A 123,399-nucleotide genomic window follows, 5' to 3' on the forward strand; every position below is an offset into this window, starting at 1 on the left:
TGTTCAAAGTCTTAAGCCAAAAAGGAATAAAAAACATTTCCAGGAACCTCATCTTGGAAGATATTTCAATATTCATGAGAAGCATTATTTACCATTAAAATATGTAAAAAGGAAAACCAAAGCCTGCAGAGGAAAGCCAGCGAAAGGCAGATTTTAAATTCTCTGCCCTTGAAGCTGGGTTAGTAGAGCTCATACCAATTGCACTTGATTAGGTTCTGCTTTAAGCCTGTGGAATCCTCTCAACTAGTACTATGCTTTTCCTTTATTTCTGACTCTTATTCTTTTTTTTTTTTTTTTTTTTCCGGTACGCGGGCCTCTCACTGTTGTGGCCTCTCCCGTTGCGGAGCACAGGCTCTGGACGCGCAGGCTCAGCGGCCATGGCTCACGGGCCCAGCCGCTCCGCGGCATGTGGGATCCTCCCGGACCGGGGCACGAACCCGTGTCCGCTGCATCGGCAGGCGGACTCTCAACCACTGCGCCACCAGGGAAGGGAAGCCCTCTGACTCTTACTCTTAAGGTCTTTAATAAAACATGTGACATGGCTGACTGCCCAAATAACACAGTTGGCTAAAATCCCAAGCTCTGACATTTGTCTGGCGTGCTAGGTTGTTCATCCGAGCCTAGATTTCTGAACCTTCTGAACGCTGGGCAGGGTGACTGCTGGCTGATAACAAGCGTCCGTCCAGTCTTCCGCCTGCCCTCAAGAAGGAATCTAGTGTAACTACTTTGTGAAAAACCAAGCTCTATTTTGCCCTTTATATGTGATATTTCCTGTCTTCCTCCCAACAAATCAATGAGAAAATCTTGCTATGTGCATTACAGGGAGAAGGAAACCTGAGCTTAGAAAGTTGTTACTCAAGGTTATGGAACTTGTGAAGAGCAGGGCAAGTTAAAATCCAGGTCTGTCTGACTACAAAAGCCATTCTCTTTCTATTGCACCAGCGAACTCCAAAACAGTGTTATAATGGTAATCTTAAGAGTGTTTTAGAATATTAAAAGAAGTATTTCAATTGACTTGCATCCAATATTAGCTTATCACTTGCCTTAAGAAGCAACTATTTTTCCCATCTGTTCAATCAGAAAATCAAATCTCAACAGATATTTAGTACCCTCTCTGGCAACTTGTGATGGTAAAACAGCTCCTCTGTTCAAATGCTGTTAAAGTTACTTCATGTATATATGATCATAGTCCTCCTTTCTGCAGAAAATACAGAAAATAAATGGACTACCACATCTTGCTAATGCTTATAATTAGTCTGTTGTTCAAACTCCTAAGCTTCTGTTTCAATTCTGGTTTTTTATTTACATTCTTGCTTATTTTTTCTTTTTTTCTTTTTTTTACCGCTAATAACTTCTACTGTTGCTGTTTTATCAAATTCAAGAAAGTCATGCCTTCTGGACCTCATTAATAGCATTTCCTGCAGACCAACAGCACTTGTGAATCTAATAAGCCTGAGCAATCTGCAAATAATACTCCTCCCATGTATGTATAACCAAACCTTGGGGAAATATTCTATGACCCTTTCAGCTTTCTCAAAGAAGACATGCTTTCATCTAGAGAAAAACAAAGCTCGGGACAATTGGCTGCCTGATGAATGCTTCCATATGGAAGTCTGTGATTCCCAAATTTTCTGACTAGTAAAGCATGTTGGTGTCTGCTTATTGCATCTGGAGGCAGCCTGGGGTATATGAATTTTATATCCATATATACTTCTTCATGTTCCTAAACAGTGTTTTCTTCCTTCACTATATCTTTTGGTTAAAACTCTTCCTGTTTACACTTTCCAAAATATGCCCTGCTTCTACATTTCGGCCACGCCTCCCTGAATTATTCCAATAAGCCAACTTTTAGAAGAGACCCCAACAGGATTCCTACACTAAGAATGCTTCTATGAAGTTTTAGAAGCCCTTGGACCACAGTTTTCTGAAATACAAACAAAATCATAATGAGAAGAAAGCCTACTCTTATTATCATTCAGTGGAACAGCTTATCACCACCACTCTTTGGTTCCATAGAGAACAGACTTCCACATCTCTCTGAAGAGTAAGCAGTGAGTTCTAAGTCATAGGCAGCCCACTATGTCCCCCTCAGTGGTTTCTATTTTCCCAGTTGAGCTCTGAGACAACCACATAAATTAATAAGAAATGAGATTGAGAACAAAGTCTATCTTGCTGTGAGCCCCATGCTCTTTCTACAAAGAAATAAATGGCACACTTGTGAAGGTAAGGGAATTTCCACCACCTTGGATACCTATACTACCCATGGCTAACTAAAGTTTAGCTTAGTACTGAGTGGCACCTTAGAAGCCATCCTAGTCCAGTGTCCTCATTTTACAGAAGAGAAAACTGAAGTCCAGAATTACTGAGACTTGCCAGAATCACCCAGATAGAATGTGGCAGAGTGATAACATGAACACAAATCTTTTGAGTCACATACAAAAAAGTTTTTTTGATTAACCCATTAACTTTCATGTTACTACAAAGGAAGAAAGAATCTGGGGACTAGATGCAAGAGAGGAACAAGTTTGGTCTTGCTAAGAAAGGGAGGACAAATCTGAATGATTCTGCCCTTTATGAAGGAAATTAAGAGTGGAGGGGGGTGTTAAAGATTAATGCTGTTTCTTCCAAATTGTGCCAACATAATTCACACACACACACACACACACACACACACACACACACTCACACATCAGTTATTTATCAAAACCATGTCTATTTGTGGGAATGAAATTATGGGTCTAACACAGCTTCCTTCTTTAGGATTGAGGAAACAAGTCTGCTTTGAAATGGTAAAGGAAACTGTGAGGCTTGAAAAGGTGGGGATGCTGATTTCCCATCTGTGCCTGAGTAGGACCCGGATCACCTGCATCCACTACCTGGCAGGTGAAGGACTGGTAGGTGACATGCACACGTAAATTCTCCAGAGCAGTGCTATCCAGGCTGGGGACTACAGGTTCCCAAAGGAGAGGAAAGGGTGGACTCGGAGTAATTTCAAGAGTTCTGTCAATACACATAATTTCCTTTCACAGAATTTTCTGTGGACTAATATTTTTTTTTGGCTCCCTGCATTGGAAGCATGGAGTCTTAACCACTGGACCGCCAGGGAAGTCCCTGTGGACTAATTATTATCCAAAAGCACTCAGAAAACAAATGGTTTCTAATATTCCCAAATGATTAGGAGTTGTTATTTTAAAGCAAATGTGCTGGCTCAGCCACATCTTTTCTTCCCACTGGCTCCCTTCCCTTCACTACCTTGCCCTTTTCTGGGTCACTGCGCATCACAGCTGAAAGAGGCAGCTGGGGCATTCTCTGGGACAGCCCCAGACACCTGGGTGGGGAGACACGGGGGAGGTACTGCTATTTCTGCATGAAGAGAAGATCCACCAAACAGAGAAGTTGCAAGTATGGTCCTAATCCCTGTCTCATTTTTGTGTGTTTCTTTAATTCTTTCAATTTTTACCACAGGTAAAATTTTAAAAGACGAAAAAAACCAAAAAAAAAAAAAAAACCCTGAAAAATCTTTGCAGATATCAGCCAAGATCACTTTGAGATTGAGTTCTCAATTAAAATAATTACTTTATTGCAAACAGCTATTCATCTCAGTAGACAAGAGCTGAATGTCTGATTTAGAGGTTAGGTTGAGACAGTCAAAGAAAGTTTGAAAAGCCCTAAACTCAATGTGATTGCACCCTAAGAAGTGGGAAAAGGGATGGAGAGGAGGAATGAGGACTTATGGTGCATGGCTAAGAAGGCCAGGGTCAACATGCTTGGCAAGAAAGCTCAGGAAACAGCGTTGAATTGAACTTAACTGAAACTAGCCAACAAAGTGGAATTTCAATGTGATATTTGAATAGAAGACTAAAATAATTCTAGAATAGAAGAATAGAGAAAGAATATAGAAGAGTCTGGTAATTCCATTGAAAAATTAAAGACAAATATAACCATTTTGGTGGACTTAGATGACTAAATATAGTAATATATCAGGAAAAATCAAAACAGTGAACTAAAAATCTTAACAAAAGAGAATGAAAAAAAGGGAAACATTGGGCTCTTTCTCCAGGTCAAATATATCACTTCCTTTAATATTCATAATAACCTTATAAGACAAATATTATTTCTACTTTATGGATTAGGAGGCCATGATTCTGGAAGATACATAATGTGCTTGAAGTCATAAAGATACTTTTGTTTCTGCAAGTGTTGGTAGGTATTCTAAAAAAAAGAAGTTCACAGTAAATAATTTTGAAAAACAACAGCTAATGCCATTTCTGTCTTCTAGAGATTAGGCTCTGAGAGGTTGTACAGAGATAAATATTTTTAACCTCTCTTTAACCCAGAACTTCTCAAACTTATAACATGATGGGAAATGTGTGTGTGTACGTTTGTACTTTCTTACTACCTTTGGAGCACATGAATGTTCTACAGGAAGTATTTTGCAAGAGACAGCAAAAAGCTATAATAGAGCTAAGCCAATAAGACTAAATTTAATAGAGAGCAATTTTAATCTGGCACTGGATATTTTTAAAGTCTGATTGTGCAAGAACAAATTTCAGGCCAAAAATGTCATTTACAATGCCCAGAAGCAGGGCTACCATGAGTCAAAAAATGATGACAAAGCTAAAAGTTAATGAAATCTTAGGCTATGTTAATAGAAGTATACTGCCAATATTAAGGGAGGTTAGGGTGTATGTCTGGCCCTGGATGAAACCCTGAAATAGAATGTTTACAAACTAAAGAAGACATTGAGGGGCTTCCCTGGTGGTGCAGTGGTTAAGAGTCCACCTGCCGATGCAGGGGACACGGGTTCGTGCCCCGGTCTGGGAGGATCCCACATGCCGCGGAGCGGCTGGGCCGGTGAGCCGTGGCCGCTGAGCCTGCACGTCCGGAGCCTGTGTTCTGCAACAGGAGAGGCCACAGCAGTGAGAGGCCCGTGTACCACAAAAAACAAACGAACAAACAAAAAAAGAAGACATTGACATTAAAGTTGAAAGTTCTGGGAATTATGTCACATGACATTACTGGTTAATTTGAGAATATTTTAACTGATATAAATTTTTGGTTGGAGGCTTGGGGTCGCTAAGGAGAGGTAGTTATCTTGCCATAGTTAACAGATTGTCGTAAGGATAATGGTGCAGACTTGGTGTTTTTCTAGAATGCTGAACTAGGACTAACAAATTATAGTTATAAGGGATTAAGTTTAGGTGTAACATAATAAAGAGATTCAATAAGGTATCTAAGAAGAAAACAGGCTGATGAAAGATTAGACTTGTTAGATAGTCTCTTAGAAGTTACCAAGGAACAGAGGCATTTTCTGGTTACTTCACTTAATAAAGTTTCACTCTGAAAATTCATTAGTGAAAATGGCAGTCTCAGAAATCTCATAGCTGTGTTTAAAGAAGAGTATTATGTACTGATGTCCAGAATTCAGACATCTTTAGTTGTCAAAGAACTGTTCTGTTGACCCAACACAGCAACTCCAGTTATTGGCTATGCTTGTGACTGAGCTTCTCCTCTTTGCTGCTCCAACTGCTTTGACCTGTCCCACAAGTGACTAACTTCTTTCCATCTCATGGCTTCTCCTATGCATGACTTATGCTTCAGGGCAGGAGAACCTGCCACATGGTTTGTACTCACTAGTTTCTTTCTCTGTTGTTTGGCTTCTGACAGCTCTGTTATCTGATGATTTTCTCCATGACTTACTTTAAAACTTTGTAGGAGATCATCTTATTGTATTGGCCTGTCAACATCCAGTTTAATGCATCACTATTAGATTTCTCTCATGAGGCTGTCTTACTACTTTCTCCAGATAGCTGTCTTGGGGAGAGCTATCCAGCATAATCCACTCAGCGGTGACCAGGATGTTGCTGTCACATGATAGCAAACATTTTGCAACCTATATGAAGGAAGTTCTTAAGCGGGGATATGAATGGCAAACAGTTTCAATGACCTATCCAATACCACTATCTCTTAAGAATGTTTCAGAAGGAGCTTTTGCTCTTTATGAAGGTTAAATAAGATCACCTCCATAGTCTTTTCCAACAATAATATTCTATTACGTTAAACAATAACTATGAACTTATTTTATCATATTGATAAACTAGATTTTAGGTCTTCTGGAAATATTAGACTTACTGGCACCATATTTACTACAAAGCATTAATTGAACATAATATTACCTCTTCCAACAGAAGCCTCTAATCCAGACCATTAGTTAACAAGTGAGACAAAAGAGAGAAATGAGAATAAGATATAAGTATACAGACACAAGCATATATTTTACATGTTCGATTCTGCCTTTTACTTGCTGAATTTAAGCAAATCTCTTAATCTCTCTGAGACTCTGTTTCCTCATTTGAAACATGTGGAGACTATCACCTGGCTTCCAGGATGTAGGAATCAAATGATATAAGTATAATTCTTTATAAATTACAAAAGTTTCTATAATACCCTTGATCAATATTCCAGAAGTGATTAAAATCACAGGATTTTGTTTCCCTCCGTATCTCCAGTTATCAAAGTACATTCTTTCAAGCAACTGTAGAGTACCTGTTTGGTGCTCAGAAGAAAACTGGGCATTTGGAATTTCAGGCACCTTTCTAGATGACAAACTCACGGCTAGCCAATTGTTCTGCCTTGATTTTCACCATTCCCTTCTCAATATTTTTCCCATTTGATTGCCCTTAATGATTCTTATGTATACAACCACTAATTATTCTATATTTCTTATTAGTCTTTGCAAATCACATGGAGTTACAACTTAGACAATAAATCTTAGGGGAAAAACCCAAGAGTCTGTTATGACACATTTCTTGTTCTGTGGAATAAGCAGGGATAATAATTAAGAATCACATGAAATATCACTAAAAATAGATTTCCTCTGTTTTTTTGTCATACACACATCTAAACTTTTTTTAATGTTTATTTTAATGCGATACATATTTAGTGTCTGAGAATCATTTCACTGAGTAGCCAGGAAGCTGCAGTAAATTCTTAGTTACTAAAATGACAAGCAGATGAATTATTTAAATATCCTTATGTGCATAACAATAGCGTGTTTGAAACCAATATTCCTGTTGTGGTTAACTCATAAAGAACTCATAATCTAAATAGGAGGTATCATGCATCTTTTTTTTTCTCAATGCATGAATCTCTTTAGATAGTCATTTCTTCAACATTTATTGAGTATCCCAAGGCTAAGGATACTGCAGTCAACAAGACAGATGAATATACTTCTCTCATAAATTCACAATTCTATTTTAGGAAGGCAGACATTGAACAATGAAATAAATAAATAAATATATAATTCCACATGGAGATAAATGTTATAAAAAAAGAAACTGGGTAACAGAATTTGGAAAAGCTACAGAGATGGGGACAAAGAAGAGCTTATTTCTACTGGATTCTTATGGCAGACCCTGAGAAGAACTGAGTGATGAGAAACCTGTCACTTGAACACTAGGAGGAAGGATGGTTAAAGCAGAGGGAACCACAATGGTAAGCATGACATATTTAGGGAAGGGAGGCCACTGCGGCAGAAGCATGGAAATCAGAATGTGGTTGGAGATGTGGTCAGTGTGATAAATGAGAGCCAGATTCTGCAAGGATGTGGGAAGCTTGATGATGAGTTTATATTTAATCTAAGTTCCATGGGAAGGAGCAATTGAAGAGTTTTTAGCAATGGACCAATAGGACCTAATTTACATTTTCAAGAGCTTACTCTGGTTGTTTGGCAGATAAGAATGGAAGTAGGGAAGTCATTTAGGATTTTGAAACACTCAGTAATACAGACAAAAAAAGTGATGGCTTGGACTACCATTGAAGGTGGGTGCAGAGAAGAAATGGTGACTTTGAGAGGTGGTCAGATTCAGGATGTATTTTGGAAGTAAAGCCAATGGGTTTTATGATTGATGTGACGTGAAATTAAAATGAGGAAATGAAGCAGCAATTTTTGTACTTTATTCTTCAGACCATTTTATACCAACCTCTGTGTTGCATGGCAGGAGTTCATAGTTGATAATAAAAATAAAGAGTATCTACATAACAGAAGGTTTGAGAATGAGGAAGTGTCTACTAGATATTAGAGAATTGCAGAACAATGCATTGTGAGACCCCCATAGAAACAAAAGTAAGTAAATGCTGTCTCTAATTCTGTGATCATTGTAGGAAGACCAGGGCTTCTGGATTTGTGGAATTTTCCATGTCCTTCCTCTATAATAACACATTATTCTACTTCTGTCTTTATGTTTTACATTAGACTATAAATTTTTTCACAATGTTTAATGAAGTGCCACAACCCTATTACACAATTTCAATAAAATTTGGTCAGCATAGATATGGACAAAGAAAAGAGAAAACAAAATGAAAGTGAAAAAAAAATATGTAAAGACAAAGAGAATGAAAGAAACAGAGGGGAAAAGCCTGAAACATGCCTGGAAAATACAAAGCAAATTCATTTCTAAACATCAGCTCCTGTGTGCTTTTGAACTGAGGAAGTTTTGAACTGAGTGAGTTCAAAAGGTGGCCAAGACTGATAATGTGTCTTTGTTAATAGAAAAATTTAAAACAAGTCTACTTCAGGGAGGCATACTTAGAAATCCTCTAATGAATTTCTCAGTGGGAAAAAAAAAATCTGAACCTAACCTTTGGTTTAGTAAGTTAGTTCTCTTAGTGAAAGAGAAGTCTAGTGAAACAAATTTTATGAAATGCTGAAAGAAAAGCTCTGCAGAGAATTGGGGCTCCAAACTACTGCATTTCAGGCCTCTCTTCTCTATTTTTTTTTCCCATCCTCTTTGTTGGCTACTCTAGAAACCATGTATCAGGCTTCCAGGCAAGGCAAAAGTCTGAATGCTTTGCGACAGGCATTTGAAAAAATCACATTATGTCTATCAAAACTTTGTATTTGTGGAGGTGAACAGTAAAAACCAAGAGAAAAAGTCTGCAATCTGTATTACTATTACAAGGATAATGCCCAGAACCCTTTATACTTAGAGGAAGAATAGCATAGGATCTCAGGCTATGTCCTTGAAGTACAAATATTATTATACAAGGAAAGATCTGCCTTGAACTGCATGGCCCTTGGTACTTTGGTAAACCTAGTTTCATAACCTTATAAATGATGCAAGGAAATTTCAATAAGAATCTCATGAAAGTAGACTTGGGTTGCAGAAAACGTTATAAAGCTTTAGTTCTGTAAGTCTCGAGGTAATTGCGAGCATCCAATTTTACCAGCTCATTACATAATGGTCAGCTCCTTTTAGCCATGGATAAAGAGTAGAAGAAATTTAAAGATTCAAAGCTCTAAACTGTTTTAACTAACATTTTTTTTTTTTTTTGATACGCGGTCCTCTCACTGTTGTGGCCTCTCCCCGTTGCGGAGCACAGGCTCCGGACGCGCAGGCTCAGCGGCCATGGCTCACGGGCCCAGCCACTCCGCAGCATGTGGGATCTTCCCCAACCGGGGTAAGAACCCACGTCCCCTGCATCGGCAGGCGGACTCTCAACCACTGCGCCACCAGGGAAGCCCTTAACTAACTTTTATAACAGTTACAGAAGACATTTTGTCAACATGAGTAAATAAAACAAAGTGGTACTTGAGTTAAAATTGGAGTATTTCTATAGAACTTTTCATGGTAAAATGGCCAAGGTAAATTGGATAATGGGGCTGGAGGGAGGGACACATTACTTTTATATAAAATATAAAAGTAGTGATACAAAAGTAGAGAACAAGTTTTCCTTTTTATTGGTAATCAGCAAGTACCAGTGTGCCCCTCTAGAAACAATATTTTCCATCAATGGAAAAAAAATAACTAGTATATATAGATGGTTAAGGTAAACCTGGGAAAAAATGTCAAAAGGAAGATTATGCATTACAGCTTAATTCACGCGTTTAAGCTACTTTATTGGAAAGCCATGTGGTATTGCAAAAAGAGCACAAAGTATCTAGTAAGAAAGACATGTTTGCATTCATGCTCCATCACTCACCAGCCAGGTCATCTCAGGCTAATTACTTTACCTTTCTGAGCCTCAGTGTCCTTAACTGTAAAATTTAGATTCAAAAATTAATCTCATGGAGTTGCTCAAAGACATAAATGAGAGATTACCTTGGAAATATTTGATCCATGGTATGTAATACCTAAAACACCTTCACATCTAATTCACAGTGTTATCACTAGCATAGGTGGCAAAACTATATCAATTTGTATTTAAAGGAAAACAGCATCTATTCAAGAAATAAGAAAATTCAATGAGTTCTATAATTCCATTTTCCCTTAAAATACTGCATCCTCCTCTGTAATTACACTGAGATATTTTATTATTGGCAATGAGTTAAGCATCTCTTTACACAAATACACTACTTGTTAACTTAGAAGCTCAGGACAAAGGATAATGAGAAACACCTTTTTTACAGGCTTAGGGATAAAGGGAATAAGTGAAAGTAAGAGGCTAACAAGACAGGCAATTTCTTCTCTCTCAAAGGTGTTTTAAGAGAAAGGATCAGAGGATCTGGAGAAGAACACCGAGTGTGGATTTATTTAAGGTGAACTTAGTTGGAACGGAATGGTCTAAGTTATAAGAACTCAAGTAGGATTATCTATTAGTAAAGAGGAATTCTAGAACCAATGGAAGAATTTCCCAACTTTCACTCTTTTAAAAGAGTTGTGGAGATAAATGCCAAAGTGTGACAGTTTTTAAACATAATTAACATTTGTCGAATCTTTATTATGGACCAGGCACTGTACTGAGAGCTTACATTAACAATCTCATTTAATCACCCAACAACTTTATGAAGTATATAATATTTTGATCTCCATTTTAAAGATTAAAAAAATAGGGCAAGATTATATAATTAGTAGACAGAAACACCAGCATCTGATTTCGAAGTCCAAGCTCTCAACCCTTTCATTGTACTCTTTAACAGCACCGGTAGGTCTCGTAAGCTTCTGCTCAAACATTTCCACTTACCAATAACAGCCTCCTGGTGTCTAACCATAACTTATGGGACCAAATTCTTCAAAATAAGCAGCCTGATATCGGACACAGTCTGACAATTTGTGGTCATTTTCTTAAGGAGCCTATGAAAATCTCCATATTGGGTTTCTTTTTTTTTTTTCCAAGTAAACTTATTAAAAGAACTATTCCATTTTCTTTTCCTCTTGCAAGTATCACTAGGTATGAATTTCAGAAAACTCTGATTATCAGATTTGCAGGAATTCCCTCCTCTTCTGTAACCTCTTGTTTTCAATGAAGATATGACTTATTTATTTTTTGTAGGTAGCATTTATTGAGTCTTAGTATGTGCCAGGCTTGGTCCTAAGCTCTATGCATAACATATTCTATTTGATCCTCACAAATCTCTATAGGTAGATGCTGCTATTATCTCCATGTTATGTCTGAGGAAACCGAGGCTCAGAGAAGTTGTGTCTTGCCCAACATTACAAAGCTTGCAAAACGCAGGGACAGGATTTGATTCCAGAGCTATGCGACTACAAGCTCAAACTCTTAGGCATTATAAAACTGGATTGATGTCACTTTTTATTATCTATGGGTACCTTGGGCAAGACATAAAACCTTAATGACCCACACTCTCCTCATATGAAAAATGGGAATAATAATATAACTGGCTATCAGACTATGATCAGTAAATACGAGATAATGTATGTGTAGAGTTTAAAGAGTGCTATAGCATACATAGTAAGCATTAAATAAATACTAACTAAAATTTTAATTCTACCCAACAGTGTTTTTGAATAGTAATGATAAACTCTATGCAAATATGCTTGGGTGTATCTCAGGTTCTATGAACACCAAGTTGCAATAATAGCAGGACAGAGAAGCTTCCTGGAAAGACGTCTACCTGATTATGTGCTGTTAAAATGCTACAGTTGGGGATGGTTAGTTTTGCTTGGATTTGTCCTTTGGCTCAAACCCCAGTCTCCATGTGAGCTACTGTCCAAGTTCTAAGGAGAGGAGAGGCTATAAGTAAAAGCTCCCACAGTATTTTTGTGACCCAAAATATCTGTAAGACTCTGGTGGATAGAAACAGAAATGCAAGGTGTCACTCTTTATCATTGAAGTAACATGGGGGAAAGAGAGTCTCCTAAAAATGTTTTCTGGGAAGAAGTTCATAGCGTTTAAACCTTCCTCTTGCTTTGCTGTGCGGGTTGGCCTCCTTAGATGGTATCTCATATCAAACTACATCAAAGGACCATCCTGCAGGCTTGTATTGGAGAAGAAGCAGGCCTTGCATTTAGCCCCATTCTTCTAAAATTGTTTGGTTTGGAATTTCAGGAAAATATGTCAAATTAAAGGTATATCTATTCTATACTTTTCTTTGAAATCTACCAAAAGTACCAAAAAAGTTTTAAATGGGGAGGGACATTACATTCATAATGTTACATTCATAAAATTACATTCATAAGAACATTACATTCTACCACATTCATGGTAGAAAAGTGCTACCATACAACCAAACAAACAAACATAAAAAAAAATCAAGGGAATGATCATGCAAAATCTACTGAGTTCAGTAAAATATGGGCCAAAATGAGGGAGGAAGCTATAAACTTAAGCATCTTAAAGTAAGCCAGAGGATCACTCAAAGACTCTTCTGATGGCATTTTATATAACATAAGGAGGATTAAGGTCATGGCTTCTGCAGAAAACTCATGGTAGAGCCATAAGAATGTCAAAGCCAACATCATGCAAATAGAACAGGAGAAACTACCACCAAGGCTGGGATATTTGACCTCAAACCACCATCTGGAGGTAACCTGAGGAGGAGGAGAATAAAAGAGAAACAAAAACCAGACTTTCAATTAAGTATGAATGTAACTGAGCAGAAGTAAATCCAGAATGATCACTTTCAAGACCATGGTAAGCCAAGATGCTCTACTGAAACCCAATATGAACTCTGACTAGTTCACCTGCTCATCCTGAAGGGAAACATGCTACAAGGTCAGAAAACTCTGTTGAATTGATGAGGACTTGTGAGGCAACATTCCTGATCTGAAGCTGTCCATGGCTCCAGCTCAGACCAGGGGTGCTGGTCCATACTGCTCTTAATCAAAGTGCAGGTACATATTAACTTCCTGATTCAGGAACAGGAATAATAAAAATAAAGATTCCAACATGGGAACCTCAGCTGAAAGCTACAAAATTTTAAAAAAATGAATAAAAGGATAAGAACAAGCAAAAAAATCTAATAGTACCCTAAGAAATAGAAGAAAATTAAGCACTACAACCCTACACTCAGTTAAAAGGATTATGACCTCTGAAAAGGTATTCAATGAAGAGCTATAATGATCAAGAACACACCAAGGAAACAAGTCACCCTGGGTAAGAGTCACTGGAAACAATAGATTGTGTTATCAAGGTTTTCAGATATTGGAACTATCAGATACAGAATATAAAATAGCTATGTACTAGGTATTTTTAAAAATGAAAAATTGATTTTTTTAAATGAGCAAGGGACAAAAGAGTACTAAGTAATGATGAAAATTTGAAAAAAAACCAAGTAGAACATTTAGGGAATATAAGCATTGAGATTAAACTTTCAGTGAATGAATTAAATAGGAGATTTGATGCAGATAAAAGAACAATCTGAAGAAATTATCCAGAATTAGTTAAATGTAAAGAAATCAAGAGGGAAACACAGTGAAACTAGGAGAGGCAAAATGCAAAATAGAGGTTAAAACACAGAAGCATAGAATGGAATTATCCAACATACATCTAATTAAATATGCAGAAGGAGAAAAAATAGAGAGAATGAAGGCAAGGTGATATTCAAGAGATATAGATGAAAAATTCCCAGAACTGATAAAAAATAAGAAGTCCTAGATACGGAAAGCAAAATATATGCCAATCAAGATAAACAAAAGAAATCAACACCTATACATATTGCAGTGAAAAAGGTAGATTATTATAGATAAAATGAAGATATAAAAATTATCCACTTATAAAAACAACCTAGGAAGGACAATAAACTGATAGCAGACTTCTCAAGGGCAAAAAATTAATAAAGTCATAAAATAAAATCTTCAAGGTGTGGAGAGAAATTGCTACATGCCTATAATTATGAATCCATAAAATCTTTATTTCATAAAACATGAAATAAAGATTTTTTTGTATTCAAAAAAGAGTATTCACCACCAGATTTTCACTAAAGGATTTTCTAATGGATCAATATTTGGAAGAAAGAAAATGATCTCAGGACTGTCTGAGAAACAAGAAGGAATAGTAAGAATTAATCATGATAAGGGTCATAAATATTGTCTTTATAAAATAATAGTTATTATATTTAATTTGTATAGTTAGAATTCAAATACTGGAAAATAATAGCATGCAAGTGAAGAGAAGGATGATCAGAGTTAATGGATAATGTTCTTGCTTTCTTCAAAAGAGGAGGTTAACTGTTTTTATTAACTTCAGGCCTTGCTAGGTTATTAAGTGCTCAAGGTACAAGTTCAAGGGTGCCCATTAAGAGTATAGAAATAGGAGGTATAATCTCAAACCCAACCCAATAGAGGGAAAAACAAAAACAAAATCCACTCATTTAAAAAAGAGCATTTTAGGAAGCATAGAAAAAGCAAATCAATAGCACAATATAAATAGCACAATATAAAATACTAGGACAAAAAATTCATTTATTAAAATAAATAAAATATTCCAACTAAAAAATAAACTTTTTAAGGATAAGCTTTTTAAAACTGAGCTATATTCTGTTCAAAAGAGACATTTAAAAAATAAAGATGCAGGCCCTTTGGAACTCAGGGAAGGTCTAGGAAGCTGAATGAAGCCTATTTCCTACAAACAAGAAATGAGGGACACAGGAAGGATTTGTACTTGAGAGGACCCCACAGGGTCCTGCTAGGTTTCATGCTTGCTTGAGCTAATATGACTAAGCAAAAGCAAATGAATACAAAGGTTAAAGTAAAAGTAAAAGAAACTGACCCAGTATGGAGTCAGATTTGTTCTTCCTGATTACACATTGAGTTTCTGTGATGGACCAGGCATTGTAATACGCTCTAGAGAAACAAGGATATTCCCTGTCCTCAAGGATTTTCCCTTCCAGATTGTGAGGAAATGTATGAACTCCATGAAGCCAGACATTTTTGACTCCTTTTTTTTTTGCGTTACACGGGCCTCTCACTGTTGTGGCCTCTCCCATTGCGGAGCACAGGCTCCGGACACGCAGGCTCAGCGGCCATGGCTCACGGACCCAGCCACTCCGCAGCATGTGGGATTTCCCGGACCGGGGCACGAACCCGCATCCCCTGCATCGGCAGGCAGACTCTCAACCACTGCGCCACCAGGGAAGCCCTTGACTGCTTTTTACTACTGAAATCCACAGACCTGGATTAGTTCCTGGTTCATACTGTGTGGCTGACAGGGTCTTGGTGCTCCAGCTGGGTGTCAGGCCTGTGCCTCTGAGGTGGGAGAGCCTAGTTCAGGACATTGGTCCACCAGAAACCTCCCAGCTCCATGTAATATCAAACGGCGAAAGCTCTCCCAGAGATCTCCATCTCAACACTAAGACCCAGCTCCACGCAACAACCATCAGGACACCATATATGTCCATATATGGACACCATATACGAAACAACTAGCAAGACAGGAACACAACCCCACCCATTAGCAGAGAGGCTGCCTAAAATCATAATAAGGTCACAGACACCTCAAAACACACCACAGGACACAGTCCTTCCCACCAGAAAGACAAGATGCAGCCTCATCCACCAGAAGACAGGCACCAGTCCCCTCCACCAGGAAACCTACACAACCCACTGAACCAACATTAGCAACTGGGGGCAAACACCAAAAACAACGGGAACTATGAACCTGCAGCCTGCGAAAAGGAGACCCCACACACAGTAAGTTAAGCAAAATGAGAAGACAGAGAAACACACAGCAGATGAAGGAGCAAGGTAAAAACCCACCAGTCCAAACAAATGAAGAGGAAATAGGCAGTCTACCTGAAAAAGAATTCAGAGTAATGATAGTAAAGATGATCCAAAATCTTGGAAATAGAATGGAGAAAATACAGGAAACATTTTACAAGGACCTAGGATAATTAAAGACCAAACAAACAATGATGAACAACACAAACAAAGAAATTTAAAATTCTCTAGAAGGAATCAATAGCAGAATAACTGAGGCAGAAGAACGGATAAGTAACCTGGAAGATAAAATACTGGAAATAACTCCTGTGGAGCAGAATAAAGAAAAAAGAATGAAAAGAATTGAGGACAGTCTCAGAAACCTCTGACATAACATTAAACACACCATCATTCAAATTATAGGGGTCCCAGAAGAAGAAGACAAAAAGAAAGGGACTGAGAAAATATTTGAGAAGATTATAGTGGAAAACTTCTGTAATATGGGAAAGGAAATAGTCAATGAAGTCCAGGAAGCACAGAAAGTCCCATACAGGATAAATCCAAGGAGAAATATGCCAAGACACATATTAATCAAACTATCAAAAATTAAATACAAAAAAAAATACTAAAAGCAGTAAGGGAAAAACAACAAATAACATAAAAGGGAATCCCCAAAAGGTTAACGGCTGATCTTTCAGCAGAAACTCTGCAAGCCAGAAGGGAGTGGCAGGACATATTTAAAGTGATGAAAGTGAAAAACCTACAACCAATATTACTCTGCCCAGCAGAGATCTCATTCAGATTCGAGGGAGAAATTAAAAATTTACAGACAAGCAAAAACTAAGAGAATTCAGCACCACCAAACCAGCTTTACAACAAATGCTAAAGAAGCTTCTCTAGGCAGGAAACACAAGAGAAGGAAAAGACCTAAAATAACAAACCCGAAACAATTGAGAAAATGGTAATAGGAACATACATATCGATAACTACCTTAAGTGTAAATGGATTAAATGCTCCAACTAAAAGACATAGACTGGCTGAATGGATACAAAAACAAGACCCATATGTGCTGTCTACAACAGACCCACTTCAAACCTAGGGACACATACAGACTGAAAGTGAGGGGATGGAAAAAGATATTCCATGCAGATGGAAATCAAAAGAAAGCTGGAGTAGCAATTCTCATATCAGAGAAAATAGACTTTAAAATAAAGATTATTACAAGAGACAAAGAAGGACACTACATACTGATCAAGGGATCAATCCAAGAAGAAGATATAACAACTGTAAATATTTATGCACCCAACATAGGAGCACCACAATACATAAGGCAAATACTAACAGCCATAAAAGAGGTAACACAATCATAGTAGGGGACTTTAACACCCCACTTTTATCAATGGACAGACCATCCAAAATGAAAATAAATAAGGAAACACAAGCTTTAAATGATACATTAAACAAGATGGACTTAATTGATATTTATAAGATATTTCATCCAAAAACAACAGAATACACTTTCTTCTCAAGTGCTCATGGAACATTCTCCAGGAAAGATCATATCTTGGGTCGCAAACCAAGCCTTGGTAAATTTAAGAAAATTGAAATCGTATCAAGTATCTTTTCCAACCACAATGCTATGAGACTAGATATCAATTACAGGAAAACATCTGTAAAAAATACAAACACATGGAGGCTAAATAATACACTACTAAATAAACAAGAGATCGCTGAAGAAATCAAAGAGGAAATAAAAAAATACCTAGAAAAAAATGACAATGAAAACATGATGACCCAAAACCTATGGGATGCATCAAAAGCAGTTCTAAAAGGGAAGATTATAGCAATACAATCCTACCTCAAGAAACAAGAAAAATCTCAAATAAACTATCTAACCTTACACTTAAAGCAATTAGAGAAAGAAGAACAAAAGAACCCCAAAGTTAGCAGCAGGAAAGAAATCACAAAGATCAGATCAGCTAAATGAAAAAGAAATGAAGGAAACAATAGCAAAGGTCAATAAAACTAAAAGATGGTTCTTTGAGAAGATAAATAAAATTGATAAACCATTAGCCAGACTCATCAAGAAAAAAAGGAAGAAGACTCAGATCAATAGAATTAGAAATGAAAAGTAACAACTGACCCTGCAGAGATAAAAAGGATCATAAGAGATTAATACCAGCAACTCTATGCCAATAAAATGGACAACCTGGAAGAAATGGACAAATTCTTGAAAAGCACAACCTTCCGAGACTGAACCAGGAAGAAATGGAAAATATAACAGACCAATCACAAGCACTGAAATTGAGACTGTGATTAAAAATCTTCCAACAAACAAAAGCCCAGGACCAGATGGGTTCACAGGTGAATTCTATCAAACATTTAGAGAAGAGCTATCACTTAACCTTCTCAAACTCTTCCAAAATGTAGGAGAGGGAGGAACACAAACACATTCTACGAGGCCACCATCACCCTGATGCCAAAGCCAGACAAAGATGTAACAAAAAAAGAAAACTATAGGCCAATATCACTGATGAACATAGATGCAGAAATCCTCAACAAAATACTAGCAAACAGAATCCAGCAACACATTAAAAGGATCTTACACCATGACCAAGTGGGGTTTATCCCAGACATGCAAAGATTCTTCAATATATGAAAATCAATCAATTGGATAAACCATATTAACAAATTGAAGGATAAAAATCATATGATAATCTCAATAGATGCAGAAAAAGCTTTTGACAAAATTCAACACCCATTTGTGATAAAAACTCTCCAGAAAGCAGGCATAGAGGGAACTTACTTCAACATAATAAAGGCCATATATGACAAACCCACAGCCAACATCGTTCTCAATGGTGAAAAACTGAAACCATTTTCACTAAGATCAGGAACAAAACAAGGTTGCCCACTCTCACCGCTATTATTCAACATAGTTTTGGAAGTCCTAGCCACAGCAATCAGAGAAGAAAAAGAAATAAAAGGAATCCAAATCAGAGAAGAAGAAGTAAAGCTGTCACTTTGCAGATGACATGATACTATACATAGAGAATCCTAAAGATGCTACCAGAAAACTACTAGAGTTAATCAATGAATGTGGTAAACTAGCAGGATACAAAATTAATGCACAGAAATATCTTGCATTCCTATACACTAATGATGAAAAAGCTGAAAAGGAAATTAAGGAAACACTCCCATTCACCATTGCAACAAAAAGAATAAAATATCTAGGAATAAACCTACCTAAGTAGACAAAAGACCTGTATGCAGAGAACTATAAGACACTGATGAAAGAAATTAAACATGATACCAACAGATGAAGAGATATACCATGTTCTTGGATTGGAATAATCAACTTTGTGAAAATGACTACACTACCCAAAGCAATCTACAGATTCAATGCAATCCCTATCAAACTACCACTGGCATTTTACACAGAACTAGAACAAAAAATTTCAAAATTTGTATGGAAACACAAAAGACCCCAAATAGCCAAAGCCATCTTGAGAAAGAAATAGGAGCTGGAGGAATCAGGCTCCCTGACTTCAGACTCTACTATAAAGCTACAGTAATCAAGACACTATGATACTGGCCCAAGAACAGAAATATAGATCACTGGAACAGGATAGAAAGCCCAGAGATAAACCCACGCACATATGGCCACCTTATCTTTGATAAAGGAGGCAAGAATATACAGTGGAGAAAAGACAGCCTCTTCAATAAGTGGTGCTGGGAAAACTGGACAGCTACATGTAAAAGAATGAAGTTAGAAAAATCCCTAACACCGTATACAAAAATAAACTCAAAATGGATTAAAGACCTAAATGTAAGGTCAGACACTATAAAACTCTTAGAGGAAAACGTAGGCAGAACACTCTATGACATAAATCACAGCAAGATCCTTTTTGACCCACCTCCTAGACAAATGGAAATAAAAACAAAAATAAACAAATGGGACCTAATGAAATTTAAAAGCTTTTGCACAGGAAAGGAAACCATAAACAAGATGAAAAGACAACCCTCAGTATGGGAGAAAATATTTGCAAATGAAGAAACTGACAAAGGCTAATCTCCAAAATGTATAAGCAGCTCATGCAACTCAATAACATAAAAACAAACAACCCAATCCCAAAATGGGCAGAAGACCTAAACAGACATTTCTTCAAAGAAGAAATACAGATTGCCAACAAACACCTGAAAGGATGCTCAACATTACTTATCATTAGAGAAATGCAAATCTAAAGTACAATGAGGAATAACCTCATACCAGTCAGAATGGCCATCATCAAAACATCTACAAACAATAAATGCTGGAGAGGGTGTGGAGAAAAGGGAACCCTCCTGCACTGTTGGTGGGAATGTAAATTGATACAGCCACTATGGAGAACAGTATGGAGGTTCCTTAAAAAACTAAAACTAGAACTACCATACGACTCAGCAATCGCACTACTGGGCATATACCCTGAGAAAACCATAATTCAAAAAGAGTCATGTACCACAGTGTTCACTGCAACACTATTTACAATAGCCAGGACATGGAAGCAACCTAAGTGTCCATTGACAGATGAATGGATAAAGAAGATGTGGTACATATATACAATGGAATATTACTCAGCCATAAAAAGAAACAGAGTTGAGTTATTTGTAGTGAGGTAGATGGACCTAGAGTCTGTTATACAGAGTGAAATAAGTCAGAAAGAGAAAAACAAATACCGTACGCTAACACATATATATATGGAACCTAAAAAAAAAAAAAAAAAAAAAAAAAGGTTCTGAAGAACCTAGAGGGCAGGAAAGAAATAAAGACACAGACGTAGAGAATGGACTTGAGGACATGGGGAGGGGGAAGGGTAAGCTGGGACGAAGTGAGAGAGTGGCATGGAGATATATACATTACCAAATGTAAAACAGATAGCTAGTGGGAAGCAGCCACATAGCACAGGGAGATCAGCTAGGTGTTTTGTGACCACCTAGAGGGGTGGGATAGGGAGGGTGGCAGGGAGACACAAGAGGGAGGATATATGGGAATATATGTGTATGTATAGCTGATTCACTTTGTTATAAAGCAGAAACTAACACACCATTGTAAAACAATTACACTCCAATAAAGATGTTTAAATAAATAAATAAATAAAGATCCAAAAACATGGAAAGCATGGAAATGATACACCTGGCAAATAAGAACAACAATTAAAAATCCTGAAATATATATATTAATATTAGAAATATGGACTTTAATACAAAAGTGTTATAGGGACAAAGACATCTCTACATAGTGCCGAAAGTAGCCAGTCATCTGAAAGATATAATAATTCTAAACTTTTATATATCTAATAAAATAGCTTCAGAATACATAAAGCAAAATATTATTTAAACATGAGAAACTGACTAATCTAACCCGAAGTGGAAGACTTTCAAACACCTTTTTCATTGTCCATGCACAGAAAGGTGAATTATATATAATTCTACAGCCAGAAATTAGAGAATATACATCTGCTCCAATAAACGAGGAGCAAGAAAAACTTGACCATGTAAAAAGCTAAAGAAAATCTCAGCTCATGTTAAACACAATGCATGATGCAAACCATATTATTTGCATTATAATTAATTAAGAAATAAATTTAAAAAGTTAAATAAAGCATCCCATACATTTGGAAATATAAAACACAATTCTATATAGCTCATTTATAAAATAAGTAATAATGCAAACTTAAAATATTTAGTACCAAACAATAAAAAAATACATATATCAGATATTTGTCAAAGCCTGTGGGATGCATCCAAACTAGTCATCAGAAAGAAATCTATAGCCTTCAATTATTAGTTTAGAAAATACAAATCCATCATGAGAAATTAGAAATAGAATAGTAGACTAAATTTGAATAAAGTAGTAGGATGGAGAAAATTTTAAAAGAGCAAAAGTTAATAAAATCAAAACCAAAAATACAATAAATTCAACAAAGGTAAAAGTTTATTCCCTAAAGACTAATAAAATAGACAAGGCTCTGCCAAGATTGAAGAAGGAAAATGAGAAGAGACAAAAAATATTAGGATTTTTAAAAGGTAACATAACCAGAATGTTAGTGGAGATTAAAAAGAAAATAAAATGACACTATGAAAAATATTATGCTAAGTCTCTGAAAAGTTATACAAAATGAACAGAGTTCTAGAAATACATAAACTATTAAAAATGTCTCAAGAAGAAACAGAATTATCCTAAAATTAGTACAGAAAATCAAATCAAAATTTTAAAGTTTTTCTGCAAAGTAAATAGTAGACCTAGGTGATTTTACAGTTGAGTTCTACCAAGCCTTCAAGGACCAGACCATGCTAACCTTTCAGAAACTCTCTGGGAGAATAGAAAAAGAGCAGACATTCCTCACTTCAACCCTAAGGCTAGTATTACCTTGATAGACCAAAAGGCTACAATGAGGAAGATGGTTCAGTTAAGAGTCAGGACCATAACCAGTACTAGAAAGTTTTGGGTAATCTTAAACCTCAAATAGGATAAGGAGGATGGGGTGGGAGTGGAGTGACTGGATATCTGTAACTAACATAGACAAGGAAGAAGAAAATCAAGAAATCATTAGCATAAGCAAGGGACTCATTAAGATAGTTAAAATGCTAATTAGAAGAAAACATTTCAAGGTAACATAATTAAATTTTAAAGGGCTTTAGATATTAAAAACTTGATTGTAAATTTTACAAAAATAAGAGGACTCTAATGAAATTTAAAACATCAAGTTGCTGAGCATTATATATGGTATAATTCAGTTTATATAAGTATATTAAATGTTTTTGGCTTTTTAGATATTAAAAAGTACAATTTAATATATAAATTATATATATATATATTTTTTTAAACCACAATTTAATATATCAATGCCCAGACAAAGGCCTATAAGAAAACTCACCAAAGTTTTGACAAAAATACCTCTGAGGAAGTGAAGAGGAGTTAACTGTGAACATTTTTAATTTGATTTAATGACAGCACAAAAATTGTTTTGTCACTGCCAGGCAACTATGCTCATGAACATTCTCATTTGAGTACTGTCAATGATCCATAATTGATTCCTGCTAAGCACATTCCCTGTTGTGGCACCACGCAAGGGAATTCTGCTCTTGTAAACCTGACATTTTCAAATTCTTTTTTGTTTCCAAAATAAACCCAAAGGGCCTACATATTTTTGTTGCCTTTCTAAAATGACTGCCATCGCTTCTTGGCCTTTAGGCTAAGATCAAGTGTAGTATGTGTTCTTACCAGTTTAAAATGACTGCCAAATTTTTGTCTGTTCCATGCTTAGTGATGCATACACAACATTTTTAAGTTTTTTGTTTTTAAGGCAAAAACATCAATAAATGTCTTCTGGACCATTTTGAATGTGAAATTCTTCCCCTTAAAATAGCAACAATCAAAAACCTCCAATTGCACAAAAGTAAAGCTTGTGGATTTACAATCTCGAATTGTAAAATTAGCATAGATACTGCAAACATGATCATGTATTAAAATCCAAAGATTTTGCTAAAAGCAGTGAACGTCAACTTAGTATTGGCCTGGCTATATACCACTTCTAAGTTCAATGTATCTTTCTACCTGGAGTTGGTTCATGTGCCAACTCCGATGACAGAAAAAGGGAAGGAAATCATTATTACTGGCCTGCAAATTCTGTGACAGATTTTAAGTCTCTTGAGTATTTAAATACAATCTTTCAAAAGAAAGAAAGAAAAGGAAGCGAGGGAGGGAGGAAGGAAGGAAGGAAGAAAGGAGAGACGGAAGGAAACAAAACCTGAAAAACAATTCACTGGAGCTGAGTAGCAGCTGGCTTCCTGGCCATAACCTCCTGAGTGCCCACCTTTCCCTGTTGTCCTGACACTGAGGCTGAGTGTCTGTTACAAAATGATTTGTCTTTACCTGGCTCACACCACTCATTTATGCATTCTCTCTAATCTCTGTAGTCATAGAGGCAGAAAAGTTTGTTCATTCAATACAATTAAAATACAGGATATGTGGGAGAGACAGGGAAAGATAAGGTCAGAGGGTTAGATTAAGAGCAAGGAATTCTGGTCTGGGAACATGGCTGAGGTATACAGCAGTGACATTTGAAGTTGTAACAGAAGATGAGAACCCCAAGGAAAAGAGTATAGAGAAGAGAGAACCTAAGGAATGGCTCCGTTTAAGTGGCTGAAAGAGGAATCAGAAAAGGAATAATCAAGAAGGCAGTAGCAGAGTATTTCATAAAGGAAAGAGTGTGATCACAGATATCAAATGTTACAAAGAGGTTGAGGGAAATAAAGTTTAATTTAAAAAAAAAATAACACTGTTCTTTAGAAGGCTGTCAATGACACTTTTCCAAGATTAGTTGTTAACAGAAGGAAAAAGATACAGCAACAGATGCAAGAAGAAATCAGTCAAGATGCATATATACAGATGTATACATATGCATGTGTGTGTATATATATATATATATATATATATATATATACACACACACACACATGTATCACATATATATACACATATATTTAAGGCATATAAAATTACGACGAATTTCTCTAAGCCTGGAAGTGGAGACAGCAAGTTATCTTGAAGTATGATTTTGTTAATAAGGGAAGAATCACTAGAATGGCTCTTTAATTAGCTAGTTGTAACACAAGTAGCAACCTACCGTCCCAGGTGTAAAGATAAAACAGGACCTTTCATCAGCAAACAATGGCTGTCCTTGGTATGCGAAGTTGGACACCATTGGAGGAGACTCAAGAAGCCAGAAAAGAAATACTGGTTCCTCTCTCTAGACTCTAAAATTAGCTACTTAAGACCTCTGATAAATTGAGATTGTCTTTAATGCGGTCCACTAACAGGAAAAGCTCACAAAGAGATTTCACCACAAGGGAAGGATCAGTCTCAACTGGTGGGCTTTGCTCAATATCTGAACCTTGCTAGGCATGCAGACGGGTTGCTCCATTTTGAAAATTAGAACACAGCTCCTTCCAATTCAGCCATCCCATTACAAAAGGGGTCTTGAAGACAAAAGATGGAGCACATGAAAGAAAGCTAAAAGAACTGTCATCTTGGGAGCTCACATTCTTTTGGCTGCATTAAATACCAGATGACCTAGACTGGCTTCTTTCCAAGAAATACCAAGATCTTGAAGGCTCAGGAGAAGGAATGGTGTCAGTGCCTTGAACTCTACAGGGCAATATTTCGGTAACAACATTTTGTGACAGTAGAAGAACAGTAACTGAACCTGGGCCCACTAGTGGCATTTCAAATTCTCCATTTCTCTTTTCAGGAAGTTTGGAAGCACCACCAAGTAAGGACCCTCGATTCTCAGGGAATTTAGGAAAGAAGGCAGAACAGGATCCATAAATGAAAATCTCCTCCTGCAAAGCTGAGCAGGTCATGGACTCATGAAATTAAATATTGAAGAGATGTGATCTTCTTTTTACTTCATGCTGGAAAAGCAGGTCTAACTGGTTAAATTCAGAATAAGGAAAAATAGAAAACATTTATAGGCCTAATGGAAGAAATCCGTGGGTAAGTAAAAAAGATGTGAGGGAAGGGAAAAACATGAATTCACTTCAGTCAGTACCTTATCTCTGAAACAGGGGCAAAGGGAAAGAGAGACAGAAGTCAATGGGGGAAGGGAATTAAGGAAACTCCTTTCAGAAGACTTCCACTGCAGTGGAGTAAGGGTTAGTGTCACTCACTCAAAATCAGGGGTAATAGAGGCTGGAAAGGGTAAAGATTTCACACAGCCCTGATGGGAAATTAAACAGGAAATTCCTAGGAGGTAGCTTTTTTCTAAAGACACTTTTAATGTTTTTTAGATTTCTCATAATTTTTTTCTTAAACTTCTCTCTTTATCACTCAATCTAGCCCTTTAACACGACCAGAGCTGGCAGAGAAATGGTAAGCTTCTTGTGTTTCTCAAAGTGTGGTTCCTTGGCTATCTGTATGAGAATCTCTTGGGGAGCTCATTTAAAAGGAAGATTCCTGGACCTCGCCCAGATCTATTTGACAGACTCTCTGGGATCTGGTGCCTGGGAATCTGCATCCTAACAAGTTTCTCAGGTGATTCTTACACAGTAAGCCAGCACTGGTCTGAAGATGCTGTTTCAGAACCACTATCTTAGCTCATGTCTAGTCCTGCAAGTCCTATGCATAACTGTTTACCCACATCCTGTTTTTAATCAGTGGCTCTGTCTACAGTTTTAAAACTAAATAAAAGTGTCACACACTGTGGTGAGGAAATGACAACCGTGTCTTCAAGTGCAGCTAGCTAGGATTAGACTCATACCCATGATCATCTTCTATGGTTTCGTTATTTTTTTATATTTAAAAATAGTTTAAAAATCCACTTAGTTATTGATGGTCAAGAATGGTAGAATTACTATATTGAAGCAATGTTATAATAGTAAACTGCATTGTTTAGTCAATTAGATTTGAAGATGTACCGACCTAGTTACTTAATTCTGGGCATTTGAGGACAAGACAATTACAGAATTTCACTCACTCATGGCAAACACTCTTCCTCTTCTCATTTTCTCTCTGGTTTAACTGGTTCATTGGTATTTGAAGATTCAGGTAGGAAACGAGTGTGGCGAGAATGGAAGACACTCTCTTCTTTGGCCGTTGGGAAGGAAAGTGGGTACCATTCCACCTGCTCTGCTCTTCAGTCTGAGCACACACTTTCATCAATAATGAATTTGTGACCTGACCAGAAGGCTCTCAAGTCATAATCACCAAATTGGCACAGCTGTGAGGAAAAGGAAAGCTTGCTTCAAATCCAAGTGATTTGCTTAGATTAAAAACTTTGTAATTTCCTTTGTCATATGTCTGCTTTAATGTTATAACCAGGTGAAGTTCTTTGCACTCCTCCCCCGAAGGGTTTATGAAAAATAATGATCACATTTCTAACTCCAGTCTAAGTGGTCCTTGTATAAGTTCTTAAATTACGTTACATATCTTTACCTTAGAATTTATCATGGGGAATTCCCTGGCGGTCCAGTGGTTAGGACTTCGTAGTTCCACTGCAGGGTCCAAGGGTTCGATCCCTGGTTGGGAAACTAAGATCCCGCATGCGGCACGGTGCTGTCAAAAAAATAAAATAATAATTTAAAAAAAAAAAAGAAGGGGGCTTCTCTGGTGGCGCAGTGGTTGAGAGTCCGTCTGCCGATGCAGGGGACATGGGTTTGTGCCCCGGTCCCGGAAGATCCCACATGCCGCGGAGCGGCTAGGCCCGTGAGCCATGGCCGCTGAGCCTGCATGTCTGGAGCCTGTGCTCCGCAACGGGAGAGGCCACAGCAGTGAGAGGCCCGCGTACCGCAAAAAAAAAAAAGTGAAGTGGGGACTTCCCTGGTGGCGCAGTGGTTGAGAGTCTGCCTGCCGATGCAGGGGACACGGGTTCATGCCCCAGTCCGGGAAGATCCCACAGGCCGGGGAGCGGCTGGGCCCATAAGCCATGGCCGCTGAGCCTGCGCGTCCCGAGCCTGCGCGTCCCGAGCCTGCGCCACAACAGTGAGAGGCCCGCGTACCGCAAAAACAAACAAAAAAAAGAATTTATCATGCTGTAATATCAATATGTGTCTTCTGACAGAACTCTACCTTTTGAGATAAGGGATTTAGTTGTTTTGACTTTCTAAGAGTTCCCATTAATTAGAATTAGCTCAAAAATTATTTGTTGACTTGGATGATTGTAGAAACAAGTAAAGATTGAATATATGTATTCTTTTACATACATATATTCAAATCCTTGTCCCTTTAATAAATATTTTACTTACCTAGTAACTGCAGAAATATAAGAAAGAAGGAAAAGCGTGCGCACCACCAATGGTAAGTTAAATTCTGCCCCTAGGAAAGGCTAGTAGGAAATCACACAAAAGATATCACAAAGTGGCATTCTTTACATGAGGAATTTAGTAGGTCTCCTCTCTGTTACAGATGTAGAAACTTGATTCTGTCAACATCATTATTGTTCCTTGTGATTTCTCTTTTCTCTTTGGTTGCTTTGAAGATTTTTCTCATTGGCTTAAGTGTTCCATGGTTCTACTATAATGTGTGAGTGTGGATTTATTTTTATTTGCCCTGATTAAGCCATTCTTGGGTTTTTATCAATTCTGCTAAATTCTTTTTTTTTGTGCCCCAGACCGGGGCACGAACCCATGCCCCCTGCATCGGCAGGCGGACTCCCAACCACTGCACCACCAGGGAAGTCCCTGTAGAGTTACTTTTTTTCTCCCCTTTCTACCTTGTACTCCTTGGAAGGAAGTCACCTTGTTTAAGGAATGGGGACTTCTGCTCCACCTCCTTGAGGGTAGAGTAACTACATAAATTACCTGGAATCCTTCTGCACAGGAGATTTGTCTCTTCACCCAACTTGTTATTTATTCAGTCATCTATTTATATTAAGGTGGATGGACTCATGCAAGGAAATTTTATTTTATATTTTGGGCTATAATCTAATACCCTTTATTTATTTTGTTGCTCACACTGTTCCATATTTGGCCATTGAAAGCTCATTCAATTGACTTCTGTGTCCCTTCAATATATCCCCATCATTGTGAGGTTTTTTCCTTTTGTTTTTTAAATACTTTCTTACTTTCTAACACTATAAAGTTTTACTCCAGGCTCTTCTTGTACATTTTCTGTCCCTGTCCTAGAATCAGTCTTTTCTACAGAGAATGCTGGTTTCTTTTATTGGAGAATGGTATTAGAAACCAAGATCTTAGTGCTAGGTATGCACACTGCTATCAGGATATTGCTTCTAGGCCCTCTCAGCCGACAGAGCAAGTTAATACATGTGTGTATATTAACCCATGTATATAACATATCTATAAGTATTTCTCTATGTAATCATCTGTATCTATATTAATATTATAGTGACTAAATTCTGATGTCTCCAGCTCTAATCCTTTTCCATATGGATCATTCTAACCTCTTCCATTGCTTATCTGTAAACTCTCACTGTAACAGTGAAAAACCTGGTTCCCATAACCAACCATTTATTTATTAATAATTTAATTCCAATATACATGTATACCAGTATCAGAATTTTTTTTTTTTTTTTTTTTTGCTATACGCGGGCCCCTCACTGTTGTGGCCTCTCCCGTTGTGGCGTACAGGCTCCGGACGCACAGGCTCAGCAGCCACGGCTCACGGGCCCAGCCACTCCGCGGCATGTGGGATCCTCCTGGACTGGGGCACGAACCTGCATCCCCTGCATCAGCAGGCGGACTCTCAACCACTGCGCCACCAGGGAAGCCTGTATCAGCATATTTAACTGGTACCCCCATGGGAAACAACTGTTTCAATTAGAGTACAAATGTTCATGTATCATTTTTTTGCCTTTAATTTTACAGACTTAAGTTGTTTCCAAAGTTACTTAGGTCAGCTTCTTTTCCTTCCACTTTCTTAAGTAGGTTGTTGCATACATTATTAATACAGTTAGATTGTCTTGTCACATTCTGCATTCTATTCTGGGATCCCCCAAACTCCTAAGTTAGTTTTTATTAATTTGCATGTATTGAGTCATTCTTTGTGCTGAAAGTTCTGTGGATATTGACAAACACATAGTGTCATATATCCACAATTACTGGTACAATATCATACAGAGTAGTTTGCCACTCTTGTCTTAGTCAGCTCAGGCTGCCATAACAAAATTCCACAGACTGGATAGCTTATATGACAAAAATTTGTTTTCTCATTATTCTGGATGCTGGTTCCAGATCCAGTCCAAGATCAAGTTCTGGGAGGGTTCAGTTTTTGGTTAGAGCTGTCTCCTTGGGTCGCAGATGGTTTCTTTGTCCTCAGATAGCTTCCCTACACCCAAGGTTCTGCTGGGAAGTCAGCCTCCAGAACTAAGAGAAAATAAATATCTGTTGTTTCAGCCACACAGTCTGTGGCATTTTATTTCAGTAGCCCGCCTAGACTAAGAGAACATTATAAAACTCATGAGTGCCAGCAAGCCCTCGCTGCCCTCAAGAGCAACAGCAGGGTCTCAGCCTGAAAGCCCAAGGGTGAGAGCGCCAGCAGGTGCCCCCAGAATGGGGCCCTGGGCCAAGAGGAGCTCACCTGATGGTGCAGCCCTGAGGTCACATGGCAGCCATTGACCAGGGCCGCTCTGTCCCCTCCCCCTCCCCATCTTACTTGAATTTAACCAGGAAAAAATGTGATAGCACATGAGTAGCCTAGGCAGTGGGTAAATACACCAGAAGTCCTCTTGCAGCAGTACATGTTGTGGTAATTTTCTACCTTACGTGTTCTCGAATGTTTGTATTTCAATAAACCTCTACCTCTTCACACACACACACACACACACACACACACACACACACAAACTCATGAGTGCTCCATTGATTCAACCTTCTCCAAGTACACACACCACCCCCACCACCCGCAAACCCCTGCGAACCGCTGATCTCTTTACTATTGCTATAGTATTGTCTCTTCCAGAATGTCATATAAGTAGAACCATACAGTACGTAGCCCTTTCAGACTAGCTTCTTCCACTTATCAACATGCATTTAAGGTTCATCAAGTCTTTTCTTGGCTTAAGAGCTCATTTTTAAAATAGTTGAATAACATTCCATTGTTTGTTTATCCATTAACCTATTAAAGGACATTTTAGTTCCTTCCAATTTTTTTGTGATTGAGAATAAAGTTGCTACAAATATTTGTGTGTGGTTTTTTGTGTAGACATAAGTTTTCAAATCAATCAGGTAAATACAGGCATACCTGGGAGATATTGAAGGTTCAGTTCCAGACTACCGCAATAAAGTGAATATCTCAATAAATAGAGTTACATGATTTTTTGGTTTCCCAGTGCATATAAAAGTTATATTTACAATATACTGTAGTCTATTGTGTGCAATAACATCGTCTAAAAAAAACCCCACCAATGTACACACCTGAATTTAAAAATACTTTATTGCTAAATAATGCTAAACATCATCTGTGCCTTCAGTGAGTTGTAATGTTTTTGCTGGTGGAGCATCTTGCCTTGATGTTGATGGCTGATGACTGATGAGGGTGGTGATTGCTGAAGGTAGGGGTGGCTGTGGAAATTTTTAAAAATAAGACCAAAAAAAAGTTTGCCACATAGATTGACTCTTCCTTTCATGAGTGATTTCTCTATAATATGCAATGCTGTTTGATAACATTTTACCCACAGTAGAACTTCTTTTAAAATTGGGGTCAATCCTCTCAAACCCTGTTGCTGCTTTAGCAAATAAGTTTATGAAATATTCTAAATCCTTTGTGATCATTTCAACAGTCTTCACAGCATCATGACCAGGAGTAGATTCCATCTCAAGAAACTATTTTCTTTGCTCACCCATAAGAAGCAACTCCTCATCAATTAAAATTTTATCACAAGATTGCAGCAGTTCAGTCACATCTTCAGGCTCCACTTCTACTTCTGGTTTTCTTGCTATTTCCACCACATCTGCAGTTATCTCCTCCACAGAAGTTTTGAGCCCCTCAAAGTCACCCACAGGGGTTGGAATTAACTTCTTCCAAACTCCTGTTAATGTTCATATTTTGACCTCTTCCCATGAATCACAAATGTTCTTAATGGCATCTAGAATGAGGGCTCTTTTCCTGAGTTTACTTTGCCCAGGTCCATTAGAGGAATCACTATGTATGGCAGCTACAGCCTTACAAAATGAATTTCTTAAATGATAAGACTTAGAAGTCAAAATTACTCCTTGATCTATGACGTTGTGTTAGCAGGCATGAAAACAGCATGAATCTCATCATACATCTCCATCAGGGCTCTTAGGTGATGAGGCACATTGTCAATAAGCAGTAATATTTTGAAAGGAATATTTTTTTCTGGGCAGTAGGTCTTAACAGTGAGTTTAAAATATTAAGTAAACCATGTTGTAAACAGATGTGCTGTCATGCAAGCTCTGTTGTTCCATTGATAGAGAACAGGCAGAGTAGTTTAACATAATTCTGAAGGGCTCTAGGATTTTCAGAATGGTGAATGAGCTTTGACTTCAACTTAAAGTCAGTAGCTGCATTAACCCCTAACAAGAGAGTCAGCCCTGTCCTTTGAAGATTTGAAGCCAGGCATTGACTTCTCCTCTCTAGCTATGAAAGTCCTAGATGGCATCTTCTTCCAATAGAAGACTGTTCGTCTACATGGAAAATCTGCTGGTTAGTGTAATCACCTTCATTAACCATCTCAGCTAGATTTTCTGAATAACTCGCTGCAGCTTCTACATCAGCACTTGCTATTTCACCTTGCACTTTGATGTTACAGTGACGGCTTCTTTCCTTAAACCTCATGAACCAACCTCTGTTAGCTTCAAACTCTTCTTCTATAACTTTCTCACCTCAGTGAGCCTCTATAGAATTGAAGAGAGTTAGGGCTTTTCTCTGGATTAGGCTTTGGCTTAAAGGAATGCTGTGGCTGTTTGATCTTCTATCCAGACCCCTCAAACTTTCTCCATATCAGCAATAAGGCCGTTTCACTTTCTTATCCGTGTGTTCCCTGCAGTAGCACTTTTAACTTCCTTCAAGATTTTTTCGTTTGCATTCACAACTTGGCTAACTATTTGACACAAGAGACCTAACTTTTGACCTATCTCAACTTTCAGCATGCCCTACTCACTAAGCTTTATCATTTCTAGCTTTTGATTTAAAGTGAAAGATATGTGACTTCTTTCTGCTTGAACACTTAGAAGCCATTGTAGAGTTATTAACTGGCCTAATTTCAATATTGTTGTGTCTCAGAGAGGGGGAGAGATGGGGGAACACTTGGTTGGTGGAGCAGTCAGAACACACATAACATTTATCAATTAAGTTTGCTGTCTTATATGGGCACAGTTTGTGGTGCCTCAAAACAACTACAATAGGAATATCAAAGATCACTGATCACAGATTACCATAACAAATATAATAATAATGAAAAAGTTTGAAATATTGAAAGAATTATCAAAATGTGACACACAGACCCAGAGTGAGCAAATACAGTTGGAAAAATGGTGCTGATATTGCTTGCTTAATGTGGGGTTGCCTTCAATTTGTAAAAAAAAAAAAAAATGATGCTTCAATTTGTAAAAAAAAAAAAAAATGCAATATCTGTGAAGCATAATAAAATAAAGCACAATTAAACAAGGTATGCCTGTACCTAGAGGTGCAATTGCTAGATCATATGGTAAGACTATGTTTAGCTTTGTAAAAAACTGCCAAACTGTCTTCCAAAGGGCTGTACTAGTTTGCATTCCCATCACCAATGAAGGAGCATTCCTGTTACTCCACATCCTTGCCAGCAATTTGTATTGTTAGTTATCTGGATTTTTTTTTTTTTTTTTTTTTTTTTTTTTTTTTTTTTTTTGCGGTACGTGGGCCTCTCACTGTTGTGGCCTCTCCCGTTGCGGAGCACAGGCTCAGGACGCGCAGGCTCAGCGGCCATGGCTCACGGGCTTAGTTGCTCCGTGGCATGTGGGATCTTCCCGGACCGGGGCACGAACCCGTGTCCCCTGCATCGGCAGGCAGACTCTCAACCATTGTGCCACCAGGGAAGCCCCAGTTATCTGGATCTTAGTCATCCTAATAGCCATCTAGTAGCATCTTGTTACTACTTGGGATTTAATTTGTAAACCCCAAGTGACAAATGATATTGAACTCTTTTAATGCACTTATTTGCCACCTACATATTATCTTTGGAGATGTGTTCACATCTTTTGAACATGCTTTAATTGGGTTGTTTGTATTCTTATTTTTGAATTTTAAAAGTTCTTTTTATATTTTGGATGCAAGTTCTTTTCAAATATGTGTTTTGCAAATATTTTCTCCCAGTCTATGGTTTTTCTTTTGATTCTCTTAACAGTATCTTTCCCAAAGTAGAAGTTTTTAATTTTAATAAAGTTCAATGTATCAACTTCTTCTTTCACAAATCATCCTTTTGGTGTATCTAAAAAATTTATCATGAAACCCAAGGACATCTAGATGTTTTCCTTTGTTATTGTCCAGAACTTTTATACTTTTATGTTCTACATCTAGGTCTATGATTCATTTTGAGTTAATTTCATGAAATGTGTAAAGTCTTGCATATGGATGTCCAATTGTTCAAGAACCATTTTTGAAAATACCGTCCTTTCTCCATTTAACTGCATTTACTTCTTTGTCAAAGATCAGTGACTATATTTGTGCAGGTCTATTTCTGGGTGCTCAAATCTGTTTCATTGATCTATATGTCTATTCTTTTGCCAAAACCTTGCTGTCTTAATTATTGTAGATTTATAGGAAATCTAGAAATTAGTTATTGTTATTCCTCCAACTCTCTTCTTCTCCTCCTCTTCCTTCTTATACTTCTTCTTCAGTATTACATTGGCTATTCTAGGTCTTCTACTTTTCCATGTAAATTTTAGAATTAGTTTCTCAATGATTGAAAAATATTGATTGGAATTTCAATGAATCTATAGATTAAGTTAGGAAGAATTAATATCTTAACACTACTGAGTCTTCCAATCCATGAATACAGAATATCTATCTAGATTTTCTTGGATTTCTTTCATCAGAGAGTTTTCCACATATAAATTCTGTACATATTTTGTCAGGTTTATACCTAAGTGTTTCTTTTTTTTTTTTTCTGGTACTATTGTAAATGGTATCGATTGTTGAATTTCAAATCCCAGTTGTTCATTTCTGGTATATAGGAAATCAGTTGACTTTTGTATAGTTATTTTTGTCCAGTGACCTTGCTATACTCACTTATTAGTTCCAGAATGTTTGTTGTTGTTGATTTGAGGGGATTTTCCACATTGACAACCATACCATCTGAAAACAAAGTCAGTTTCATGTCTTCCTTCCTAATTTGTATACTTTTTATTTCCTTTCCTTGTCTTAGTGAACTAAATAGGACTTTCAGTACAGTGGTAAATAGAACTGGTGAGAGGACATCCTTAGTTTGTAACTGATCTTAGAGAAAAGGCATCCAGTTTCTCACATTATGATATCAGCTGTAGGTTTTTTGTAGATATTCTTTATCAAGTTGTGAGACTTATCCTTTATTCCTAAGATATACATTTTTTATATTCTTTCAAACTGTTTTATTTTCTCAAGTTCTAATAATTCTGCTATTTGTGGAATCACCTGACATTTGCTCATGGTTGATCATTTCCTTTTGTGCTTTGTAGTTTTGATTATGAAAGTTTTGTTTTGTTTTTCTGTGGAATTCCTGTTGTCTGCTCACAAAGATGCACCCACATAGAAGTGATAAAGTCCAGCATGTCAAAAACTGAATTCATTTAAATACATTCAGATTCCCTGAGCAGAATTTGGAAGCAAGTAACTGGTTCACTCTTTAATATTCTTTTAAAATCTTCTATCATTTCATGTACTTGGGGGACAAAGTTGGGCGGTCAATAATAGACCTGGATACAGTTTCCTACTCAGCTTATTGGCTAGTTATACAATCTTGGCCAGTTTCTTTAATTTCAAAGGTCGTTAATCTTAACATTTGTCTCTATAAAAATTAAAAATGGTGACCTTCACAATTTCTTTTTGCTCAAAGAAGTTTAGAGAAGACTCAGTATCTGAAGTTATCAATCTGTGAACTCCTTGAATAGTGTTGTGAATAGCTTCTAAGGTAGCCCCTGATCCCCACCTCCTGATGTTCATGCCTTTGTATAAGCCCTGCTTTGTGACTGTGGGTGGCTCCTGTGAATTGTATCTGACAAACAATATGCCACAATTGATAGGATGTCACTCCTGTGATTATGTTCTATTATATGGCAAAGGTGCCGAGATGTCAGTCTGGTTACGTTGCATTATTTAGGACTCTGTTTTGCTTGCAGTATCTCTTTCTCTCTGTTGCTGGGTTTTAATAAGCAAGCTGCAATGAAACCTATGGCCACAAGGAATGCTTCTGACAACAACCTGAGGGACTGTGGTAGGAAATCCTTCCCCAATAAAGCCTGCAGATGAGAACTCAGTCCTGGGTGACACCGTGATTGCTGCTTTGTGAGACACTGAGGAGACCCAGGTAAGCTTTGCCCATACTCCTGACCCACACTTTGAGATAATAAATATGTTTTAAGCCTCTATGTTTGCAGTAATTTGTCAAACAGCAACAGAAAGCTAATACAGGTGCAAAGCTTCAATTAAGTAGGTAATGCCTCTTAATAACAGCAAAAAGGTAGGTATTAAGAGGTCACCCAGATTTTTTTTAATCTTCTTTTAAAACAACCATTTCATTTAAAGTAAGTAAGTAAAGGGAGAGAGAGAGAGAGCAGAAAGTTCTGACACTGAAGAATAGCATTCTTTATTTCAAAAAGGTATCAAATTTTTATTTTGTTGCCCATAATTCTGTAAGGAAATAGATATAAAGCACCGATAATTTTGTGATCTGAAGGATAGTATAGTTGTTATGTATTATTTACTGTGCTTAGATTGTATACATCCATAAATATTTATACTTTATGATTAGTCACACAAACTGCGTCCAAGTTTGATTTTCAGTTCAAACTGGGATTTTTAATACTGTTTGTATCATGCAACTAAGATATAAAAGAATTGAAAAGTAGAAAGTAATAAATAAAAGTTCATTTCAAAAAATATGGTTCCAACCTGTTTGACATGGTGGTGTTCCTTTTAGTCACATGACAGTAATTCCCAATAGGCTTGATTCAAATTTGGCTTATCAATCAATGCCATACTAGAAAAATGCATTTTCATAACAAATTATCAATTAATAAGTTCACCAACATTACATATTTGACAACTTTGGGGTTAAAAAAAACTCTTCATTTTTCTTTTCCCAGTAAATTATAGCAAAGTGAGTCACTGTGGTCATTGTGCACCAGAAAATTAGAGAAATGAAATCTTCTAAAGCCCCACTGAGGTCAGATTCAGTCTGAAAAGCTGTGCTATGAGAAATTACCCACATTTCCACTAAACAAGAGTTTTCATACAACTTGTGAACACAAAAAACATGACATACCCTTACTTCCTGTACTTTGGTTAAAAAGTGCTTAACTTTTTTTCCTGAACATATCTAATTCTTGACTAATTCTGCTCATCACAGACTACAACAAAACATGCCATGTGCTTCTTCCCTGTACCATTTTGGGTTTGATGTTTACTGTAAGAAAGTATTACACTATATTTAACACTTAAAACCACAGAAAAGCAAATGACATATTGTCTGCTTTTCCAGATGAACTGTGGTAGTTCTTGAAACATTGTTCACATTGTAGAAGACTTTAAAGTCATCTTTCCTCAAATAAATGTGATACTTCTTTCCCCTTGACTTGGCGAAATAGGATTAACAGATAATGCTGCATTCATGTAAGCAGATCTTTAACATGATAATTCTAGCCTACAATGAGAGATAAGCAGTATCAATCAAATCACAATTGATTTGCAAGCCCTTGTTGAAAATAAATGTATTGCTAACCATGCAGTTATTAATGTGCTTATATCTGAAAACTTGCTTGTGGAAGCGAGAAGGAAGAGTCACCCTAAATATATGTTTGTTTTCCTATTTACCAAATAGGAATGTTTTTTTCCTATTTACAACATCCTTATTCATGCAATATCTACAATTGCGCATTTTAAATTTTCCTGGGATTGGGGCAGGAGGTAGTCCTGTGGTGATAACTACACAGAACCAGCAAAAGGGTGAGCAATATCTAGAGAGACTAAGCGGGTAGGCTAGAGCTGGGAAGAACTGGCTTCCAATATCAGCACTGCCACTGACCATGGGGACTTCTCCCAATACCTGCTTCCTTATCTGTATGCCTAACATCTCTCTACAGGGTTATTTCCAGGATCACATGGAAAGCACCTATAACCTATTATGCATTCAGTAAATGATAGACAAGATTGCTATTGTTCCTGTGAAAGCTCTGTTTTTCACATGAATGATTCTCAAGCAGAGCCCGCTGGATACTTCTGAATTCAGAGACTTAATAGGAAGCAGACCTCAAGTAGAAATCTTTTTCTATTTTATTTTATTATTTATTTCTTACCCTACAAGCTTCCTTACCTTCACCTCTTTTTTTTTCTCAAAATGACTCACTCTTTACTCAGTTTATTTAAGTGTTTAAGTGTATCAGTTGCGCTCAAAGTCAACTCTCTCTCTCTCTCTCTCTCTCTCTCTCTCTCTCACACACACACACACACACACACAGAGTTTAAAATCAGTAAGGACTATTTATTGCATTGTTCAGATTATCTACCCTAGAATATAGGTAATGAGCAGCTTTATCACCAGAACAGAGAAATCATGGACTTTAATGGGTATTGAATAAAAATATGATTGAAAGGCTAGAAGTAATGTGATATTAACATAACTAATAGACAAAAGAGTGCTGAGGCAATAACTATTTGGAATATATAATATAAAGTGAGGAGTAATGTGGAAAAAAATCTACAGGAGGAAAATACTTTTCCTGACTAATTTTTCAAATTTTAGACATTTGTTCAAAAAAATCACAAGGCTGTAGGATCTTGAGAGAGCTAGACTTGTCATCAATGTTTAGGCAGAACAAAAGTTGAATTAGGTAAGAATGACATCCTCATCCATTTTGTTTAGGCTACCAATAAAAAAGGACTTATTATAGTCCTCCTTAGCACCCATCTTAGACAACATCTTTCCATGGATCTCATAAAGTTTAAACCCCCATATTAAATCTTATACTTCCTGATTTATTGTCATTGTGGATGTAAAAAAGGGCTGATGATCATCTTTGTTTATAATCTTTCATAGATTTGAACAGAAACATTCAAAATTGCCTATTAATAAGCCTCCCCAAAGGCTACTGAGCTTAAGCAAATATAAAGTTTTGTAACCTAACAATTAACCTACAGAAGGTATTCCAAATAATTATATTCTGTCACTTTCTTATTCACACTTGACTCCAAAAAGTTCTCAACTTTTTACATGAATAATCTAGAAAATAAACTTTACTCTTGCCTTCACAGGCAGCATTAAAATGAGCAGGCACTTGTGTTAATTTGTTATATTTTCTAAGTTATTACTTAATTTTCCTACTGCCTGCTTAGAACTTGAGTTGTTCTGGTTAAAAAAATGATTGAAGGAGCAAACATAATGATACAAAAATTTAAATAAAGTTCACTATTGCCATGAAATGGGATGTCAGTTTTGCAATCCATCTGCACTTTCCCACTAAGCTGGGTGGAGTTGGTCTAAATGAATCTGAAGATATTTATGAAATAAGCTAATATGAAAGGGCACTACAACCCATTAAAAGCGACTCTCTTCCTCTTCCACAGCGCGATGAAGGCCAGGGATGAATTTTAAGAGCTGTTTCCGGACACTTCCCCTTCTGCTTTTCCTGGGCAGAGTCCCAAACATGCTTGAGAAGTTGCCTTCCCACAAGGGAGACATGGACCCACTACTAGCAGAACTAATGCTCTGGTTCCTCCTCGAAGAACACCTCTTCAGAAAATCATCCCCATCCTTGAGGACAAAACACTCATCATCTGTGCTTGTCTGCCGGCTGAAGGCTTCCCTGCTCAAGTCTTCAGACACACATGTCTGGTACCCATCCTCACTGTCTATCGTCATGGAGCTCAGGCAGCTCTTACAGCTGCTCTCACTGGATAATCGACTCCTGTCCAAGAGAGCTGAACCAGGCAGGGGTCCAAACAAAGCTGATTCATCTATGTCCATATTTTCCAAACTTGGGCAGTTAGCTGCATCACCTAGAAAGCAGAAAACAAAGCCTACTGTGAAATGGATCTGAGCATCACTCCTTACAAGTAAATACACCAAATTTCTCTTTGAAGGGCACAAGAAAGAGTAAGGGTAAATAATACTTTTCACTAAACTTTCACTTGCATGAATAAGTAACTGTTCATGAGACCATTCGATAAACCTTATAGTACGATTTTTCAAACTATTTTTTCACAAACTAGTTTCCAGGTAAAAGGGTTCCATGGTGACAAAAATGGTAATGCTAGATTAAATAAATTGAAACAAGATTCTTCATGTGAGAACAGTTCAACTCATCTAACAGTATGCCAGTGCGACTTATGAATTTCCCAAAGAATCATTTCTTATATTGAAGTGACCATGCCACCTTTTATTAAAATTATCATAGAAATGGGCTCCAAAGAACATACTTGGGGAAATGCCTCTTACGGATTTTCTCTATTTTAGTTCCTCTGATTTTTAGTTACTATATTTTTTAATAATTGTAAAGTTATTATAACATCACTTGAAGTGTATGGGAAACACAGTTATAAAACCTGCCCCCAGGGGCTTCCCTGGTGGCGCAGTGGTTAAGAGTCCGCCTGCCGATGCAGGGAACACGGGTTCGTGCCCCGGTCCGGGAAGATCCCACATGCCGCGGAGTGGCTGGGCCCGTGAGCCATGGCCACTGAGACTGCGCGTCCGGAGCCTGTGCTCCGCAACGGGAGAGGCCACAACAGTGAGAGGCCCGTGTACCAGAAAAAAAAAAAAAAAAAAAAAAACCTGCCCCTGTAGGCTGATTCTTAGAGAATTCAAAGATGTTTAAAACAGAAAGGATATCTTCCAGCCTCGATATGCCCAGATGATTCTTAGAACACTTTAATACTTAAATGCTTTGAAATGGTAGTGTACCCAGAAAAGATCCCTGTCCTAAAATAAGTAATAATTCATTTGAAGAAATTGAATGTTATCTGCTTAGTTGAATTTCTTCATCAACATTTTATAACCTACATCTGGGCTCTCCAAACTCAAAATTTAATCTCACACCAACAGCCTATTCATATCCCACTTGTTTCTGTACTATTTGAGTTGGTTAGTATACTGCTAAAAGAAAGGAGATTATTTGTAATACTAGCATGAGAAAAACATCATTAGAAGATGACTTTGCTTCAGGAAAAGTAATAGAACCTTACACACTCAGAAATTGTTTTATTTTGTGCTGATAATATCTACTTCTGCTCTCCTTTGTCCTTGGTTGACACTATAAAAAGAGACTGTTTATTTTTCCATTTGATCTGCAAGGTTGAGTAGGGTCAGCCCTGTGGTGACTAGTTATAATGCTTTCCTTTTTGCTAACAAAACCGATTTTATTTCATCTCCCAACAAGTTGATGAATTTCTTTTGATTGGCGAGCAGTTGGCTTGTAGAAACTCATGCCCTGGATATTTATTGTAGGTCAAGAAAAAGTAAGCTAAAGAACTCCTTCAATCTCTCAAAAAATATGTACAACAATGACCTATGAAAAGTCAAACTCCTTGATTCTGAACTAAGGATCATGTCTATACAAGGCCACTTCCATAAAGCCATAGAACTGCCTACACTTACCAGACCAAACCCCATCTCCACTCCAGGATGCTCCAGAAGTAGAGGCAAAGATATCCCAAACACCTTCAAGTCTACAGAAATCCCGGAAGTGGCCAGAAATGTGTTCCTCTGTCTGGTTAGCAAACTTCAGACACCACCCCCCCCCAACAAAGCCTGCTATATGGTTTTAAGAATATTAATTTAGAAACACAGAAAAGAGAAGTAACTCATACATGTTTCATTTTTTGAAAAAAAAAGAACTTTGACACAAGCCTCTAAGCCATAAATTAGTGCCTAATTAAGAATTAAATGTATCCTTCTTCTGTAAACAGATTATCACTTTTAACAAACAGATATTCTAAGGTTATAAATAGAGACATTAGCTCTGTGTTATCTGAAGAAGATACAACCTATATTTCACACCCACACAGTTAGTGGTTTCAGTGGATTATTTGTATCTACAAGTTCATTCCTCAGGTTATATCAGTCACATGGCAAATGCCAAGTCAACAAATTTTAAACTCAACCCTTCTTTTCAGAATGTACACAAAAGCAAGAGCCATGCATTTACTGTTATAATGATCCTTCATATTTCTGTTTTGGATTTGAGGGCCATGAAGAAGGATTTCTCTGCATTACTGTAACTTACACAATTTGAGCAAATAATAGGAGCTCCACCCAAGAAGCATGTTACCATTCCCAGCTTCAAGAGTTTCTGAGAACTACCCAGCCCCTGAACCGTAGATGTTCTCAGGAATTTAATTCTTCTGCTGAAGTAGTAGGAAAATCAGGCGATCATTCATATTACTCTTCTAAAATCCCCAGGTGCCTCTTGAGAGCGAGTGCACACGTGCACCTGTGTCCATGTTTTCATGTGCATGTGTCCTGTGTATGGAGGAGGGGGTGTGATGATGACTTCTCCCTCCTCCAAATACAGTGGTCACTCCAAAAGCCATGCCAAAGAAACACAGGCTACTATTCTCAATCCATGTTAGGCAATTATTCGCTTGTAATGATGATAATCTTAAAACAATTTAGAGGCAGAAATACTGAAAGAATGAAATGTAAGTGTGGTTTCTGAACAGGAAATCACATTTACCATGAAGCAGGCGCTGTTCCTGTAACTGCAGAGATCTGAACTCCACCCATTTTCTCTTCAAGGTTTGCTGAGAAAGAAGAAGAAAAGTGCTAATTATTTGGAAACCCCAGTGAAGATAGCAATTTACTTCCAGGTGTTGAGATTTGTCATTAATTTCTTTTTCGTTTCTTTCTATCACTAACAATCCCTCCCACTCATTTGAAAGATTCTTCTTCTGTATAAAAGCAGAATATTGGGAACACTAATTTCTCAAGAAATAATCTAGTATCACCAACAAGTTGAAACAATGATGCCATTTCAATAGAAACAACAGATAATAGAAACAATGATATTTATATATTTTTTATTTAAAAATAGTAAAGAAACAGATTGCTTAGGTTTGTGTCCATTTACTAGCTGTTTCGGCAAGGCTTTACACTCTAGGCTTCTTCCGTCAGCAATATGAGAACAACAACAGAACCTAAACCTGGGAATTGTCATGAGGATTAAATGCATTAGTAAATGTAAAATGGTTGGAACAGTGGGTACAGCTTAGTAAACGTTCAAAAAATACCATGATCATTTTGAATGGATACAGAAGATGTAGTATACATATACAATGAAATATTACTCAGCCATAAAAAAAGAATGAAATAATGTCATTTGCAGCAACATGGATGGACCTAGAGATTATCATACTAAGTGAAGTACGTCAGACAGGAAAGATAAATACCATATGATGTCACTTATATGTGGAATCTGAAAAATGATACAAATAAACTTATTTACAAAACAGAAACAGACTCACAGACATAGGAAACAAACTTATGGTTATCAAAGTGGGAACAGGAGGAGGGATAAATTATGAGTATGGGATTAAGAGATACACACCACTATACATAAAATAGTAAATGACAAGGATTTATTGTACAGCATAGGGGACTACATTCAGTGTCTTGTAATAACATGTAATGGAAAAAAATCTGAAAAAAAAATAGATGTATAACTGAATCACTTTGCTGTATACCTGAAACTAACACAATATTGTAAATCAACTATACTTCAATTTAAAAAAAATATACCACCATCATTCTATAAGCCTGGGGCACTAAAGTAGTCTTTTCTGCTGGATATCTACTTATTTTCTATACCCAAAAGGGGAAGTTCTAAAAGGCTTCATTGGAGGGCTAAACTTAGAACACTGTAAGCACCCTGACTTCTTAACTGCTTCCTTCCTTGGCTACCCCGCACATGAGAGCAGTGGCCCAGGGAAGGATGAAACAGCTGCTGTAATGGTCATGACTGCACGTGAGGCCTGGCCAAGCCCACAGGCTGGAATCAAAAGTCAACCAAGCAGAAGGCATCTGACAAGGCAAAAAGGGTCCTTCTCCCTCCCCCTCCTTGTTCTTTACTCCACCCCTTCCTTTGCCATTTCAGGTCCCCACAGCAAGTCCAGCAGGTAAGCACAGCTCAGATTTGCCTGGAGACACTTATCCTGAAGGACAGCCAGCCTAGTTGGAAACAAGTGGTCCTTTGTACAAATCAGTCTGGAAGGGGCAGATGAAGGCTAAAAAGGAAGAGGGGGAAAAAAAGCACATTTGGAAGGGGAAGACTGAAGGAAAAGAAAATATTACAAGAATGTCATTAAGGGTTTAAGGGGGAAAGTGGCTGATTCCTCAGTTCAGAGATTGAACAATCACTGGGCAGGATTTTCCAAGCCTTGATAAGAGTAACATTTAGCAGCAATCATTATGGTTGTCAATATAATATGCAATCAATGAGTCAAAGCCATAAAATACCTGGCTCAGTTAATTTCCTGTTCTTTCTGTACTGTAATATAGTCTACCTGGCTATGAGACTGCTAGGCGACCTGAATTACAGCTCTTGTAAACCTGTGGTCATGTGAAGGTCAGAGTTAGGAAACCAGGAAGTACTGAACTAGCAGGGATCTGGCATATATACCAAGCCCTTTTTTTCTTTCTTAAAGAGGTTTATCTCTTGCAAGAGAATAGAGTCTAGTTGGGGAGCATAAGGATAGACTGATGCTCAAAACTAATTATAGGGAGAAGAGGAAGTTGTATTTCTGCACTTACTATGCAGAAATACAAAGTTAGAGCTTGCCAAACAGTTTCTGTGAAAGTCAAGGTTTTTAAATGTCAAATCTGTTGATTTGTCCCAGTCATCTAAGTATGTCGTCACTTAAACCAAGAAAATACCAATGCAAAGAGCAGATGTGTCAAAGTGACTAAGAGTTTTTAGTCTATATTGAAGCTTCCTTATTTTCCTCAGAGTCAGCCTATTATTAATATCACAGTAGTGTATTTGGACAAATCTAACCTCTCATTGTTAGAAGAAAATTAAAAAATACATGTGAGATTTAACCCTACTGGATCACGTCACCTCGCTGTGCCTAGCTCAGTGCCTGGTACATAGCAGATGCTCAGTAAATATTGGCTAAATGAATAAATGAAAGGATGGCTTCCTGGAACAACACTCAGCTATCACAGACTGGATATTTTGGTTGAACATATCTCCAACGTTTTCATTCTACATGAGACATATAGCTAAACATTTCCATGGCACTTTACTACTTTTATAGTGCTTTCATGGATAGTATGATGTTTAATTTTTCTAACTGTCCTAAAAAGTTCCAGATTAGAAAATAAAGGTTCAATGTAGCAAAATATTTCCCAAGGGCTACAAACACAGTAAATATCAGAGCTGGATTAAAAAGTGGGTCCCTCAGCCCACTAGATGTGCTGTTTTCATGTTAAACATTTGAGTCACAGGCCATAAGAAAGGGAATCCCTGAAAACACAGCTCAAAAGGGACCACTGTTTCCAAAGAAGAGGTTATGGCCCCACAAAGAGTCTTCGAGGGACACAATGCACACGTAGGATGCACAAACTAAATGTCATTGTGTGAAGGGGAAGCCAACCTGACTCTGGTTAATAGGTCAGACCCAGACATTTCTGGTTCAAGAGATGAGCTGGAAATCTCATAATTTCAAGATTAGAAAAGGAACAGAAATGAAAGAAAGTGAGCAGAAATGAACCCAAAAGTCTTCTGGACCTAGAGAAAGAAAGAGGTCACAAGGAAATTGGACCCTACGGTGATAGTTTAAATGCAATTATGTGAGGCAGAGACAAAGACAAGTTTCCTGCTTGAGAGAAGAACCTTGGCTGAAGCTCCACCATTGTGAAAAGAAGCTGAGCAAAGCTGTTGAGGGCGACTAAAGCCCATGGAGAGCATGTACCCAGAGAGGCAGGAGCACATAAACGTAGCCTCATGACCTGAACTGAGCAGCACACTGGCCCTCCAGGGAAGGCATCCAAGCTGCCAGATCTGGCTTTAGACTGGAAGCCTTGAAGTGCAGAGCAGAAGCCACTGCCCAACTCTCACACTGAGTGGAAGGGAGAGGCCCAGGGAAATGGGAAATCCAGACTCCGGAGCTCCACAGAAGTTTAATGATAAGAAAGACAACAAAACTGATAATCAGTACATGGACTCTCTACAACAAAATAAAAATAGAAAAGTGTTCAAAGATTTTAAAATAAGAATATTTACAATCCTCTGAGAGAGAAATGTGATGTTCCTAAGAATAAAAAATTTGAAATGAAGAACAGATAGACACGAAAAAGAACTATTTGAAAATTTTAAAAAAACTTTTAAAACTCAAGAGAAAGAACACATCCTATACAGAACACAGACAACATTACTGAAGATATTACTAAGGAATTCAAAAATAACATAACCGTGAAAAGAACTGTAAAAAAGAATATAGATATAGTAGATGTATACACACATATATGTAAAACTCAGTCACTTTGCTGTACACCTGAAATGAACACAATATTGTAAATTGACTATACTTCAATAAAAAATAACATAACAAAAACGATAAAGTGATACAAAATCTGAAGTGGTTAGGAAGCATGGAAAGTAAATCAAAAGATGCTGAAATATGTCTAACAGAAATTTCAGAAGATAATCCAGGGAATGATGAGGAAGGTGTATTCAAAAAGGTCAAGCTGATAATTATCCAAAACTGAAGAAAGTCAGAAGTCTTTAGACTGGAAGGACACTGCAAGTTCCAAGCAGTATAAATTCAGAAATGAATCCAGACCTAATCACATTGTGGTGAAACTGTAAATCAGGAAAGACAAAAGAACACCTTAAAAGCAACCAGCAAAAGATGAAAAATTGCCCAAAATTGAAATACTGGGTTTTGAAAAGAGCTTAAAAATGGGCAATCCTCTAGAGAGAATTACCAAGAAAAAAAAAAGAAAAAAGGCATAAAAAGTAGTACAAATGAAAATGGGGACACAAGCACAGCTGTGATAGAAAAGAAAAAGATGAGAACAGAATGTTTATTATCAACTTCATGCAATAAATTTGAAAATTTTAAAACTTTATTAACAAAAACATCATTCAATAAAGCTGGCTCAAACAAACAAACAAAAATAGAAAGCCTGAGCAGTCTTATAGCTAATAAAGAAACTGAAACAGAGTTTAGAAGTATTCACATCAAAAAGAAACACAAGCCCAGATGATTCAGATAGTGTTACAAGAATTCTACCAGAGGACAAAAAGGGGAAGAGACTCCTCACCTCATGCTAAGAGTCCAGTAAATTTGATACCAAAACTAAAAAAGATAGTCTGAGAAAAGAAAATTACAGGCCATCTACCTGTAAGATGAAGTTACCCTCAACAATGCTAAAGAAAATGTTATAAAATCAAATCTACAAGTATATAAAAAAGATGATAAATTATGACCAGGTTGGATTTATTATAGAAATGCAAAGGTGGTTTTACATTAGAAAATCTTTAAATGTTATTCACCAAATTGACAGATTTTTAAAAATAAATAAATGAGAAGACCACCTCAACACTTACAGAAAAAAAGTATTTGACACAGTTTAATACACGAACACTGTAAAAACTACCAGAAAACTTGGTGTAGAAGAGAACCTCCTTAACCTGAAAAGTATAACCCTAGAGACAGGAAAGAATCAAAAGAATTCCCTTTAAGGTCAAAAGCAAAGCAAGGATGCCTTCTATTTTAGCTTCTATCCATCATTGTATTATAGGCCTTAACCAGTGTAGCAAAATAAGAAAAAGAGCTAAATATCATTCTCAACAGATAATTATTATCTTCATGAGAAACTCAAAATAATCTGTAATTTATTAGAAATTATATAGTTTAGCAGGATGTTTGAATATAACAGCACAGAAAAATTGATTTCACACATCTACACATTAATCTCAATCAAAACATTATTTTTAATAAAGAAACTATAGTAAGAACAAAAATCATTTTACAAAGGAATAAATCTAATAAAAGCTGCATAGGATCTATCTGCATAAAATTACAGGAATTTATGGAAAGGCAAAGAAAATAATAAAAATTATTTACTGAGATAGTCTGTCAGTAAGAAAACAATACCATATGGATGTAAGTCTCCTCAAATTGATCTATCTATATAAAACCGTATTATCTATCAAAACTCCAACATACATTCATAGAACTTAGCAATTTGATTCTAAAATGTATACAGACAATCAAAGGACCAAGAATAACCTGAAAGCTTGCCCAATCAGACATCAATATTTATTACAAAGGTACAATAGCTGAGTTTGAACTAAACAAATTGATCAATGGATCAGAATTGGAAGCCTGTAAGATCCATTCATATCTGGAACTAGCTTAAAAATAGAGGTTTTACTGCAGGTCCATTGGGGAAAAAGAAGGACTGTATAAAATAAATGGTACTGGGAGAACTGAGTACTCAAATAGAAAAAAATAAAACAAAATTGGAATCCTATCTCATACTACATACAAAAATTAATTCTGAATGAATTAAAGACTCAGATATTTAAAAGCTTTAAAACTTTTAGAAGAAAATATAGAAAATGCAGAGTACCTTACAAAGGATAAACAATCAGGAGCTCCCTCATAAACAAAATATCAAAGGAACAAAGCACTCAAAGTGCTAAGGAGACAAAACACCAACTTAGAATAATTCAATTACCTATAAAACTCTCTATAGTAGTAGTGAAACAGATATTTTTCAATAAAGACCCACCTACCCTCACTAAAAGGAGTATAATACTACAGCAAGAAGGAAAGTAAACCCAGAGGTAAAGAACAGAATACAAGAAACAAGGGCAAGGCCGACAGTTCACAGGTTGGTATACTTGTTTACCAGCTGTTAAGAAAAAAATGCCGTCTTTTTCATTTTAAAAATGGATAGAATTTTCTAAAGTAAGCAATAATAAGGAAAATGGAGACTTAAATGGACATTTAAACATGTTAAGGTCCTCATGATGTTCTGGGAGAGGATGGAGATGTTGAAAATTTTCTAGGTTAGAAAAAATAATAAAGTATGTATATTAAAAGCTCAAGAGAAAATGTTCAAAGAATACAAAATGCTTAGAAGCATGCAAATATGTGTTGTGCAAGAGAGTTCTTTATTCCATGAAACATAAACCTATTTTTCACTTATGTTTTAAATAACATCACTAGTTTATATTCTACATTTCTTTCCTTTTTTTTTTTACAAAAGCCTGAAAAAGCCAGTTTTACTTTTTTGAAAATGATGTTCACTAAGACTCTCTTTTGCAGAAACAAATTAACTTTCGACAATTTAAAAAACCTAAATATAATATAAAGAACTATTTACTCCTTACAAAAATTTAATGATAAAATGTTAGGGGCACCCCTTTTAACATGAAGAATAAGACTCACTATTTACAACATCCTGAGGGGCTTAGCCAATATTGTAAGAGAAGAAAGAATAAACTAGTTGAGTAATTGGGAGTAAAGGGGCAAAACTTTGGTTATTTGCAGATGATACTATGTTTATATAAAAAAATCCAAGGGAATCTAAACATATTACTAGAATAAAGGGAGTTCAGAAAGACTCCTGGATTTAAAACTTTACACAAAAATCAATAGCAATAAGCAGTTGAAAATGTAAAAGACCACATTTATTATAGCAAAAAAATTAGAAGGTATATAGGAATAAATATAATCAAAGATATATAAAAATGTATGAAGAAATTTAAAAATGTTTTTGAAGTACATAAAAGACCTGAATGGAAAGAGAGATCCTGTGTTTGAAGTAAGGAAAGCGAAAACCATAAAAACATCAATTGATATCATTTATTCTATAAATACAATTCAATTACTATCACAGTCTAAAGAGGACTTTTTTCCAATGAATTTTATAAATTGATTCAAAAGATCACAGGGGTAAGCAAAATGACAAGAATATAAAACCAATGTTGATAAAGAAGAAAACAGGTCTTGCTGATGAATTAAATGTGGTGGAAGGGAGGAATAAAAGATAAAGTAGGAATATACTAACTCTACCCTCTTGAGCTCAATAACTGAGCACATCCTGAGATGCACATGAGCGAGGGCCTAGACTTCATGGTCTGCCAGAACCTCACCAGTCTAGGAAACTGAGATTTTTAAGACCCTCAAATAGCCTAGAGAATTTTCACTGAATATCCTGCATTGTACACTATCTCCTGTAAACTTTAATTTCCTCTTCAAAGTTGACATTGTATTTGCCAGTGAAAGTAGATTCAAGGACAGCCACAGGAGTAGAGGGAGATGATTTTTGTAGTAAGAATGAGGCAAAACGAAAGGACGCAGAGGAGGACAACAGAAAAACAAAAATCCCAGGCCCTCCTGCACACATATATAGCACTTGGGATGACAAAAAGACAGCTTCTACTTCTTTGGTTTTTTCCAAACAAAATGTAAATTGAAAGAGATCACAGGTGCATTAATGAAAAGTTCTTCAGGTGATGTGTCTTCCTGTTGCCTTTCTGAGCCTCATAGACATGCAGAAGGAGGAAGGAAGAAACTGATTTGCCCTGGTTTGTGGAATTTAATATTCCTGCAAAGGTAATTGTATGGCTCTTGATAATTCAGCAATTTAGTCTCATCATGACATTTCATCTTCAAGGGCTATCTCAATTCTTCAAATAGATCTTTATTCTACCACTCACATTCAAGGATGAAAAATGTGTCTCACTGTATTAAATTAAATTACCTTTAAAACTTGCAGCTTTGCCTCAAGCTCTGTTCTTTTGAGAATCATTGTTCCATTAAGAGTCTCTATCCTGTTTTAAGAAAAAAAGGAGGGGGAGGGGAATAGCATGAGTGATTCTTTCAAACAAGTACCATCCTTATGGAGTACTACACTTTGAGCACAGGCTATCCTTAAAAAGCAACGTAAATGTTACCATTCTCATGGCACTTCAAGTATCTGGATGTAAGCCAAACCTTCTGACAACATTCTAAGAAAGAATATGGAAAATAAATACTCTCTGAGAGGGTGACTGAAAGAAAAGACTCTGGTTTATTTGTAAACTGTAGCTCATTTTATAGAAGCCCCTATATGGCAATGACGGTTGTTCTCTGCTAGAACCTATTCTTTTGTGGTCTGGGTGAATCACCTCCTTCATTTGGTGAATATTTATTGGGCATCTACTATGTGCCAGACTCTAGACATCGTGCTAAAAGTGAGGGATACAGCAATGAAAACAGGCACTAGGGACTTTCAAACAATGGAATCAAGAAGCTATTTCTTGAAGCAAGGGAAAATCCTTTCTTCCCTAAGATTCTAGGAAATTTTACCTCTGTAACAGCCTTAATTTTGGAACTAGAACAAATAGAACCAGAACTACTACGAGATAATAACTTTCATATGACTCTCTCATCTCAAAACCTTTTAAGTGTACAAACTTTAATCTTAGAATTATCCATCTAATGGTGTTCTTTCTCCCTATACCAGATGCCCTTCTAAAAATAAAAAGACTTGCTCTATCCTGAGTTATTTGATTTGTTTTGTGGGCTCAAGTTAGATGCCATCAATCTGCATAAGATAAATATGATATGTGAGTTATACAACTAAGCATTTTTAATATATTGCTTCAAATTCATTCTGATAAATAAGCTGTAACTCTATAAAGATGCAAGAAAATTTTCAAGCCATGGTAAAATAATGGTATTAAATGCAGAGACCAGTTTCCCTCTATCTCCAACAGCATTATACCCAAGATAATGAGATGATAGCAAGAGAACACGTCGTCTGCTTTCTCATTAGTGGGTCTTGACTCTGGGCGATAGTGACAATCCCTATGAATCTATTTGGCACTTTAATGTTGACCTGACCTGCCCAAGCAATAGATGTCTGTGGGAAGAACTGCAGCCATAGATTGGCCGCTCTCTTCAGTATTTGTTCAAACGGTCTCTCATCTTCCTTATCTCTGGATTGCCAATTGTCTCCACCCAATACTCTTTAATTATCCACCTGAGGTCTGCCCACTTTACCCATCTGGAATATAGGTTTCTGTTTCTAATCACCAGCATGTTCTCCTGGACTCTATATGATTCCTACCTTATAGACTCAAGTTTCTCTGGAGCTCAAGTGGCCCCCATCCTTTACTCTGAACTCATAGGATTCATAGAGTTGGACTCAGTCCTCTACCACCACCAGTCATCTTTCAAAACTACTCTCACACAAACCCCAAAGAAACATCCTTTGAAGTTTTAGACTAGAATCACTAAAGAGTGTCCAGCAGATTTTTTATTGGCAACTTACAAGGAGCAGCTGTGGTGTAGCTGGAGAATAGAGCCTGGCATCCAGAGCAGATGGTCAAATCCCAGCCCTGGCACTTACTAGATGGTTGGTCTTAACTAAACCTCATTTCAGCCTGAGTCACTTCGTTTATAAATAGGAATATAACTAACTTCTGTGAAGAATAAATGAGATGATCAGAATGAATTCTAAAACTATTAAGCCTGGCTGGTGAGGCCCATACTCTGCTCCCTGGAGAACTCTCTGTCTTCATTTCTTACTATACTCTTCCTAATTCACCAACCACCAATTACAATGGCTTCCTCTCTATCCCTTGAATATGCCAAGCCCACTTTGAGAACTCAGAGACCTCTCCCTTTACCTGAAATGTTCTCACCAGGAGTTCATCTAACCATCCCTTCTCCTCATTTCGCTCTCAGCTCAAAGCTCACCTTCTCAGAAAGGACCACTTTAAACACTTAAGCTAAAATAGCAGCCCTCTCACTCAATGTTCTATCCCATCTCTTGTTTTACTTTCTTTATAGCAGTTATCAATAATTGAAATATCAAAATTACTTATTTTTGCAGGCTCTTCTTACCTATCTCCTTCCACAATAAAGCAATAGAAGAGTCTTTGTCTCTCCTGAGCCTATCACAGAGCTGGAAACATAGTATTTGCTCAATAAATATCATTTTAGTGAATGGGTGAATTCCATCTTTTAACTAATTACTAAGGTCTTATTAGGTACTAAGGGTGGAAATGTCAGTTGAATCTCTAACTGGGGAAACAAATGTCCCATTAGTAAGCTGGGAATAGTAGCAGATGCGAGTGTGTGTGTTGCAGGGCAGGAGGGCCGAGCAGACTGTTCTTTCAAACAGAACACTAGGAGAGAGAAACAATTGGCTGGTGGTAGAAGAGGAAAAAACTCAGCCCTTCTGACCTTTCATTCTTTCAAACCACAGGATTACATCAGCCATGGAAATTGGACCCATTCCTCTCTGTCCAAAGAGAATGTGTGCCAGTTTAATTGAATTTGAATTAAAAATAAAATTTAAAAAACGCTATCCCGCCCACTCAGATGTTTGGGCTATTGATGTTCTCTGACTTCAGATGTTGACAGCATGTTCAAGTTTGAGGAAACCTTGAGAAACAAAAGGAACTGATAAAAACGTCTGTACCCAATCCGCCAGCTATGGTGCACTGCCTCCCTTCTTGTGATCCTGAACAAAAAGCCTATTCATTCACTCAACAGGCATTATGAGAGACCGTAACATTTTTGAAGCCCCACGGGAAGCAGCCAGATAGTTACGTTAGCAGGTTTCCTGATGATCTGATCAGGTCAACAACTTGTTTGTGGGTAAAACCTTCTGTGCTCACACCATTGATATTTGCAAGGACATCACCTGGGAGATGCCAAGACAAATGAGTGTTAAAACGGTTGGTTAAATAATCTTTCCTGACCCGCGAATGAAATAAAACAAGCAAGACCCAAACCTTGGCAACATAAAGGAGTTAAGGAAATTCAAAGCAACAATCATGTCCTGACCTTCACTATCAAAAAAGTTATTTTTCTTGCTATTTAAATAATTCCTAACATGAGCATAGTTCTAACTTACCAGCTTTCAGGCCAGCGCAGTGTGCTGGGCTATCCTCCTGGATTTTGCAGATCAGGGTGCACATCTCTGAGGAGCAGGTGTTCTGGTTTTGGAGCCTGTAAGTCTGTAAAATTAGAGGGATACATAATTACCATTACCAAATATAAAATAGATTACCATTACCAAAAAACTCAAAATCTATTTGTTAAAAAAATATTAAGTGGTAACAGTTACCTTAAGCAGCATAATAGATAAGTGCAAAGAACAATTTGGGAAGCTTTTCTGAATATAAACTAAATCTAAGTACCAATCTTACACTTCTCCCACACAATCTGTAGCTGATTCCATTCATAAAAAATACATTTGGCTTAAGAAAGAAAGTAGGATAAGACTGGCTTAAGACTTTAAGACTTTCAAGCCTAAGAGACCACCTGATGCTATCATTATTGCATATTTAACAAGAAAAACTTGGTTTCTCTTTTCCCAATGGGCTAAAACAATAATGGCCAAGAGCAGAGAGAAAAATCTCTATGTGGTTCTCCCGAGCTAAAGTACTTATTACAGGAGCGTATGAAACAGTACACATCCAGCAAGGGAGATATGCCAACAATAATTATTTTAAATCAGAGTTCTGCAAATAATGACAATCTGCCCTGCATTCATTCAAAAGCACCATGATTGACTCAATTACCTTCATTCCTGAGTGCTCGGTGGTACATCTGCCCTGAATACTCATTCATTAGCCACTCGACTAAATTAGAAAAAGTTATGCTTCGCCTCTGGCCTCAATTTGGCAAAAGCAGCCTGGTTTTGTTTTTGTTTTTGTTTTCGATTTGTACCAAGAACACAGCATAAGTGTTTGGTGAATAGAGTGGCCCAAGGACCTATACTTTTCTTTTTCACATATTTAAGTTATGAAGTCTCGTTGCATTTAGAATCAAAATCAGCATTCTGAGTTGAGTAAGTCTTCTAAACATCTGTTTCCTAAAATTAAACCACATTCCAGCACTGCTTCCCTGTGGAAAAATGAATGTCCGATGTTCATTCCTTTTGATTTTACAGACCTACAGCCTCCAGAACCAGCAGAACCAGAAGTCAGTCAAACTTCTAGAAACTTGACTTTGTTAACCTAAGAGATTTCTATGTATTCTGCAAGGCATTTAGAATCCCCATATCTCAAAGATAAAGGGGACTTTTAGAGATCGTGTAATCTACTTTCCATCTGTGCCAGAGATCCCTTTAACAGCTTTTCTGCCAGGGAGTCTTCTTCTTGCCACAGCCCAGGCCCTTCCAGAGATGGAAGGGTGGTCTGGTTCATGGAGGACATGAACCAAAGCTATAACAGACCCTCCTTTGGGAAACCACTGTTGTAATGATTCTCATTAGCAGTGAGAATCTACCCTCCATGTCCAGGGAGCAAGGTGAGTACAGTGAAGGGGAAACATGTTAATTGATGTAGCCTGCACCTGTGTATATGTTTGCAACAGGTGTAAAATTTGTGGCTTTGAGAAGGAAAGGCAGAGGTCCCCAAGTTTTGGAAAGAAATTATTCGTTGGATATTTCTCTCTTTTATCCAGTTTTCTAGCTCAATCATTTCCTAGAGACACAAAAGTACATTGCCTTTCTCATGCCTGATAGCCTTCATTCAAACACTTTTCATTTGCTGACCTTCTACTGGAACCAGGCACATTACTAAGTACTTTATGTGTTAGTTCATTTGAAGCACCTAAGAACCCACTAAGGTAGCACTGAAAGAATATGAACTCAGGTGTACATGAATCTAAGGTCTGTGTTCCTGCCAACTTACTACATTATTCTCTGTAGCAGCAAAAAACTAGCACCCATGGAAACCAGAGGAGGTGGACTTGTTCTCTCCCAGCATGCCCTGCACCTGGTAGACCAGGGCCCAAATACATGTTAATGATGGGGGCACAATAAGGGTACATGAGGTTCTATCTGGTCTTCAAAATGTTCCCAGAGCATGTCCCCTATTTGATGACTACTACAAATCTTATGAGTACTAGAGAATAGGTTATGGCGTAGAGCTGGTAATGGAAAGCATACACCATAAGGGAATTTGCAGAGGAGCGGATCCTTGCATCACTAAGATAGCACAGACATGCTGCAGTCCAGAGGTGAAGCCATTAGCTCATGTGAATCCACAAAGCTTCAAGGCACTATAGCCTGCTGTTTACTAATGATAGCTTTGATTCTTGCTTCATGTAGAGTAAGTGTTTACGGTATAAGGGAGAAACATGGGGGAAGCAGTGACATGTCTGTAGAAAAATGAGAAGAGATCCTCACTGGTTACATTAAGTAAGAGTAAGTGAGTAGACTTTGCTCCTGTTTTCAGTAGCAATCACTGCACATCCTTGGGGATAATCTCATTTGAAAAGAAGTGGTCACAAAAAGCATAGTGTCTCTACAACAGAATAGGGAGGGTTCCATGTAAATGAGGAACAAGAGAGAGTACTATGCTTCTAAAACCTGATGGAAGAATTAGAGTTTTCACCAAATTCAAAAGTAGAAGAGTTCAGAAAGGAGAAGGTCTCTTCTTTTCCCCTAGAGCCTTCTACCTATTCATTGCAGCTAGAGTTCCATTTTGTTTCTTTATTCATAAAACACATCTTACATAGCAGCTTCCTGTTCCTAATCTTAAAAGACACTGATTTTACATTTGTGGGGCTGATATTTAGTCACCAAAGTTTTCTGAAGGCAGCATCAGAGTTAAGATATAAAAACTGATGTGCAGTTTAAGGATATGGTTATGCAGAATGCCTCTAAAAGAAATGCAAAAGTGTAATGGAAAAAGAACACAGTAACACTTAAACTACTTCTCTTGCACTTAATTAGACTAGACTTCATTTGATCTAACTCACCACCTTAGCAAATATGGCCATGAAAAGCAGACACAAATAAGAAATGAAATTCTTAGGCTATTAAATAGAAATCCATAAATAAGTTAAAATTTTCCTAGAGCATGAGACAATACGCACATAGAGCCAAATGTTCTTAAGTGTTCCAAATAATAGTTTAAAAATGTTGCCATAGCCAAAGCAATCTTGAGAAAGAAAAATGGAGCTGGAGGAATCAGGCTACCTGACTTCAGACTATACTACAAAGCTACAGTAATCAAGACAGTATGGTACTGGCACAAAAACAGAAATATAGATCGATGGAACAGGATAGAAAGCCCAGAACAGGATAAACCCACACACATATGGTCACCTTATCTTTGATAAAGGAGGCAAGAATATACAGTGGAGAAAAGACAGCCCCTTCAATAAGTGGTGCTAGGAAAACTGGAGAGCTACATGTCAAAGAATGAAATTAGAACACTTCCTAACACCATATGCAAAAATAAACTCAAAATGGATTAAAGACCTAAATGTAAAGCCAGACACTATAAAACTCTTTGAGGAAAACATAGGCAGAACACTCAATGACATAAATCACAGCAAGATCCTTTTTGACCCACCTCCTAGAGAAATGGAAATAAAAACAAAAATAAACAAATGGAACCTAATGAAACTTAGCTTTTAAACAGCAAAGGAAACCATAAACAAGACGAAAAGACAACCCTCAGAATGGGAGAAAATATTTGCAAATGAAGCAACTGACAAAGGATTAATCTCCAAAATATACAAGCAGCTCATGCAGCCCAATATCAAAAAAACAAACAACCCAATCCCAAAATGGGCAGAAGACCTAAATAGACATTTCTCCAAAGAAGATATACAGATTGCCAACAAACACATGAAAGGATGCTCAAGATCACTAATCATTAGAGAAATGCAAATTGAAACTACAATGAGGGGCTTCCCTGGTGGCGCAGTGGTTGAGAGTCCGCCTGCCGATGCAGGGGACATGGGTTCGTGCCCTGGTCCAGGAGGATCCCACATGCCGTGGAGCGGCTGGGCCCGAGAGGCATGGCTGCTGAGCCTGCACGTCCAGAGCCTGTGCTCCGCAACGGGAGAGGCCACAACAGTGAGAGGCCCGCGTACCGCAAAAAAAAAAAAAAAAAAAAATACAATGAGGTACCACCTCATACTGGTCAGAATGCCCATCATCAAAAAATCTACAAAGAATAAATGCCGGAGAGGGTGTGGAGAAAAGGGAACCCTCTTTCACTGTTGGTGAGAATGTAAATTGATACAGCCACTACGGAGAACAGTATGGAGGTTCCTTAGAAAACTAAAAATAGAACTACCATATGACCCAGCAATCCCACTACTGGGCATATACCCTGAGAAAACCATAATTCCAAAAGAATCATGTACCACAATGTTCATTGCGGCACTATTTACAATAGCCAGGACATGGAAGCAACCTAAGTGTCCATCGACAGATGAATGGATAAAGAAGATGTGGCACATATATACAATGGAATATTACTCAGCCATAAAAAGAAACGAAACTGAGTTATTTGTAGTGAGGTGGATGGACCTAGAGTCTGTCCTACAGAGTGAAGTAAGTCAGAAAGAGAAAAACAAATACCGTATGCTAACGCATATATATGGAATCTAAAAAAAATGGTTCGGATGAAACTAGGGGCAGGACAGGAATAAAGACGCAGACATAGAGAATGGACTTGAGGACACGGGGAGGGGGAAGGGTGACGAAGTGAGAGAGTGGCATGGACATATATACACTACCAAATGTAAAATAGATAGCTAGTGGGAAGCAGCCGCATAGCACAGGGAGATCAGCTCGGTGCTTTGTGACCACCTAGAGGGGTGGGATAAGGAGGGTGGGAGGGAGACACAAGAGGGAGGGGATATGGGCGTATATGTATACATATAACTGATTCACTTTGTTATACAGCAGAAACTAACACAACATTGTAAAGCAATTATACTCCAATAAAGATGTTAAAAAAAACACATCACTAATTCAAATATAGAAAATGCACATTATAAAGAGTATATCACTCTCTTATTTATGAGCTGGCTGATATCAAGAACTTCTGATCAGTCTCAAACCTACCAGAAGACTAAAGCAGCTTCAAACAAGAAGCAGACTATGTCTCAGGGTGGGTTTTTTATCCGCTTGAATGTTTTCTTTCCTTGATAGTACCCAACACACTGAAAAGCTACCTAAAACATTGAAAACAAGTCACAGCCTCCATCATTCCCTAAGCCCAACTTCATTCTTTCTCTGCAAATATCATGACATAACCAGTGCCACTTTCTTCATTAAAAGTCTGGAAAATCTGAAAACTGCCCACCTGAATTTCAAACCCAAATTTTCCATTATCTTGTTTTTCCACAGTAACAAGCTTTCTGTAAAACAAAAAACAAAAAAAGATCAAAGTATAACATTTGGCACATACCTATCATTAAAAATAACTGTCAATAAAAAATAGCTGATGTTTATGTAAGCTGTAGTATATATGACTCTGTGTGTGTGTGTGTGTGTGTGATATCAACAGCCTGGAAAGCTGTGTTCCTAAATATCTTGCTGAGAAACCAAAAAATAGATTAATTTCTTTACCTTTGAGCCCAGGAAAAGTCACCTGAAGAACTTGATCTCGTCAGAGCAAGCTGAAAAACACAAGCACACAGTTATTGAAAGATCCTTAAGACACATCTGCAAAATGTTCTATATCACAAAGGACTTTGTTCTTTATCACCTTCTTTGGCCCAGCTCCTGGGAAATTGTTACGGAAAGGCCGTAATTTCCATTCTCTAGCGATAGCAAAGGAGAGCTGGGAAAGGGACCGTTCAGGCAGTCCACTTGAAAGATTAAATGAGGCTTCCATAATAATACCCCATGGCAAAAGAGTTAATGTAATATGGCAAAGCTCCAAAGCTTCCGAAAAGAACTTCATATCTAATCTGTATTTAAAATAGCCTCTGAAAGGTTAACCAGAGCAATTTATAATCACACTGAAATCCAAAGAAAAATAACACCCATGGAATGGCATATAAAACCCAAATAGTTGATAGTTTTGGGAGATGCTGATGAAATGACTGTGTTTATTGTAATAGTTCAATATGTTACTGTTTTTAGCAGGATAAAATCATCTCTAAAGAACTAACTAATACCCAGAAGCACAATTCGGGTGAAATCAGAGACTCAAAACCTCAATTCTTTTTATGATTTATTTTTGCAATAGTTTTAAAAGAGTACAGTGAGATTTCCAGCCAAGAAAAGAAAGGAACCTCAGAATGATGTAAATGGCATAAATAACATCACCTTTACTCCTCTGCATGTTTTGGGAAAAGATCTTATAAACATAAGCTTCCAGGATACAGTCTACCGTTATAAACAAAGTAAAAGTTAACAAAAAGTGGCATCTTGTTTTTAAGGTAATTACAGTGAGGTTTTTTGTTTTGTTTATTTGCTTAGGGATTAACAAATGTTAATTAGCTCTTTCTCAAGTGTTGGTCCAGGGCTCCAAAACATAAGCTCATTCTACTAGTTAACCCATGGTGTTCATTTAACTTGCAACCTATTATGCTTCTCATATGTCAAGGACTACAGAAAATATCAGGAGATCAATTCAGGAGTCCAAACAAATAAAAGTAAAATAGAGGATGAAAGCCAGGAGAAGAACATGTAGCAGAAATTAACGCACAAATTAAATCTTCATTAAGGCATTTGTTAGTGGAAAAGCTTACATCAGTATAAGGAATTTGAATTACCAAGTATAAAATGTCAGCATTCTCACAAATTTTCTGGAATGGCTCAGTGTTCAGAATTTGGCCACTTGTCAGTAATGGTAATGTAATGAAGACCTGATCTCTTCCTAACAATTTGATGTAAATTAATTATATTTTCCTCACTTGTCAGTTTTGGACTTCAAATCATTTATATCATCGTGAAGACTGCAATCGGAAGGCTCAGAAGCAAAAAAAAAAAAATTCTCTATATTTGCTAAAAAGTATCTATTTTCAATTTATAAGGACTAACTGTGGAAGACCTATAACAGCTTGTATGGTTTGTTTCAGCCTGATTTTGTCCTGATAAGTACCATTAACAAGGGTGGGGACCATTCAGTTATGCAGCAGCCTGCCTTCTTTTAGAAGATAGCAGTAAATTTGATATGCCCAAGCATTCTCAACCTCTCTGTTATACTGTACACACATTTTCTTAATCTACTTTCATTATTTCCATTTGCTTGGCTTTGATCCTTATTTCAGATTGTAAAGTACTTAGGTAGGTCATACCTAATCGTGCTATCTGTAAATCATACCTAGGGTTTATATTTAAAATTATTACTCTTGCTGTCAATATTCATCAGATAATGCACATATTCATTCATGTGGAGGCATATATGTGTATTTATGTGAAGGGCAGATTGGATTAAATACCTCACTTCTGTTCATAATTCCCCATATCCTTTGGGCCTCTTGGGGAATGTAGTTTTACTTTCTACCCCAGCGCCCATCACAGGGCCTGGAGTCGAGTGGAACCGTAAAAACAGCTAAACAGACAAACAGAAGTAAACTACTAGACTACAATACGAGCAAGTAAGAGGTGGTGGGAGATCCAAAGTAAAAGAGTCTTCAACTCTGTCCCTCATTAAATTAAATATCCATAGGAAAAGCTCAAGGGTAGACATTTAAAAATATAAAGTAAAATTTAAAATGAAAGAAAACAAACAATGATAAAAAACAAACACCTGAATCGCAAAACAGCAAGAACCATAGAAAAAGGACTAATAGAAAACAAAGTAAGTCAGTAATGCCTTAATACACAACTACTAAATGAATGAATGGTGGCAAAAATCAATGAATCCTTACAATTTTGAGCCTTCCTTCACCAATTTTAAATACCCTTTTGCTAAGCAAATAATCATAGCATTGAGGGAAACTTCAAGATTTCATCTCTTCCACCATTAACCTGCCTTCTAAATCAAAAATTATTCTAGATAGATTCAAATATAAAATTGTTTAAGTCCACATGACAAATCCCAGACTTCTATAGAGAAGGAAATTTCCCCACCTCTCTCGGTCTAACCTTTCTATCTAGCTAATCGACTAAATTAAGATGGAAATATCTGCCTAGCACAAGGTGAGATGCAGAGCAGATACTCAATTCTTGTGGACTGACTGATCCGGGTCATCAGTGACACAAAGGAAAAACTCAGACTAAATCAAATTATGAATTAGTTTCCACTCTGGATCAGCAATGAGCCTCTCATAGGCACCTAACATTTAAATAAAAAACAATTTAAATTAAGCACCATCAAATTCTCTGACACATTCCACATCTTGACACAATGCTTACGTGGTTTTGATCTGGGCTGTCAGACTCAGGCGATGTGGAAAGGAATGTTCTCAGGGTTCAACCAACTATCTGCCTAAGTGACAAGAAGTACGTCTGAGGTCTTACCAAAGGTCTTACGCTTTAGAAAAAGTTTTCCCTGCAGCCCATTCCCTGGAGTGAGCAGCCCTCTTCTAGAATCTGACCAGTGGAGTCTCTGCTCCCTTGACTGCCCTCCCAGCCTGAGCTTTTTCTTAGGGCTGTGGGGATGACACCAAAACTCATGAATGAGGAACTGGTGTGCAATGAACAGCATATGCTGGCAACAGCTGTCTTTTATTACACATTATCTAATATGAGAAATCTAGGCTTAGCAGTTTGGCAGGGCTGCAAACTACACATTCGATTACATCTGCTGAGTAGACAAAGCTCTTTAACCCCTTGCTAGCCTCTAAAATAAAGATGCCTGGGGTAGGGCTGAGGATCCGTCTCTTTTGTTTTTAGTCAGATGACTTAAAAGATTAGACATCAATGTTAAAAATGTCATTTTTGCTGCTATGCAATGATTCACAATGCCCCTCTTTAGTGGGAAACCAAGACCAAATACTTCAGCTGTCAGTTTGCAAAACTAGGCATATACCCTGAGAAAACCATAATTCAAAAAGAGACATGTACCAAAATGTTCATTGCAGCTCTGTTCACAATAGCCCGGAGCTGGAAACAACCTAAATGTCCATCATCGGATGAATGGATAAAGAAGATGTGGCACATATATACAATGGAATATTACTCAGCCATAAAAAGAAACGAAACTGAGCTATTTGTAATGAGGTGGATAGACCTAGAGTCTGTCATACAGAGTGAAGTAAGTCAGAAAGAGAAAGACAAATACCGTATGCTAACACATATATATGGAATTTAAGAAAAAAAATGTCATGAAGAACCTAGGGGTAAAACAGGAATAAAGACACAGACCTACTGAGAATGGACTTGAGGGTATGGGGAGGGGGAAGGGTAAGCTGTGACAAAGTGAAAGAGAGGCATGGACATGTATACACTACCAAACGTGAGGTAGATAGCTAGTGGGAAGCAGCCGCAGAGCACGGGGAGATCAGCTCGGTGCTTTGTGACCGCCTGGAGGGGTGGGATGGGGAGGGTGGGAGGGAGGGAGATGCATGAGGGAAGGGATGTGGGAACGGATGTATATGTATGACTGATTCACTTTGTTATAAAGCAGAAACTAATAAAAAAAATTTAAAACAAAACAAAACAAAACAAAAAACTAGGAATAATCTGCCGCAGAGCCAGACAGACAGCCCTGCAGAGGAGCTTGTAGTTCCATACTGTAGCCACTTCTGCTGCTAAGTAACGGCCTGTTACTTCCTGTCCCCACTGTGTACTCATTTCCTGAAACTGCTGCGGGTTGGGGAGAGGAGGATACCTATTCACAGACGAGGTATTTTTGTTTTTGTTGTTTGTTTCAAAAGTCCCAAAATTATGTGCTCCCTTTCCAGTCCCCTGCCTCATTCTCCCCAATTCTTCCATGAACACAGATTGTTTTTTTTTCCTTTTTAAGTCAGGAGCTTTAGGATAGCAGGGCTCCAGAGAAATATTCTAAGATTAGCAAAATAATGGAGCTGAACTGAAGTTTTTAACTTTAAGTGCCCTTAAGGAACCCAAATAGAATGTTGCGGCTTCTCGGGAAAGTCTCATTGTGGGCCCATGAACCTCTTTTTCAAGAAAAAATTTTTGGATATTGTCTCTAAGCATACCACAGTATAGATTAGAGAATACTTTTCAAATTCTTTTGTAGTGAAATTAACAGTTTTCTACTAAAAGTATACATTAAATGATCAAAATATCTTGCCGTCAGGAACACTTGGGAGTTTTGGTAACGGATGGGTGTGTAGCCAGAAATAATGTAAAAGATCCTGAAGGGTAGAACCCATCCCAGAAATACATGCATTACCGGGTTTAGTACAATATTCTGTACCTGAACTTATAAGTGAAATAACCCTTCCAGAAGTTGTCTATTTAGTAATAATTCGATAACCAAAAGAAAACCAGGCAAAGAGAGTCTGTCTATGGTCCCACTAATGCACATTCAGGCTTCTCCTCTGTTTGTCAGGTTTTCACTATAGCATTCAGTGGAAACTACTTTCCAATGACAACCTACTACCCTTGGGAGAGTGGGTGTAAGGTCCAGTGGCTACTCCTTTAGCATTGCCACATTCATCAAGATGACGTTACTTCGTCCTGTCTCCTTCCTATAGCGTTTTCCATTGTAGAGATTTTTTTTTTCTAAAACCATGCTCAGAAGTAGGAGCCATACTGGGAGTGTGTCACCTCCTACAAATAAAGGTATTGAGATCATATAAATACACAGAAATCTGTTTTTAAATAATGTTGAGTATAAACACCCTGGCTAACCAGATAGAGCTTTGCAGAAAGCAAAGCCAATGATAACAAGAAGTATGAATTGTTGACGTCAGCCCTGAAAAGGTTGAAAATAACAGTGGGCAGAGAAACACCTGCTTGTGGGATTGCCTAAAAGGGATCTTGTTGCCTGCAGTTCAGTCAGTGCCAAATATGTGATTATTCTCTAAAAAACCAGTTAAGGGAAATGAACACCCATTTGGAAAATTCTGAACTGTTGGGATAAACTTGCATCAAGCCTCACTGATGATAATTGTACAGAATCAGAAGTATCGTACACAAGATGTTTTGTTTTGCCTTTTTTTTTAAAGTAAATCTCACAACAGTAAGAAAAAGCTGTTTGAATAGGAAGTCTTACCATGGGAAAGAATATGAGAAAAGGGAAAAGAGAAGAACTAAAAAAGATGAGAATATATGAATAAAATAACTGGTGTGTGTGTATGTGTAGATATTATACAGATTATACACACACACACACACACACACACACACTCATGTACATCTCATATGCCTACATCCCTCTCATTATCTTCTGCCAATAGCCTTCTACTGATTCCTCTTTTTAGTTCATGCTACCTTCACTCAGGCTTAAAACCAGATGTGTCTCCTCCTTCTTCACTGCCTTCACAGCCAAGCCTTTGAGGCTCTTCTCCATTCCTTCGAATCTTCTTTCTCCAACTACAAAAGTTGCTCCCTCACTGCTAGTCTCTACCCACTTACCGACAAGCATGTTGCCCGACTAAGGTTCCTAAAACCTTCTACTCAATCATGCTCAGTTGTTTCCCTGTGCTGGTCAAATTACTACTTCCTCAGGGGAAGTGTCCAACTGTTGTGTAAAGCAGCCCAGCTCTGAGGTCTCCCCTCCCCTCCCACACAGACTCTCATCAGGTCCACCTAACACAATAATGTGTTGTTACGTAAACTGCCCTAAGAGCCCCAAGATCTGTGCTGTGGCATTTAAATTATTCCTTTGCTCTGGAATACCCTTCAATATCTGGAATATCTATCCTTCAAGGTTGCATTCAAAGACATGTACTTGGATTGGAGCAGGTATGTTATTTTACGTTGTATGATGCCTATTGGTTCTGCCTACTCAATTGTAAACCCTATAAGGCCAGGAAAAAGTGTCCTTCTCATCTTTGTACACCCTACACTGCTGTACATATGAAAAGTGAATAGAGATTTTGGTACTTCCCACAGTTGCTTTAGTTTCAGACAGTAAATTGATAGGAATATTCATTATTATGTTAAACAATGTCATAAAGGCACTTTTGGATTGAAAAGGATCAATCATCCAAACCATGACAAATTATTCCCTTATCTTCATTGTGAAAAATACCAAGGAATCAGCTATGTACGTCACTGAAAAAAGATCACGAATCTCCCACTATGCTGTAACTCCCTAATCCTGAAATTAGAAGGCTTAAGAGGAACATATGATGTGCATTCAAGAGTTAAGGGCAAAAATTCATGCTTTAAAGCAATTCTTAATATTTTCTGTATTCAGATATGTACATGGGACATTATAGCAAGTTATTTAACCAAAATCTGAAGAGGTGTTTTGGTTTGCATTTTTTTATGATCTGGAAATTGAAAAATGAAAAAAACTCACAATAAATCCAGTTGTATATGGATTTTTTCCAAATGAGTTTTCCTCTCTAGGGAAATACTTTGCAATAAAAATTAAAATAATAGCATAATTATTGAGCACATACTACATGTCAGTCACTCTGTTAAGCACTGTACATTTCCTCACTTAAGCCGCAGAAGAGCCCCACTAGATGGTTCTATTATTATCTTCATTTTAGAAAAAACAAAACTGAATCTTAGAGAAGAAGGTGACTCTACTCAAGATTCCACAGCTAGTAAGTCATGGATCTCGCACTCATTTATCCCGTTAAGAGTCTTAATTCCCAATAGTGTGAGGTATGTGTCAGTGCCCCAGAACTGTAGATAATTTAGGCAATAAAATTTGCCCTAAAAAAAGTATTCTCATTGGATTATGAACTGAAATGACTATCAAGGACTGGGAGAGAGGCTGGGAGGGAAGGAATCAATGGGAGACATTGGAAAACGGAAAAAGGAGCAATAACTCTCAAGCTGGTTGTGTCTACATACACCTTCTTCAAGTTGATGTGTTCAATGATTTTTATTTTACCTGAACACCTCTTCCAGTGAGAAAAACAATCTTCTTTTAACTTTTGCCTTAAAAAATGTTGTCTTATAGTCTTGGGCTTCCCTGGTGGCGAAGTGGTTGAGAGTCCACCTGCCGATGCAGGGGACACGGGTTCGTGACCCGGTCCGGGAAAATCCCACATGCCGCAGACCGGCTGGGCCCCATGAGCCATGGCCGCTGAGCCTGCGGGTCCAGAGCCTGTGCTCCGCAACGGGAGAGGTCACAACAGTGAGAGGCCCGCGTGCCGCAAAAAAAAAAAAAAAAAAGTGTTGTCTTATAGTCTTAAATCTTAAAGATTTAAGGATTAGTGCAGGAGCTCTCTGGGTTCCTCACCTCCTTCCTCACCCATACTCTGAGCCACTAATTCCAAAGCAGCTAAAATAACATTTTTAATATGCAGTCAGACAAACATATCACTCTGCTCTCAAGAGAACATGAACACTCTAAAAGGTACAAAATAGCAATCATACCTGCTTTCTTCCCCGAGGCAAAGTAGCCACAGTATCTGCCAGCATTTGAAGCCTTCTATTATCATCCATGGGAAAGCTGCCTGTGAGTGTGGGGTAAGAGCTATACGCTGGACCAGCACGGTACTCCACGAAATTGCCATTGCTGCTCTGTTGCATGATCCTTTGTAAAGACATTGTGAATAAAGATTACTCCAGCTAGCACATGGTTGAGTGGCCTTGCAGGCTGGGGGAAGCTAAAAGTATAACTCTCTGACAAGTAATCAAAAGTAGCAAAGCAGAGAGAGCCCATGTGACTTCTGTGGTTTGAGGTACTTGTTATACAAACCCTATCTTGCAGTTCACTCCCATTTCTCAGTACTCTTTTCTTTAAGCCCCTGAGAAAACCTAAAGCTAGTTTATACCATTAAAATAAGTCGACTTATTTTTTTTTTCTCCTTCAAACAGCCAGAACTCTTATGCTTTCATGTTCTATGGCAAGTTGTGTTCAAAACACCATCTGCCTTACTTTTTTTCAAAGGAAAAAGAAAAACTTCCCCAAATTCTGCCATTTGTTTGCCATCCACTAGCCTACTTAATATGGTCAGTGCAATGTAAAAGTCAGGATGTGCGGACATTGAGTTCTTGTGAATATAAGCAAGACTTATAGGATCCAGTCATAAGGTCCTCTCACAAAGTCCTTGGAATGTACTTTCCCCAAAGTACATCTTAGCTCATTAATGGTCATCAAAAAGACATTATATCTGCCACGTGGTCTGTGACCATTCAGCATTCTTCTGATTGTCCTTCCACTACTTTGTCCTCACTAAAATTATCCATCATCTTTACAAAGAACAATGGGAGGGGAAGACCAGCCCATTTAGAGCACGAAGTTGGCCATATCTTAGACTGGACTTTGTCACAGCATCAGCAAGTGGTCCCAGGGGAGGAATGAGGAGGCCATGAAAGTAATAGGCAGACCAAGGTGGCACAAGAATGTTGCCAGTTGGTCCCTGCCTATGCATATGGGGCAAGGGTACCATCATGAATTACTCAAGATCACAGATGCTTTTATTGGCTGGGGGGTGGGGGGGATTGGGGACATGCAGTTTTAAGAGACTTGATTTTAGAGAAGGAGCAGTGTATATAAGTAGAAGGAAGATTCAAAACAAAAATCAAAATGAGAAGTTTTGCATAGTATAAAAAGTCAATTGTCATTTTCAAAATCATTTGCAAGGTCAATAGTAGAATTTTAGAGACAGAAAGTCTTTGAACTAAAATGGAAGTCAATGTGAATTCAGCTCAAGCAGAACCTGCCAAATGTAAATTATAAAATCTTCTGAGTTAACAGTGCTTCAAGAGATGGAGCCACCTCAAAAATTTTTTAAACCCTATCACAGCATGACTCATTACCATTGGAATTGGATAATAACATGAACAAAATGATGTCGCCAAAGACATAAAAAGATCTAAATCAGGGATTACAAACACATATGCCGTCTGGGTTCAGGTAGGTAAAATAATATAGCATATATGTGTAAAACAAAAGAGAGTGGTAGAGACTTTGGCAACTAAAAATATGGTCAATTATAAAGACATTTATGTAATGTGTGTGTGTGTGTGTGAGAGAGAGAGAGAGAGACAGAGACAGAGACAGAGACAGAGAGAGATTGATTTTAAAAACATCTCCAGGCTGCTATAAGGTACATGACTTAAATCAACACTGTTACTTGAGGACAGCAGTCTACCTGTCCTCTGGGAATTTTATAAAATTAGGGAAATATTTTAATATTTCAAAATACCAAATGGAAATTACATATTTGCTTGATATAAGGCCACTAGGCCAACCAACAACCAAGTTTTACAGATGGATGCTAAAATTGTATCAATTTAGTTTGTGATACTAATCTTAAGCTAATATAAATTATAGAAATCTATTATTAAATTAAGAAATTGGAAAATAAATTATCTTTTTACTTAATTTATGAAATGTGTTTAACAAGTAGAATATTTCAAATCATGAGATCCATGGCTGTAAAATTGGAGTCAAAGGCAAGTTTGACATTCAGCCAGTACATACCGGTATGGTCACACTTGTTAATTACATATTTATGACTTGCTCTATTTTGATTGGTCAGTTCCCTGTTCTGATTGTCAGGACCTGTGTCATACTAGTTATTAAATATTTTTAATAACACCCCTGATCAAAAGTATCCTTTGTGACAAAATGTGGGGAAAAACTAATCTTTCCATACAAATGTGACTTCAACCATCAAACCTTGATTTACAAAGGTCTTCTACTATTTATAACTTCTCTTTTCTATAGAATTTACCTTAGGACAAATATAATAGCCTGAAGCTGTCTTCCCCTTCATCATCCCCTTTATTTTATAATAAAATGAAGCCAGATCAAGCTATCTACCTACTCAAATGATTTCAGGAGCCTGAAGCTGTCTTCCCCTTCATCATCCCCTTTATTTTATAATAAAATGAAACCAGATCAAGCTATCTACCTGCTCAGAAGATTTCAGGAGTCCCTCATTGTCCATAAAATAAAATTAAAAGTAAAAGTAAAATAAAGAATTTCAAGTTTTTACCTAATTTTATCTCTGAAATGTCATATCACTTTTTTTTAGAGACATCAGTGGTTTAATGGATGGGGGATCTTACACGTCCGAAGCAAAGTCCTGGAGCAATACCCCACTGTGTGCTGCAGATGGAGGGCAGGACATGGTATCTGCCTTCACTCTCATATCACTTTTTTCAGATCATTCTTTTAAGACTTAATATATTATTGTTAGACTATAGTTAATTGTACACAAGTCTGTTTCTACACTGTCTAATTTCCTCTAATTACCTTGAGCACAAGGCCCATCTCTTATCTTTAAATTTACACTCATGTCCTATATCTACAGGTGTTCAGTAAATGTTTGTTAAGAAAAAGAAAAGGGTAGAGCAGTAGATATTTAACAAAATGAATTCAGCAATATTGTTCTAAAACATCAAAGAAGAAAAACTAAACTGGCAGAAAATTTTTGTGCTATTAACCCATATTCCAAAGTGCTATAGTCTTCTATAAGAGTGATCTGAAAGATGTGGACAGAATCTTTTACAGTAGCCAAAGTAGTCAAAAACTCATGAGATTAGATCCAGGTTACTTTATCAGTGCTATACCAAATTTTCAAGATAAATACAAATCTTATATTAATAGTCCCAGAGCAGAAAACAAGATGCATTCTCTAAAGCTAATTAATCTGATCCTAAACTATATATAGAGGGAAAAAAAGGAAGGAAGGAAGGAGTGAAGGAATGAAGGAAGGAAGGAAGGAAGGAAGGAAGGAAGGAAAGGAGGGAGGAAATTAAGCTAATTAAGCTAATCTCACTTATTAATTCTGATACAATTAAAATATCAAACTGAGTCCAATAGTGTATTAAAAATAATACCTCACAACGAAGTAGGATGTACCCCAGGAATACAAGGATACTTCAACTTTAGGATATAAAATACTAACAGAAGTCACTAAATCTCTGGATGAAAGAAGAAATTCAATGCAATAGACACCGACGGTATAGTGATTCGTCTTTGCTTTGAAAAATCCTAAATAAATGAGGAATAGAAGGAAAACTTTCTTAACATAATGAAAGGTATCTACCAGAAACACCCACAAAATATCATCTTCAATGTTGAAATGTGTTTCCATTACAGTGAGAAGGAAAGCAGAGATGACAATAGCCCTCACCACTGATCACTGTTGTAGTTCATATCACAGATAGGAGGTATAGAATTTGTAAAGAAAGAGACAAAATTATAAGATTTGTTGGTGATATGGTTGCATAACTAGAATATCCAAGACAATCCACTAAAGAACAGACTTAATAGGATAGTTTTCCTAGATGTAAGATTCAAAGAGAGATGAGAAATTAAATAATGAGAAATTAAATAAATTTCTCATACAGCAGCAGTGGATGATATGAACTGGTAATATCGGAGGAAAGAAATACTATCAAAATAGCCAAAAATTCATAAAACAGGAATGAACTTAGCAAGCATTTTTAAGATTTTATGAAGAACATTATAAGGTCCAGAGTAAGGGAAAAAATACCATGTTCCCATATGAGAAGAGTCCTTCTTGTAAAGACGTCTATTATTCCCAAATTTTCTAAAATATTCAATGTACTGAATTCAAAATCCACACAGGTTTTGTTTGTTTGCTTGCTTGTTTATAAAATTTGACATACATTCTTACACTCATCTGAAAGAGAGAGCGCACAAGATGAGCTAAGAAAAATTTGAAAATAATAATGGTAGGGGATAGAGGTAAGGATGAGCATTGAGAAGATTACCCTACTTGGGTATCAGAAAATATTACAAGAGTTAGGATTGTATGGTCAAATAGAATAGGTCAATGAAAAGAATACTGACAAATCAAATATTGTCAATGAATAGAGAATCCCAAAACATATCCATGAATATTCAGAAATTTACTATATCATTAACTTATTTTAATTCATTAGGAAAAGAATAACCCCTTCAATAAATGGGTTGGTACCTGTGTGGAAACAATTAAATTATAGTCTTTTATTACATTATAATAATAAATTCCAGATGGCTTAAGGAGTTAAGTATAAAAATAATTTTAAATATTCAAACTAATAGCAAAAATATAGAGTATTTTAGTAAGATTAGATTAGGAATGGTTTTCCTAACAATACAGAGAAGTCCAGAGAGCATTAGTAACATAAATATTAATAACTTCCATTCAAAAAAAAAAAACTTCCGTTCAATGGAAGCTATAATATACATAGGCTAAAGCTAAATGACAACAAGAAATTATTTGTGATACATAATTGATTAAAGGCCATAATACGTAAGGAATACTTTATTCTTTGAAGAAAAGTATTTTTAGATGATTAAAGGCTCTGAACAGATAATTTACAGAGAAAGCTCAAATCATCAATATACTTATTAAAGGATGTTCAAACTTACTAGTAATCAGGAAAGTAAAACTTGAAACAACAGTTAGATACTAACTGTTGCTCACCAAAAAAATGAACAAAAAATAAAAATTGGCGATATCCAGTATTGGTGAAGTTACAAGTAAATGGGCTTTTAGCACTTTGTAGGAATATAAATCAATAAAACTTTATTAGTGGGGTAATTTGACAGTATTGAATTTTTGAAATGCATTCCAGGAATTCTACTTTTAAGAATTTATCTGACAGAAGTACTCTTACATGTGCAGAAAACAAGTATGTTTCTTGTGACATTGTTTGAAATTGTGAAAAATTGAAGTTTTAAATGTATATCAGTTGAGAAGTAGCTACATAACTTATGATAATTTAATTCAATGGAATGCTCGGCACCCACTGGGAAGTATTAAATAAACAATTACGTGCATAAAGATTTTTAAGACAGATAAAGTAGGGGAAAAGATAGAACAATGTGCACGATATGTTCCCATTTATTCTTTTTTCTTAAAGAAAGGGCATGTATCTATATGTACAGTGACACATACAGACATAAAAAAGACTACATAATATGGATGGTTCCCCACGTAAGATGGTCTGACTTAGGATTTTCCACATTTACCTTGGTGTGAAAGTGGCATTCAGTAGAAACCATACTTTGAATTAATGAATTTTGATCTTTTTTCAGGCTAGCAACTTGGGGGATGATACTCATGATGCTGGGCAGGGCAGCGAGCCGTCGCTGCCAGTCAACCACCTGATCACGAGGGTAAACAAACGATAGACTTTACAACCATTCTGTTTTTCAGTACAGTATTCAATAAATTACATGAGATATTCAGCACTTTATTATAAAATAGACTTTGTGTTAAATGATTTTGTCCAACTATAGGCTAATGAAACTGTTCTGAGCACATTTAAGGTAGGCTGGGCTCAGTTATGATGTCCGGTAGGCTAGATGTATCAAATGCATTTTCAACTTACAATATTTTCAGTCTGTCTGGATGTAAACCCATTGTAAGTCGAGGAAGATCTGTATATACTAATCTGTTAACAGTGGTTACCTCTGGAGAACGAGCTGAGGGAGAAAGTGGGAAGGTTTGTGAAGGAAGACTTTCAAATTTTGTTCTATTATATATATGGTTTGAACCTTTTTAAATAAGTATGCATTCTTATATTAGTTGGTCAACTTTTAAAATATTAATAACTCACAGAGAATTTTTAAAAGCCAATCACATTTTGCTGAGAATACCTTATGATTTTCTAGATCCTCATACCGTTTATGCTTACTGATAAGAATTATTGGTCTATCTACTGAATGTTTGCCATTTGTTTATAGGCTAAAATTTTATTTTGCTTAATGGGATTTTTAAGGTAATTCTTTCATATTTCTTTATCATTTTCTTCCAACCAAGCAAAATTCCTCCTCAAAAAGGACTGCTGAAGTCTCCACGAAATAGTACAGTAAAGGAGAGTAGTGCAATCACGCCGCTAATTCTTATGGAAGCAAAGGGCATTGGTTTGTCCTGTTGAAATCCGCCGTTCTCAAATGGCAGTTATCAACTGCCTAAGAGTTCGCATTAGTCATTATTACCTCCACCTTTCCCCACCACATACACACAGTTCCATTTCAAAATCAAAATCTTTTATCAAAATTCAGGGTAAACAGGTGACAGTGCTCCTTCCTCTTCCTTTAACTAACACCCTGCGTCACACTCAGAGTTCAGTTTTTACATAACTTGCTCAATGGGGGTGGGCAGAGCCACCCCACAGAACTGAGAAGGGCTTTAGTGCTTTAGAAAGTAGCTTCTTAGAAAGCAAGAAACCTGTTGGGGACTGGAATTTTGTGTAATACTTGGAACAACAAAATACTTACTTGAGACATAGGTAAATTCCCCCTGGCCTTTGAATAAAATCCAAACTTTTTAGCCTGTCATTTAAGGTCACGTATGTTCTAGTAGAGCCTATGGCGTCATATCAGACCACATCCTGGTCACACTGGCCTTCCTTCTAACCCTCCAACAGAAGCAGTTTCTCCTCAGGGCTTTTGTACTGACTCTTCCTTCTGCCCGGATCACTGCTCTCCCCACCAGTCTTCATTTGTCTTGTTTTCTCTCTCTCTTTCTCAGTCTCTCTCTTCAAATCTCAGCTCAAATGCTATCTACTAGAGAGGCCCCAAATATTCCTAACTGAATGGATAAAGGTGTTAAACAGGCTGCATCCAAATGGAACAGCTCCAAAGAGAGCTTTCGCCATGGAGTTCTCTAAGTAGACACCCCTCCAATCTGCTCATCCCCCAGAGCTGCCTGGATTGGCCACCTGGTGGGGACTTGCCTTTGACAATAGCAAGAGAATCCGCAGAGAAGGGCCAGCAGGAAGCAGCTTAATGGAATGATCCTCACCTTCCCCGTTTTGGTTTTCAGAGCCTAGAAAGGTGGCAGGGGCGGGTAGCAGGAAATGTGTGTGCACCAGAAGGAAGTACAGAAGAGCATTAAGGTAACTTCTTAGAACATCAGAATCCCCTATTTTCTTTCTATCCCTGTCTAATTACAATTTCAGAAAACGATATGCAATCTCAACTTCTTTGATATTCAAATGTAACACAGGGAAGAATAGTATAGTAGTCATTTCTATGTATAACCTAACACAGAGACTAACAGTGGGCATCGGTAAATATTTTTTAACTTTATTGAGTTAAAATAATAAAGCCAAACAAATATAGCACAAGGTAGTAAGTGCAGGAGATAAACCACTAAGAATACATCTTTCTTTGGTAATCACAGTGTTTGTTGGAATAGAATCAACTATATATAGAACTGAAACTATATATATATTCTTGAAGTCATCAGAAGATACCAGCTGAACTTACAGAATGTTAGACTGGAAGGAACCTCGGAGCCATGTCATCTAACTCCCTTAATTTTCAGATTAAAAAAATAACGCCTAGAAAATGTAAGTCTTGCCAAAGAGACACAGTAATTTAATGGCAGAACTATGGCTGGACTACTTGGTCTCCTTCAACTCAATTCTACAAAAGTTTATTGAGAATATAGTCATAGTAACAGCTAGGCAATGTGCTAAAGAGTTTAATCCCATAAAACAATGAGAATAGTATTATATTTCTCATTCTTTTCCAGATGAGGATACTGAGGCTTAAACACCTGCCTAACATTACACAGCTGATACCTAGGATAGCTGGGATTAGAATCCACATCATCCATTTCCAATGACAAGGTTAACCACTATGCAAAACTGCCTTCCCCAAATTGTGCTAACACTGTACGGATGAGCCAGGTATGACCCCTGCCCTCATGGAGATCAGAATTTGGTAGGAAAGATAGAGAAAAAAATGTCTCTGTGATAGCAATTAAAACAGTGATTCTAACAGCCACTATGAATTTACCAAAGAACAAAACAGTACTCCCTCTACTATAGTTCAACTCACACCCCTAAGAATTTTACAATCTAGATAAAATGTTATTAACTGTATAGAATTAACCATAATAAAAAGGAAGAGTGCCAATTATTGCTTACTATCTTATAGGTTAAATTCTATCTCCCCAAATGATATGTTGAAGTCCTAACCCTTGGTATCTGTGAGTGTGACTCATTTTAGAAATAGGGTCTTTGCAGATGTCATCAGGTTAAGATGGGGTCTTAGGGTGGCCCTAATCTGATATGACTGGTGTCCTTATAAGAAGAGAAAAATGCCATGGTAAAAACAGACACACAGGAAGAACACAACATGATGTCAGAGGCAGAGTTTGGATTGTAGGCTTTACAGTTGTAAACTAAGGAACACCAACTATCAACGGCCACCACCAGAAACCGGGAAGAGGCAAGGAAGTATTCTATTCAGAGTCTTAGATGGAACATGGCCCTATGACAGCTTGATTTCAGACTTCTAGCCTCTGCAACTGTGAGGGAAAAAATTCTGTTGTTTTAAGGCACTAAATTTGTGATAATTTGTCATGATAACTAGGAAATTCATATGCTAGGAAACACATACACTCTCTATTCTTCCTTACATTTAGAGATATTATGACAATATTAGAAGTGCAATGTGCTGTCAATCTCAAGAACAGATAGATGATTGCTCATCACCTCATTGGCCAGGATATTAACTCAAAACACAGTGAAAGTTCTTTGAAATAACCAGTATTGAAATTTAATATAAAAATATATGACAAAGAATTGTGCTGAATTCAGAAATAGTGACACCTTCTCTTTAGCCAAGCACTGTGGACTTTCTATTTCACTAATAAGCTGCAGGGTCGGGGTCAGAAAGGTTGTGAAATGAATGATTTAACTTAAGATAGTTGGACAGCTGGCCTAGTTCCCAAAAGAGCAGTCTGCGAAATTTTCCATGAAATCCTGACACTGTTTCAAGAGGCAGCAGCTAGGACAGCTCCCTCCTCATCAGTGGAAAAGTACAGAAGTTACTGTCTCCTGACCAAGCACCTGACTATGTGGTCCTGCCTGTGTCAGCCAGAAACTGGTCCATTTTTCTTGTTGGGCAAGGATACTATCTTTTACTTAGGAGAACTTATTTCCAGTGTTGAGCAAACCCATCAATTACAGTATGTAGACCCATTTACACCTCTGAATGTAAAGAGGGGATTGTTGATGTAAAACCAGTAAAAGGAAAAGAGGTCTGAGGAAAAGGCAGTAGCAATGATCTAAGCTCCAGAAGATCTTGCTTCCTTCTCTAGCTCCACCATCTATCAGCCCTGGGGCTTGCTTAGGCAAAGTTAGTACCAATGTAGGGTATGTTTCCCCATATACCCAATGCAGGGAGAAACGCCACATCAATCTAAGGATCAAAATAAATGACATAGGAAGTGAAAAAGATCTTTGAGAATGTAAAGTCCTATAACAATTTAAGGGTTTTAAATGTTCCCTGGAGGCTGCTAGAATTTGACACACAACCTACCCTCCTCTGGTACTGTATTTCTAAGGACCATTACTCACATTGATTCTATTACACACACTGATTCTATTACACATACCAAAAGGGGGGTGGCAGAGTGTTCCAAATCCAGAGAATGCCATAACATTAGCTGCAGAGTAAACTTCAGACTCCATCACATAGTTTGCAGCACCTTCCCTAACCCGTGTCCAGCATTCTTTCACAGCTGTATATTCCTGTGTGTGCCCTTACAAGCACACTGCTTATGAAAGGAATGAGGCCAAGTGGTTCAGCTTGAGCTCTTAGACCCCTGGGCAAGTTAATTAACTGACCTGGTCTCACTGTCCTCAGCTATAAAATGGGATCAATCATTCTACATATCACCAAATAAAGTGTAACAGGACCTAGCACATAGTAACTGCTCAATAAATGTTTCCTGTAATCATCGTTATTATTATTATTCACACTTTTCCCTGCAACTACCCCGGACTGCTGTGCTCCCTGAATATGCATGGTTCTTTCCAACTTAACCTTTGTTCATAACACATGGTTCACCTGGATTCACTTACTTCACCTCTATCTGTAGAAATCCTACCCATTCTCCCAGGCCAAGTTTAAATGCTACATCCTTCATGAAGCCTTGTCTGAGATCCCCAAGCAGATATGAGCATCACCTCCCCAGAGCATCCAAAGTACATCTAAAGGACCTCTCTTATGATAAATTACACTTTGCCCTGTGAAAATTTTGTGCACCTGCCTTTCTTCTGTAATAACTTGTAAGCCCCCCATTCTTACCCCAAGACAGGGATTCTTTCTCATTCATCTTTGTATCCCTCCTGCCCTTAGAAGAGTGACTTTCTCATAAGAGCTGCTCGGTACGCATTTGATGAATACATCCATAATCTCCCCAAAGCTCTGGCAGTTGATTTATTCTCCTAGTGATCCTTTTCTTTGGGCAATGTAGGTATTTGATGAATAATATTTACTGTGTGCTTAATACTTAATGTAAATTATATTTACTGGGTAGTTTGGCTTAATTATAATGAGAAAGAAATAATTTGGCAGTTTGAAAGGAAAATCCAATACAGTAATAATATATATTTTAAACTTTATTTCTATTATGATAAGTTGCCATCAATTGCAGTATTCACCATTGATTTACTAACAACCTTTCAAGGAAAACTTTCACATTAAATGTGCCCATAGATGGTAAGAAGCAACTTAATTTCAGAAATGTAAAGGGTAAAGTAGAGGTGCAACAACATGAAGAAGTGCAGTCAGGGCTCTTTTCTCCCAATACATATTCCCCTCCATACCCCAAGATGTACACACATTAAACTAGACTCACCCAGTCAGTCCTGTAGAGCAGAACACAGTCTAGCATCTCATTTATCTCAGACTTTTCTTTTTCTATTGATTGGACCTCACGTTTTGTCACTTCTGCCTCTAGAATGTCTAACATCTGTCTCCTCCTTTCCATGACCACCTGTTGCTTCCAAGCTGAGGCCCTGGGTTCAGTCCTCAACACATATAATAGCAGGCAACGGGTCTCCCAATACAGAGTCTCCCAAACCTAACTATTACTATCTAATCATGTCCTACCCCATGCCTACTGAATTAAGTTTAGACTTCTTAGCTGTGCATTAAAAGTTACCCACCGTCTAATTCTTACCTAAGGTTCCAGTCTTAAGTTTTAATCTAAATGAATTGACTTACAGGTGCCAAGATATAATAGCCTTCCTCCTGAGAACATACCTAACATTGTCATACCTCTGCATCTTTTTTTAAACTATTCCCTCTTCCTAAAACTCCCTTCTATTCATTGAAATCCCCTCTGCTATTAAGAGCTGAGTTCAAATTCCACCTCCCCTGTGAAGTATTCCCTTTTGACAGCAGCCAAAATATCTCATTACCACTACTGAACTCCCATAAAATTTAGTATCTGCCCCATTCACATAACCCTTGGTACATCACCATATAACCCAGTTATTTATTTGCATGGCCATTCTCCTATTAGGACAGGAACCCCAATTTATATCTATTTGTGACCCTCATAGACTTGAACATCTTGGTTTAGTAAAAATTGGATTAACATATGTCAAATAAGTAGATTTTTGGAACAGGTAATTTCGTTGATTAGATGTCACATGGCGGTTTCTGAGATGACACGGAGGGAGTCAGACCGAATAAAAATTACTGAAATTAAGAATTTTATTTCAAGCTATTTCGCACACTCACTTGGTGGGACACTCAGAAGCATGGTAGAGGAACACACCAGACATGTTTAGGATGCACTAAAAGGTGAAATAGCCATTGTCCCAACCAATTTTTGTTTTTTAGACTAAGCAGAACAAGTGCAAAGTGGAAATTATAAAACGTTAGTTTCAGAATCGGGGGGGGGGAAACCAGGGTGTAAGTAATCTACAAAATACCTGTATTTTGCATTAGCAGTGTCAGGAAAAATGTATCATCACCATTTTACAGGAAAGAGAGAAGCAAGGAAAAATAATGCCATTTTGCAGGAAGAGAAAAGGAAGCACTTTATGTCTTTCTCCCTAGTGGTATGACTTCAGCAGATAAGCTCTGTAACACAGAGAATTTCAGCACCACCCTTCTCCATAAGACGGGAGAGGAATAAAAATGAAGTCTGTGTAAGAGATGCATCTGGAGAGAGACAGTAATTACTGGCCAGGACTGTTTAAAATTCTCAGTAGGACCTCAAAGAAACACACTGAACATGGCTGAGCAACGGAAGGAAAGCATAGCAACTGCTTGGAGGGAGGAACAAAGAGAGGAAAATATAATCCTGGCTTCCAGCTACAAGCTAAAAAACTGAATGAAGGAAAAGCCAGATTGTATCGATCTGTCACTCCTATCCATGATGTGATATTCAACGCCACCATAGGTGTATAAGATGTACTTCCCCTCCCTGGTAAGAAGGTTGCTAACATTTCCTAGTCTTTCTCATGCTGCTGCATTTCCTCTCCCTAAATAATACCTACCATAAGGGCCAAGTGTGTTTGTGTCACATATTTTGTCTTACACACCTGGCAAAAATTCTGTACATATTACATACCGATACAGAACCAAATAGGGAACGTTTCCTTCCCTCTTGACTCCAGAAAACAGACTCAAGAGTTCATTCCCAGAACCAAGGGTTGTAAGGTGTTTTTTTGCCAGGCTACTGACTCCCATCTTTCCCTAGCTTTGAGAGTCAATTTACTAACCAGCTTTTTTTTTTTTTTTTTTTGCGGTGCGCGGGCCTCTCACTGTTGTGGCCTCTCCTGTTGCGGAGCACAGGCTCCGGACGTGCAGGCTCAGCGGCCATGGCTCACGGGCCCAGCCGGTCCACGGCATGTGGGATCCTCCCGGACCGGGGCACAAACCCGTGTCCCCTGCATCGGCAGGCGGACTCTCAACCACTGTGCCACCAGGGAAGCCCCTAACTAGCTTTTAAAGTAGATTTTTCAAAATAGATGTTTTTGAAATATTCTTTCTAAAATGCAAGGATAGGGACTTCCTTCGTGGTGCAGTGGTTAAGAATCCGCCTGCCAATGCAGGGGACACGGGTTCGAGTCCTGGTCCAGGAAGATCCCACATGCCGTGGAGCAACTAAGCCCGTGTGCCACAACTACTGAGCCTGCGTTCTAGAGCTCGCAAGCCACAACTACTGAGCCCACGTGCCACAACTACTGAAGCCCACGCGCCTAGAGCCCGTGCTCCACAACAAGAAAAGCCACCGCAATGAGAAGCCCGCTCACCGCAACGAAGAGTAGCCCCCGCTCGCCACAATTAGAGAAAGCCCACGAGCAGCAATGAAGACCCAATGCAGCCTACAAATAAAATAAATAAATAATTTTTTTAAATTAAAAAAGAATTAGCCAGGAAACTTTAAGAAGATAAAATAAAATGCAGGGATAACATGAGCAATGGTGTTCACTACAATTAACTGATTTGTTTTCCAATTACTGCTAACCAATGGCTTTATTTTTCAAAGGGTAGAAATTCCCTTAAATAGTAAAGAGTTCACAAGTGCATAGCAATATTGATTTGTCATTCTCCACTGGACCCGTTGCTTGCTGTTTGCTATCCTTTGCTTAATGGTTTGGCTTTTGAAACATGGCTCACTCTTTCAAGCAACTGGAAAACAAAAACCCCCTAAATTAGTGAACTCTCCAGGAAAAAGAGTATACTTATCCGCAATGCTGGGTAGGGGGGTTGGGTAGGGACACACTAGGAAGTAAAACAGCCTTTGTCATTTTCAAGTGAACTGCCTTGCCCTAGTGTGACTTCCCCTTTCCTCCACTTTTGGAATGCGATTTCCCTAGAGGCAGGAATCATGTCATGGAAACTTTAGACTGCATGGGACTTTGAAGATTGTCTAGTCCTTGCTCAACAAACCCTGAACCCCTCTTTGTCATTCTCCAAGGGAGGAGTAGTTAGTTATTTACTCAATTCCATGGGCTTGTGAAGGTTTTAGGTGTGGAGAGGAATGCAGTTCTGCTATTTTGCTTTTAAGTACTGAAAGTCTGTTAGTTTTATTTAATTTTGTGATTGCCTTTCTTTTTATTTCCTTTTTTAGCCCCACTTTTTTTTTTTTTTTGCCAAAACTCTAACACAGTTTGCAAAGACACACACAAAACTGGCATGCAAACCAGGTTTGAAAAAAAATAGGGCAGGCTGGAAGGAAACAAGTAGACTCCCCAGAAGAAATTGTACTTGGCATTAATTTTTCTATTTACATTCTTTTTTTTTTTCTTTTTTACAGCTGGTATTTGAACTGCTAAGGATAAGCAAGACACAATGGGCTTTACAAAGGGAAGGAAAGAAGATAAATATTGAACCCAAATGCCAACATCATAGATTAAATAAAATTTCCCCCAATTCTATGAATGTTTCATCCCTAGCTTTAAAAATGCAGTATTTTTTTTCTTACCAAGGTTAACACCATACACTCTGTACATTTCTTCTTGTTCCACATTTCTGGTAGATAAGAAGCCATTATAAAGTTTGAGCTGGAGAGACCTTAAAAATTAACCAATGCCCTCATTGACTAATATGGACAATTCAAGACAAAGAGGTAAACCGACTTGGGTCATTGGCAGCAGCTGTAGAACAAGGCAAAGGTCTCCTACCTCACAGAGCAATGCTCTTCCTGCCAAACCACACTACCTTTTACGGGAAGATCATCATGAGAACCCACTTTGCCATTTTCTCACCTTTTTCATAAGTCCAAATTTTCAATCATTTTTATGGTCTTTCAACTAATCTGTAAAATTTCAACATGGCACAAGTAATTTTTCAATAAAATACAAAATAATCAGTTCATTTTGTTGTAATGGTATCGAAAGTTCCAGCTCTCTAAACTTACTATCTTTCTATTCCTCCTAGTAAAAATAATTCTTTGTTGCTATTTTCTGACTTTAGACCAAATTCTCATACATATTTCTGGTTTTGCTCTTTTCCTACTCTTTTTCATGTGCTACAGATCAGATTGCTAAGATTTCTGAAGCCTGACACAAGAATCGTTTAGTACTCAATCCTGCTGCCTACTGCCTGTCATCCATCCATCAATTCAAAAATGAATATGTAGGAATGTATTTCACAGTCTTGGCAGGACAAATTTTTTAAAGACTCTTACTGATTTACAACATTATACTAAATTGCTAGAAATATACTTTGACAAAAAATAACTCTCAATACTAAAACATAATTATAGGAAAGCAAAAAAAACCTGGAAAAAAGTCCGAGATAAAACAATTCTAAATGAAACTGTTTTTCTTTTTACTTATTCTTCTAACTTAAATAAATCTAAGACTTTTTTTTGTCCTTGATTATTTAAGGTAGAAAGGAAAGGAGGTAGAATACAGATTCAATCATGGTAACTGGAATTTCATTAGAAAATAAAATTAATATGTTAAAGCAAAAAAAAAATCCATTGTACTAAAATATGCACCCTGAATTAGCATGACCTTTTTTCATGGGAAGGAAAAATATCATGGATATAAGGAATCTCACTCTCTAATAAATATTCTATCCACTGAGCCCTTTCTGTCTCAGGTGGAAAGTTAAGGAGATGCAACGTTAATTTAATATACACATAATAAAGTTTTTAAAACACATGTGGACATTGTCACAGACTTTTTGTTCAATATCAGTCTACGTAAGAATAAGAATTTCGGGTAGTCATTGCAAAAGCATCCTAAGTGTGCTGCCTAGAAAAAGTATGCCTTTTTTCCTCTGGAAGAATAAAATGGGAAGAAAGAAGAAGAAAGAAGACCATAGGGGAAGGAGGAGGGGGAAAAAAGGAGAAGAAGAAAGAAAATCAGCAGGGTAAGAGAAGGTTGAAGACTCTTCCTGAGTTACGGTGAAGACTCAGCAGGAGAAATATGATCCTATTTGACTCCCAAACTCTTTTTTAACTTCAAAATTCATGTCTTTTTGTCCAACTGTCCCTTCACATCACCTTTCTATCCACAATGAAGTTCACCTACAATCTCAAAATCAACAAGTATGATTGGAGTATGAAACATCCTTGACATAATCCTGTTCCTCTGCTTCATTTATAGACAAAGAAACTTAGGTAGAAACAGGGTATTCAGTTTGCCCAAGAACACATAGAAACTTATTCTAAATAAGTTAAAAGAAATAAATTAATTCCAAAACAGAATTACTCTGGGCAGGAGGTGGTGGGATGGTCCTTTAGATCAGTTTACCAAAAATTTATAACTGAATATTTAGAAAAGATATATTGTCTGTCCCCAAGTGTTCAATCCCATGTATATAAAGGCACTAAGTTGAAAGACTCAGAATGACCTTTTACTAAAAGTTGTCACAGGAGTATATCTTCCTGGTCCTTGAGGTTCTTAACCAGAAGAGTTGGAGCTGAACTAGTTGGTGAAAAAGCAAACTTCCTTCACTGAGTTTATTTCATGTAGAAGAAACTTCAATATGGAAAATAACTTTAGAATAAAGAAAGCCCCAATTTTAGTCTTTCATAGGTTGCAGATATCTGGGAGGTGATTCAGAGAAGAAATCAGGAAGAAGCTAAGACCCTAATGACAGGGTTTGGATAAAGCATGATAGATAAATGACTTGATATCAGTCTTCTGATTATCTAAAAGAGGACATGACTGACATCCTCAGATATCCCGATAAGAACAACCTGGTTATTACTCTTCAGATGATTACTTGAGGTGGTACTTTCCAGAAAAGAAGACCATTTGACATTAGCATGTATTGTCAAGGGAATTTGTGAAGTGTCTTTTTCCTAAGTTCTACAAAGTTAAGCAAGACATCTGGGGAAGAGGGTTGGATGAAACCCAGTGACTACATATAAGAACTGAGCATGTGGGACTTCCTTCGTGGTCTAGTGGTTACAATTCAGTGCTTTCACTGCCGTGGCCCAGGTTCAGTCCCTGGTCGGGAAACTAAGATCCTGCATGCTGTGTGGCACAGCTGCAAAAAAAAAGAACTGAGCATGTAAGAAGTGAGTGTCATCAAGCACCCATCTAGCCCTAAGAAATCAAGCAAATGACCAAGAATGTGGAAAAAAGAAAATATATCCTATTCTCTAAAAGAAAACCATAAAACGACAACAAACAAACAAAAACAGGAGGTAAAAAGGAAATTGGTTTGTCTGTCTCCTAGCAGTTGCAGAAGAGAACACGCTGTTTGCATCTACAAGGATTGAAAGATACTATCAAAAATTATCAGTTTATGGGGTCCCATTTCCTGCCAGACTAACCTAATTGTCTTTAACTCACTTTTAATCTGAGTGGGTGTGGTGAGAACAGCTGATGTTGCTTAACAGCACTTGGTGTTGGTGTTAAATATAGAAAATTCACAAAAAGATTCTTATCTACAGAAGAATGGAAAACATTGTTACACATGATGAGACAGTCAGAGAGAAAGGAAGTTGGGAAACGTCCCCCATCCTGCCACACATTTCATCTATGAACAAAGCTCTGACTGGCCTCAAAGGAAGCTCTGTGCCCAAAAGAAATAGTTGAATATGCAGTGGGGATTGAAAATCAGATCCATTATGAATAACATTACCAAAATATATATGTATGTATTACCTGAAGGTATAATGGAAAAATGACACACTTCAAAACTGAAAACAGGATAACTAAATATTGTTGAGGTGCAAAGAGAATCAATTCTGAACATTATAACATTTAATATAACAGAAAAAAGATTTGAAACAAAAAATCACAAGAAAGAGCTTTTCTTTAAAAATAGCAGTTTTAAGACTTTAATATGCAATTTTCTGTGACCCTAATTCTCATACTAGCCTACACATCAGTTGGCTCTTGTTAGTATAGTTGAAGATGGAAAGACACGTTGGAGGTTCTCTCTTCTCATAAATCTACCACAAGACAGAGCTCACCTCTAAAAACAGATGAAGAAAACAAAGGCATAAGGCATATATAGCAAAGTATTTATTTATTTATTTATTTTTGCGGTATGCAGGCTTCTCACTGTTGTGGCCTCTCCCGTTGCGGAGCACAGGCTCCGGACACGCAGGCTCAGCGGCCATGGCTCACAGTCCCAGCCGCTCCGCGGCATGTGGGATCCTCCCAGACCGGGGCACGAACCCGTGTACCCTGCATCTGCAGGCGGACTCTCAACCACTGCGCCACCAGGGAAACCCTTATAGCAAAGTATTTAAAGACTTCCCATGTCAGCATATTGGGTAAACAACCATTGGCATTACTTATAATTGGAGTTACTGTCTACGAGAGTTGTTAGAGTTGATAAGCTTTAACACATAAGAATAACCACTGTACATCCAATTTTTGAGGAAACAATCCTATTGTCCTTGGGCAATTATATCTCTTTGATATCCTTTAATAAATCACATTAAAAATTTTTGGCTTAGCAAATATAATCATGGTAATTAGACACCAAAACCAATCATACAATTTCTTTACATACCCCTTGCTTTACACTCTTTACATACAGAAAAACTGGAGTTAATGGTCTGAATTAGATGTAACTTTTACCCAGAGAGAATCTGTGAAAATTCGATTCAAAACAACAAATTTTAGAAAAGGTCTACTACCTACCTGGCTCTAAGCTAAGGAAAAGCAATGCTGAAGTTATTAAAACCTCATCTCAGCCCTGCATGAGCCTACAGTCTGGTAAGAAATCAACATGCCCACTTCCATAGCTTACAAGACAGAAAATAATACAAAGCACTTCAAGAAGACAGAAGAGAAAGAGTAATTTCTTCTTGAGGTGGCGTAGGAGTTGCCATTGAAGGACAAAGAGAAATTTAAAGAATCAGTATAATTCCAATAGTTAGATGTGGTGGCCAGGAAAGAATCAACATTTCCCATGTGAATGAGCTTATTAAGGAGAGCCATTAAGAGAAAACACAGAGAGAGAACTGATCAGAGATTGGTAATGAGACTGGTGTTTCAGGACTGTGGGATGCTTAGTAAGGGATAACTACCATGCACTTTATTAGGGCTGGATGGGTAAGGCCCCTTGTCTATTATACCAAATAATTTGAACTTGATTCAACAATCAAAGGGGAAGAAATAGAGTTACAGATGTAGAAAACAAACTTATGGTTACCAGGGGATAAGGGGTGGGGGGAGGGATAAATTGGGAAATTGGGATTGACATATACACACTGCTATGTATAAAATAGATAACTAATAAGCACCTACTGTAGAGCACAGGGAACTCTACTCAATACTCTGTAATAGCCTATATGGGAAAATAATCTAAAAAAGAGTAGATATATGTATATGTATAACTGATTCGCTTTGCTGTACACCTGAAACTAACACAACATTATAAACCAACTATACTCAAATAAAACTTAAAAAAAAAAATCAAAGGGGAATCACTTTTTTTTTTTTTTTTGGCCTCTTCACGTGGCTTGTGGGATCTTAGTTCTCCAACCAGGAATTGAACCCTGGGTCACAGCAACGAAAGCGCCGAGTCCTAACCACTGGACCGCCAGGGAATGCCGAAGGGAATCACTCATTTTTTGAGGAGAGGCATAAGTTAACTAAATAGGAATTTTAGGAAAATTGACTTGGCATTGGATTATAAGAGAATTGAAGGGAGAAAGCTAAAGACCAGTTCAGTTAATGCCATAATCTTAGAAACAGGCAATAAAGGTTTGAACTAGATCAGTGCCAGTGGGGGAAAATGGGAAAGAGTAGAAGCCAGAAGCACTGGAGAGGAATAAGCAATAGGATTTTGTGCCTCCTGGATATGAGGAGCAATAGAGGGAGATGATGACTGAACCATCCTGGGGAACAGGAAGGATGATGGACCGTGATGACAAGGAACCTAATGATTTTGCTCCATCTTTTGATCCGAATTTCACTGCCACCACTCCAGTCAAGATCCAGCAAACTGTGCTCAACCTCTGAGGTCCAAAAATTAAAATCACACTGGGAAATCTAATTCTCTCTTTATCCCACACTACAGAAGCCATTTTCAATGGCAAGTCAACAAGTGTCAAGATCCTGTAGCTTTCCAAAAACAGTAATTCTGAAAGCCACACTAAATGTACACTTTGAACTCGACTAGATAATTGTGTCTGACCATCCCTTTAGACCAATGTCCAATCAGAGAATCTGACTTGAGTATCAGGAGGCTGTCGTGAAATTCATGTTTCAGTTGCTTTCTCTTCCTATATCAGGCAACCCCCAGTGGTAACTAAGAGGTTATACTCTACCAAATAATTTTATCAGTAGGGGAAGAACTTAGTCAGTGATAGGTAGGCAGCTGGAGGTTGGCCTTTAATGACCTATTCAAAAGCAATGGTTTAAAGTAGTTTAAATGTTAAAAATAATAATAAAGCATAAGCCACCACCTTACCTCCCCTGTTAGCACTAAATTAAAGGGAGGATGGAGTCAAGCAATACTCAGAATATCCACTTGGGTGGAGTTCTCAGTAAGCAACATGACAGAAAGCTTCTACAGGTAGCCAGACGTATTTAGCCAAAGACGTTGACCTTGTCTGTCTGACAGTTTTCCAAATACACTTAATTGTGAGTACAACAAGCTTTTTTTCCATTGTATCTCTGGTTCTAAGCCCTTGCATCATCACTGAACCTTAATGACTGCTTGCTCCAACTCTATTGAAGCCAAAATGGGAAGAAGAGCAGAGCCCTTGGAGCTTGCATGCCCCAGTTAAGACTCCTCTGAGGGAACACCACAAGTATGTGCATTACAGTTGTACATGTGCATGTGGTGGGGGTCAGAGATTATTCCTAGGGGCCAAGTTGGTCTGAGCTAGGTGACAGTTCAAGTGACACCAAGAGAGAACTAATATGTCAATTTCCAGTGAGCAGGGGAGGTTGAGAGCTGAGTGAAGAAACCAAGTGTGAGACGATGAAGGGTAGTTCAGAGGAGATGAGAGAGAAACAAAGAAGACAAAATAACACGTAACAGGAATGGGTTCTGAAACAAATTCTGTGAACAAGGGCATCCATCCTATCTCCACCTCTCTCTTTTGTACAGCTTACTTTGCTTGGCTTGGTCAAGAAACGTGTTCTTCAAAACCAGACCTCAGCTGATGTTACAGACTAGTTTCAGTACCAGAAGGCCAACATAGATACTGTCAGTGCTCTGATAGGCACCTATAATATTTATCCCCCCCCCCAAGGCTAAGACTAAATAAGACACATCCTTCACACTTGGCTCTCATATTTCCTACCCATAGTTTCACCTTCATACTAATTTAACCACTGCCAAACATGCAAAACTTTTGAGCAGTGCAGGTGAGCTTCACTAGAAAGGGGCAGGGCTTTACATGCTGACCGTGGTTCCTAGAGGATGCACAGTTTCAGTGCACCTGTTCACATGAAACTGAGCCTAGCACTGGCCCCTCTTTCCCCTTTACAATCAAAATGGCACTTCTCAGAAACCTCCTGGACAAAGAAGACAGCTCAAAGGCATCTACTAGTTACCCCAAGGGAATCATTTCATAAGCACCTTTTCTAGTAACCCCTAGCAATTGTCCCTTGTGAGATTTTACACCCTTTTGAGATAATGGACAGCATATTCACAAGCATGAGCCACCACCTCCCCTCCCTTGTTAGCCCAGAGCAGTGCAAAGAGCCGCCTCCTCCCAATCTGGAGTCAACAATTCTATCGAGCTGCCTCCTCCCAATCTGGAGTCAACAATTCTATCTCCTAGGCATTAATTGAGCACCTACTGTATACAAATATAGGAAATAAACATCTGGACAATAGAGTGATGGATCTAAAACAAAAAGATACTTGTAACAAGTTGTATTTTCCAAAGATGGCCTCATCCATATAGTTTATCCCACACAATCTACTTACAATGTGATTTTTGAGAGGCAGGGTATACATTCTTTCCCCTTGAATCTGGGTAAGCCCATGGATACTGCAACAATGATGTTATGTGGCATCCAAGGGTAAGTTATAAAAGAAAATACAGCTTCTGCATAGTTCTCTTGGGATGCTTGGAACCCAACCACCACACTCGAGGAAGCCAAGCAGCTACATGGAAAAACCACGTGTAGGTGTCCCAGCCGCCACCTCATCTGAGGTCTCACTGACAGCCAGCATCAAACACCACACATGTGAACAATTGAGACTTCAGGTAATTCTAGCCCCCAGCCTCTGAGCCACCCCAGCTGATGCTGAGTGCAGCAAAGGTGAGATTTTCCTAGTGAGCCCTGCCCAAATGGCAGATCTGTGAGCAAAATAAATGTTGTCTTTAGTTTAAGCCACTAAATCTTGGGATTATTTGTTACTTAACAATAGGTAACCAGGACAGCACACATAGCATGACCTCAGAGAGCTTACAGTCAATTCAGGGAAATAAATATGTTCACATATAACTATAATATGTCAAGGTATGACACAAGTACCTTAAGAGATCCAAAAACTAAAATGAATATGTATGCATATGTGCTTATATCTTGATTTATGCATAGATAATTTTGAAATACATAAAAAATTAATAATAGTTGCCTCTATGGAGTAGTCCTTAGGTGTAAGGGATGGAAGTCACTTTTTTGTTTCCCTATCTCTTTGTATGTTTTAGTCCTTACCTTATACATGCACTTACTTTTGTAGCTTCAAAGACAGTTTAATTTGTAAAATGAAGATGAAATAAAGAGGAAAAGAGCTAAACAAGTGCTGCTGGTACCCCATGAGGACTGTACTAGGGACCCCATGAGGACAGGAGGCAACCAAGCTGCTGGGAATCACTGCATTTTCTCTCTGTGTCCCAGTTTTCACATCTATATAAAAACAGTACCAACCTCATATGGTTTTTGTGAAAATTAAAGTGCTGTAGAAGTACCTGACACAGTAGCAAGCACTCAATAAATATTAATAAAAATAAGATATCCTGAGTGGCTGAGCACTGGCACGGCATGTGGACACAGGGTCCCAAGTGGCAGAATCAGACAGTTGCTTTAGGAAGAAAGACATTCTCTCTCCTCCTTAGATTAAAGGATAAAAAGGAACCAGCATTCTTAGGTGCAATTACAAGAGAGAATATAAGATGACTTTGATAACAATGTTAGAACTTCTGCAAATACCACATTGACTTACATTTTCCAACATGTTAAAAGACCACTAAATTAAAACTTTCCATCCCACTTCCCCATTCTGCTTCCCCTTCATGGTTTTCATTGGGTGTGACAAGCTGTCTGTATATTACAGATGACTGCCTTCCATAGGAGGCCAAGGAGACTAGGTGTTTACAACAATTTTGCATCTAACGTTTAGCTTCTCCCTGTATTTTGAGAACCGAGTTATAATCTCAACTATTTCAAAGGAACACCAATCTTTCCATTTGTTCTCATATATAGTTTTCCCATTCAAATTATCAATACATAGTATGGAGTAGGTCACCCAAAAGACGAAGTGTTGTAAGTCATCTTCTTCCTCCCCAAAGTGTCCCATGTTCTAAAAAGTTTGTGAAAATATGATCTAGTTCTGAAGGGCTGGAGTTGTCTAAAGGAAATGGAGAAGGTGAAGTTGTCCATGAGATTACATGGTGTGAGAGCATAACCATAGTATTTCATAATCGACAATGAGTTGTCTTAAGTTTTGTAGATTTCAGGGTAGTGGCATCATCACTCTGTTTGCTAAGTCACATGAGTAATGAGCAGTTCCTCTCTGACTCAAGGACTTCTGTTGTTTCCTGTTTGGTTTAACTTATCTAAGTATCTTAGAAACAGATAAAATATTATTTCAGCTCCTTAAAGATGGCTGCACTTAATGTTTTTTTTTATGAACTAGGTGTTTTACCTCATTCAAATTTCTGGCATTTGAGAAAAATTTTTTTATCTCCATTTTCCTTTCTTTAACTTAAAGATGATTCCAGCTTCTCAACTGCAAGCAAATTCTCTATACTCACAGTGAATTAACCCTCTCCCCAAAAAGTAAAACTTTCTAAAGAAAAGAGAAATCATGCTAAACGTCAAGAGCCAAATGGTTGCATTTTACTAAAATTTAGCCATTTAAATCCCTTTTGATATAAACAGGGATGAGATTAAATAAACCACGAGATTGGCTAAATAACAAACAAAGTCTGGCTGATTCCATCGCTGTGTAGTGCATATGAACAAATGTGAGTATGTGAATTGTAATGAATATGGAGTGTAGACCGGACAAACTGAATACTCAAAACTCTTGCTGATACATTGGATAGAATTGTATAGGGGCATGAAGCATCCCTAATTCGCTCTATGTGAAGTTCTTGAAGGGGGAAAATTTACCTATAAAGATTTTGTGACAACACTTAGCTGGGACTTCTGAAAGCTGGTCCAAGCCAAGAACAAAAAAAAAAGTAAACAAGATTTATGTAATACAACAGTCAGCCACAGCCCTTTTCCAGGCAATTTCTCCTTCCATTTCATGCCTCCATCCATGGCAACATTCTGAAAAAAGAAGTAGAAGTGATTCTCTTTGATATCTTCTAAGTACCCTTTTATCACACGCCTCTAGCACTAGTGGTTCTTCAACAAGAAGGCTACTCAGTACAAGATGACTAAGGTCTGAGGATCTAATGTATAACATTGAGACTATAGTTGACAACACTGTATTGTACAATTGAAATCTGCAAGAGTGTAGAACTTACATGTTCTCACACACACACAAAAAAGGTAAACTTGTGGCGTGATGGATATGTTAATTAACTCAATGTGGGGAATCCTTTCATGATGTATACATATAACAAATCATCACATTTTACAATTTCAATATCTTACAGCTTTGTCAATTATACCTCAGTAAAGCTGGAGGAAAAAAAAGAAGTCTATTGAGGTTGACAGTACTTCAAAACAAGAAATAGAGCCCCATTCATCGATGGCCTATAGATAAATACACCTTCTATTCTTAGCTTCCCAGGCCATACCTCTTCCTCCATCACTGAAAGTGCCTCTTCAGTGACCTGCTTAGAACCAATCTGACACTTGCTCTAACTTCATCCCCTTGAAGTAAGGAATCTCTATAATCTTTTTTATCTATCCACATAGCACAGAGAGTAAAAATTAAAATTTGTTTTTGTGTTCTTTCTTATTTTATGTATTCTTACAATAAGTAAAAAATTATTTTCATAAAAATGTGGTTTTTTACTAATAAAACTTTTATAGCAGCGCCAAAGCATCAGTATATTTGCAGGGTTACATAGGAACTGCTGATGTAAATGGTGTTGATCTGATAATCAAAGCACCTGTCTCCCTGTCCCCAACCAGGGTGGTTTCAACTACAATACTTCAGATTTTTTCTGACCAAGAATTAACAACTCTAAGCCCATAGCAACCAACACTCAGTAAACAGTACAAATGAAAACAAAAAATAAAACAAAACAAAATAGAAAATTAATACCTAATGACACCTCTGCCCCAGGATGGAGTATTCAGGCCTCCCCATTGATTGCTTCAGTAATTTTTTTTTTTTCCCCATTGATTGCTGATTCTGGAGTCTGACATTGTTTCTCCACCAGTGGGGCCCACTTGGCCTCAAGAAGACCCTTTGCTTGCCTTGTGTTATGGACTGCATGTTTGTGTCCCCTCCAAATTCATATATTGAAACCCTAATACCCAATGTGATGTTATTTGAAGATGAGGTAATTAGGAAATGTAGGTGCTCTCTCTATATTTGCTAAAAGAATGATTGAATGCTAGAGGTAGAAGCAATGGTGGAAGGGTTTACATCAGAGGTTAATAGCAACAAGAATTCCAAGAGGGAACAGAGGGACTTATGTGATATGGAGTAAAACCGCAGGCTAATACAGCTCCACACTTCTAAAGAGACTTAGTGACTCTAGATGCATCTGAGCCTACCTATAGACATTCCAACTTTAAATTAGCATTTTACAATTGTTTGCGACTTTTTTTTTTTTTTTCGGTATGTGGGCCTCTCACTGTTGTGGCCTCTCCCGTGGTGGAGCACAGGCTCCGGACGTGCAGGCTCAGCGGCCATGGCTCACGGGCCCAGCCGCTCCGCAGCATGTGGGATCTTCCTAGACCGGGGCACGAGCCCGTGTCCCCTGCATCGGCAGGTGGACTCTCAACCACTGCGCCACCAGGGAAGCCCTGTGACTTTTATATTTACAAAGCAGCAGCCAAAATCATAGCTGAACTACCAGTAGGTGTGTACCCACTGAAAGATGAACTGGCTCAAGTGATGAGATGTTCCTGTAAATAGGCACAACACCACTTGCATTTAAAAATTTGGCAGTTGGGGTACAGTATTTGGTGGCAGGCAAAACTGCCTTCAGAGAGAAAGAGGAGATAGGAGATGAAATAAAGTGAGGGTGGAGGAGTATGAATTCACAGGCATCATCTCCTTGGCTCAGCAGAGCAAAGCAGCAAAACATTACATATGCTCTGATGATTAATGCCCTGGGACTCGGTGACATCACTCTTTGGAGATCCAAGAACCAGAATGTCACATCCTGGGTTGATGGAGAACCCCGTGGAATCTTACTGAGTCTGAGGGGAAAGAAAATTCTCCTCTCTACATAATATAGTTCAACGATGACTCAATGGAAAACACAACTCTAAATACACTTTGTTTCTAGTCAAGTTCTTTAGATATAAATAATTATATTCATGTTTTAACCAAAGAAACATTGATACCTCTTAAAAAGGAATTAAAAAAAACACACATTCTTTTCTATCATGCCTACCTAAATGGTCACTCACTGTTGGAATATGGGGTTAGGTGGTCGTGGGCAGGCTAGTTAGTGGCAAGAGAGGATAGGATGAGATCCCAGAGTAATCTGAGGAGACAGAAGCTGAACTTATAAACTTGAGTGTGTGGATCAGGGATCCATTATGCTGAGAGCAAGCACATAAGAGCCTGACTCTGGAAGGGTTTGATTAGAACCAAGAGGTCCAGTTGAGAACTGAAAATGCAGGGAAGTAAATTCTCTTGGCCATGGTGCAGAGCCTACAGCCAAGAGATAAACACATCCAACTTCAGGGGAGAAAAACATTTAAGAAAATACTTAGACCTTCAAACACCTCCAAGACAGAGGAGGCCAATTGATGAGAGCATAGGAAAAGTTGGAAACTTCTGTATTTTTAGACTATAGAGAAATAAAAGCAACAGTTAATAGACAAATTACATCTACGTTTGCTGTTGCTTCCTGAACCCCTCAAAATTTATAATATAGCATGAATCGGAAAGCATGTTCCTGGACTTAAACAAAATATAGAGAAAATGCTAGAGACTGAATTCCAAGACTCATTTATTTGAAAACATCTTAACCAGACATTTTAGAGGTAAATTTTGAAAACCTACATGACATCTGTAAAAACATGAGTTTGGGCAGAAAACTAGTTTGTTTTAAGAGAACCCTTTCATCAACATATCTCAGGGGATGGATTGGCTCCCCAATGGTTGAGCAAGAAGCAGAGGTCTGTCTTTGCAGTTGTTCTGTTGACTCCAGTGCTCTGAAGGAGCTGGCCAAAAGCATTAATTGTTTCAATAGATTTATTTGCTCTCTGCTCCATTCCAGCTCTGCCAGGATATCAGATCTGAGATAATATCCATGTGCCTTTCACCATTTTCAATGATCTGCCCTTTTTTCCTTTGTCTTTGTATTGCACCCTGTATTTCTTTTTTCTTACTTAAAATAATTTTCCCCATTATTATTTCTGTTTGTTTTAGGCAGTTTGTAAAACATAAAAATCCTTTCCAGGGCTTCCCTGGTGGCACAGTGGTTAAGAATCCGCCTGCCAATGCAGGGGACACGGGTTCAAGCCCTGGTCTAGGAAGAGCCCACATGCCGCAGAGCAACTAAGCCCTTGTGCCACAACTAGTGAGCCTGTGCTCTAGAGTCCACGAGCCACAGCTACTGAAGCCCGTGCACCTAGAGCCTGTGCTCCGCAACAAGAGAAGCCACCGCAATGAGAAGCCTGAGCACTGCAATGAAGAGTAGCTCCCGCTCGCCTCAACTAGAGAAAGCCCGCGTGCAGCAACAAAGACCCAACACAGCCAAAAATAAAAATAAATTAAATTTTAAAAAAAATCCTTTCGTCACCAATTATCATCATGGACATTTATCATGACCTTTCTATTCCTTTTTTTATTGTTATTAATTTTAACTAGATGAGACAATTATGCATAAATAATTATATATCCCCTTTTATTACACAAAGCATTATCTAATAACTGTTTTCTTTTCTCACTAAGAACTGCTCACAACATGATTTTAATTGTGGTGTGATGGTCCATCCTATAGCTGTACCATAATTTCCACTTATTACCAACAAATTCAATTTTATTAAACATTGTTTCTAATATTGCACTATTAGAAATTAATGATGTTATAAAAATGTGAACATAAATCTTTGTCCACAAAACCATTTTCTTAGGACAAATCCTTATATGAAAAAATATTGGTTTGAAAAATATGGCTGTCTTTAAGGCTCTTGACGGATGTTGCTAAATTATTGTCAGAAAGCTTCAAGATGAAATTGTCCATCCATCCTGTAGAACTCCTGAAAACCTAGATTATTATTAGCTAAAAATCTTTGCTAAAATGTGCTCTGTGAAAACTGCTACCTGATTTTTGTTTTAATTTGAATTTCTGAAAAATTTGTCTCTCTTATATTACAAAAGAAGGTATTTTTCATATTTTGTTAACAATTTCTGTTTCCTCTTTTGTGATTTTCTTATAGATATGTATGAAAAACCACAATTTCTTTAATGTGTTAGTTGTTGTTTGTCTTTTCATTTGGTTTATAACATACAGAAACTTTTTTATTTTATCCATCAATCTTTTCCTCTGTGATTTCCTTAATTGCTTTTAAGTTTAGAAAATCCTTTTCCATCTAAAGATCAGATAAATATTAAAGTATATTTCTTCTAAGTTATTTTGGTTTAGCTATTTAGACTTAAATTTTTAATCTATTTAGAATAAAATGGGTAATTATTTTTAGGGGGATTCGCTAAACTGAATTTATTTAATCTAAATAATCAGTTTCCTCAAAATAGCATTTTAAATTACCCATCCCCTGTCTCACTGATATATGGTGCTTCATTTATCCTATTAAGCTTTTTTGTTATTCTATCCTATTTATCTTTATTACATTAATAGCTCTGATCTTTAGCTGGTACTGGTGCTTGTTCTCAGATTTCAACTCTGCCCCTTACTAGCTATCTAACAATAGACTAGTTATGGCCTCTCTGTGACTCAGTTTCCTTATCTGTAAAATAGGCATACCAATATTACTTCCATCATGAGACTGTCATGAAGAGTAAATTGATTAATAGAATAAAGAACTTAGAACAGTGCTTGGCATGTAGAAAGTGCCACAGAAGTATTGGCTATTATTGTTGTCACTGTTCTGTGTTAGCAGTGCAAGTCCTTCTTGTAACCCTCATCTTTCAAAATTGTCATACCTTCTTTATCTGTTTTTCTTTTAGATAACCTTTATTTTCAAATGAAAATAGATTAATTTTTTCTGATAATAAAAAATGCATGTCTATTATAAGAACATTTTTCAGAAAATGCATAAATATAATTTTAAATCACCTTTCATACCACCACCAAGAAATACATGTTCTTAACACCTAGCTAGAAGATTTCCAAATATTAACTCTTTATTAATTGGGCACGACCTCTTATTTTGATAGAAGGTAGTCTGAGATACTGAGGCACAGAATGGGTGTCTATAGCTAAATGTGAAAAAGTAACATAATAGGCAAATGCGAGGTTTACCCAAGGGGCTACATTTCTCAGAGCTGCTATACCGTGTCAAATTTGCCAGCTTCAATTTTGTCTTTCTCTGCTTCTTTTAACCTGGTTCAAAGACCAACTAAAATTGTGAACACAGAAATGAATGTTCTAGGAAAACAGAATCCCAAATTTGAGGGACTGCTGGTTTTTTAGGTAATAATGAGTCACTGTAGAGTTACATCATTCAGAACAGTAAGTGTGGTGCAGTTTTCTGTGGCCTTGAACGTAGCTGCGCTATCAAAGAGAAGGCTTCCAGGAAGAGGCGTCTCTACTCACCCACCTGTGCTGCTGCCTAGTCATTTCAGGATCAGTATCGATGACCATAAAATACAGAGGAGGCAGAAGAGTGAATGCATCTATCATTTGCTAGACATTCACTGTCCAAGGGAAGGAGTCATATAACAAAACATCACTCAGTCCCACACAAAAGTGGAAAATCTGTTATCCATTTAGAAAGCAGACTTCTCTACTTTGGCTACCTATGACTGTTTATAATAATATTTCAATATAAATTAATGTTTAAGTAGACTATCTTTTACAGTAGTGTTAGGTTCACAGCAAAATGGAACAGAAAGTGCAGAGAGTTCTCATGTACCCCTTGTTCTCATACACACACAGCCTCCTCCCCCATCAACATTCCACACCAGCGTATTTGTTACCACTGATGAACCTACACTAACACCTCATTATCACCCAAAGTCCAGAGTTCACATTAGGGTTCACTTTTGGTGTTGTACATTCTATGGGTTTTGGTAAGTATACAATGACATGTATTCACCATTGTAATATCACACAGACAAATTTCACTGCTCTAAAATCCTTTGTTCTCCACTGGTTCATGTCTGTCCCTCCAGTCCTTGGCAACCACTGATCTTTTTAATGTCTCCAGAGTTTTGCCTTTTCCAGGATATCATATAGTTGAAATTTGGAATCATACATTTTGTAGCCTTTTCAGATTGCTTTCTTTCACTTAGTAATATATAGTTAAGATTCCTCCGTGTCTTTTCATAGCTTAATAGCTAGCTCATTTTTTTAGTACTGAATAATATTCCATTGTCTGGACATACCACAGTTTATCTATTTACCTACTGAAGGACATCTTGGTTGCTTTCAAGTTTTGGTGATTATGAACAAAGCTGCTTAAACATTCATGTGTAGGTTATAATGTGGATACAATTTTTCAACTCATTTGGGTAAATACCAAGGAGTGCAATTGGATCCTATGGTAAGAATATATTCCATTTTGTAAGAAACTGTCAAACTGTCTTCCAGAGTGACTGTATCATTTTGTATTCCCATTAGCAATGAATAAGAGTTCCTGTTGCTCCACATCCTGGCCAGCATTTACTGTTGTCAGTGTTTTGTATTTTCACCATTCAAATAGGTGTGTAGTGATATCTCACTGTTGTTTCAATTTGTAATTCCCTAATGAGATGATGTTGGGCATCTTTACAAATGTTTATTTGCCATCTGTATACCTTCTTTGATGAGGTGTCTGTTTCGGATCTTTTGCACATTTACTAATCAGATTGTTCATTTTCTTATTGTTGAGTTTTAAGTGTTCTTTGTATATTGTGGATAACAGTCTTTTAGCAGATATGTCTTTTATAAGTATTTTCTCCCAGTCTGTGCCTTGCCTCTTCATTCTTTTGACAATGTCTTTCACAGATAAGAAATCTTATATTTTATATCAATTAATTTTTGCCCCCAAGATTGCACAAATGTAACAGGCTATTGAGGGCAAGTCTTCCTCTTACCCTAGATATGGCCTGTAAGGCCCCAATGTTGGGATAAAGGAGTTGGATAACTAATGACTGGAGCCACTATCTCCTTCAAGTTCAGACTCCTCAGGCAAGTTCAGATTCATCAGTAAACGCTTTACTCAAAGTAAACAAAATAATATAATATTGCCGGTAAGAACAGAAATCCTTCACTAAAGTGATCATAAGTGAAAAATGAAGGAGTAGGACACTAACACACTTTGCATTGTATTTCTTTTTTTTTTTTATTTCAAATACATATATAATTTTTCCAAGCTTCCAAATATTTTTTGTTAGTTTCTGCTTTATAACAAAGTGAATCAGCTATACATATACAAAAATCTCCATATCTCCTCCCTCTTGCATCTCCCTCTCACCCTCCCTATCCCACCCCTCTATGTGGTAACAAAGCACCGAGCTGATCTCCCTGTGCTGTGCGGCTGCTTCCCACTAGCTGTCTACTTTACATTTGGTAGTATATATATGTCCATGCCACTCTCTCACTTCGTCCCAGCTTAACCTTCCCCCTCCCCATGTCCACAAGTCTATTCTCTATGTCTGTGTCTTTCTGAATAAAAATTAGGAGACTCTGAATCAAGGAGAAACTATACAGGATTAATATGAATGCACTCAGTACAGAAGATTTATGGTATATTAAAGGAGTAGAAGCATGGGTTTTGGAATTAGAAAGACCTAGATTCAAATTCTGACTCTGCTATTTGCTCTCTCTGTGACCTCTCAGAATTCTCATGGAAGATGGCCACAATAATGCCAACTTAACAAGGTTAGTATAAGGATGAAAGATGAAATGTGATGAGCATAATAACTGGCAGATGATAGGTGTTCAAAATATAGTGGCTTCTGTTATTTTTTTTCACTATTTATCATTACTCTCTATTACCATAATTATTTATCCAGAGAACTAACAGCATTGGTAAAAACATATTTAAGTTGAAATTTGGATTTATGGGGGAAAAACACTAAAAAATTCATAGTTCAGGGTAAACTAAACTCCTCAAAATAGCTAGCATTTGGTGATAACTTAGGCGCCCTAGTTAGGGACTACTTTCCAGGTGTGAACAATGCAAAATAAAATGTTTAAAGTGTTGGGATCTGACCCACCATCTATACCTTATCACAGTGTATCAGGCCTAGAAGGGCATTTAGAGAGGAAAGTAAGGCCCAAAGAGCTAAATGATTTGCCTACAGACAGTCTGATCCTACCTCACCCCCACCTGTCCATATCCCTCATCTACTAACTTGTTGGCTGGTTCAGCCGTAGCATACATTCAAGTGCTGATAAATTTCATCTTTGTCTTTTAAGAAAGTATCAGTCCTCTACTCTTCATGCGTCATCTTGGCAGAGTACCTGGCAGCAGCCACATGCAAGCAAGCCAGCTGGTTCAGTACCACCTGACATACCACTGAATTACCAGAAAAGGATTTCATTTAATGATAGTCTACTTGATTTGTGGTCCCTGTTTCCTTCCTCCCTTTGACCATTTTTCTCTTCATTCATTAATCCTTCTATGTAGGGTGGGTGGCAGAGATGAACAAATCACTGAATTTGATGCATTTCACTCTGTTCCCTTTTAGACGTTCTTATAATGGTTTTCCCGAGGACAATCAATTAAACTATTGACTTAAATACTTTTGGGGGATCAATTATAATTCCAATTAACTGTGCCATCTGGGTTGTTCATTACCATTCTTGGGAAACATTTGTAATGGTGAGAAATTTTGTCTCCCAAGCTCATGTTTATTCATCTTCCGGTCTAGGATCTAATCTATCTTTAGAACTAGCCTCCTGGTTGGTCCTGCCTTGCTCTGTCTGCTGCACACCATTTTCCTGGCCTCAGAGGACTTGTCCTTCTCTGCCCACCACAAGAAGTAACAGTTTACTAATCGCTTTGCTATGTGCCAGTCACTCTGCTAAGTGCTTTTTTGCATTATTTCTTTAAATCCATGAGGTAGACAATAGGGTTCTCGTCTTTCTAAAAGGAGGAACCTGAATTTCAGAGAAGGAAAACACTTTGCACAAAGGATTCAAACACTTTGCACAGGGGATTCAAACCCTGGTCTGCGTGGCACAGGCATTAATTACCTCTTCATCCAAGCTGCTCAGTCCCTCTCAGAGCCGGGCAGCTGGTGGGTTCTGAACCAACAGTCCTGTGATGAGATCAACAAGCTAGAGAAGCCTGACACTTTTTTCTCAAAAGTGACGTCCTCCAACACCTACATCTTTTACAAAGTAAAGATTCCTAGGGATATCCGTCCCACCCCAACTGATGACTTCCTGAATCCGAATCTCTAGAAGTGACAACCCAGAACTAGTCCTTGAACACTTTTCATTCTTAAAAGTTTGAGATCCACTGCCCTGTGTCTTTCTTCTTTGACACCAAAAGTGTCCTTTAACAAAGCTTTCTTGGAGACAATGTCCTGATCCGTGGTGGTCTAACCCAAAAGCGTGACTACCCTGACAGGGATTTGAGGGAATACTCTGTGATCTGCTGCTCACAGCTCGCCTTTTGGCTGCAACTTATTTGATTAAGTTCCAGCTGCCTCTGCCTGAGCTCTGATTACCTTCTTCAGGCCTGTCTCACAGAAAGCACATAAAAGCAACTAGTTTGTGGACCTTTTATTGTAGCAGCTACAAAAAGAAATACCTTTTGTGATCAATAAATGTTTTTTAATTGTCATTCTTTGCAAATTGTACAGAGCTAAGAACAGAGTCCCTCTCCTCAGAAAGGCTAGTGTGGATATAGATAAGAAAATAAGCAAGTCTTCTCTCCCTGTCTCTTATGCACACACACACACACACACACACACACACACACACACCGTAAATTTCCATTAGCTGCCTTACCCTGTCGTCGTCATTAGAATATCGTGTTTGAGCTCTAGCACTCAGCCAATTTAAACTTGGCTTCTTACCAATTCCCTCTTTGCTTTTCTCTTAATAAAAACCTTCAACTTTCTAAATCAGCCTCTTCTATTTTTCCCTTCTTGCAGTAACGTCACATTCCTGTTTTTACTGGACCTTTCTAACTATAACCAAAAGTTGTCTGGATATTACAAATTCAACCTTTGCCTTGATAGAAGACATCCCTGTCATCAGATCTGCTGACCATATGCTATCAGAAAAAGTAGCAGAGACATAGTAACGAAAATATCAACAAAAAAGAGAGACCTAATTATAAAACACTTCATTAAAACTTGTTTGCTTCCTCCCCTCCCCCATATCAAAGACAAGAACATAATGAGAATCAACCGCATATTTCAAAGTCAAACTTACCATAGAAGTTTAGTTAGCAAATCTCAGTCAGAGATTCCTCCTGGTCTCAACACCAGAGCATATGAGGTGTCCTCTAGTCTGCTGTAGATGAATTTACAGCCCCCTGCAATGCAACAAGACACTGACATTCTGAAAAGGAAATTCGATCTCACCCTAACTCATGCTAACCTCCTCATCTTTCCTGAAGAGGGTTCCCATCTATTTATTCCAGGACATGGACAAGCTGTTTAGTATCAAATACCTTACAAATACAGAGAGAAACAACAAAAATTCAGTAATGCCTATGTGATCCTTGAGCCCTGTACAAATGGAAAATCAGGGTTCTTCATTCTATAATGAATTAAGTGGAGAAAGAAACCATTTCTTATCTGGAGTCACTCCCATCTAAATGTTTCACATGTGGCTTTTATGAGGATGCTAAGCTTTCAGAGTTTCAAATGCTACTTACTGTAAACTAACTACAAATTTTATTCCCCTTGCTTTTGTTTTCAGATTAATAATGGTTGCAATTTAATTGGAAGGTACTTCCATAATTTATTCTGAACAAAATTTGAGACTTTTGGTTGACTTCATGCTGTTCAACTAAACCAGGCTTACCTGAGTTTTCCCTTTAAAGCAAAGCAGGCATCATTTACACAGTCTATCTTTTCAATAGAAAACCATGTTAGCTTTTATCCACATAACATTCATTTCCAGTCCCTAGAAACAATTTCTAGAGAGAGCAAATTTGCACGCATACAGCAGCTAACATATAAATATGCATCATGGAAAATTTTCCACACACAGAGAAAACATCATGATTTGGTTTGGAAAACAAGTCATTTTAAAGTTGTGGAAAATAGGATCTGTTCCTGCCTTTAAGGCAAGATCTGCCCCTGATACAGTCATTCTAGTTATTCTGCACCTGTAACTGGCTTTCCCTGAATTACCTTGAGATATGCATTGTGTGTGATCAGTTGAAAGTTCATATACTGTAACCTGAAAAAGAAAACAAAAACTCTTCTTCTAGAATTTGTTCATAAAGGACAATTCTTAATAGAAAAGAGCTTTTGTTTCCCAAATCACATTTGAACTGTTTAATTATTGAGTTTCTAAAAATCAAGGCAATTTTTATAGCAATAAACACATTGGAAAACATTGCAGCCTATGATTATCTATTGTGAGATAGAATCTCTTTTTTTCATCATCAAATATCTTTTTTATTTTGCGGTACGCGGGCTTCTCACTGTTGTGGCCTCTCCCGTTGCGGAGCACAGGCTCCGGACGCGCAGGCTCAGCGGCCATGGCTCATAGGCCCAGCCGCTCCGCGGCACGTGGGATCCTCCCGGACCGGGGCACAAACCCGTGTCCCCTGCAGCAGCAGGTGGACTCTCAACCACTGCGCCACGAGGGACGCCCTCATCATCAAATATTTTTTAAAATTATAGGGAAAGTAATCATAACAGTTGAAATTTTTACCCATGTAAAAGAAACACATCTTGTCTTATTGAGTCCCTTCTAAAAACAACTCTAGTATTTTCTGCCAGTTACTAGTCAAGGTTCTGTACTGTGTGTCTAAAATCATATACACTTTAGAAACCAGCTGCTTTGGCACATGCTCCCAGTTGCCTCTCTGACACCCTCTATCTCCCCTTCAGGATCTAGTTTGATGTATCCTCACAGATCAACCTGCCTGTCCCAATAGCTTCTTCCATGGCCGACCAAGAATCTGAATCCCTCTATACACCAGTTGCTCTAAGTGTTATTAAAATCAACCCAAATTCCATATTCCCAGAGTCTCTTGCAAGGTCTTAAAGAAATCTTTTTGGCATTTGCTCTGTCCCTACCTGTCCTGCAGGGCTGGAGGTAACAGCTGGGAGAAGGCAGTGAGAGCGGTGTGGCTGCCTTCTGGGAGATCCTGGTGCAGCACAGAGCTGGGGGAGGGCACAGTGTGGGCAGTTGGAGGAAGAGGAGGAGGAATAATTTGTTTGCCACTGCAAACATGAAATGGTGCCAAAAAAAACACCATTCTTTTCCCCAAGAAGTTCAAAGTGCTTTGCAAACATTAACTCATAAGACCAAGTAGTCATGGAGCAATTACTACTTTATTATGCCCTTAAGGTAACCACTGCAAGCAAGGTCAGGAGGAAAGGGAGTCTATTCATTGTTTCATTAGACCACAGACATTTAATGAGTACCTACTATGTGCAGGGCACTGGCGGTAGAGAAACAAGCAAGAAAGCCAAGATCTGTGCTCCTCCAGGCTCTTAATGCTAGTCTATGGCCTCTTGTTTGCACAATGAGGGCACTAAGACCCTGGCTACACTTCTTATCACACTTATTTACACTTTATTTTTGCCCAAATTGTTTAATGGAATGTGCTCCATCCTTCAGAATGCCTATAATGTGCTAAGTGCTGAGCAAACATACAAAAGAAAAATTTCTTAACTTAAATGTAAATCTCATTATGATGATAGGGATCGGGGAATATCAGTTCAAAGTGCTTTCTTTTAAGATGCCATAAACAAAGCTTTATTGTGAGCAACTGTCTCTTGCAATGTTTGTGGAATTACTATAGGCAGACAAGAAAGTTTAATATCAGTAATATCATTCCAAGCAGCTTATATAAATAGCTTGACTTTTAAAAATGATCAATCAGATGAGCAAGCATATTTGGTGAAGTGGAGAGCCTTTATCCATGGGTCTTTTTCTGATCTCTTTTTTATTTTATGCGACAAAACAGCAGGTCAGACATAGAAAGTGACTCAGGACATTTGTAAATACTTCTCCTTAGGCAATGGACTCTAGATATTTTAAGGTATATGGTGATCTAAGACTAACTGGACCAAAGAGGCTGCTTTTTAAAAATGTGTGACTTTCTGATGATTCAAAAGGGATGTAAGCTGTTGTGTTTTAAAGATCCAAGATAAGGATTCTAGTCTGTTCTGAGACTCACTCACTAACCCAACTTAGAGGTTGTTGCAGTCCTCATTCAGCAACTTACACATATTTTGAAAGGCAGAGGGAGTTATAACACTACTTAAAACCCAACTTCCCTCCCTCATAAACACTTCCCTGACTAAACAGAATATCACAGAGGTATAATATTAATTCGTCACTCAAGTGTATGTTTACACACATACCCAGTGAAATTCAAACTCTATATCTTATTAGTTTAATAGCCTCTGCATTGGGCCCCAAACTACCAGTCCAGCCTCAGCCCATCTCCCCATTATTTGCACAGATTTTCATAATTTTCACTATATCTTACTTACCTGGAACACTCTCTCTTGAGGGCTGCTCTTCACCCACTCTAACACATGCATATATTCACTCTGCCCACCTGGAAAATTGTTCAATTTTAAGATCCAGTGATATCTTCTAGTTATTTCTTCCCCATTTTCCACACCACTAGCTTATCATGTATTTATTTATATAAGTATGTGACTAAAGCCTGCATATCTCATGAATATCTCATATATAGAGATTTTTCTGCATATGTTCAGCAACTAGTACTAAATCGTTTTTGAAGTAGAATTTCCTACAAAACATCAAAATAGAACTTACTGAGGCTGGCAAGGTGATCAATTAAATTTGGGTTTACTCTTCAAGTGAAAGCACCAATGGGATGTTTAAAAACCCTTTATTATGCAGAGCTGCTAATAAAGAGAATAACATCAATTAAATAAAAAATCTATTATTTTTTTTTATTAAAAAGCTACTACAGGGCTTCCCTGGTGGTGCAGTGGTTGAGAGTCCACCTGCCGATGCAGGGGACACGGGTTCGTGCCCCGGTCTGGGAAGATCCCACATGCCGCGGAGCGGCTGGGCCCATGAGCTATGGCCGCTGAGCCTGAGCGTCCGGGGCCTGTGCTCCACAGCGGGAGAGGCCACAACAGTGAGAGGCCCGTGAACCACAAAAAAAAAAAGAAAGAAAGAAAGAAAGAAAGTTTCTACAGTAATATCAACATCATTGTCATTCAGCTTTTTACTCTTTAAATGAGGCAGGACCACACTCTACTCCAATTATAATCATAACACTGAAGAGAAAACGACATACTTAAGGAACTTCTACAGGGGATGAGAAATAGCTAACCATTGACAGCAGTGACAATACTAGCTGAAGCTACTTATTTCTGGTTTCAAATCAAACAGAAGAATGGAAGAGAAGGATAGGGAAGGGCCCAAGAAAAAAGAGGAAAGGAGAAAAGGGAGGGCTTATATTTCTGTAAAAGATTATTCTTCAAATTCATTTTTGCCATTTTTCTCTTTATGAAAGTGAGAAAAACAGATGTTCTTACAGGTTGTATAGAACATAGTGATAGGCAGTTGAAGATAAATACTACTTAGTAAAAAAGTTCTGTCTCTAGAGCTTTTTATAAAAATTATTTGCAGGGCATCCTGCTTTCTTTTCATTCTCTGGATTTGAAATATCGATGATCTGTTTTCTAGTTTTACCCAAATACATTTCAGGAAGTCAATAATTGAACAATGTTGGTTTGTACGTTTGTGTGAACTCTTGTGTGTTCTGTTTTATGTAAACTTAGTTGATATAGCAGTGGCAGAGGATTGACTCTAATTTTGAAATAAGTTCTACTGTGGGTAAAATGTTATTAAACAGCATTGCAGGCTACAGAGAAATCGTTCATGGAAGGAAGAATCAACCGAGGAAGCAAACTTCATTGTTGTCCTATTTTAAGAAATTGACACAGTCCCCACAACCTTCAACCACCACCCTGATCAGTCAGCAGCCATCAACATCGAGGCAAGACCCTCCACCAGCAAAAAATTATGACTCGCTGAAGGCTCAGACAATGGTTAGCATTTTTTAGCAATAAAGTAGTTTATAATTTAGGTATGTACATTTTTTTGGACATAATGCTATTGCATAGTTAATAGACTACAGTATAAACATAACTCTTATATGCACTGGGAAACCAAAAAGTCTGTGTGACTCAACTTATTGTGATATTTGCTTTATTGCAGTGGTCTGGAACCAACCCTGCAATATCACTGAGGTGTGCCTCTACTTTGTGTGTGTGTGTGTGTGTGTGTACTCTTGTGTGAACTTGTGCATAGCACGTATATTTAAGACCTCATACTTTCAGTGGGCACAGTGAAGTGCTTTCTCATTCCTTGTTAGCTCATCTGATCCTCACAGTAACGTTTTAAGGTGGATATGTACCTTACAGAAGAAGAAATTGAGTCTCAGATAGATTTAGTAACTTGCAGAATTAATATATAAATCTGGGCAGTCTGACGGTTCTCCCAAAGTTCTTCCTGTCATATACCATGTGACTACTTTAAAAATTATTAGAGATGCAGCTTTGATTCTTTACATTTCTTTAAAAATGCCAACATTGCACCCCTGTTTACTGAGCAAGATGTATACATATGATACACAAAGATTTATTTTTTTTCCTGGATACCTGGAAGTCTTCTAAGAAAGCCACATGTCATCCAGGGGATGCACTCCTTGATTAATTAGACCTCATCAACATGCAAGCAAATATTTATTTTCAGATAAAACCCCAAACTTTCAACCTTCATTAATTCTTTAGCAGGCAATGCAAATTCATTTTTCCTGCCAAATCCAGCAGAGGGCAGGATGCTCCCACCAACAGCCAGCTAGCTGGTGCCAACAGCCAAACCAGAGCAACTGCTTGGTAGAGAGTGTTCTACGTTTACAGCAATCATCATTTTCTCACCTGGATCTGATAAAGGGTGTAGGCTTGAGCTGCGAATAGCAGCTGTGGGATGTGGCCTCGGAAATGTTAGGAAAAGTTTTGCTTTGGAGGTTGCCCATGTTTTGTTTGGGACTTGAAATTAAGATACCTGGAAACCAGCCAATTCCAATTATCTTCCTGAAATATCTTTCTGAAGAGGCTACACTAGGGAATTAATTTAAAATGTGGCATGATAATTTCGGTTTCTGGTTTTAGGCTGCCTGAGGTCACAGCTGGGCTATTACACTCACATGTCCTGCCTCAGGTCACCCACCTCAGCCCACCCTGCACCTACCAGCTCTCTCTGTCTTTCAAAACTTCTCGTGACTTCCCACTGCTTGCCCTCCTCTGCCTGTCATTACTGCACAGTCCCCACTGATAGGGGCTAATGACCTCCTGCTTGCTAATTCAAATCCTCTCTCTCTTCCCAGGCCCAACTCAGGGGTCACTTCCTCTAAGAAGTTTCTGGAAATCCCAGCCCCAACGATCATCATCAAGAAATTTTCACCAAATGAAATACTAGGTGAAGGTTTTTTGTTTGTTTGTTTGTTTGTTTTTGCGGGCCTCTCACTGTTGTGGCCTCTCCCGTTGCAGAGCACAGGCTCCGGACGCGCAGGCTCAGCGGCCATGGCTCACGGGCCCAGCCACTCCGCGGCATGTGGGAGCCTCCCGGACCGGGGCACAAACCCGTGTCCCCTGCATCGGCAGGCAGACTCTCAACCACTGCGCCACCAGGGAAGCCCTAGGTGAAGGTTTTATACCAGGTCTTGGATCTAAAAATATATTGCCCATTCCTCCTCTTGCAGGTAGTACCATGGTCAATGCAAAATGGAAGGGAGCAAGGATAAAAACCACAGCTCACAGTAGGGATAAACCAGGGCTTCTGAAAGTGGTAGAAACATTGTAACAATCTGCTAGAGTTTTCAAACTATGGACTGGAAGTTTGTCATTGGTACCTCAAAGGTTTCCAGAGTTGGGTGGTGGCTGGGGAAGGGATGTTGTCTGGGCAGGCTTTCCATCACTCTCCCACACACTCCTCTCTCCACATGTCCCCCGGTGGAGCAATTCCTTTTTTCCCTGTATTATTTATGTACACCTCTGGACACTACATACAGATTTCCTTTAAAGAAAAGGGGCCTTAGAAAATAAGCAAATAATCCCTTCGTCAATAATCACAACAGCAAAACAAATTTTTTAAAGTGTGAAAATCATTGCTTAAAAATCCAAAGACCTTTCTTTACTCTTGAAGTAAGCAACCCTGGAGAGGGGGAAAGACTGAGGTGGGTTTCTGGCTGGAGGGTGAGAGAAGTAAGACCTGAATCCTTATATTTAGTCTCTAAAGCCCAAGATGGGGACTTCCCTGGCTGTCCAGTGGTTAAAACTCCACGTTTCCAGTACAGGGGGTGTATGTTCGATCCCTGGTCAGGGAACTAAGATCCCACATTTTAAATAAATAAATAAATTATAAAGCCCAAGATGCTCTCCACTAAAAGATGGGGCTTGCATTGAACCTGAAGGAAGAGGAAGCATTAAATGAAGGAATGAAGCCCTCAGCCACCAGTGGATAGAGCCAACCAGTGCAGCTACTCGGAGCAAAGTGAAAGACAAAATGTGTTTGCATGGGCTTGACCAGCAAAAGAAGATTAAGGTTATATTTTTCAGCACACTTATTGAACACTGACTATGTGTAAGGCAACGTGTGGGACAGAGCAGTGAATGAGATAGATGTGGCACCTCTCTGTGTGCATGGAGCTTACATTCTAATAGGGGAGACAGACAGGACTGTAACTTGATAAATGCTGCACTGGAGAAGTACAGGGTGCTACAAGAGCATTCTTAAACTCTATGACCAGCACCACTTCCTGGGTTATTCATTTGACCCCATCTCTTTAATTATGCAAGAAATCACCTATATTCTAATAGCATAAAACCTTACCTGGCTCTCCAGAGAGCTTCCCCACCCCCAAGACAGGCTCTAATCTACGATCCCACCCGGTCTCCTCCAATCTGGAACTGTTCCTCAGCCTTATATTTTCTTTGCCTTTCATGACCTTGACACTTTTGAAGAATACTGGTCAGTACAGTTCATAAAATGTTCTTCAATTTGGGTTTGTCTGATGTTTCCTCATAATTACATAAAAGTTATGTGCTTTTGGAAAAACACCAAGAAATGATATTGTGCACTTTTCAGTACCTCCTATCAGGAAATCCATGATGTCAGCGTATCACATTATTGGTGATGTTAACTTTGGTCACTTACATTGGTGTCTGCCAAGTTTCTCCATTGTAGAGATACTACTTTATCTTTGTAATTAGTATCTTGTAGAGAGATATTCTGAGATTATGCAAATATCTTGTTTCTAATTATGTTTCTGCCTACTGATTTTAGCATCCATTGAGTCTTCCCTATGACAACTATTACTGGGCATTTGTGAAATGGTGATTTTACATTTCCACCATTCCTTCTACATTTACTGATTGGAATTTTACTGTAATGAAGAGCAGTCTTTTCTGCTGTGTTTATTTATGTAGTCAATCATCTGTATTAATCAACAGATGCACAGATATTTATTTTATTCAGTGTGTTATAATCCAATATTATCGTTATTTATTTTGTTACCCAAATTATCCCAGCTTTGGCAACTGAGCTACTTCAGGTTGGTGTCCAAGCTTTTCAATATGCTCCCATCATTTATTGAACACTTACTTTCTGGTACCACAAGATGATCAGGGATTACCTTATGCTTTTTGCACCCAGCCCCGGATTCAGTCATTTTATTGAAAAACGGCACTTAAAAACCAAGTTCTGGGTACTAGGTATACTCATTACTGCTGGGGTGTCATTGCTTCTAGGTTTTCTAAGTGAACAGAGCAAGGGAATACATACATGTATACACATACAATTACATGTACATCTGTATCTATTTTTATAACTCCCTTTTTCTCTCTCTCTCCCCCATATATATTATATATACATAATTATTATAGAAAATTATTATAAATAAATATATCTATATTACATAATATATTATGTATATATATATATATAACTAGTAGTGAAACTGATACCTACAATGCTAATACCTGAGGTTCACTCTAGTCTTCTCCCTTTCCTCAGTTGTAACCCCTTTCTCTGACAGTGATAATTCGGCTCTCATTCTACAAAATTTATTTACTTATTTACTCACTTTCAGAATACACATAGTTTCAGAATTACTAATATATATACCTCTGTAAAAAACAAATTTACTAAAAAGAGTAAAGTATTTGTGTGCAGTGCTTTTGACTTTGGCCTTGTAGAATATATTCAAAATACTGTTTTTCAATATTACTTAGGTTTGTTATTTTCTTTTTTATCCCATTTGTAATGGTTGTGGTATTCATTTCTAGTACATTCATTAGTAATCATTTGTATTCTGTTTGGATTCTCACACATCCTGGTTAATATTAATTATCTGTTTGTTAATATGTGAACCACTACTTGGTTCTCAAAGTCAGAACTGTACAAGAAGGTGTGTTTACAGAAGTGTCCCCACTCATCCCTTCTACCCATTCCCTCTCCCTCATTCTTCCTGCTCCATTCCCAGTCACCTCTGTAGGTAACCAATCACATTAAAGTCTTTAATTTATCCTTGCCATATTCCTTTTTGCACAAATGAGCAGATATATGTATAATTTCTTCTGTCTCCTTCATGTTTACTTGAAGGGTATCATACTATAGATATATTTTGGCACTTTGCTTTTTTTCATATGAAAGCATATCCTGGATATCACTACATGTTGGTTCGAAGTGGTATTCCTCATTCTTTTTTTATAGCTGCATAATGCTCTCTATTGTGTGGATGTATCATAGTACATTTAGATGGTTTCCCATATTTTGCCTTTACACACAATGCTCAAATGAATAATATTGTGCATTGTATTGCTAGAGATAGGTCTCCAAAATAAATTCCTAGAAACAGAACTGAGTCAAAAAGTAAAAGAATATGTACCTTTGTTAAAGATTGTTAAATTTTCCTGGGGAGTTTTAATACCTATTAATGTCCAAGCTGTACCCCCAGAGGTTCTTGTATAATTGACGAGTGCAGCCAAGCAACAATATCATTTTTTAATACTTTCTACCACTTTATCAAGGCATAATTTACACTATAAATCCACATACTCTAAGTGCACAATTAAATAATTTTTAAAGTAAGTTTATAGATTTGTTCAAACATCACCACTGTTGGTATCTTCTCAAAGCTTCCTAATGATTCTAATGGCAATGAAGAATTTAAGACCACTAAACAGGCCCACTACTGTTGGAGCTTTTTGCTACCACCGAGTGTCGCTATTAAAGACCCATCTGTTACTTGGAGGCACCAGGCTTTTCCTACACTACAGTGTCCCTGCTGGCTTAGATCCAATGGAACCTGTTTCACATTGAACAAACTGCAGCTCAAAATCCATTTTCATTCTTCAAAGTGGAAGCAAAATCCCTAAGCTAGGGCTTCCCTGGTGGCTCAGTGGTTGAGAGTCCGCCTGCCAATGCAGGAGAAACGGGTTCATGCCCCGGTCCAGGAGGATCCCACATGCCACGGAGCAGCTGGGCCCGAGAGCCATGGCCGCTGAGCCTGCACATCCAGAGCCTGTGCTCCGCAACGGGAGAGGCCACAACAGTGAGAGGTCCGCATACCACAAAAACAAAAACAAAAACAAAAAATCCCTAAGCTACAGAGGCTGCATTTGAGGGAGCTTCCAGCAAAAGTTACTCACTTGTCCAAACCAGTTCTCCACTAGACACATAGGCCGAAACCATGTCATTAAACCAGACTTCATTTGTGACTTCTTTAAGGATATTCTCTTTTTCACGTCAATCGGTTCCTTCTATCTCGGCAACTAGCTGAGTACAACCCTAACAAAGGAAAGGCCAACATAAATTTTTAATGTCTCCCATATGAGATACTCCTCTGAACGTCTCCCTTAAGAAGCACTCATACTGTTCCTTATATAAAGGGTGTAGCTACAGACTCAGTCTGGGAGATGTTGAAATGGTTTCCTTAGGTAGGTGATATTTGACCAGAGCTTTAACTGAAGACTGCTAATTAACCTGGTGAAACACAGGGAGGTGAAGGAGGACACACCCCAGGCAAAGCAAGATGCATATATATGCAAAGACCCTGCAGGAGCACAGAACAGGCAGGCTAGTGTGACTGGTGCATAGAGAGATGATGGGGGAGTATGTTGCTAGATAAGACTAGACAAATAGACCTGAAGTCAAATCATCTGGGCTCATTAGAAGCCTGAAAGAATTTGCTCCTAATCTTAAAAGCAGTGGAGTCCCACTGAAAAAAATATAAGTGCTGGATTAGAGGAAGATAGGGGGGAATTGCATGACATGACAATATTTACTAAGAAAAGTTCACTGATTGCAGCAAAGAAAACAGACTGGCAAAAGTAGCTAGTGGAACCCCATTTAGAAAACTAATGCTTTGAAACAGGGAGAAATGATTTTTTTAAAAACCCAGTGGGTGACTGGAGTGGTGCTAATATTGAGAAAAGCAATAGACTGACAGGATTTAATGACTGGTTGACTCTGGGGGCTGAGAGAAAAGCATTGAGGATGACTCAAGCTAACAGACTATACCACCCACTTCTCCTTATTGCAATCATCTATGGCCCTCCTCATCATTCTTTTCAAACTTTTAGCTCCTAGTTCTCTGTCGTTTTCTCCATTCTGTGATAATTCTTGATTATTTCAATATATGTGCAGAAAATCCTTCCATTTTCCTGGCTGCCTAGTTCCTTGATTTCCTCTCCTTCAATCATTTTGTATTCTGTTACCTTAGCCACAGATTTCCATAGACATATACCTGACCTTTCACCACTATTAACTGAAATCCCTCCATAATCTCATTAGCAAAAACTGCCCCCAGTACTACAACTCCAATAATTTTTTTACCCTACGTCATCCCATATTCCATTGATTCTACCATGGTTGCACTGTCCCTCATCCCATCATATGCTCACTTTCATTACTAAAAAGATTAAATTCCAGAATCAATTATTGCAATTACTCTCTTTCATATACTCTCAACTCACTCAGATGTATCTCAATCTGTAGAATCTCTTGGCCAAGCCACCATTATGATAATTAAATGATGCCCTTTGAAGTTGTGTAAAAGTAAGGCACATGCCAGGTATCTTCTGTTTTTCCCCTAAGATCTAATCTCTTTCCTTCTCCTCCCCACTCGACCCCCTGGGAAGCTGACCCATAAGTACTATATCTACAGTGTTCTCACGCCCTCTGCTTTCAAATGTACAACCAATGGAAAGTCCTAGCAGGAAAAAAAGGGATAGAGGATAATAGAGTTCTGATTATTTATTTCACTCGCTCCATCCCTGCAATTCACCAAAGTTTGTCCATGTCCCTAACTGAGGTCAGTTCACTGGCCTGTTGTAGGGAATTCACTCTTCTTCTGAATTTTGGAAATCTCTGCTTTCACCCAGGCCTTCCATCTAGAGATGTTAGTAGCTCCACTGCTAGTAGACCTGTGTTCCAGCACATCCCTGTAGTTCGACTGCACCCCACTCACTACTTTTGTTTTACATTTATTATTAAAATATAAGTGACACAGTGAAATGTACATGAGCCAATCAACTTTGACAAATGTATACACCTAAAAATCCCACATTCGAATTAAAACATAGAACATTTCCATCACATCAGAGCGTTTTCTCATGACCCTTTCCAGTCGGTACACTCTCTACCACAGCAAGCACTGTTCTGACTTCTGTCACCATATATTTTGAACTTCTGTAAATTAAATTTTTAGTTTTTATTCTTGCTTTTTGCTTTCAACATTACAGCTATGAGATTCATCACATAGTTTTGTCTGTGTTATGTCTCCTTTTACTGTGAGTGTTATTCCATTGTATAAATATACTATTAATGATCTCTTCTTCTAGTCATAGACATTTAAGTGGTTTCTAGTTATTGGTTTTTATACATAAAGATATTATGAGTATTCCTCTACAATGTTTTTGTGGGCATATGTTTTCATTTTTCTTAGATAATTAAAGAGGAGTGGAAGTGATGAGTCATAAGGAAAACCTATGTTTACCTTTATAAGAAATTGCCAGACAGTTTTTCAAAGTGATTGAATAATTTTATATCCATAAGTAATGCATGATGGCTCCACTTGCTCCCTGTTTTCACAACATTTGGGGTTTTCTATTGTCTTTATGTTTTTAGGCATTTTACTCAGTGTGTGGTAGTATCTCATTGTGGTTTTAACTTGCATTCTAATACTGAGCACCTGCTCATGTACTTTTTGACCATTTGTCAGTCTTCTTTTGGGAAGTCCCAGTCTTTGTCCCAGTGGGGAAGGGAGCATTTATCTTTTTATAATTGAATTATAAGAGTTCTTTTTATATTCTCAATGTAAGACTTTTTCATATACATATATTTTGAAAAATGTTCTTTCATTTGTGCCTTGCTTAATCCACATTTTCTGTAGATCAGATAATAATATTGTATCAATGTTAATTTCCTATTTTGATCATTATACTACTGTGGTTTTATCTAAGAGAATGCCCTTGTGTTTAGGAGATACATACTGAAGCAGGTAGAGGTAAAGAAGCATCATGTCTGCTATATATATATGGGTGAAAGAGAGACAGAAAATGTTATAGCAAATATAGTAAAATGTTAGCACGGAGAATCTGAGTGAAGGGTAATAAGGAAGTGTTTATACTAGCAACTTTTCTGAAAGTCTGAAATTATTTCAACATAAAATTTAAGAAATAATTTATGATGTGAAAGAAATCATAGGAAGAAAGTCTTTTAGTAAGAAGGAAGGTATTATGGACTGAATGTTTTTTGGCCATGCCACATGACTTGCAAGGTCTTAGTTCCCCAACCAAGAATCAAACCTAGGGCCATGACAGTGAAAGCACTGAGTCCTAACCACTGGACCACCAGGGAATTCCTGGACTGAATCTTTTTATGTTCCCAAAATTCATATGTTGAAGCCCTAACAACCGATGTGATGGTCTTAGGAGGTGGGGCCTTTGGGTAGGTTTAGATAAGGTCATGAGAGAAGAGCTCCAATGATGGGATCAACACCATTATAAGAAGAGGAGGGGAAACCAGAGCTCCCTTCTCTGCCATGTGAGGATACAGCAAGAAGGCAGCCATCTACAAACCAGGAAGAGTGATCTCGCCAGATACTGAATCTGCCAGCACCTTGATATTAGACTCCCCAGCATCCAGAACTGTGAAAAATACATATTTGTTTTTTAAGAAGCTACTCACTCTATGGTATTTTGTTATAGGAATCTAAACTAAGACAGAAAGATTCATCAGACATGTACTTGTGGGAAGTCAAGTCAGATAAGGACTGAAGTACATTGAAAAGGTATGTAGAAGCTAAATTGTAGCAGTTTTCAATGCCACCCTAAAGATAATTGATTATATTCCTGAGGGATACATTAACAATTATTGAACATTGGGACAATATGTGTGATGCACTATTTTAGGAAGATTAATCTGGCAAAGGCATCTTGGGGAGACAAGAGACTAGTTGGAGGCAACAATTAATAAATAATTGCAACAACCCAGCAAATGAAGATTTGGACTTGGGTGGTAATGAGAATGAAAAAGAAGGAACAGATATGAAAAGTATTATGATGCAGTAGCTCTGGATGGGCCTTAGAAATCTATAATTTTCAAAACTCCTCAGGAAAGTCTGATACACAGCCAGCCTTTGAGACTAGAAGAGGTACCAGCACCATATAGTGGCACTAATGGAGCAAGAGCTCTGGACAGAGGAATCTATGATCAAAGGGAACAAGATTGATGCTAAAGAAAGTGGAAGGTGGGCCTCCCTGGTGGCGCAGTGGTTGAGAGTCCGCCTGCCGATGCAGGGGATACAGGTTCGTGCCCCGGTCTGGGAGGATCCCATATGCCGCGGAGCGGCTGGGCCCGTGAGCCATGGCCGCTGAGCCTGTGCGTCCGGAGCCTGTGCTCCGCAACGGGAGAGGCCACAAAAGTGAGAGGCCCGCGTACAGCAAAAAAAAAAAAAAAAAAAAAAAAAAAAAAAAAAAAAGAAAGTGGAAGGTTACCATAATAAAATTGTGGGTTTAATTATTATAAGACAGAGCACTTGAACAAAATGAAACCTCAAAGTAATAAATCCAAAGGGAATGTAATGAAGTGGACAACTTTACATTGACTAGAAATGAAGACAGAGATTTGGATGGGGGCTGTTCAATACTGTTTAGGACAAATTTTTTATATCTTTATTAAATTATAATGAATTACAAGTTTTATTTTTTGTATATTGGGGAGAGTATGAATTGATAAAAAATATGTATGATATAATACAAGCTCTATCTACTCCTATTCTCTTTCTTCATCTCCCTCATTGGCCTGAACTGTAAAAACCTCTCTTGCATATTTCCTAAAGAATGAACCAAATGCCTGTTCCAAAGACCTTCTAGTTATACACTTTGTTCTCTGTAATGTCTACCTCATGAGCCTCTATAGCATCGCATACAGTAGTGCTTTGTGCTCAGTGTCAAACAAAATGGAGTGAAGTCACCTTTCCAGAGTCATAGGAACAACATAAATATCCCTTTCTCTGCCCCGCCATAGGATTCAAATAATCACTAATAATGAACATATTTTTAAGAAAATAAGGTTTGGCTAATCCACACAGTAAATACACAAGCAAACAATGGAATAAAATGAGAGCTACATCAAGTACTTCAAGGCAGTCAATAAATGGTAGCCTCCTCCCCCAACCAACTCATCCACTATGTGAGGAGGGTGAAAGGTAGTAAAGAAATTGTAATTTTAAAATAAAGTTCATTTGTGTTCTTACTGCCAACCTCAATTCTCTCCTCAGGCAACAAATTTATTTCTATTGGGCCCTGTTGGCAACAAATTCGTTTCTATTGGGCCCTGTTGGGATATAAAGTGTTTTACAAAAGGAGTGCAGAGAGGTTACAAAGTAACTTTCAGGAATATTTTTTGCGTATTGTGGGAGGAGAGAGAGTAGGCCAAGAACTCTGGGAACAAAAATTGTCTCTCCCACTAATTCTACCAAGTAGAGACTTATAGTAGTTAATGAGCTATTCTTTTAAAGTGCCAAGGTCTTATAGGGTTAAGCCTCACTTGCACCTGAATGTCATTAAATAAATAATCTATTTTAGCTAAAATTCAAGGCAGAAAAGTTTGTGGTAGGGGAAGGAGATATGAAGAAACTTTCTGAGGATTAGGGGAAGTGGCAGACTTCTGATAGCTAGAGCCCCAGAGGGCAGTGAGTATCTGAAACTAGGGAAAGAGATGGCAGTGTTTCCAAAGAGAAAGGGACAATGGCCAGGTTCAGTGTTGATGTTTTGATCAAAGGTCAAAGAGCAGTGGATATATGACTCTCATATTCCCACAGGACTTTCAGATGACTACAGTAAGATAGTCAGACTAATAATAATAGTTTCTCTTATTTTCATATAAAAATTATAATTCTTACAATAATTTTACAAGACAGATATTATATCATCGTTTCCTGATTGAGGAAAGTTGCACACAGGGAAGTTATATAGCATGTTTGTGGTCACACAAAAACTCATAAATGTAAGAACAGAATTTGACTATAAATATTTTGACAGCAAAATGTATCTTGTCTTCAAGGAAGACCTCTACATTTAGCAGGCTACAAATCTCATCTTCCTTCTGCTGGGCTCAATCTTCTCAGTCTAGAACTCAATCTAGTTCAACTCAATGTCTTTCTGGTCAACGTATGCCCTTTTACAGAAGGGTTTCAAAGAGTGGAAGGAACTCAAACTGTGTATTTAGGCACCCTGGGATCCACAACTCAGCTTTTCCATTTATGTGCTATGTGGCTGTCAGCGTATTTCCTTGTCTGTAAAAATTGATGATCATACCTAGTTTACAGTATTCTTGGTGGTTATTTGAGTTATCTATTGCTGCATAACAAACCACCTCACAATTTAGTGGCTTAAAAATGATATTTATTCTGTTAATAATTCTGTGATCTGATCAGAGTCTGGTAGGGGTAGCTCATCTCTGCTCTACTTAGTATCAGCTGGGGCAGCTTGAAGGCTAGGGCTAGAATCATGAAAAGGCTTAGTTACTCACAAGTCTGGCAACTGATTCTGGCTGTGGTCTGATCTCTTAGCTGGTGCAGTCAGTCAGAACATCTACATCTCCCGGTAGCTTGGGCTTCCTCACAACGTGGGGTTCCAAAGATAAGCATTCCAAGAGAAAGAGCTGTTAGGTGGAAGCTCTATTTCTTTTTGCGCTCTAGCCTCAGAAGCCACACAGCATCACTTTTTATAGCTATCTATTCTTTGAGGTAGCCACTAAGGTCTGCCAGGTTTTAGGGAATGGGATATATAGTCCATTAATGGGGGAGTGGCAATGTTCTGGAAGATAACTTGGGGCCAAGAAAAGAGTAGAGGCTGCTCTTGAAAACTAAAATATGCCATGATTAACTTTCAGGCCATACCAATTCACATCTCTTCCACAAGCAAAATACACTCACTTTCTTCCCCAAGACCTCTCTCCCAAGCTCATCAAGCTTAGACTTGAGGTTTAGGATCTTGTCGTCTAAATTTGATCAAGTTTTTTGGGTGTGGTTCCTTGGGTTAAGCACCTTGAGTGCCATTCCTCTTGATCTGCAGATCTGTGAACTAAAGACATGATTCATCAACTCCACATACACCTGAGATACAATGATGTGTTAGAGGAAAACCATTAAATGTATGCATAGTCAAAAAAGGTAAAATAGATGAAACACAGTAGTCACTGGTTCAAAACAATTCTGAAATACAACCAGGTACATGTTACCAGTTCCCTGATTAGTGCTCAGTCCTACTACCAGGAATTCTCCATGACTCTTTGCTCTGCTTTTTGGGCTCTTTCCAAACACTGACTCATCTTTCTATTCCCTAAAATATAGGTTACCTTTGCAGTTGATTGGTTTTTTAATCTGCTTCCTGTCCATAGATTTTGAGGGGTCCAAATATATCTTTTCATGTTGTACTATCTCTATCATTTTCAGTACAAGGAGATAAAATTCCTTTAAACACTCTGTGGGTTTCTTATGAATCAATTTATAATCCACCCCATTAGAGAATAGAAATATGTCCAAATCTCACTGGGATAAGCCTTTTTCTGACTTGAGCTCTCTTTAAGGCCACCTCCTTTAAGATTCTTAAAAAGCTTATTGTTTTTATAGAATGAATCTGTGAAGCACCTACCAAGATCCCTAGAGGGCCTTTTGTCTGTTTGAAATGGTCTATAAGGCACTATCTAAAACCTTTATGAGGCTTTAACAAAAGGTTTTATATTTAGACCACATTTTCCTGACAGCACCCTGGATTTGATCTCTGCTCAGAAGCCACATCTTAATTTTAGCATCATTTGCCATCTGGAGAGGCTGGGAATGAGAAACAGTTTTCTTTTCCAACCCAGCAAGTCCTAGAGACTTTATATATAACAGTTCTTTCTTTAGCTCATCTTTCTTCCTTGCATTTTACTGCAGGCAGCTAGAAGCAGACAAGAGGCAAAGTACATTCAACCCTCTTTCAGCAATCCTTCTTAGCTAGAAAATAGGTATATTTCTTATTTTCCACCTTATTGCAGGAGACATTGTTGCTAAACGTTCTTTCACTACATAACAAGAGTATCTTTTCCTCCAGCTTCCAGCATTTTCCTCTTCCTTTAAGTCTTCACTGAAAGCCTTTTTAAGATCCATGAGGCTTCCTCTACTCATTTCCTTGACCCCTTTAAGATTGCACTAACACTGTCTTAAAGATGCTTCTCATTTCTGCCTGAGTCCTAGTCTTAAAGCTATTTCCACATATATTTGCTTTAGTTTTGGCTGTATGCTACTTCCTGAAACCCAAATGTGTTCCAACTGTTTACTCCTGCCTGTAAAACCACCCTATAACTCAATGACCTAAAAGAATGACATTTATTTTGCTCAGGAATCTGCAATTAGAGAAAAACTCTGTGGGGATTGCTCATCTCTGCTCAACTCAGCCTTAGCAGGGGCAGCTTAAAGGCTGATGACTGAATTCACATTTTATCTCTGCTCCATGATGTTTGGGACATCAGCTGGTAGACTAAAATCTTGCAAATGATTTGTAGGCTGGGGCCTTGAATAACCTTAAGGCTTATTAACTCACATGCCTGCTGGTTGATACTGACTATTGGCTTAAATCTTTACTGGGGCTGTTAGCCAGAACACCTACATGTAATCTTTCCATGTGTCCTGAGCTTCATTACAACAAGGTGGTTGGATTGCAAGAGTGAACATTTTTAGAGAAATAGTGAGCCAATAAGAAGATGTATTACCTTGTATGACACGGATGGATGTCATGGATGTCACTTCTGCTGCATTCTTTTCATTGAGACAGTCACACAGGCCCCATAAGTTCAAGTGGAAGAGAAATAGCTTCCATAGAAGGGACAGTAGCAATGTTCTGGAAGGATATGTGAGACCAAAAAAATATTATTGTCATTTTCGGAAAATATCGTCTGCCTCAAAGGAGATAAATGAAATAATTTACATTAAAAAAGTAAATGTTCAACACATATCAATTCTCTGTCTCAAGCAAAACATATGTTTCTCTTCTACCTTCATCCAGAATACTGCCTTAACATGGGATATATTCATGGTCTTTAAAGACAACTTGGATTGAATGCACAATCTTGTGAGTGTTTGTGTGTGTAAAAATTTTTATATGGGGAGAACACATCACATTCTTAAAATATCATTGACCAGAAACAAATACAATTAAGAACTATTGCTATGATCTGTATTATAGAGTACAATATTTTAAAATTGCATTTTTGGAAAAGGGACCTATTTCATGTAATGCTGAAGTCAGTTTTACAGGTGTTTCATTCAGAGAAATTAACAGAAGAAAAAAGGAGCATTGGTACAAAAAGTTAAATTTCCTATCATTTTTTAATCTAAATGATATGTATTATATAGTCTTAAGCAAACACATATTGTCTCTTTATGTGTTAAATAAGCTCTCTCAACTGAAACCAGAATCAATTTGCAGTAATTCAGCATTACTATTTCTTTAGAGTGGGCATCAAAGAACATACATTATGATAGTACTGAAAGTCACTGGGGACTGTGTCAACCTGCCCCTAGAGTTGTTTGTTCTCAAATTTCGATAACAAGCTCTGGTTTCATGAATCTAGCCTCAAAAGACATTAAGTTAGATTCACATGGGTCATGATTCAAAGGTGACCAAGCTATGTGAAGGAGGAAGTAATGAAGCAAAATTCTTTTCCCCTTCTAAACCAGTCCTCGCCACTATAATTCCTATTATCTACTGCTTCTTGAGTAACTAGAGCAGGAAATGGAAAATACACATAATCAGAAAGGAAAAGAAGAAAAAGTGGTAGTAAGAAAGAGGGATATAAGTGTTATATTAGGAAAGATGTCAGGGACTTGCCACTCCAACCCCCAATTCCAGAGAAGAAAAACTTGTAACTGTCAGAAATAAGATGGCAGTGTCAAAAGTACATATAATTACCTACATTCATTTAGAATAATAATCAATGGTTTTCTTCTAGCATTCTGTAAAAACTTCAAATTTCATAACGATCTAAAACTAAAGATCCAAGTAACATAGGCATGCTAGAAAATATTATTTTCAATCTATTTCTACAATGAAATTGAACATTGCAGAGACAATTTTGGAAATGCTTGCCTGATTACAAGTAGTCTGTACCTCAAAGTTATTATTTGCCACCTCCCACCATCTGTCTATACTAACTCCTCAATATGAACAAATGATTGTGAAGCCTTTGTGATCCTTTTCTCTCTCTCATTCCCTTACCCTGCCCCCTTTAGTATAAACACGGCTTAATGAATTGTACCTGTCCAAAATTTTATTGTAGTTACTCAATTCAGTTTCAAAAGACCTAGTCCACAGAAGAGACAAGCTTATTGATAAGTATTCAAAAAACACATTTAATACATCAAAAACTTAAAAAATAAAAGTAGATACTTCTGCTTCCATCCATGACAGACCATCTGGTGCTATAATTGCCTCCCTGCCATAAAGAGTTAAAAATCTGAAATGAATGAAATATATGCACAATATATATGTGAAATAGATATGCAAATATACTTGTATAATATACAGTTGACCCTTGAACAACACTGGTTTGAACTGTGTGGCTTCATTAGATGAGGATTTTTTTCCCTAGTAAATATTACAGGACTACACCATCTGTGGTTGTTGGAATCCCTGAATGCCAAACAGCAGATAGGGAGAAACTGCATATATGAAGGACTGATTATAAGTTATATGCAGATTTTCAACTGCATGAAAAGTTGGCACCCCTAACCCCAACATTGCTCAAGGGTCATCTATACATGGAGTATTATATATTTTATATTATATATATTATATATAATATATTTACATATATATATTTCAGACATCAAACAATAGGAAGCACAGGATTATAATTGCTAAAATGAGGGAAACACATGAAACAGGCAGCCCCACCATTGCCCAGGATATTTTCCTAGAGGCACTAGGAAGGAGGAGGATTGTGAGGAGAGAAGAGGAACCAAGCTCACTGAGGAGATGGAGTTTGGAGTTTGAGAAAGCTAAGATAACTCATATTTGCAGAACAGGAGGGAGCTTTGCAGAGAAATAGCTGCAAATGTCTGCAAATGTCTTTTGCCAAATATAGTACAGTGCATGCTTAGGTGAATCTTAATGAGAAAAGGCAAAGAACAATTATCGAGAAGTTGTAAACTGAACAATTCCCAGAGCTCACACAGGACTGGGAAATGTTTGAGTACTGACCAGGCAGTGTATAGAGAGCTTA

The 123,399-nt window shown here is 37.8% G+C and overlaps 1 protein-coding gene and 1 long non-coding RNA gene across 3 annotated transcripts; one reads left to right on the forward strand and one right to left on the reverse strand.

The window, feature by feature from the left end:
• Nucleotides 1–38,043: 38,043 nt before the first annotated feature.
• On the reverse strand, nt 38,044–101,900 carry CYTIP (cytohesin 1 interacting protein). 2 transcript variants are annotated; one of them, XM_082630300.1, is made up of 8 exons: nt 101,818–101,900; nt 58,895–58,944; nt 58,629–58,683; nt 53,423–53,525; nt 53,116–53,209; nt 50,276–50,345; nt 42,231–42,297; nt 38,044–39,558 (listed from the first exon to the last, which is right to left on the reverse strand). In XM_082630300.1, the coding sequence occupies exons 1-8, from the start codon at nt 101,818–101,820 to the stop codon at nt 39,098–39,100; spliced, it is 903 nt and encodes a 300-aa protein (XP_082486426.1). In that variant the 5' UTR covers nt 101,821–101,900; the 3' UTR covers nt 38,044–39,097. The 2 variants fall into 2 exon arrangements, with proteins under 2 accessions (XP_082486426.1, XP_082486425.1); XM_082630299.1 differs by lacking the exon at nt 101,818–101,900 and adding an exon at nt 66,695–66,908.
• Nucleotides 65,084–72,390, forward strand: LOC309809275. The gene is made up of 3 exons (XR_014294835.1): nt 65,084–65,098; nt 69,307–69,403; nt 72,327–72,390. It is a non-coding gene; the product is annotated as an uncharacterized lncRNA (long non-coding RNA).
• Nucleotides 101,901–123,399: the final 21,499 nt, after the last annotated feature.

This window comes from Mesoplodon mirus (genome assembly GCF_964341445.2).
Source record: "Mesoplodon mirus genome assembly, chromosome: 8".
NCBI classification, from domain to species: Eukaryota; Metazoa; Chordata; class Mammalia; order Artiodactyla; family Ziphiidae; genus Mesoplodon; species Mesoplodon mirus.

What these genes read in the sequence shown, in the direction of transcription:
- CYTIP (XM_082630299.1), bottom strand. Translation starts at nt 66,868, where the DNA reads ATGTCTTTACAAAGGATCATGCAACAGAGCAGCAATGGCAATTTCGTG. An exon ending in GACTTTTCCTGGGCTCAAAG is followed by an intron (nt 58,684 to 58,894) that starts GTAAAGAAATTA and finishes TTTGTTTTACAG; the next exon opens with AAAGCTTGTTACTGTGGAAA. An exon ending in AATTTGGGTTTGAAATTCAG is followed by an intron (nt 53,526 to 58,628) that starts GTGGGCAGTTTT and finishes CTAATTTTACAG; the next exon opens with ACTTACAGGCTCCAAAACCA.